General features: G+C 49.5%; 9 protein-coding genes across 13 annotated transcripts; 5 read left to right on the plus strand and 4 right to left on the minus strand.

Moving 5' to 3' along the window:
- Positions 1–12,391: 12,391 nt before the first annotated feature.
- LOC142063033 (exocyst complex component 1-like) lies at positions 12,392–42,409 on the plus strand. The gene is made up of 17 exons (XM_075106313.1): positions 12,392–12,594; positions 13,933–14,060; positions 18,014–18,173; positions 18,962–19,155; positions 23,453–23,680; positions 25,197–25,329; positions 26,451–26,560; positions 27,723–27,872; positions 28,512–28,605; positions 34,818–34,936; positions 35,166–35,276; positions 35,641–35,711; positions 36,304–36,544; positions 37,386–37,569; positions 38,820–39,019; positions 41,182–41,376; positions 41,492–42,409. Exons 1-17 carry the CDS (start codon positions 12,471–12,473, stop codon positions 41,645–41,647), a joined length of 2,598 nt encoding a protein of 865 aa, XP_074962414.1. The 5' UTR covers positions 12,392–12,470; the 3' UTR covers positions 41,648–42,409.
- Positions 42,410–44,677: 2,268 nt separating this feature from the next.
- On the plus strand, positions 44,678–46,453 carry GLOD5 (glyoxalase domain containing 5). The gene is given in 5 exon segments (XM_075106672.1): positions 44,678–44,819; positions 44,822–44,841; positions 45,841–46,014; positions 46,195–46,250; positions 46,252–46,453. Coding segments are annotated over 5 exon segments (594 nt in total).
- A 3,591-nt stretch (positions 46,454–50,044) lies between these two features.
- LOC142063123 (cis-aconitate decarboxylase-like) lies at positions 50,045–57,563 on the minus strand. The gene is made up of 6 exons (XM_075106498.1): positions 57,469–57,563; positions 56,820–56,874; positions 53,859–54,046; positions 53,586–53,678; positions 53,090–53,295; positions 50,045–52,339 (listed from the first exon to the last, which is right to left on the minus strand). The coding sequence occupies exons 1-6, from the start codon at positions 57,487–57,489 to the stop codon at positions 51,421–51,423; spliced, it is 1,482 nt and encodes a 493-aa protein (XP_074962599.1). The 5' UTR covers positions 57,490–57,563; the 3' UTR covers positions 50,045–51,420.
- A 323-nt stretch (positions 57,564–57,886) lies between these two features.
- LOC142063125 (uncharacterized) lies at positions 57,887–71,723 on the plus strand. The gene is made up of 11 exons (XM_075106499.1): positions 57,887–57,934; positions 61,559–61,951; positions 62,879–64,333; positions 65,178–65,270; positions 65,859–65,963; positions 66,646–66,755; positions 67,694–67,888; positions 69,139–69,301; positions 70,151–70,316; positions 70,495–70,589; positions 71,218–71,723. The coding sequence occupies exons 2-11, from the start codon at positions 61,795–61,797 to the stop codon at positions 71,301–71,303; spliced, it is 2,625 nt and encodes an 874-aa protein (XP_074962600.1). The 5' UTR covers positions 57,887–57,934; positions 61,559–61,794; the 3' UTR covers positions 71,304–71,723.
- A 10,454-nt stretch (positions 71,724–82,177) lies between these two features.
- LOC142063034 (uncharacterized) lies at positions 82,178–92,935 on the minus strand. Of its 2 annotated transcripts, XM_075106315.1 has the most exons (10): positions 92,844–92,935; positions 92,447–92,706; positions 90,900–91,013; positions 87,586–89,271; positions 86,901–87,000; positions 86,071–86,219; positions 85,786–85,898; positions 84,969–85,058; positions 83,957–84,079; positions 82,178–83,595 (listed from the first exon to the last, which is right to left on the minus strand). In XM_075106315.1, the coding sequence occupies exons 4-10, from the start codon at positions 89,045–89,047 to the stop codon at positions 83,401–83,403; spliced, it is 2,232 nt and encodes a 743-aa protein (XP_074962416.1). In that variant the 5' UTR covers positions 89,048–89,271; positions 90,900–91,013; positions 92,447–92,706; positions 92,844–92,935; the 3' UTR covers positions 82,178–83,400. The 2 variants fall into 2 exon arrangements, with proteins under 2 accessions (XP_074962416.1, XP_074962415.1); XM_075106314.1 differs by lacking the exons at positions 92,447–92,706; positions 92,844–92,935 and adding an exon at positions 91,772–92,431.
- Positions 92,936–94,811: 1,876 nt separating this feature from the next.
- Positions 94,812–100,077, plus strand: LOC142063035 (glutamine amidotransferase-like class 1 domain-containing protein 3, mitochondrial). Its single transcript, XM_075106316.1, has 4 exons — positions 94,812–95,176; positions 97,304–97,475; positions 98,264–98,465; positions 99,416–100,077. Exons 1-4 carry the CDS (start codon positions 95,069–95,071, stop codon positions 99,606–99,608), a joined length of 675 nt encoding a protein of 224 aa, XP_074962417.1. The 5' UTR covers positions 94,812–95,068; the 3' UTR covers positions 99,609–100,077.
- Positions 100,078–101,719: 1,642 nt separating this feature from the next.
- LOC142063037 (centrin-1-like) lies at positions 101,720–105,580 on the minus strand. Of its 2 annotated transcripts, none has more exons than XM_075106320.1 (4): positions 105,491–105,580; positions 103,485–103,613; positions 102,101–102,238; positions 101,720–101,879 (listed from the first exon to the last, which is right to left on the minus strand). In XM_075106320.1, exons 2-4 carry the CDS (start codon positions 103,569–103,571, stop codon positions 101,793–101,795), a joined length of 312 nt encoding a protein of 103 aa, XP_074962421.1. In that variant the 5' UTR covers positions 103,572–103,613; positions 105,491–105,580; the 3' UTR covers positions 101,720–101,792. The 2 variants fall into 2 exon arrangements, with proteins under 2 accessions (XP_074962421.1, XP_074962420.1); XM_075106319.1 differs by lacking the exon at positions 105,491–105,580 and adding an exon at positions 103,893–104,865.
- Positions 105,492–110,459, minus strand: LOC142063036 (centrin-2-like). Of its 2 annotated transcripts, XM_075106317.1 has the most exons (6): positions 110,249–110,312; positions 109,933–110,091; positions 108,261–108,389; positions 107,419–107,556; positions 106,472–106,603; positions 105,492–105,616 (listed from the first exon to the last, which is right to left on the minus strand). In XM_075106317.1, the coding sequence occupies exons 1-5, from the start codon at positions 110,300–110,302 to the stop codon at positions 106,514–106,516; spliced, it is 570 nt and encodes a 189-aa protein (XP_074962418.1). In that variant the 5' UTR covers positions 110,303–110,312; the 3' UTR covers positions 105,492–105,616; positions 106,472–106,513. The 2 variants fall into 2 exon arrangements, with proteins under 2 accessions (XP_074962418.1, XP_074962419.1); XM_075106318.1 differs by lacking the exon at positions 105,492–105,616 and having other exon boundaries at positions 106,273–106,603; positions 110,249–110,459.
- A 191-nt stretch (positions 110,460–110,650) lies between these two features.
- On the plus strand, positions 110,651–122,669 carry NSDHL (NAD(P) dependent 3-beta-hydroxysteroid dehydrogenase NSDHL). Of its 2 annotated transcripts, none has more exons than XM_075106321.1 (8): positions 110,651–110,711; positions 112,291–112,343; positions 114,702–114,863; positions 115,779–115,925; positions 117,334–117,462; positions 119,434–119,576; positions 121,100–121,202; positions 121,918–122,669. In XM_075106321.1, the coding sequence occupies exons 2-8, from the start codon at positions 112,323–112,325 to the stop codon at positions 122,251–122,253; spliced, it is 1,041 nt and encodes a 346-aa protein (XP_074962422.1). In that variant the 5' UTR covers positions 110,651–110,711; positions 112,291–112,322; the 3' UTR covers positions 122,254–122,669. The 2 variants fall into 2 exon arrangements, with proteins under 2 accessions (XP_074962422.1, XP_074962423.1); XM_075106322.1 differs by lacking the exon at positions 110,651–110,711 and adding an exon at positions 111,021–111,043.
- Positions 122,670–132,726: the final 10,057 nt, after the last annotated feature.

Here is a 132,726-nt window from a genome sequence, read left to right on the forward strand (position 1 = left end):
GGATGGTGGGTCTGACATCCCTGGGCTGTTCTGGCTCCAGTTTAAACTCCCGTGGTGCAATGTATCTGCTGCTGTTCTGGCAGTAGCCTGATATGTGTGTCCTCACTACTCTCCCGATCTGCTTCAGGGCTGAATAAACCCCTCTGGGTCGGCAGAGGCTCCAAGCACCCAGGCAGCCCGTGTTTCAGCTGCAAGGGGCACCAGCTTCCAGAAGAGGTAGAGCAAGGAGCCGATGAGGAGCAGTTACACCTTCACATTGCTTGCACTGGCTCTCAGGACTGGGTTTGGCTCATATTTGTGTTAAATTAGCAACAGGTTAAGATCTGGCTGTTTTTTCCCGCAGAAGGCAGCTGCCGCTGCGTGGGTAAGACGACACGTGCTCGCAGACCGCTGACGAAAGCATCGCTGCCTGGAGGAACAGAAAGTTCAACTTTAAATCACCTTGTTTGTAACAGGGTTTTGAAAGGGCATGCCTGTCGAAGGACCGCTATATATTTTTCACTCCCTGTTGCTGCAGGTTTTGTAGATGGGAATTTAGTGCCCATGTGAGGTTTATCTTCCGAAGAGATATCGCACAATTAGGGTGTTGGCACCCCACTCTGTGTGTGACCCTGGACCCTGGCCGGCCGTGTGCCCAGGCACCCATTCAGGGTATCATCGGCCATGAAGGGTGCCTGGTGCTGCCTCAGGGAAGAGAAGTGCTGCCAGCTGGGAGGAAGAGGGACACAAGACAGACTCCTCCTAGCTCCCCCTGAGGACATCCATGTAGGTCTTGCCATGGGAGACATTTAGGACCTATAAGTCTGTCTTCTAAGATGGTCCAGAGGTGGGTAGATGCCTCCCTGTTGCTATTTGGTACATTATAGGTCACTGAGGTGGGGGAACAAACCTCTGACTGGCAGCTGTGCTACTGGCTCTCATTTTGCTGGATGCAAAGTGAGGCGAGGACATGGCTGCCCTGTAATCTCCGTTCCCTGCTTGGACTCACCTGGTTTATTGTTTGTGTTTACTCGAGGTCCATAAACTAAAGACAGGCTTATTTATAGGGCTGGCAATCTGTAGCAGTGATACAGCACTCACCATGCTGGAGATAAATCAGGAGGAAAGGGAAGACAGCAAAGGCTTGCAGGGAAATAAGGCGCCAATAGTTAACAGGGGTGTTTGGAGGCCCGGGAGCATGCAGAGCCTTTTGGTGTTTCCCAGCAGAGTTGGGCAGCACCCTCTAGTGGGATCTCTGCCGCGGCCGGCTCTCCGCAAGCATCCCCTACAAATAACACGTATCGAGGGAGGATGAGGAGGTGCAGCCCTTTCACCCACTAGTGACCTGAGAGTCCACTCAAGAACTCGCCAGGGTCTGCTCACACAGAAAGGTGAAGGTCCCTGCGGCATCGGGACCTTGTTCAGAGAGGTGAGGGGTAACGGTGGAGATGCCAAAAGGGCTGGCCTGTGAATCACAGAGCAAAAATCAGTTCCCCACGCTGCCCCAGCCGAGTCCCTCAGTCCTCCTCTGCCTCTGTTCTCCCCGAGATGGTAAATGGAACCAGAGACCAGATCGGAGCACCCCGGGGCTACTGTGGGGGTGAAAGAGCCCCCCGAGCACCCGGGATGCGGCCCGGGCTAATCCAAGCAGAGCAGCCGATTAGCCACATTGCCTCCAGGATAGAAGTTCCCAAATTCTGCAGCTTCCCCGCATCCCCGTGTATGGTTCCTTTCTGGCTGCAAAGCAAGAAACCTGGAGGAATCGAAAATCATCCTACAGGAATTTGGCATTAAAGAACACGGGGCAAAACACCTCCCCACTCCTCCCCATAACAAACCAGTGCCTCGCTTGCCCTGATTTATTTTCTCCATTGGCAGCGAATGCTGGGTGCTGTACTACCACATCAGTACTCTATTTTCCTGTGCTAGACCAGTATGTACATCGATGTGACCCTCCAGGGAAGAGGCTGCCCGTGCCTGGATCACGGCCGCCAATTCCAGCCCTCCTGGGTTATCTTTAGGTAGATTCAGATGGGGTTTTGTAAACCGTGGAGCCATTTGTCTGGCTCGAAATCCGAGGCAGTGAGTTCCTCAGGACAATTATATGTGGCCTAAAAAGATGTTGCTTTGTGTCTTTTAATGCTTTGCCTCTTTGTTCGCAGAGTGGCCTTTTGTTCCCAAGCTGCAGTGCCGAGTGTTGCTGCCACATCGACTGACAAATAACTTCTGGAAATTTTATGGGATATGGAACAGAACAAATGGCCTCTCCTCAAATATTTTCTTTCTTTCATAAATCTTGATTATGCTGCTATATCCTTTCCAGACATATGAAACTGCTCCTAACCCAGCTAAAAATGCTGGTTTGGTGGGTTTTTTTCTTAAACCCCACATGTAATTCCTCAGTGGGAAAGATGACAGGGAAAAGCTGCTCCAGGCACATGGCACGTTTGCAGGGCCAGCCCTGGGCAGAGCAGCCGGCTGGGCAGAGACCTGCTTTTCTGGGTCTGGGCACCCATATCCCCTTGGACACTGCTACCTGCAGCCATCATCTCAGGGACAGAATAAGAGGATAAGGGGAAGACACAGCCATGCCTCACTCCTTGCCTCTTCTGATGCTGGACTGAGAGGGAAGACAGTTCGTGACCTGATTTCCCATTTCTAGCAGGCTGCAGGCTGCTACTCCACAGCACGTTGTGGTCTGCAAGGAAGCCACCACCAGTGTGGGCCTCTTTACAATCCTGGTCCTAATCCAGTGGCTGGAGAGATGGGCAGAACGATGTGGAAAAGTTACAGAGTTTGTAAATCTGAGAACATCAGATGAAGTTAATGGGAGCCTTTGCACTGACCCCAGTTTGAGCTTTCGGAGTAACACATCTCAGTGCTTTCTGCGGTGTGGTTTCACCCAGAAGAGCCTGGGAGAGGTCATTTCTCAGTCTTTCTATTTGTTTTACCAGTCTCACCCCAGAAAATGGAGAGGGAACGTTCTTAGACCCCAAGCACAGCTTACTGCCAGCTGTGCACAACTGTGAATGGGGAGGATAGAGGGAAGAAATCAGCTTTCTTGCTGATCTAGCTCCAGCACGGTGCCTAGATTTATCTTCATGTTCAGGAAAGCAAATAGAGAGCTAAAGACAAACAACCGCCTTGATTTACCAGTGAGATTAAGAGCATGTTAGCAGAGCAAGAAAGAGTCTTCATAAAAAATGAAAGAAGAGCAGGCGGGTAGAAAGAGCAGTGAAGATGAAACTCAATGAGTTATCTAGGGCATGTAAGAAAACCATCAGCCCAGCAAAAATGTGAGAAGAGAGCACAGGAGGTGAAAACAGTGGGGAGAAACAAGGCATTATGTTTTATTAATCATATAATTTTATGTTTAAATAGCACCATCTTACTAAGAAGATGGATAGACACACGCATGCCTGTCTGTACGATGTAGTCACTGAAGTCACGGCAGTCGGGCAGGTCAGGCGTGAAGGCCAGCAGGCAGGTGATGATCAGCTCGCCTCAGGCCGTGGAGATTAGCATGTGCTAGGTCTTGTCCCGATACCTAAAAACTGCATGCACACCCCCTTCCCCCCCCAGGCGTGCACCGTCTCCCCGGCAGCTCACAGCTTCATGGCACAAGGAAGCAATGAAAAATCTTGTCCAAATTGACCTGGGAGGTCTGGGGCATGTTGAGACGCGAAGTTCACCCTCCTGTGTAGCAGGGCAGGTCCCTCCTGGCTAAGTGATGGGACCCAAGGATGCTGAAGCATCATACTCTTGCAGGGGACCCTCTAGCTCGCTTGTTACTCCAATATTTGCCCTCTCACTTCCAGATCTATAGAGAAGCAAGACAGAGACTCAGATTACAAAACAGAGCACTGCGAAGCTAAGAAAGTCCAGCTCTGCAGCTGCCTCTGCAATTTTAATTCCTCCTACCCCACGTACGTATTTGAACAGAGGCTTTGAGAATATCTTTGTTCTGTGCTTTACCATTGACATCTGGCACCTTGCAGAGCCTCAGCCAGACGTGGCCTGGGGCACTTTCACAATGCTCTCGAGCAGTGATCGGAGACAGGACACTGCTCGTCATTCGTTGGGGAGATTAAGGGTGTGAATCTCTTGAAACGCTTATGGTTTGGTCCTGGGAGGAGGAAAGATAAAAAAGGGGAAATCATGAAGTAAATTGTTTGTTCAGCTCTCATCTCTCCTCTGCATTGTAAGTCAGCTCTCATCCTTCATCGTAACATCAGAGATCATGTTGTAGCATACCATGCTTCCAACCGCTTTCCCTGGGAAGGAGGAGGATGTGCCAAACCAGCTGGGATTTGACCCTGGGGCGGGTGAAATTCCTGATATTCCTACTGGGTTCCCAAACTGTTGAGCAACACTGGTGCGACAGTGAGGGCAAAGTGCATGAGAGAGAGAAGTCCTGTTGCTGAAGAACTTTGGAAAACCAAAGCAGAAGAGCTGATGGGGACACGAGGCTAGCTGAGAAGCTATGAAAGGACTCTGGAAAGTCCTCTCAGGAGGTCAAGGCAAGAGTCCGCCCGCACTGGCAACATCACTGGGCAAGAGGCCATATCCCCAGCCAGACCTCAGCAGAAAGGTGAGCTTCAGCAGAGCCATCACTTGGCGCCGGTGACCCACCCTGTTAGTGACTGACCACTGGGTGCATGGCTTATTCCGGTTTCACACCATTGGTACCAGCCTAAAAATGGGATTGCTCTGTGGAGGACGGGACACAACCGGCTTGCAAAGCTTAGCAGTAACTTTGGACAGATGGCAATGTCTCCACAGCTGGTGCCCATCGTATTAAGAGAGCTGAGAAGGAGGAGACGCTCATATTTGGACCAGGTCACTGCACCATATTTCCTCATCTCTCATTGAGTTTAAGAAGTGGCAACAAAAGCAGGCGAGAAGATGCGAGACACAGGTAGGAGGGAGATGACCTTGGCCTCGTGCCCATCTTGTTCGTTTTCAGGAAGCGGTTGCTGCGCTTGACGAAAGCCGCATCCGAGCACGTGGCAGCATGGGGCCACCTTTCATAGCATCAAAGGTGCTCTCAGAGGGTTGCTCAGCCCACTGCTGTCTGACTCAATAAGGAGAAGGTGTGAGGCAGATATTCTGCTGCAGCTGGGGTAATTTTGGTCCAAGGGAGCAGGGACTTTCCAGGCCAGAAGTAAACCACATGAATCCAGTCCATCTTAATCCCCTTGAAGAGGTCAGAGAAGGAACTGAAAAGGAAAATTCGTACCTAAAACTCTAGACCCTTGACTTCTGCAAAGCTTTTGGCAAATTGTTAGTAACCACCGGCTCCATCTGCTTTGCAGAAAGTCGTCGTTGCAAATCTGCTGCAGCAGCAAGAAAGCGGAGACCAGCTGAGATTTTCACCTGACAAAGAAAATGGGGTCACCCCAGGTGCTGTCAGCGTAGCCCCCACTGACATTTGGTCTCCTTCAGCCCAATGCCTCTGTTTAAGAGGCAGAAAAAGGATTGGCCGTCAATGGAGGCAGGAAAGCTGGGGGCAAGGGTTGGGGGAGACCTGGGGAAGGAAAGTGTAGTTGAAGATTTCCCCTTTGGTGTGTGCAAAGATCACTGTTGGCTTTCGACAGCTCACATAATTTGCAGCAGCCTCTAGGATGCTCTGAGGCATGGCATTTTTTCCCTTCCCTCCCTCCTTGGCTTGCACACAGCCTGGCATCGGAGGAACGAGAAACGGCAGCCTGGACCACCCGTTCTCTGCTGCGCGGCGAGCCGTGGTGATGGAGGGAAGGAGCCCGCCTTTGACCGCCAGCAGGATCAGGCAGACCCTGCGGTGGGGCCAAGGCGGGAGCAGCACAACCGTGCTGAGCACAGAGGAGGAGCTCACCCGCAGCGCGGGTTTTCTGGAAGAAGGCGAGGGCAGACACCAGCGCCCGGTGTGCACCAGCAGCGCCGCTTGCCCTTCGACACGAGCCACAGCTGCCTCCAGACGCTAAACACGGGGAGTCACAGTAAGGACAAGGACGAGGCAACTCCTTCCTTCTTGCGTTTGCCTTCCTCTAATCTATCACTGTTATCTCAGTCTTGACTTACTGGGAAAATTCCCAGTTTGCCCGTACTAAGCCATTCCCCATTCTTCCACGGCGTAACTGGGCTCCAGCCTCCTGGTATGAGGCAGCAGCCGTGTGCCGAGTGGGTCTATCCCAAGCTGCTGCTGGTGCAAAGGGGATTTTTCTTCTTCATGTGCAGCAAGGAGGCTGAAGAAAATCCAGCGTAGGAGCAAGGAGAAGGATTGGGACCTCTGTTCATTTTTGGAGCAGCAGTGTCCGTGCGTATCTGGGCATCTAATGGTCCAGAGCAAGTCCTTCCTGAGAAGTCCCGGTTGCCACCTCTGTTTTTAGGGGCAATGGTAGGAGCCCTCCATTAAACATTGAAATGGTTGGGTATTCTGGGAGTGCAGGCTGTTTAAGCACCAAGAATAAGATTCAACATCAAATGGTGATTACAAGTCCCCGCAGCAGAAAATTAAATAGCTTAAATTCTCTGCTGTGCCCTGCAGCAAAACCAGCTTTCTGCTCCCTGATTTGGAAAGGAAGAGAAAAGCGAACTACCGCAGATTGCTAATCTTGGTCAGGGAATGGCAATCAGACACTCCAAATTGTGCATGGTTTTGATTCTTCCAGCTTGAATGTTAAAATAATCAAGTTATTACTGCATGTGGAATTGGGTGGAAAAATTAATGCAAGGCACACTGTATTTCTACACCTGTATTTCCCTCCTCTTTATTAGCTCATCTGTACATGCAATTTTGTAATTTCTCTTTGCATGAAAACTGTTAAAAACACCGCAGTATTTTTAAAAGTAATTCATTAGGATTACGAGTTTGCAGCAATTGAGATTAATTGGTCGTTTGCATCACTCTTACAGCTGCTTCATCCTGTTTGCAGATGCGGGCAGGGAAATGCGGGCAGGCAATGGCTGGCTTTTTCAAGGTTCGTCTGAGCTTTCTTCTTCCCCAGCCTTCAGAAGGCTAGGCATACCTGCTGCTTAAAAGAAAAGCTTTGATTCCTCAGTGCCTACACCTGCCATGAGACTCAAAGGAAATAATCCAGGGGAAAGATCCCTCTGGGCACTGGTGCCTGAGCCTGCAGTGCTACAGAGCAGCTTTCTGCAAGCTCCCGGGATTGCGCGAGTAAAGCCAGAAATGCTATAGTAACGCCTTCTTTCCTGTTTTATTCCTGAATTTTTCTTTTAGCCAGGCAGGATGGTCTTAAAACCCCCCCCTTGCACCCAGTGGAACTGGGATTCGTGAGCCAAGCTGGCATCTGGAGGAGTTATTCTCCTCAACTGTGTTCATGCAAGGGAGGCATTTTCCCCCCTTTGCACTCCTATAACATCCATGAATGGTAACGAAGGCGTGCGCAGCTGGCTGGAAGAGAAGAAAATGTGCTCCACGAGCGAGAAGAGGTTAAGACGACGGAGTTTATGGAAATAATATGAAGTTATGAATGGAAGCCCTGGCATAGCATCTTTACTATCTCGCAGTAAATGATACTGTGTTAATGCAGTCCTGCTGCACGGTGCAATCGTATTTTTCTCTTCCATAATGCTTGCCCCATCTAATTTACCCTCCAGAGTGCACATTGTGTCCTTGAAGCTTGCAAATTAAATAAGCTGTTTTTCCAGGGCACCAAACACAACAGGCATGTAGATGCAGCTTTACTCGGCCGTGTTTGGCACCCAGACGTGGCACCAGGGCATTAACGTGGAGCCTGGACAACCGCACTGACCTAACCAGCACTCAGCCGTGGCCCCGGTGTAACATGCTGGAGAAGGAGAAATGACCATGGTTCACTGCAGTTTGCAGTGTCCCCTGTACACAGCAACACCTGGTAAATGGGTAGTTTGGTTAAACCACTGCCACTTCCCAGTCACTGTTGCTTTTTAAGCCCTTGTTCTGCCAGTTTAGACTCATGCTGAGGCAGGGGAGTATGGCATGGGTGTACATCAATGGCATCAAAACACGTAAGCTGGTGCAGAGGTTTGGAATAGAGCTTCTCAGCGAATGATCGGGATTGTTCAGTGGGAACAGGGCGCATTCAGGGCTGCAGAACCTGATTCTGAAGCTAACTATGAAGGCAATATGCAGGCTGCCCAGGAGATGGGTCTGTCTTGCCTTCCTCCTGGCTAAGGTCATCCTGTGCAATTCAGCTCCAGGCGCATGGTTCCCAGGCAGATCCTGGCACCACCTGAAGGGCAGATTACCTCTGTTACCCTTCAAATGTGCCAATGCTTCGAGCCCCAGATACATTCAGGACTGAGGTTTCTGCACTGGCACAGTTCCTGAAGCCAAGGCTGAAGCCCACGTGAGCTGGGACCAGAGCATTCCCTCCTCAGGTTATGGCCCTGAAGCTGCCAGAGATTAGGCAAACATAGAGCTCTCATTTCCCCTAAAATACTTCTGCCAAAAGAGTCTATCAGCCTTCCTCCCCAGCTGAGGACCATAAAGGATGGTTAGAAGGACCAACCCTTCCCTATGAGGTTGATCCTTAAGGCATTGTTCACAGCTACTGCCCTGCTAGACCTTGAGACTGCTTCTCCATGCCAGGATTTGCTTCTCCAAACCCTCATCCCTAGCTCCTGACTCTGGCTCCTCTCTGGATTATTGCCTTTGGCTCCAGCACGGGCCTCTGTTATTTGCAGGACAGCATTTGCACCAGTGCCTGCCCCCAAATGCCCATGGTCCTTTGGCTTCAGCAGGTCCCGGCTTTTGGTTATACTGAAGCGTATCCCAAGGTGCTACAAGGAAACAGCCCAAGGCTTCCTTTATGCTTAAAGCTAAATTAAGCACCGTGATTATGCATCTTGCTTAACGAGGGCACATAGTCCGACCCCTGTATCTCTTGTAGGTTTCTGAGACCCCTTGCTGAAGGAGGAGGATCAGCTAGACGGCATCTGATTAGAGGTTGAACCACAGTCATTCAGCAGAGAGATTGAGCGCTTCAACTCTCTTTAAAGCAACAAAGAGGAAATGGAGGCAATTTTACCTTGCTTTTAGTCAAAACCCACTTCACCTCCAGCTGCTCCCATGCTCTGCTTGCCCTCAGCTGCACCTGGCCTCTGCAGCATCTGCGCGAGGGATTTCCTGCCCTGCCCTCAAGCCGCCGGCTCATGGGCTTCGCTCAGGTTCTTCAGGCTTCCTGTTTTTCTCTTAAAGCTTTCACTTTACCAGAAAACTGTTTCCTGTTCTAAGGCTTCTTGCGACTGAAATCCCGCAATTTATCCTCAGCAAGATGCGGCCGGTAAAGTCTTTGAATGCTTTCCCTCTCGCTAACGCTCTCTTCCCTGCTCTCAGCTGTCCGGATGGGCGACGTGCGCCTCTGTGAAAATTTCAGGAAGGTTTCACTGAGATCTTTAAGTCTTACAGAATGACTCTAGAAAATGGGTGTGTGTGTGTGTGTGTGTGCGCGCTAACTGGCTCTGCCACAGACAGCTTTTCAGTTACATTTGCGGGCAGTATTGTGCTTTCCGCATTAACTTACCAGGGAGCAGTGAGCCCTCTATTGCTTTGGCTTTCAATCATTTTCCCGTAGCTGTTGCTCAAGTGCTATTATAAATGAATTAGTGAGTTCGAAAGCAATGGCAGGTGTAGCCGGCCGGGTCTCCGGGCTGCCATCCTGCCCGCCTCTGGAGGCCAATGCCATTAGAGAGACTGAAAAGCTGACAGGGATGGAGAAACCAAGATAACCCAGTGAGGGGCTGCATTCAAGGAGATGTTACGGTGACGGAATCATTTCAGCAGCAAATTTCTTCCATTTTATTTTTGGCCACAGCCATGGTAGAAGAAGTTTAAATAATTGCAGATGTGATTTCGAGCTCGTTAGCTATGTGGCTGAGCTGAACGCCCCATCGCTACGGGGAAGGAGCTGCTGAAGGTGTCATTTGGTTCAGTCACTTGCAGAGCAACCGGTAAATTTCGGTTACAATGAATTTCTGCTAGAAAACATTTGAAGCGCGTGTTCTAAATAATATTATTATTTTCCTAGAGCCTATATTTTTATTTCTCCCTAATTCTTAGCAAAATATTTGCGTTAAATGTAACGTTTTAGCTGTAGCCACTCTGCTTCTCCCCTCAGCACCTAGATCAGAGGCTGTAACATGACTGCTGGTTGTCTCTGAGTGTTTGTGCATGACATGAACTGCCATCTCCTCCCTGACACGGCTGGCTTTGACCTACAGTGGAAATATATCCCCACAGGTCTGACTAGGACGCTGTGAGAGAACTTTCTGTTAAGAATATTGTGGATTTTTTTTAAAAAAAGCAGTTTGTGAACGAGCAACCAGTTCTTGCTAAAACCACTGTTTCTGCTAAGACGGTTTAAACAAATCCTTTCCTTCTTGCGTTGGGTTGACCTGAATCAGTGTGTTTCAATACCTCAAACTGAATCGGGTCATCTTGTTCCAGCCTAGCGCTAAGCTGAGCTTGCCTGGGCTTTCAAGAGGTTGCAGTCGGCGTCTCCCTTGCTCTCTGCAGGCTGGACCCGGAGGCAGGACCTGCGTCTGAGACCCCACGGTGCTTTGAGCATTGCTTTAAGGAGGCGACCAGTGGAGATCCTCTTGATTAGGTGGCTTTCTTACTGCACTTTCCTCCTCTGTAAAGTGGTGGTCATGTTGCTTTTGCAAAACGTCCTGAGGTGCCGCGACTGTTTAAAGCTGGATGTTGCGATTTCCTGAGATGACTTTTAGCCACGCACACCACAGCCATCCTTGGGCTGTGGAGAGGCACGTTCAGCTGCATAAGCAAAATGAGGGGGACAAGAAGTTGGGGTTTGATTAGTCTACGAAACCAAAAAAATTTGCACTCGTTCAGCTGCCTGGAGAACTCGGCCGTGGGTGCACACGCATTTCCACGAAGTGCTTGCTCACAGCACAAAGCCATACAACCGTGGTGGTCTGCAGGAGGGGCTCAGCCCCGGTAAGCGAGACCACAGCCGGGCTTCCCACTCCCTCCGTGTTACCCCCTTCTCCTTTCAGGTCAATTAGTTGATTATCTTGGAGCCAGGGAAGCTTGAAAGAGCGGGAAAGCAGGGGTCCCCTTGGGAGTTTAGGAGCTGCTGGCTTTTAATATTGATTTGCTAAGGAGTTGGCAAGCGTGTGAAACCTGCGGCGCTTTCACACGCTGCTCGTGGGTCCAAGCCCTGGGACTGAGTCAGGGGGCTCGGGAAGGCAAGCCAGCCGTTTTGGGGAAGCGTCTGCCCTGCTCTGCATGGCTGCAGGAGAGCAGAGGGGGACCCATGGGAGGGGAACTAGGGGTGGAAGGGGAGGGGGAAGCAGGGGTGGCCTGAGGCCCATCTCCCCCTGCTACTTCTCCAAAAATGAGTTTTTTAGGGGATCGAGGAGGGAGCGGGGAATCTCAGAGCCGTCAGCCGAGGAGGATGGAAGAGCAGCTGGAGGTCCGCAGTGCGAGCACCTCTGCAGGGCGGAGCACAGCCCAGGGCGATGGAGGAGAGGAGGAGAGATTTGGGGAACGCGAGGCGGGTGCAGGCTGCGCTGGCAGCATGTGGCCGCGGAGGTCGCAGAGGCTGTGCGTTTCCAGCCCTACACGGTCTTGCCGTGGGAGAGAGAGCACGACACCTCCTGCAAGGCAGATGCCCTGCCTTCCCCTCCATGCCCACACTGCAACCCAGCGAGCCCCTCGGAGCCCCTTCTGCAGCCAGGGCTCTGCTTTCACTCCTGCCAGGCTCCAGCATCACCCTGGGCTCAGTGAGCTGTGTCTCTGCGTGCTTGGGCTGCCCAGCGTGGCGCAAGGTTGGCAAGGCAGCTGGACTGGCAGGTTGATCCACCCTCGGAAGATTGCTGTGCGTTTCTGCTGTGCGTTTCTGCTGAGCTAACGCCCTGGGGATCTCCAAGGGGCGGGATGCCTGGGAGCTGAGCTCCCGAAGCGGAGCTGGGCTTCTTGCTTTGCAGCACTGACTTGCACGGTCACGTCCGTCCATCTCGTGTCGCTCGCAGGGCACGCCAGCTCCACGTGAGCATTGCCTTGTGCGACCCGGGAGGGTGATTTCTTAAGCTGCAAGTGCTGAAATGATGTGGGCCAACAGAAATAATCAGGCAATGATTGCGTGTAGCTGCTAACCTGTTTCACCTGCCCATGGGCATGGTCCTGTTGCTCAAGACGCTATGCTGAGTTGGAACCAAAAAGGATGGGTTTTTCAAAGAAATGAGGAAAGTTTTATTGTGGCCGTACTGGGCTGGATGCATTGGCATATCTGTCTTGCGCTGGGCAGGAATTCAGACCGGATTATAATAAAAGGCCCTTCTGGCCTCAAGTCTGCAGCTATTCAACACTGATGCTGTCTGCAAGACCACAGAGACAAAATCAGAGTGGGAGTAATGCATTTTCCCACATTTCTCCTCTCCCGCCTGTTTGTGTTTCACAGGAGGTGCCACGCAGCCTGCGGTGACCACGAGCATCAGCGGGAGGCGCACGCAGCTACCCCTTGCCGCTGTGTTCGGGGATCACCATGGCTTCCCTTTGGAGCTCGCTGGAAAAAGATGTGTTCAACCCACAGAAAAAGAAGCTGCTGGAAACCATTCGTGTCTGGAAGACAGGGAAGAAGAAGAAGATGTCCATTCTCTGCGTTGTGGGTGAGGACCCCGGCGGGGCGGGAGACAGGTCGTGTTGCAAACCCAGGGAAGTTTCTTGCAGCTCTAGTCAGAGTTGGGTCTCTGATGGCTCTTTTCCTAATGTGGGAGAAGAGCTAGGACCGCTACTTGGAATGCTGCATTGTAAGATTAAATGAAGGAAATCTTAATCCAAAGTTAGGAGCTATGCCATGGCAGTATAGTATGTCAAGAACTGGCAACAAAAATACAAGTTCCCTCTTGAATGTTGGATGATCTTTGGCTGGCGACAGAGAGCTGGGGTCTGCAATATTGCTCCCTCCACTAACATAAGGTTATTTTTTTTTTACCATTTGCATCAAATCTGTCATTAGAGGTCAGCAACAAACCATTCTAACGTGACACAGCATTACAGCCTCACTCTGTGTCTCCATTGTTTTGGTGAAAGCTTTAGCAGTGCCCTGACATTTCTGGAGTACGCAGCTATCTGATTAGGAACCAAAGGGGCAAGTGCTTTGGGAAGTTTTCCATCTCCTTTGGCCTATGCTTTTCTAGCTGCTCCGTCACGCCTGAGACTTTGTTAGCACAGATTTTTTTGTCAGACTTACAGGGGAGAGACTTTCCTGACGCTGAGCTTCCAGACAGCGTAGTCACCTACTACGGGATTAATTTCTGGCGGCCTTAGCCATAGTATCTTGCCTAAATGATGTACTTCAACTCCCTCTGTAGTTAGTGGAGGGCAGGAGGAATATCTCCAAGGGATGATGTAGCCACGCTACAAGTAGCATCTAAAATACACGAGTTACCCCTGGAACCGTCCGTGTCAGCTTTCTGGAGATATCTAACCCATGTGGGAGGTATAAATGGTAAGAGCCAGAATGATGTACGGTGAGCACCTCCCAGATGAACCACGAGGTGACTGTAAGCTAATTGGCACTGGAATTGATTTCTGGTGGGATATGTTAGTGTGGGTGTCAGTCGAACAATGCAGTGCTTTTAGTCCCTGTTTTAGGGCCAGTGATATGGTATGTAACTATCATAAATCTTACAGCACTAGGGCGCCCTGTTCCCGTCACATTTGGGTCTTGCACAATGGCCTGGTTTAAAACTCATGGATATTTTTGGGAATTCCTCCACAGACTTCAAAATTCTCTGGATTAGAACCCAGAGCACTCCCCATATGTAAATACTCAATGAAAAGTCAAGTCTGTAGAAACCCTGTAGCATCTCTCCATACAGCCACAATGCAAAATCAGTGTCTGTGTGTCTGTCTGTGCTTGTCTACTCACACTGAAGTGCTGTGTACTGGGTTAACAATAATACTGTGTGTTGGCTTTTTTTTCCCCTGTCCCTCATCCTCAGTGGACACCTTTAGGCCAACACAGCCGTTTCTGGTGAAGGTCAAGGTAGACCGAGGAGAGCAGTACAAGATAGCCTACAAATGGCCTTTAGCAGAGCTGAAGCTGGTAGATGGCAAGACTCTCAATCAGGTAGGAATGATTTTTCTAACATAGGACTGAACCAGCCTAAATGATGCTAATTTTGAGGAAACAACCACCATCAAAACAGTTGAAAAGCCCTTCCCTCGGAGCTGTTTCGTAGCGTACAGTGAACAGAGGCCTCTCCCTGGATGGCTCCTCCACCCTGCACCAGCGCTTTTGGACGTCTCGTTTCCCTCATCTCTTCCAGGGAGATGCCCGTGCCCAGGATGCCGAGGCTGGAGTGATCTCCTCCCTCCTGATTCATCCCTCTCTAAGTTAGGAAATGTCAGGCTGGGCAAATACCTGACCAGGGTGAGCAGTGAGTGGGAGACCGCTGCGTGGATGCAGCTGCCGTCAATATCGGTGGGCCAATCTCCCTACCCCTCAGGCAGAGGACCTCCTGAGGCTCTTTGCAGCAACCCTCGGAGGCTGGAGAGATGGGCTGCAAAGCGCTGCTCTTGTCAGGTCTCCAGCATTTGCAGAACACATTGTCAGGCCCATCTGTCGATCCATGTTGACAAAGCTTCTTGGCAGACATTTGCATAGGGTATTTAAAGATTAAATGGAGGCATTTACTGAAAGAAGGATTAGAGAGAGCTGGAGTCAGTGTGAGCCTGCGCTTTTAGGGTGACATTAAGGTTTTTGGGAAAAAAAAGCATGGACAAGATATTTCCTTTCTGCCGTTGGGGCTGGTAGAGTGTCGTTAAAGTTGATATAATTAGTTTTTTTATTAACGTGAACGTTCCAGGGGCTTTGGCAAGGTGCCTGGGTTTTCACAAGCATAGAAATAAATGAGAAAAAGAACAGCTTTCCAGTTCTACATCCAGGACAAATAAAGTACATCTGCACAGCATGTCTGAAAGGAAAATCGCATTTGCAGGTTTGCAGGGCGTCTTGATCCTATGGGCAGAACTAAACAGATATCTCATTGGCTTGAACTTTCCCATGCACAAGGAAATACATGCTTTTGTCCTGCCTGAGCTTTTTTTCTAGCAGATGAGCCAGGCTCCACCAAGTTTTCCAAACTACTTTGGCTCCTGAGGAGTTAGGATTACAAGATGCCTCCAGGATTTTCAGTCCTTTCCCTCTCACTAGCCATCCCAATGAGAAAAACTGATCATACCCTATCGTAAAGTGTTGGTGTATTTTTAACCCCCTCCTACTGGGAGGCAAATAGCGAAGTTGGTTGTGTCAATGACTAAAGCCTTCTTACGGCTCCAAGCCTGTATTCTTACCCACATCATCCCTGTTTGCGCTTGTGCCATGGCTGTCCTTCAGGTTAGACAGCTCTTCTCCTTTGCAGATGTATTTTTAGGTTGCAGTCACCTCCCCTGTTAATCTTCCTTCTGGCAGGGTAAGAAGAATGATCCCTTATTCTCTTATTCTCCTCTTCTGTTGGCTTCTCTCTTCCCTTTATCACGCCTGCAGCCCTCTTCCTTGCCTCTTCCAGGCTGAACTGATTTTGCTTGAATGCAGGCAGCCAGAATTGCCCATATCATTCCTAAAACGGGATCTACTCACCAGCCGAAGCTGCTGCACAAGGTCCCGAGGCGGAGGAGAGGCTGGAGCAGTAGGCTGCAGCCGGGGCGTGTTGACATCTCTCAGGGTCCCACCACGGAGCCGAGCTCCCCAGTGCAGCCCAGTGCTCAAGTCAGCACAGCCCCTCCCTGTTGCATGGCTTGGAAGGTCCACGGAAGCCAACACAAGAGCTCTCCCCTCGTGCTTGGCAGATAGCAGGGACTACGGCCAACCCCCAGCTCACGGGTTCTCAGCACACACAGCAAAGGACTGGCCATCAGGTCTGCTCTGGTGCGCTGGGAAGCCCTCTTTTCCCTGGCACCAGCAAAGTCCTGACACTGCAAGTCCAGCAGTGCTTAAAGCTACAACTCCCTTGACCAAAATGGTATTAATATTTATGAAGCGATTAACGGATGCCTCCCTGCTTTAATAGCTCCTCATAAGGCATGCTATAAACCCCGCACACTGTAAATTCCTCCCCCAGACATCAGTGCTCTGCGCCGCTGCAGGGGCTGCTTCCGAGCCTGCAAAGCAATGCAGGGGCGTGACGTATTGCTTCAAGGTGTTTAGAAAGCAACGCTTAAGGCGTCGTAGGACTGCATCAATCCTCATAAACTCTGGGTCTGTTGTGATGATCAGTATCAATAATTATAAGTGCGGCTTCTAAGTTCCCCGGAAGATGAGATCAGGCTGTGCCGCCGAGCCAATGCGAGGGTGCAGGAAGGGGTCTCTTTCTGTGGGATGGTCCTAATTCAGCAGCCTCCCTCATCCCCTCTGCCTATATACCACTTACTGGCAAACACTAAGTCTCCTGTGGCTGGGGTTCTCCCTCCATGAGACTACATCCTGTGGGCGTAGATGGATGTAGAGATATTGACACTTATATGGATGAAAACAACATAGGAAAATGCCAAGGATGCTTTTTTCCCCAGTCCATGCTCCCGTTATCTCCGGTGACCTTCCCCTGCCAGGAAATGGGGCCGCTGGGAGGTGCCAGGTGAAGCATGTGTGATACCACAGTGCTGCTGCGGGGATTTCAGAGCTGAGCTTGCAGAAGCCCATTTCGGGGTTTTCTCTGGGTGTTCCCAATCCTTGAGTGAAGAGAGGTTTGAGATTTCCCCTTGGATGAGGATTGCAGAGGGGAATATCTGCAGTGGGAGGCGGGGCGGGTGCAGGGCTCGTCCCAAATGCTCAACTCCAGTTATTTTGAGCTTTCCCATTCAGCACATCATTACACTGCAGAGCTTATTGCCACAGGATGCTGTAGATGCCAACGCTGTGAATAAGTTCAAAAAACCATTAGAGGAAATCAGGGACAGTAGGTCCTTCAAGGGCTGTTAAACACAGTGCTGTGGATGCAACCTCAGGCTCAGCGAGCTGCTAGATCATGGGCTGCTGGAGGCTGGCAGCGAATCCTGAAGGCAATATAACTCTGGACTTGCCCTTTGAATGCTTTTTCTCCCAAGCGTCTGCCACTGGCCACTGTCAAAATTCATCAGTGTTCGTCTCCCAAAACCTGCAGTAAAAGGTGAGGGATTTATATAATCTGAAAAGCAATCAGCATGCTGGATCAGGACACTGGGACTGGTTGCTTGCTTGGTCTGGCTCACTATGGGTGTCCTGGCATCCGCTTCTAGGGTCAGAATTGCTCTACATCCTTTTATTTTCAGTGCTTTTATGGTGCCTATGATTATTTGCCAAGTGCCATGAACATAACCCTCAAATCCTGCCCAGTTGCTCTGGGAGAGCAGCTCAAGTCCAGGGAAAGATGTCTACGTCTCCAGGAAAGAAACATGAAGAAGGATTTGCTGTTAACTAGAGAAATCACCTGCTGTCAGCTTGGAAATACAGAGCTTGTCAGGGAGTTCATTGACTGAAAGACTTCAGATCAAACTTCTGACAACAGCTACCCTGGGCATGGTACAGTCGGTGTCCCGTCACACCGGGTGCTGCGGGGATGTTGGGTGCAACAGCCCGTTCTAGCCCTTCATCAGACCTGAGCGTGACTACACCTGTGCAGCTCCACCGAAACCAGTCTAGTCACCAGCACGGTGAGGCCAGTAGCTCTGGCCTCCCTGGGGTCACCCTCCCAGCATATGCCAGCCGGGGTTTTTGTTAGGTGGTCTCGGGGAGGTGTCGCGCTCATCGCCCCGGTCGAGGGGGCTGAGCTGCCTGTGCAGGCAGAGCTCTCCGCTCTAACATCCAAGCCCTGTGCTAGTCTCCATTCACAACGCGGCTTCCTGGGGCCACCGAAAACCCCAAAGCTTGAGACTGCAGCGTAGAGGTGTGTGTGTCCTTCCCTCCTTCAGCCAGGGGGTCTTTTTCCTCCTGGTGCACGAGGTGTTTTCACACCATTCAGCGCCTGCCATTAAAACGTGCTGCAAACCAGGGTGCGTGGTGTGGCCAGTGGTGCCTAACCGATGCAATTAACCGTTGGCGTCTAGGCACGCCTGGATTTTGATCTGCAGTTTGATAAGGTTTACAAGTGGACCGCTGGCAGCTTCGACGAGAAGAAAACCTTTATCAGGTGCTTGTGGAAACTGAACCACCGATTCCTCGCCAGCTCTATCACATTTGTGAATGTCCCCTCCTGGGCAGCGGAAGGTAATTAGTTTCCTCGTCACACTCGGAGTGGTTTGGGGTTTTTGCATCATCGCTGTTATCACTTTAGGAATGGGAGGTGAATACATTTCAAACAGTGAATGCAGATGGTGGGAGAGGCTGAGGTGGGTACGGGCGAGAGGGAAGCAGGAGGACCCACGCTTTGTGCACCTGGAGGCACAGCCATTGGATTTATCCACTGGCCCTTGCCATGGAGACACAGTGCTGGGCTGGGACGGAAAATAGATGGACAGTTTGTCTTATCTCCAGAGATGCTACCTGCACTCCGGGTTGGGGAAGGTGAGCGGTAAAGTGTTGGTAAAGTCAGGCCAGGGGGAGACTGGCTTCTTGCCTGGTAACCTTCCCCAGCAGTATATCAAGAAATACAGATATATGTGGATATAAAAATGTTTTTTACTCTACAACACATGCCTATCGGTATATTTGATCAGAAGAAGCCTGTTCATCTCTGAAATTCGTCTTAGCTTTGTATAACAAACATATCAACATACCTCAACACGCTGTCCTAGAGAGGTTGGCAAATAAAAACACAACCAGAGCTTAAATTAAATTTCAAATGTCCATTTAGTCCCTCTTACAAAGCTGACCCTTGATCCCATCCACATCTTTGCTCCATGCTGTGATCTTACTCTAACTGACCAGCAGACTGAGACCACTGGACTCATGCCACTTGGACTCAATGAGACCCCTGGGGCTAATATTAGCAGGGCTAATAAAATGACATAGCTAGAAGGCTTTGGCCATCTCCATGTCTCCTCCCGTCCGTGCAGGGAGACAAAGACCCCAGGAAGACAGGAAGGACACTGCAGAGACTGAGAGCCAGGAGGAGCTCAGTGCGTACCAGGAGATGACACCGAAGGAAGCTGCCGATGTGCTGAAGCTGATGGAGGAGTATGAACCTCTTGTGAACAACTCGGTGGCCTTTGCAGAGCAGCTGAGCAATGATCTCCATGTGCTGGATGGGGTAAGGGGGCCAGGGGCTGTGACTCAACTGAAAAGAAGGTGCCTGGCACGTAGGGGCACCGGACTGAGTCTCTGGGTATCGGCAGCTCTTCCGTTTGCTGTGAGCACTTGATTGTAGAGAAAGTCACCTCGGTGCTGTGCTACTCCAGCTCGAAGGCGTGCAAGCCAGGAGGACCCTGCTGCTCCCCTCTCGAGGGTCGGTGTTTGTCCTGCCGCGCACTATAGGGGGGCTGCCTGCCTCCTGCAGGGGCTGAACAAGTAGCTGCAGCCTGGCAGCCAGGCACCAGATGTCTGTCTCTGCTGAGCTTAACCGCCCTTAGATATTGTCTTGAGTGGTGTCTCCCCGATGCACACCGTGACTGATCACCTCAAGGCAGACTAAGCCCACTGTCGCTTTGGCAAAGGAGTACAGCAAAACAGTGGCACAGACCCAGCTGCAGGGAAGGATACGGAGCCCAGCTGCATGTGGACATGTAGCTGTGAGGGGTTATAGTTTCTGGGGGCAGCGCAGGGATGGGTAGGGGTCTAACTGTGGGGCAAAATGAAGTGGGGTGTTCTGGGGCTGGCTGAGGGAGGTGGGTGAGGCTGTGGAGCTCCAGGATCTCCTTTGCATTGCGTAGACGGTCTCTGTGTCCCATGTGATGTGAACTAGGACCATCGTTTCTGTGGTCACCAGTGCAGAAGAAATTTGTCTTAGGGCGTTGCCTCTGGCCCTCCCTGCTGGGTCTACAGGCTGTGCCCCCAGCCAGGTCAGCAGCGATCTTGAGCAACCCCGCAGCCTTATCCACATCTGGAAATGATTTACAGGCGCTGCCCCAAGGGGAAATCACGGTGCCGATGGCCATGCTGTGTGTTTTCCCCTCCCTGTCTGCATGGGGCTGGGGGTCCCGCCGGGAGGGTTAGCCTGCCAGGCACCTCGGGGCACCGAGAGCTCCCCCGACTCCTGCCAAACCCACAGCCAGCTCTGCAGCTCACGGCGTGCCAACAATGATCCCTGCAGAAGGAAAAGCAGCAGCTGGGGAGAACGAAAAGAGGAAAAAATGAGACTGAGCTGGAAGGAGATAAAAAGTAAAAGATAAACTGTAGTAGAAAGGGCCAATGAAGAAGGCACACATTATTTTCAGACTAGTGAACTTTATTTGCTTTATTAGAGTTGCTGTATTTTATTGCATTTCTGCAGAGGATAACTTGTTTCTTTGGGTGCTGGAGCAAAATAATGAGATACCTGCTTCGAGCATTTATCTTATGCTAATATATCTGGTGCTAGGATTTTATGGGTAGCTAACTGAAGAACAAAGGGAATAAAATAAGTGAAATGAATGATCCTAAGCTATACGAGAAACCACAAACTCTAAATCCAACCTCCTCTAGCTCCAGTATTTGCTGTATTCCCAATTTGTATTTATATATGATTTATTACACTTGGAAACTTAGTAGTTAATCTGGAAGACCAAACTCCTGAGGTCTGCTCCCACCTGCTCTTGGCAAGTCATTCAAGGCACTTTGTTTCCCAGCTGTAAAATACCCTACAAGGGTAACTAACAAATCTCTATTAAGTTCTTTGAGATGAAAGGTGGCTGTCGAATACATTATTTTAATGCCCTCTAATGAATATATGTCACTTATTGCTAACACAAATTAATTAATGAGCTGTTTCTATTTCTAAGGTTTAATCTATGATATTAAGCGTTATTAATACCAGCAAGTTAGAGTAGCACATGCATATATTTAAATGTTTTTCCCCACATCCCAGTGATAACACCTTGTGCTCCTCTTACAATACTAATCACCTTCTGCTAACCCATCTCTTCTGGGAATCGCAAAACGCTGCACCAACAGCAAGAAAGCACTTAGCTGCTTTGGAGGGAAGGCGAGCACGGCCAGGGCGCCTGGGAGGCTGCGAGCTCTGATTTTAACATTGCTATTCCTACGTGCTTGCAGGGTCCCAGCACCCGCTGACACGCCGGCAGCCTCCGGCAGCTTTGTGCCGCCTCCAGCAGGAGGGTTATTACCCCCACCCGGGCGGCGAGTCCCCGGAGAGCCCCTTCTGCCAGCGGTTGCCCTGCCAATGCCACCGGTGATGCTTTGCTCTAGGCAAACCCCCGTGGGTCTGTTAAACCCTAATAAGACAATCTGAAGGCACGGCAGTGACAGGCTCGCCGGAGGTTTATGGCTGTAATTTAGGAACATTTAATAAAATGCGAAGCTCCGGACAGAGCCCGTGGCCGCGGGCCAGGGTCCCCGGCGCGCGGCTGGAAAGCAGCAGTCTGGGAGCGGGGCCGTTTGCTCCCTCGCAGGTCCCTCGCGCCGGCCTGCGTAGGCTGGTGGGGCTCCGGGCGAAAGGAGCGGTGGCTTAGCATCGTCGGTGCCTTTGGAGGTGAGTGTCTGCGTGCTTTAGCAAGCCCCTGCTCCAGACCTGACCCCTGAGCCTGCTGCCTTCCCTGCCGTCACCGGGCTCCCTGTGGGAAAGCTGCATCACTTTGCAGCGTGGTAGTTGCATCTCTCCCTTTGATGGAGATGCTTGGCTGTGCTTGCTGTGATTTCTATAGAATTCCTCCGACCTGGCCAGACCCTTTGTGAATCTGCCTACCTCTGAAGCCATTCCGCACGGTCCTTCCTCCCACGCTGTCCCAGAACAGCACTACATTTGTAATCCGTGCTTTGCCAGTGAGACCGAAGCTGTGCAGGCTTCATCATCTTTCTCTTTAATAATTTTGCTATTAGAAGCACTGTTTCCATTGCTTGTTGTCACCTTCGGTGTAACATTGACAGCTTTATTAATAACTTCCACCACACCCTGAGACTTTTCCTGCAGTTTCTCAGTCTCCTCAGTAGTGCCTTCTTCCAGTCTAACTGTATTTAGTGTGAGAGATGTAGGCATCCCAGCACCACCTGGCCCATTTTGTACTGTTGCAGCTACAGCATTCCTGGCACGTCCAGGTGTGCAGAGTGGCTCTCGCACGTTTCAGGAGCGCCTCCACGCTGCTCCCGCACCTTGTCCTGCTTGTACCACCTCTAGAGCCGGAGCTGCCAGCTCGTCTTTATCCCAGAGCAATGCAGGGGGAGCTTGGGGAAGAGAAAGTCCTCAGCACAGGGACCGTAGATGCCCAGCGCCTGCTGTGCTTTCAGGCGCATCCCCAGCTCAGGGCACAGGGTGGGCCCAAGCCGCGGTAACCCCACTTGGGTTGACAAGACTTTGCTTCTCTTCCTCCTATCACTTCCCACCCGTGAGCTGAGCACCCGGCGTACTGGGGGTGCAGCTGCTTCTGTTCTTCATTTAATGAAAAAGATGTCAGATAATTGAAATATCAGAAAAGACAAACTTCTTTAAAAGCTTTATTAATGGAGAGAAAAATAGCAGTCTGGAAGCCTCGTGCCTCCCAGACCCGTGTATTGATTGTTTTCTTTGATATCCCGCATGGCGTATAGGCCCTGAAAACGGTACAATTAACATTTGGAAGCGGTTAATCTCTAGCGGAGCTTGTCAGCAGCAATTAACATGCTGCTATATCTCTACCACCCGTCAAAACAAACACCTGAGACATCCCTAGGCAAACTGTGCCTTCAGCTCCTGTATTAGAGACATATATATGTGCATGTCTCATGCATGATTTAACTGTTTATTAATTCCGCTGCCAGAGCAGCTCAGCTGGGTAACACCCTGGCAGCAGTGGCAATGCCCGGAGCTGTACTAAACGTGCTGTGACAGGCACTAGGCATGGCTGTGGTCTGCATAAATGTGTTAGAACCAGGCAGAGATGGCCGGTGCCTCCAAGCTGGCGCGTTTGCTTACAAATATTGTGGGATGGACACCCAGGTCCTCAGGGGACTTCACCAGTTGTGGGGATTGAGGGTTGGAGACTCCCTGCAGTGTCCACTCGGGACATTCCTAGTGCCCGGAAGGAAAAGTGGGGTGTCAGGAGGGCTTGGTATCCTCTCCAAATGTGCAAAGGCTGTATTCTGCTCACGGTTGGGTTCGCCCGGTGACTCAGCAGTAACCTCGCTGCCGTGGCAGATGGAAGTCCTCTGAGCGTGCACCGTGCTCAGGGAAGGGTTGTTCTGCCCTGGCACTTGGGGCTTGCGGGCGAGTGCTGGGATAGAGTTTAGCCACGTGCAAAGACATCGACGCTGTGCAGGTAGTGATGCGGGACAGCTGCGATTCTGACAGCTTCTTGCACATTGTAGTGACAAGGTCTCTGCTTTGTCTTGGGAGGGTGAAGGCCAGGGTATTTGGCTTGGAGATGGTGGTGGTGAGTCCCTGCCACAGTGCTGAAGCCCTCTGTTTCTCCATTTCACAGGCCAACCTTAGAGCCATTATCTCTTCTGAGAAGCAGGTGACACAGCTGATGAACTTCGTTGACGAGGCCCTGGCAGAGGTGGTCAGAGTGGAGGAGACCTTACAGATCTACGACGAGTTACTGGGAAGTGTGAAGCAGCAGATGGACCACATCCACCAGGAAAACTCCTTGCTACATCGCATCATTTCCAACAAGACAAAGCTGATGGATGAGATCCTCTTCCTCACGGTACGTGGATTTGCAAAGACAAGTCTTCAGCCTGTTGAATCTATTAGAAAAAACTTGCCATCAGCCTCAAATACTCTGAAAACTATTACCTGTCTGCGAAGGCTACAGAGCTTCTCTGGCCTAGAATTGAGGGACTTTGTCATCTTGATAATATAAGGACGGCCACACAGCTGGGACGGACTACAGGTAGGCCAGCAGCAGACATGATGTTCAGTACCCTCACTGTGGTCCAGGGCTGTAAGAGGGGTCCCAGAAAGTCCTTTTCATGGGCAAGATGAACCTCAAATGATGTAACACCAAAGACCTTCCCAACACAGCTCTGCAGCCTTTCACTTGGGATGCTGTGGTCCACCTTTCATGTTCAGCTTTGGGACTTTCTTCCTACACACGTAGAGGCTGGTGGGGCAGCGCTTTTACCCTTGCACTGAAAGCACTGAGATCCTCTCAGCCTTGTGCCTTCAAATTCCAGGCGTACCTATGGCTGGTTTGTGGGGTCATTGTGGGAAGCAAGTGTCACTGGGGGTAGTTGCTTTCTTCCTCCCTTCACTTGGTAGCTTTCAGTTTATACCTCTGTACTAGGGAAAAACAGCTCTCGTTAGTAGATAATAGTGATTTCAATAGCAAATAATCGTTACGCAGGAATACATAAGCACAGTATTTAATCAGCAGTTAGAGCCAGAGTATGCAACGTCCCGCCCCTGGTCAAAGCATGTTCTCAGCAGCACCCATAACCTCATGTGCAGAGAAACCGCTGGGGACTTTGAGTGGCTCCTGAAGCAAACCAAACATCTACCATGGGAAAAGCACTCTGGGGACTCCCTGTTGACCTGGAGAGGCTGTTTGCCAGGGTCCCTGTCGCTTCTCTTCCCACTGATGGGAGTTTCCCCATTCCTTTTCTCTCCTTTGCTTTCTTTTATTTTTTTCTTTTCCCCACCCTTGAAGGTAACTTACCTGGTAAGTTGATGTCTGCCATCAGCTGTGGACTTGGTGCACATCAGCCTGTCTCAGCATCCGTGTGGAGTAAGGAGGGGACATACAGCCAGTGAAAGACCCTTGATGAGCTCTGGGAATATGGGAAAGCAAATTATTTACAAACATAACATACCATAAATGCAAGAACTGTGCTGTAAGAGCACAGCTAATCCTCACTTCCACTGCTTACAGTGACCTTTGTGCCACTGACTTTTTTGTTTCTCAGTAACTCAAGCTACAGTTTCCTTAGCTTTTCCTTCTTCCTCCCCCCCACTTTCCTGCCAGTAACGATCCCGGAGGCGCTGGTCCTTTGGAAACTCATGCTGAGGTTTGCCAGGGCTTCCTGGGCGACCGCTGCAGTTGTTCCCATGCAGACCTTTGTTTTTGGTGGGGGTAGAGCAGCATGGTCTTCTTGGCGGACGCATGCAGCCTGGCGGCTGAAGGTAGCCCCATGGTATTTCAAGCCAGCAGCCTTCTGGGTGGGATGAGAAGGGATGAGAAGCTGGCTGTGCTTGTACCTGTTCTCTTCTGGCTTTGTTTTTAGACCCGCCTCGACCTCAGCAAGGAACACTGCGATGCCCTGAGCCAGGCAGATCTTTCCAGCCCCAGCAGAGTGAAAGCCTGCATTGCTGCAGCAGAGGCTTTATCTGGCTGTATGAACGTCCAGCTACAGCCTGGTGAGTAGAGAGCAGAGATTTACATCTACAAATGGCAGAGCCACCAGCTCATCTACAACCTGTGCTGCACACCCAGCACCATCCTGTGCTGCCCAGCCTCTGCAGGTGCCCCTGACCCGCTGAAGCCGGAGGGGGGTTCCCAGGGATTGGCTTACACTCTTTCTGGGCAGCCCGCCTGGGGCAAAGTAGCAAATAAATAGAAAGCAGGCATGTATTTGGGAAGCAGAGCAGCAGCACTGACCTGGGGGTACATGGGGTGTATGGTGAAGACCACCCTGCAGCACACCTAGAGCTGCCAGCTGGGGAAACAGGCTTGCAGGGTCGGCTTTCTTCTTTCTGAAGATATTGCCGAAGGTTTCAAAGTCTTCAGTAGCTTCTTCTAGAAGCACAGTCAAGGAGGGCTGGGAAAGCCAAAGTAACATTACCTCTGGACGCCCATGGAGACAAGTAGCTGGAGGAGGATTGGCTCCATTTCTAGAGAAATCCAATCCGTGCTGCAAAAGGCCAGGCTGGGGCGTCCACGCACAGGCAGGTCTGCAGGCACCTCCCCCCGCACTCAGGCACCGGCTGGTCCCGTTGACATCAAAGTTGGGGTAAACATATGGCGAGCATCTGTACAATTCCTCTAAGTCCCTGGACGTAAGGCATGGTTGGCTGCCATCGGTTACAACACCTCTTACGGTTCAGAAAGGAACTGGTGGGACGACATGTTTAGAAATCGTGGTCTTTTGGGGCAACCCTGTTGTCTATGCTTGCGCGTGGGAAAATGGTAATTTGTCATAGCAGTATCCGCTGTGGGGGCTGTTGGAGACCTGCTGCTGTACAGGGACTTGATCCTGCCGTGAAACCCCATGCTTTCCTTGGGAAAAGACTGGGCGTTTGTCCTCGGCCACGGTCGGACGGATGGATGCTTTTTAAATTTAAACTCCCTCCCTATCTGTATTTGCCTGGTACCACAGCAATTCTTTTTCCCTTTGTTGGCTTTTGGGTGGTAATATTTATACCAGAACTTACTCCCTGAAGACCTGTTTTATTTGCCAGTGTGCTGAGTGCTGTTATTCTGCAGCCACGACAGCTCGTGCTGCTCCGTACCACGATACTCTTGTTTTTTTTTCCCCAAGGTTACCGGAAAATGCAGTCTGTGGCCGAGCAGCTGATCATGTTTGAAACGCTCAAGCAGAACTTTGAAAACGCTTTCATCAGTCACATTACAAGCATCTTCGAGCTGCAGGTGGGCTTCGCTCTTCATGTGGCAGCTCAAAATCCTGGGAGATTTTAATATTCTGGTAAAATAGTGCCAGCAGTATGGGGGATGCCACCGTAAGAGGATTCTCCAAAAGTGTCTCCTCAGAGGTCTTTTCACATGCCCTTTTCACCTGTGCCCCGGTCTTTTCACCCTGTTGTTGCCCCCCCAGCCCTCTGGCTGGTTTTGCAGGCATGCAGAAGAAATCCAGCACAATTCTGCACCTATCAGGCTATCAGGTTCCCTCCCGAGACCGTCATTAATCCTCTGGTCATGTTAAAAAGTGCTTGGGCCTAAAGATTTTTGCTTTAGATTTTCTTGTTTTACTTCGGGGGTGGCCGTGCTTCTTCGTCTGTTTGTAATATAAAATCCCAGGATAAAAGCCAATCCCTTCATCCTTTGATTAACATTTTCAAGTGCTTGTCTTGCAGTCTAAAAGATACAGTGGAAATATCTCTGTGGGGAGAAATCTGAAAGGAAAATGTTACTTTTCCAGATTTCATTTCATGAAGAGAAAAGGAGCTACTCCCAAATCCTTAGCATTATAACCTCAAATCCTTAGCATTTGCTTTCAGGCAAATTCCGGGAGGGGATGTGGCTGGCATGGAACTGTGGGATCTCCATCCTTGGAGATATTCAGACCTTGCCTGGATGCATCCCTGAGCAAGCAGCTTTACCTGGACCTGCTCTGAGCCTGCTGAGCTCCCATCCCACCTTCATGGCTCTGAGTCTGTGGGTGTGATGTCCCAGCACTGCCGGGCCCCGGCAGATGGGCTGCGTCAACCGTGCAGCATCCTCCCCCTCGATTGCGTGCCCCCCGGAGGCAGACCCACCTCCCATGCCTGGAGGGACAGCTTCCAGCACGCTCCTGAACTATGAGCTTTTCTCCTGTGTCTTCTGACCACTGCACTTAGCTGGAGTAGCCCATGTCTTACTGATGGGCCAGCTCATTCCTCTGGGCTCAGAACTGTTCCCCCGACATGAGATCAAAACTGGAGTTCAATGTGATCATGCATGTTCTGCTTCACCCTTCAAACTTGCTTCTCAAACATATTCAGAACTGGAAATTCAAGGGTGATTATGAAGCAATTATTTTACAGAGTTTTTCAAGGCTATGTCTTGACTCCTCCTGATGTTTCTGTTCCTTTAGGGCAATGCTCAGGTCCCTGCTCTTGGTCAGCCCATTGACAAGCTATCTGCACCAAGCCATGGACCCCACCATGAGGAACTGGTGCCCTATGCCCCGCTCATGGCCTGGTTGAGGAACGCCAACCCAGTTCTGTTCTGTGATCTCCCCAAGGTACGGCTGAAATCCTGATCAAATATTGCAAACCATCCACCAGGAACAGGTGAGTAGGCAGGTTAATTTGTGACGAGAGCTTGGTTTCACCTAACCCATACCACCATGAGCTTCCAGCATTTGGCCTTTCTAGGAGGGTGTCTGGCCAGCTTGGCCACATGATGTTGGACCTCTGTGCTTGACAGAAAGCAGTCTGAGCCTCGGTGGCAGACATTGTGTTGAAGGAAAAGGCCTGAAATGCTAAAATTTGGTCTTTTTGCTTTCATCTGGCCATTTTCCTGCTGAATGAGAGTGACAAGCATTAAACGAATGTGGTTAATCTTGTATTTTATTCCACACTGCCGTATTTAAATGGTTCTAGGGAAGGGGCATCTTAAAGTCCTTGTCCTCTCCTGTTAATAGGGATGTTTTTAAGTAACTGTGGTGGTTCTTTTTATATCACTGAGGCTTGGTTTGTAATTTTTTTGCTGGTTTTTGCCTTTCCGAAGGTCTTACACACCAAAACCAATAGGTCTGTTTCAGTTGCCATCCACGGACTTTTGTTTTAAGCGGGCAGCTGAAGAAAAAGCTACGAAATGGGCACTGTTCATAGATAGATCAGATACACCCGGAATTTCTGTGTCTGTCTTGTCTTTCCAGGTCTACGCCCAGAACCTCAGCAGACTCTATGACCGGGAGATCAAAGCCCTCTTTGAACAAGCCAGAATATTCTTGTTAGGAAGAAGAAAAGGAAGTGAGTGATTTGGAAATATGACTTTTGTGCTGCTGAGCAGTGATTTATCTGCAAGTAGGGAACATGGCAATCATCCTTTATCACAGGAATCTTGCCCCAGTTTTGTGCCGTGAATTTACTTTCTCCTCCATGGAGCGGGGCTGCAGCCGGCAGCAGGCGACAAAGCTGGCGCTGCTTTACCCCAGGCAGTGGTTGCGTCAGCCTTGGCTCCACGTGCTACCCACTTTTGTTTAGCTGCTTCTCAGAGCTGTGGCTTTTGTGCACCTTCCCTTTGCGGGACTCACAAATGATGCACGAGTGGCTGAGATTGTGTCCTAAGGAGCCCTAAGAGGGGGACGTGGGACTGCCTGGCTGATGCCTGGTCCATTTTCCATGCAAGCAAAGCTGGTCACAGACCCCTCAGACACTCTTTCCCCTATAAAGAGATGTCACCAAGCCTGTCCCTGAAGACACGGGTGTATTCATAGCAATATTTGTGAGAGTAGAATGATTTCATAGTGAGCTGGCTGTGGGGCTGTGCTGTCCCAAGGTGATCATTTCAACAGAAATCGCTGCTGACTCAAAATATTCCAGTCAGGTGTTTCTGAAGATAAAAAGAGAAACTGATCTGTCTCCTCTGGAAGTTTTTGATCGTGCAGAAGTTACATTTTCCTTCAGCAAAACAAAGCACAGCAATGGAAAGTTCCATGCCAGCTTGGCACGGCTTGAATGTCAAAAACCACTTTGCATGGTGTGTTTAGTCTATCAGAACGCTAGCTCGGCTTCTTCCAGCTCTGCACCTACTTCATCACTTGTGTCCAGATCCCGGAGCCAGAGGACGAAGCCTAAGGAAGGAAACGGGGCTGGTGGCTGAAGGATCCTGGTGAAGGGCTCTGCCTCCCCGCAGCTGCTGTGCTGGCCCCGCAGCGGGATCATACCGATAGCCCCCGTCCAGCTGACATGACTGCCCTGGTATTTGCCCAACCTTTATCTTCTGGGGTGAAGTCCATGCCATTCTTGCAGGGTACAAGGGGTAGTTAGGGAGCCTGGGCCATGGGCAGCTGGAGGGAGATACCCTGAAGCTCAGCAGGCTGCAGGATCAGACCCTTGCACATGATTTCCACTTCTGTAGCCCTCCAGGGCCCCTTCCCTCAGCTTCAGAAATGACTATAAAGGGAAGAGCTAATATCTGGGTGTTCTGCTGTAATCTCCTCCCTGCCCTGCGGATCTGTGAAGAGCCTGGTGAGTCTCCAGCAGGGATGGAAAGAGCCTGTGCTAGCAGCAAATGCACAAGAGTGGGAAGAGGACAGTGCTTCTGCTGGCAGCTTTTCCCATGCTGGGGTAACAGAAGAAGCTTCCTCCGCATCCCGGGTTTTGTGGCTGTCGACCTGCCCTGCATCCCTCCGGGCGGGAGCACTCGGCATCGCTCTGCTCTGCATCACGGCAGCTGCAGCCACTCCCGCCTCGCGGAGGTGAAGGCGCACGGCGCCAAGAAGCACGAGTGGACCTGAGTGCTGCTCTGCTCACCCCCTTGCTGCATTCCCAGTCCTGCCCCAGTCAGTCCCAGTCCAGGGTGGGCCAGCAAGGCAGAGTGCAATGCCCAGATGCTGGCGGCCGTGCCTGAAGAAAGGGACACAAGGGCACTTCTCAGCTCCCGTTTCTGGGTGTGCATCTCAGCCGTAGCTCAACGTGCCCACCACCCCTTCCAGCTCCTCCCTGCCCAGTGCCAGCTCCCCTGGGAAAGACACTCAGCCACACATGCCAAGAAAACAGGGGACCTCAGGACCACGGGACCAAACCAGGATGGGCGGTGCTTGCAGTGTATGTGTACCCACAATGGGACACACAGGTCCTGGAAAGAGAGAAGGAACATTGCACCTAAATAGTCTTTTGCCGCTGGAAAGAAGAGGAGAGGAAAAGGAAAAAAAACTTGGCTTTTTCTCCCCACTACCTGTCATTTTCAAAAATTTATCCCCTTTGAAGGAAGAGACAGTAGAAGCTCAGATACTAACCCTTAATTAAAATGTTCCTTTTTGCAAATTTCGCTAGAAATGGAGAAAGCAAACACCTCCAGGAAATATTTTTACAGTCACCAGAAACCTATTATTCCATGCCAGAATGATTTGCCAAACTATGGAGCCAAGAGAGGGAAAAACGGGGATCAAAATCTCTGCGCTAGTTTCCAGCAGAAAAGTAGTGACATGATAAAAAGGGTCAAAAAATAAGTTGTGAAGGGAAATTCAACAGGACGTTATTACTTTTCTTGTAATTTAAATACAAGGTAACAGGCAATTAAATCAAAGGGACAGGCTGAAAAGTGGTGGTAGGAAATTATTTGTGCGTAATGCCGTTAACCTGCTGTACTTGTTGCTACAAGCTGTCACTGATGCTGGAGGACTCAGGAAAGCCTATAGCAAACAGACAACAGGAAAATAAAATGAGGTTCCAGGATAATAGTAAGATACAGGCTTTCTGACAAAGGACAGCGTTTCATAAGTACGGTAAAGGAAGACACTTCTCCCATGGGGCTGCTACAACACGTTGTCACCCTGAATGTCCTCCTCGCTCCTCTGAGGTGCCAGGGACCCAGCAGCGCCGCAGCGCCCGACGCATCGCCCATTAAACCTGGGACGCCCGCCCTCCGAACACATTGGCAGCCCCCGCCGCCGTGAGCTGGGCGCTCGGGAGGACACCTACGTTCGAGCAGACAGTGATGGGTTGGTGATGGAACCTCGTGAGGATGCCTTGGCCAGGTGGAGGGCCCTGAGCAGCGCAGAGCACGGTTCCCGCGTTTCCTTCCCAGCTCATCAGAGATGCTGATGAGGAAATCCCCAGCGTGGCTGCCAGAGCTGGCAATGACATACTGGGATGGGACAGGACAGGGGCAGTTCGTATGGCTCTCCGGGGCTCGCTTGCTTTTGCTGTCCCTGCTTTGTCACCCAGCCGGCGCTGGGTCTTGTCCTTATGGATGTCCCGAGGGCTGGAGCCCCTCTGCTACGAGGATGGGCTGAGAGTTGGGGTTGCTCAGCTGGAGAAGAGAAGCTGTGGGGAGACCTTATTGTGGCCTTCCAGTACTTAAAGAAGGACGATAGGAAGGATGGGGGCAACCTCCTTAGCAAGGCCTGTTGTGACAGGACAAGGGGTGATGGTTTTAAACTAAAGGAGGAGAGATTTAGACTGGATATAAGGAAAAAATTTTTTACTATGATGGTGGTGGGACACTGGCCCAGGTTGCCCAGAGAGGTGGTCGATGCCCCACCCCTGGAAACATTCAAGGCTAGGGTTGATGGGGCTCTGAGCAACCTGATCTGGTTGATGTCCCTGCTCACTGCAGCGGGGTTGGACTAGGTGGCCTCTGAAGGTCCCTTCTAGCCCAAACCATGCTATGATGTCCAGCACTGCTCTCCTTTTTTGGAGGAAGGGGTGGACGCATAAGTACAGCAGTTGTTGCAATGAGATAATCTAGTCAGGACCAATTTGCTTTCGGCTTCCAGCTCTTTTATGCCTCAGTCATACGGGGCCCAGCTCACCAGGCAGCTCCTGCACCCAGCCCGGCGTGGGGGCGCATACGGTTTCCCTCACCTGCCGTACTGGGTAAAACAAATAGTTAAAAAAAAGTTAATGTTCCTCTCACGGCCCCCTCTCCTCCATGCCTGAACACATCTTTTCCTGGGGAATCATGCTCTTTCTCGCCTAAAAATAGGAATTCCTGATAAGAGGCAATGAACCTGCTGGCAGCAAGCAAGCCTGGGGAATTAGCAGCGGGGAAGCAAACTCCGATCTGTGGTTTATAAGATAATGTGATCAAGCACCATTTCCTGAAGCAGAGTGATTGCTTTTATTTAAACAGAAGGAAATAACAAAGATTGTGTATAGGGTTAAGAGGCCCTGGTTCCTATTTGCAAAGTGATTGATGGGCTCTGAGCAAGGGACTTCAATTCTGCTGCGCGATAGAAAATAAAAACACACGAGTTTGTTTCCTCCCAGAGCACAGCTGGGTCTGCTCAGAAAAGCCATTAAAATGGGGGACATTGCAGGGCCAGAGATGGCTATTAAAGGGGCTCTTTATGAAAATGGGCTTGTTAAATTAAAAAAAAGAACTAGACAGCGTAGGGCATGTGTGGCAGCCGGTTTGCCTGATGCCCTGTCGGTAAATATTAAACCAGTGATTTCCTTTCAGTACTTTGCCTATCTTTAACGACTATGCAAGTCCCATAAAATGGGAGTAATTAAAATCCCAGGAGAAAATCCAGTGTCTGTGAAACCCACTGCAGCAACAACAGGACACACTGATGGTTGCAAGCCTCTTACTGCACTGTTATAAATCACCCAAAGGCATCTGCCTGTTGCTGGCGTTGCTCCTGCAGCCAGGACGAGATGAGACGAGCTTTGCCTGTGCTGGCACCGTGCTTTGCTCCCTGGGGTGAGAAGAGCTCTGGGACAGGTCGGTAGCCCCAGGCTTGGCTGGGGACGCTCAGCCCACCGTTAATGTGAGCAGCACACTGAAACCAAGTGTACCCACGGAGCTTCTACCAGCTGCAGAGAGGCACCTTCCCCGGGGCTTGCGGTGCTACCAACGGAGGGTCACCTGCCTGCCCCTGGAGACGCCGGCAGAAGGCAGGAGGGAGAGCATCACCTCCCGCCGGAGGTGAAGATGGCCTCTTCTTGGCTCAGTAGCAGCCTGGAAATGCAGGCAAATGTCCTTCTGCTGAAGGAGCTCGGCAGCAACGGACACGGAAAGCAAGCGCGGCCTCTCCCAGCTCCCGAGGGCTTTTGGAGCCTCCTGCTGAAATGTTTTCTGCAGAATCAGTTGGTCTCCAGCTGTTTTGCAGGGAAGGTTTGGCTTTGATGAAGTTCTGCGGGTACCTCACCCAAGGTCTTGCCTGACATTTCACCTGCTCAGCGACTCCTTGGGGTGAGCCGCTGCGTGGATGAAAGCCCAGGCTGCAAGGACGCTTGCCTGATAACATCTTTCATCCACACTTTAAAAAATCCCAGCCTTGCTCTAGCTCTCTGTGCCTCTTTCTTTCTACTGATTACTGTGGCGGTGAATTTTTAGGGTTGATTCCCTGCCTTCATAAAGGATTATTTATGTCGATCGCTTCTGAAGATACCACCTGATGATTTATTGCCTTGTTTCAGTATCACGGGAGAATTTAGAAGGCAAACCCCAAGCTGTTTTTAATTAACTGTAAGCCAATAATTAAGTCTTTTCTCCTCATTTCACCATTCCCTTTTCCACACTAAAATTTACAGACTTGTAAAACTCTTTCCTGTTTGCTGTGGGGGGGGACTTTTTTTTTTCCTGGTTTTGCCACTTCCCAGCAAGTGAAATTATCATCACCCGTTGCATCAGGGTGGGAAAAAGATTATGAAGCAGCTGATTAATTTCCTCCACGGTTTTGGCAAGGCTGAGGTCGCAAGGAGGGCTGTCTGTCATCTCTCATCCCTGCTCAGTGTGTAGGGCATCTGACAAATCTTTTTCAAAGGTAAAAGCCCTGCAGGGAGTGGCTTGAATGAGGGTATTTCAGATGTTATGAGAAATGGAGAGCGGGCCTGACTCACCCAGGACCTCTAGGGTTAGCAGAATGATACCAATTTTTGGACTTAATTAGAAAATCATAGGGATGTTTCCCCACTGATTTCTTTCAGTGAGTACAATAGTGTTCTTTTAATGCACATTTCAAAGAAATTTTTCAACTTTTCCACTTAAGCCAGGCCCCCAGTGAAAACAGCGTGGAAAAAACTGGTAATGTTTGAAAAGTATATTAATTTCCAGGTGAATTATTATCATTTTTAAATACTAGTTTCTGAAAAAAGCCAACCCTCCCCCCCCCGCCTGGATATTATTTTATGGCAATTTACCATCCAAACTAAGCAACAAACATTTTTTCTGAAACTCTTGCAGGCATTTCTGCTGATTTATGCTCCTATCGCCTAGGATTTTTCACTCCCCAGTCCTCAAGAGTTAGTATTAGGCACTATATAGCAAAGGCGTAAGCATCACAGACAGTGAAATTAAAAAAGAGTAAAGAAAAAGAGAGAGAAACAGATGAGAAGGCAAATAAAAAATGAGAGCAAAACCTGCGCCCCCCTATATCTGAATCCAACAGGAAAAGGCGTGCAGATAAGATCAGACATAAAGAGACATTTCCATCTGTTAAAATGATCAGAAGAGCTGGAGAGGCCAAGCGGGATGGAGATGTCTCACCACCTCCCAACCTACCACGCAGGTCTTCAGGAAGGCGTAGAGAAGCCGGTGGCGATGGGGAGCAGGCAGCAGGCTCGATGGAGCGTCCCTGGGAGCAGAGACGGCCAGGAGGACACGCTGGACAAAGGCACGACCATCAAGGTAAGGAGCTGAGATTTGCTAAAGGGTTCACGGGTCCCACAGGGGCTGTGCCAGTGCTGCAACCCATGCACAGCCCTTTCTCCAGTGCTGGGTGCCTGGAGCAGAAGCAGAGATGTTCCGTACCACTGGCCTGCCTTAAATGTCACTTTGGGTGGACAGGGACATCTATGCCGGTGTCCTCAGTGTGTGCTAGAAGGGTTTTCTAACATGCCCGATGGTTTCTAAGCAGGTGTTGGAGCAGGTGCTGAGAGAGCTACAACCCCTTTGCACGGCGGAGCAGCTGTTCATTGAGAAATTCTTCCAGCTAAGCCAGGACGCTGCAGACCCGCAGGTGCTGGAGGTAAGTGTGGGGACTATGTCCCCTCCAGTCCCATCAGCCAGTCCTCCCTCCGGCTTGGTACAAGCCTCAGCAGCTCAGCAGGCAGAGTGGGGTGGCTGCTTACCTCTGTCAGATACCTGAGCTCTCCCGGGATCTTGTCCTCTAGCAACTGTCAGCGGCATCAGCAGCGGGGAAGCTTAAGACCTCCTGATGACAGAGGAGAATTGAATTGAACATAATTGGTAGCTCCAGCAAAATCACAGGATCTCTGAGCACTAAACACAGGACTCCAAAATGAGGCAGCAGAAATGAAAGCCAGATCTCAAGTTTTCCTCTCTGAGGGAGGACAGACAAATCACGATTTCCACCCCATTCTTTCTTTCAGGCATCTGCCACTAAGGGAGGAGAGAGCATGGCATCTCCAGAGGACCCTCCTTGCACCAAGCCTCGGAGCCAGTACGTGGGTGATGAGATACAGCGGGCTGCTTTGACAGGGACATGGTCTGGAGTGTCCTGCAGGAGCTGCCTAGGAACTGATGGAGGGATTTTATTTTTTCCACTCTCAACCATCCTGATGTCAACTAAATGGTCTCAGGTTTGCACCCTGGATAGCAAAAACTCGGAGGCGTCGTAGCTGGGCATGCAGAGAGGCTGAGCAGAGCCTACTGGTTCTGCCTCTCCTCAGCACAGCAGCTCTGCTTCAGGGTAGGTCAGAAAGCAAGGTCTATGTTTCATGGAAGATCCTATGTTTTGATCACCTTTATTTCCTTATTAGCAATGTCATAAAGTGAAAATAGACTATGGAACAGAAATCTTATAAAAAATGCCAGCATAAAACCACTGAAGTTTTTCATTTGGATGGAAAAACAGGATATTTTAATGTCATTCCACAGAGATGGTGAGGAGTTGAAGGATGACCCGAGCGTAAACAGGCTCCACTGCAATACAGAAGGCTTTGATTCTTTCTTTAGCTTTGTCCTTGCCTCTGCGGTGGCCACAGGGCCAGTGCCCCTCCCCATGTAACTGCTTACCTTTTTTTTTTTTTAAGACTGGAGGAACCTACGACCCGGCTGCTGAGTGAGATCTTCAGTTGCCTGGAACCGGAGCTGAGAGGATTTCTGGATGTCTGCAATAAGGTCCACCCATTCGGCTGCTTGCAGGTCCTGGTTACCTTGAACGACTCCATCTTTGAGATGTGGGGCTCTTCCTCAGCTCTCCCCTCGTCCTTCCTCAACACTGTCCTGGGCAACATGCTGCTCCTGGCCAAGAGCAGCTTCAACAAATGCATTGTGAGTGTCAGGAGGAGTAAGCTCAAGTAGACCCGAGTGATGTTTGACCTCCTCCAGAATCTTCTCTACTTCTAACATGATCTTCATTGAAGGCAGTACTGGTTTATATCAGGTCTGGCTCTTTGGTTTTGGGAAGACTAGGCCCTCATTGCATCAATGACTGTGTCTATGTTGGGGAGATGGGACACAAGAAACCTGTGTCATCTGTGCCTCCTCTTACCAGGACGGTCAAACCAGAGGGGTTTCCCCCATATAGAGTACTGGGAGGCTGTAGGTGTGACAGCAGCGTGTCAGGTGGCTGAAGCCAAGCTTTGCTGTTGGCACAGCAGGACATGCTCCAAGACCAAGCTGCAGGGAGGGTGGGGGTGGGGGGTGGGGGTTGAGAACCCATCAGAATTGGCCAAGGAACCTGGCTAAAGGCCACTGAGGTCAAGGGAAGCCACATGTTGACATCAACTGTCTTTGCGCCAAGACCTGGAGCAGCAAGTCTGCTTGTAAACCAGCCTGAGAAGTGCCAGAAATGGCAGCGGTGAATACCCCTGCCCTAGGAGCTGTGGGTGCCTGTGTGGGGAGACGGCAGCACTGTGTCTGAGCAAAGAACCATATAGCCTGGAGGACCAGGTGTGTCAAGTCCGGAGCAACAGCTAGCGCAGCTTCACGTCCAGCCTCAGACAAGGAAGCTCACATATCTTCTCATAGAAGATATCGTAAATGGAGAAAGTGGTACACACAACCGATTACTTTCCTTGTTTTCTGGCCAATGCTTTCATGCACCATAAAATGAGGCTGGGCCCACGTCAGATCTGATCTGAGCGCGCCGTGTCTTGTGTGTTGTTGCCAGGGGACCTTGTGCAAAGAGATTGAGGAGGCAAAGATGCTCAGCAAGATGAAAGGTGGGATCCTGCTCTCCGTGAGCCGCTTCGAGGAGTTTGTGAACTTCTCAGAGGAGGTGTTCAGGACAGCTCGGCGGAGAGGGGAGCTGGACAAAGCACATCTCAGGCTGGCTGGCAGCGTCTTCAGCAGCAGTGAGTAGAAAGGCTGGCGGCTGGATGCACCAGCCAGGCAAATGTATACCCGCAGCTTCAGGATTTACTAGCAATCAGCTGAACCACCAGAGCAGGGTACGTGAAAGCTACCTGCCTCCCGGGCACTGCCTGGGGCTGAAACTGCCTTTGCTGAGCAAGAACCTGGGGGCATCAGACAAATTCAGAGGGTGTAGCATGCCAGGTGCATGGGGTCTGCCACCCCGGGATGGTCCCAGCTGCAACAGGGCTGAGGCACACGTGTTTAGCTTTGAATCTAATGTCAACCTCTCTTTTCCCACTATGGAGGGAGCAGGTCCTCACTACACATCAGACTCTTCTTCTTACAAGCGCAGAGGTCTTGGGAGCACTGGCAGCCAAAGAACAACTATTCCCAAAACACCAAGGCGGTGGTGGGGAGAGAGGGGTTGGGAGAGCGAGACGGGTAGCTTTCCAAAGGTCCCTGTGTTGTCCCAGCTGGTGCTTACAACTGTTTATCAGTGGAGGGACCCTGCTTTCCAGCTTGAAGAGGGCCTGAGGGGCTGCAGAAGAAACAGCTCCAAGCCTCCAATCCACAGATCATGAGATGGTGTAGAGAGGCAGCTCCTACCTGCAGATGGGCCTGGGATGACCCACTGAATAGCAGCCCATAAATCCATGAATGCAGCCCCTTCCAGGCTCCAACAATGTTTACAGTGAAGCAGGTGAGATAGGGAATCAAGCTAATGAACAGGGATCAGTATTTGTGTTACGGATAGTTACTCCCTCTGGTACTGGAAGAAGTCAGACGATTCAGATGAGGCAGCTTAATGACATGTTAAGCCTTAATGACATGTTAAGCTTTCTCACCCCCATGGGTGAGAAGGGCACGCTCTGTTCTGCATGCACAATGAGCTACTCAAGCTCTCGCCCTCTCCAGACCAGCTGGCAAGTGGCTGGCAGCTTGACGAGCCATGCCTCTGAGCATGTGCCAGGCTGAGGTGCTCTGGCACCCAGGTCAGCAACATGTTGGGACAGGGCTGGACTTGGATGTCTCTGCACCCTTTTGGGTAAATGGGTATTAAATGTCATGACCCCAAAACTCTGCAAGGCAAGGTGGTGGAAGAGCTGAAAGACCTGTGATGATGGTCACCACAGCTCTTGGTTAAACTGTCCGCTGGTGACCAAAGCCTGACAATGCCTGCATCTCATGTCCCTCCTGACCCAGCCTGCAGGGTCTTCTCTCCATACCTGATTTGTTCCTTTCTTTTAAGTCAATAGTCTCTCCTCGGCAAACCTGAAGGTGAACACAGATATGGTCATGATGGAAAATTTCCACCACATCCACTGCTTCCTGTGCCAAAAGAAGATCCACTGCCTGGAGGACAAGAAGAGAGAAGCCAAGCAGAGGTATAGTGAGCACATGGAGAAATATGTCATCAAGTACCTGGGCCAGCCACTGGAGAAGCTCAATGTGAGTACAGGATAAACCAACCCTTGCCCGGGTCTCAAAGGGCAACTGCACTTCCCAAAATTATGCATTAACTGGTGTTCAGATCACCCCTCCCCAAATCCAGCCTGGGATTATATCGGTGTGTTGTCACATCCCCAGTGTTCCCACGCCTTCTCGGACCGCTTGGGCTGGGTTTCATCGCGCAGCACCGTCCCAGCAAGAACAGGGCTCAGTAGCATCAGATGCTGGTAGCAGCTCTGCAACCCAGCCTCCGTGCGGCAGCGTGAGGACCTGTGCAGACGCCCCGCTCCGCGTTGCGTGCCTGCATCTGGCAGATGCTGGCTTCTTTTTGCATAGCTGCCTGGACTAATAAGTCTAACACAGCTTCACGCTTCCCAGGCGGCTGCTTCGCTAACTGAGCTAAGAGCATCTGGCTTTGCTAACTCAAACAGGCATCCCCCTTCCTCCCAGAGATGACGGCTCATCCCGAGACCCCTCCTCGCTCTGCTCCTTCTCTCTTCTCACTGGCCTAAAATGTCTCACAGACTCAGATCAGCTTGATTTATTTATAGGGCCTGTTACTTTCAATTTGTTTCCAGTCTTTGCTGTCAAACATCTTGTAGGTTTGACTGGAAGATCAGCTCGGTGTCTCATACTACCTGCAGCCTTGCTCTGTTAACGGCTTCAAATCCTTCCTCTGTGAGGGGAAAGTGTAATTTCATTGCTCACAACAAAGCAAAGCAAGTAACATATGAGGGTGCTTGGACTCCATTCTGCTCAGGGATTGCTGGAGTCCTGACACGGCCTTCTCTAGCAGACCATGTAGCTCTTCAGGTCTGAGCATAATTCACTAACATTAAGAGAAGTTTCAAAGGGGTCTAAATAACATAGGAGCCCATTTCTGTTTCTGAAAACAGCTTATACATCTTGTTTCTGAAAACAGCTTATACATCTAGGAACCTCTTTCCCTCTAAAAATCCTTAGGATTTAGGGCATTCTCCATAGCAAAATTGCACTGGAAATACCCAAGACAGCAAAGAGATCATTGGGCTGTATGAACAGGAGGGTGGACAGTAGGTTGAAGGAAGTGATTATTCCCTTTTTTCAGCTTTTGTTACACCAGCTGTGGAATACCACGTCCAGCTGTGGAAGAGGTAGAGATGTATGTCACCTATGGCAAGAGATGTTGCTAAACTGGAGCCAGGCCAGTGAAGGGCCACCAACATGGTGAGGAGAGGCTGAAAGAGCTGAACTCGGTCAGCCTGGAGAAGAAACTATTTCAGGGGTATCTAGTAGCCACCTTCCCTAGAAGATTACTGAGGTGCACAGCAGGATGATGGTAGACAACAGTCAGAAAAGGTAAAAATGGAAGGTTCCAGCTGGATAGAGGGGAAAAAAGTTACTATAAGGGTAATAAAGCATTGAAGCAGTCTGTCCAGAGAGGTTCCACAGTCTCTATCCTTGAAGGTTTTCAAGACCTACCTTAAGAAATGCCCCAGGTACCGTCATTTGCATTCAGTGTTGAACCTGCTTTGAGCAGGAGGTTGAACTAGAGACCTCCTGAGGTCCCTTCCAGCCCGACAGACTCTGTGTCTGAAAACCTCATGCAGAAAAAAAAAAAGAATATTTGTCAGCACTGTGCTTTTTGCAGAGCTACACCGCTCCTGGTACTTTTCTGAAAGCTAGCCGAAGTCTGTACCCCTTGGGGTTTGCATAGCCCTGGGCTCTCACGCAACAGCCATGCTTTGGGTGGGACACGTGCGCCTTTTGAAATGCCTCCCTACAGAACAGCCTTTCCTGCTGTCATACAATATCCTGGAAGAACTGAGAAAGCTTGAGGTTTTTCTTTACACTTCTGCAGATGCTGGGATCCCCCAACCCCACCTCTGGCTCCAAACCCTCTCCAGCGAGCAGAGCTGTATGAAGCACCGAGGAACAAGAGCGATTTTTTTCCAGCCCCATGGTACTGCCACCCTTAGAGATGCTGCTCGCTGAGCAGGGAGGGAAGAGAACTGATGAAATTCCCTATGCTCTGCTTTCCAGGAGGATATACAATGTCCAATACTTCATTTCCACTCAATTAGACATGGGAAGGGATCTGGGAAAAGCAGTCAGGTTTCAGCCCTGTCACAGGAGTCCGCCTTAGGGCGGCTCATCAGTGAAATGTCTCCTTGCCTTTCCAGCACTTCTTTGAAGGCGTGAAAGCCCGTGTGGCTCAAGGGGTGAAGGAAGAAGAGGTCAGCTTTCAGCTGGCCTACAGCAAGCAAGAGCTGAGGAAGGTCATTGAAAAATACCCCGGCAAGGAAGTAAAAAGAGCCCTTGAGACCCTCTACAGGAAAATCCACAAGTATCTCTCCCCAGAGGAGAATCTTTTGCCGGTAATTGGAGCGTGATCTGTCTGTAATGCTACGATGCTTTGGAAGGCTCAGGACTGCAAAGCATGTAGAGTTGTGAGGGGCTGATGAAGGGAGTTGACGGTCTGTTTTTCCCCAGGTGGTATGGCACGCCATGGAGCAGGAGTTCATACGCCAGTACCAAGAGTTTGAGGATCTGATCCAACGCTGTTATGCAGGATCAGGAATTGCCATGGACTTCACCATGGAGGACTTGCTGAGCTACTTCAACTCCATCACTCTGTCCAACACGTAAAGACAACCCTCTCCGGATGTCTGCTGGGAGCAGCTCAGGAACCCTTGACGGCAGCTGCACCTTTAAGGAGCTAAACTCAAAACCCTTCCCAAGCTCAAGTCCCGAACTCAATGCCAAAGAGCCTCTGACTTGTCGGTCTGAGGCTAGATCTCCCTTGGGGAAGGGGAGCTCTCTGACCCAAACCACACCTTCCCTCCTCCAAGAAACAATTATGCAGCTAGTAAAAAAACCCTCCCAAGCTTCAAATTTCTGCCAAAGTGGGTGCCGGTGCTGGACCGTTCCAGCAGATCGCTTCCCAGGGCAGCTGAACAGTGAAAGGCAACTTCTCTGCAGGAACTCTCTCCTTTTTATCTACTCTCAGATTTCACAGTGAACCTGTAGTAAAACAAGAGGGTTACAATGCACTTGAGGTACCCAGATGTGTTTAGTGTTATTATATCCAGGTACCAGAACATGTACCATCACTCTACCAGCCCTTCAGCTGAGACAGATGAAAGTTCAGAGTTATTAATATAACAAGGTTTATTGCTTTTAGCTAAGAAATTATTCACTTGCATGTAAACAGGAGAGGAGTAAATGCTGCAGCTCGAGAGATCCAAACAGGTCGCTCAGGGAGTTGCCTGTTCTTACCCCATTTTCTTCTGAAGCATCCCATAGCGACATCACAACCCGCTAATATATTTTTGTTGTTGAAAATATGGTCTCTGTATCTTGCGATGATAATCATGGGGCTAACACACTGCCCATTATAACCTTCTCTCTAAAAAACTGAAGATGTGAGCTCTTTGGTTTAGTACAAAGTAACAGTCGGGTCCATAGTGATGACATGGGGTCAAGGACCAAGATATCACTCAGTAAGCTGAAGTTCAGACCAGCAGGGTCATTGGCCAGGTAAAGGCACATCTGGGACTAAGCTGGAGACCAGCACCCTTACACAAAAACCCATGCATAGAGCGAAGGCCCTGAGAAGAGTTTAACTATGCTCCAGGGCCTGTGTGTGTGTGTGGAAGCCCCCAGGTGAGACCAGTCAGGGCTATTAAGGCCAATTAGTGCCCTCAAAGCCCTGGCAGGCGTCAGTGTCAACAGTCCTGTTACTAGCACCTGTGGGAACAACTCTGGGAGTTTTAGTAAAGATATTAGGATTTTTCCAAAAGAAAATGAGGTCTGGGAGGTCCACCTGCTGCTTGTCCCTCTGTCTGCCAGCCCCACCGTGTAGCTACTGAACCTCTTGGTCTGGAGCGGACAGGGCAGCAGAAATCACCTGGCCAGTCAGCTCCTGCATGTCTTGTGAAAATCAGGGGCTGGCAGAGGGAAGAGAGGCTGGCGGCCTCCCTCGAGCGAGGCTGCAGTGTGAGCCGAGCAGCTCCCTGCCCTGCTTGCCCCGCTCCGGACCAGCAGGCACAAGGCTGCTGCGGAGCTCACGGGAGTGGGCTGTCACCCGTGTTTCGAAAAGAAATGTGGTCTGTTTTCTGTAATTACCCCCAGGGTGGATTTAAAAGCCTCTTTCCCCATTCAGAGCACTGGCATCCTCTTCTTTTCCGTTGTTTTGTGTTGAGACCGGTGGCAGTCCCACCGGTGGAGGACCCTTAAGGGACGCCACCACGCTGGGGAGGAACAGCATCTCGCTGAGCTCTGGCTGTGGGATTTCCACCTCAGCTCTGCCTTCTCCAGCATGAACAAACCCACAGTGACCTTCAAGACAAGGATGGCAGAAGGGTGGTGTTGCATGTCCTGGGATTATCTTGTCTAACACACTCACCATCGATGATAACCCATGAAATAGCTTTGCGGGAAATTCTGTGGGGCAACTTGGATAATTAAGGGAGAAAAACCCAAAAAGGATATACAAAAAAGATACAGGTACTTTGTTCCCTCCCACAGCAACCCACAGATGTCCCTTTCCTTGATCTGAGGCAAAAACCCATTTTCAGCTATTCCCACATATCAGTAGTTCTGGTTTTTTCAGCGTGGAGCGTGGACAGCTTGGGTGGAGACAGTCTAGGCAGAACGACTGTAACACAGAATGTCCTGTGCCTTCAACCACTTGCCCAGCAGTTTTTCCACAGCCTGAACGACCCAATCCTTTGAAGCCAACTGCCCAGAGAGTTTCAGACCTTCCGAAACTCCATTTTATTTTTAACAGATTTGGGTTTTGCAGAGGAAGAAAAAGAAAATCTCTAACTCTGCCTTACGCCACAGAGGACCCCTTTGGGCATGTCTGTTTGCAGGAAGGGGTGTCCAAAAAGATGCCCAAAGCTGAGCACACCACCCTGAGGCTCCTTTTCTCTTCTTGCTACACATTGGCTGTTAGCATGGCACCTATGGCTCATGCAGCTTTTACTGGTGGGAGCTTGCAGTACTCCCCAGGGACAGCAGGTGCCTCACAAGGCAATGAGACTTCAGCGTGTTGCATGGTAGAAAATAGTCTTGGAGGCAAAGAGGTGCTGCCAGGGAGGTGGGGAGCCTGCTGCAGCTGCTTGCCACAGCTCCTCTTCTCCAGGGATAGCCTTTCTTCTTAACAGTAAGAAGTAGCAAGCTCAACTCTGTGCTTTAATATAGCACATTAACACATCTTTCCCTTGCAAATAAAATATCCAGACTCTTTTTCCAGGATTTCCCAAGCAATTCTATGTAGCTGGACTTTCAGGTCCTTTGGGTCAAGGTACGCTTCTGCGGGGAGCAGTGCTCAGAGCTCCTGTTTCTGATCTCATTGCATTTTCCCCTGCATTCTCCTGTGACATGGCTTGGCTCTAGGCAGCAGGAAGAGGGTGGTCACAAGGGAACCGTCCGGCACCAGCTTGCCCAGCGGCTTGTCCTCTCTCGCAGGGGCTCTGGCATGCTCAGGGCCCACCAGAGCAAAGCCAGGGTCTGAGACCCTTCCAGGAAGGAGAATTTATTGCTTCTGTACTTTTGCCACCCACAGGCCAAAAGAAAACCTGTTTGATCTCCATTCACAGTTCAGTTCAGAGCCACCTGGCCCATTTCCCTGAGTAGCTGGCTGCTCCTAACCTTCGTGTTCTGTGGTTCTGCATGCTGGTTCCCAGCCCTGAGGTGATGTACTGGAAGGAGGAGCGTATGAGTCCACCCTCGTGTTTAATGGAGCACCTGGACCACCTTTTGTTCACCATGAAGAGCACTGAGGACAGTGTGGCCTTTTATTCCAAAGTCCTGGGCACAGGAGTGTGACTTTCAAGGTAACATGGGGTACTGGCACGGCTCAGGTCTAGGGAACCTGTAGCCCAGTTCTGGGCCAGTGGCTGGTCCCTGTGGATCTCTGATGGGGTCTCTGGGGCACCTCCTTGGGGTGGCGATGGTAGGACCAGCACAAGCTGCAGGCCGTCAAGCTCTGAGTTTCAACTGAGTCAAGCTGAGCCAGAGGATAGTCCAAACCACGCTGCAGAAGGAGTCAAAGTGACAAAAAAGAAAGATTATTTGAAAAACAACTTCTAGGACTGAAGGAGGAGAACCCTCAAACCCACACATCCTCTGAAGATGTCTGAGAGGCTCTTGTTTTGATGTTTCCATTGGCAAAGAGAGGAGAAGGTGGTCAACATTTTCAGAACAGCCCCAACTCAACTCCTGCCCAAGATTCAGGCCACTTGGCCTGTTTTGGATGTACACATGCACCTTTTTAACTTCCAAGCTTATGTCCTCTCCTGCCCTATCAGGTCTCTTAAAAGCAGTTGCGCTCCCATCCCAAGGCTACTGTGAGCCTCAGTTTGTTCTTTAGGTGGGCACAGATGGCAGGTCAGTGTCCTGCATATCTATGGGGTCTCAGGACTCAGCTGCCATATGAGCCTGCAGAAATCTCCTTGAGAATCAGCAAAGAGATGCCCAATCTCCTTCCTCACCCTCTTCCCATTGCGTCATCCTTGTTCCCACCGCAGCGTCAGCCTGTGCATTATTTGCATGGCTGCTGCACAGGCAGGATGGAGGGTGCCCAAAACTGAAAACTTGCACCATTATGATTTAGAAGTGGCTGTAGGACTTTCTTGGGTCACTCCACATCTCTAGGGATGTCGTGGGAGCCTTGCAGCAGGTCAATTCTTGTCTTGTGTTGCCACAGCAAGAGCCAGAGTAAGCGGGGCTGCAGCCAGGTCCCCAGGACCTTCGGGACTACACAGGTGAGTGGATGCTGAAGGCTTCCAGCCCAGTAAGTCTCATTGCACTTTGATTCTTTTCTTTGGGGACAGGGCAATTGCAAAGCTTTACATTTTGGCAACCAGAAGTTTAACCTGCATGAGGCTGGGAAGGAGTTTGAACCCGAGGCTTGGTGCCCAGTCCCTGGCTCTGCAGATATCTGCCTTACCACACAGGTGCTGCTGGATCATCCGAAGGGGAGGAAGACATAGAGTGTCCACAGGGCAGTGTGACCTGACAGGCATGAAGCCAGAGCCTCCCAAGTGAGACTTTCATGGTCTACATCTTGGGGAATGTCAGAATTGTCTCATCCAACAGCTCATGTTTTCAAGGCTGGGAGAAAGAGCGCACACGCCCTGATGAGACTACCTTAAGCATTAAGCCCCTGCCCTTATGTCTCCTCCCAGGCCTGTGGGGTGATTACTGAAGAAGATCCCGTGGCCAGAACTGGTGCTGTGGGTCTGAGACCCCAATGAGAACCTGATCGAGGTTTCCAAGTACAGCACCGGCATGACTACAGTCAATGGAGGGGAACCCCAAACACAACCCATACTCTGCCTGTGCCCCAGCAGGAGAAAGGAGGCAGAGGCCAGGCTTTTGATGGCCATTTTCAGGTTCAAGCTTTTATTTTTCAAACCTAGGGCAAGTCTCAAATCCCAGCCATAAAAGTAGGGCTGCATGAACCTTGAGAGCTTTCCCAAGGCAGCCTGCTCAGCTCTCCCCCCTGGCTGTGAATGCTACTTTTATAAATCACCATCAATGGAAACTTCATGACCTTCTTGGAAGATCTGTCCTGCTGCTGCTGCACTGCTCTTGCTGGGACATTTTTCCTAATGTCTGACACCCCTTTTGCTTAATTTGAAGCCCCTCATTTCTACAATGTCCTCCATGAACACAAAAGAACCTGTCATTCCTCTCCTTTTAATAGTCACTTTTACACAGCAGAAGATTTCTGTCCCCCTTCCTCTCTGTGCGCCTGCTTTGCCTGACTCAGGCTGGCTGGCACTGGTGGCTCTCACACCAGGCCAGTGGTTTAAATCCAGCCGTGACTGTTGAAACCCGCTTCCTGCCTGGGAACTGGGAACTTGGCCTCAGTGTCTGACACACAACGCGCTGCAGAGGCTGAAGCTCCGTGCCTCATACTCAGCTCTGCTTAAATAGTTATAGGGTTCCTGTCACCTGGGATGGGAAAAAACAGAGATGAGAGGGCGACGTGGAGGGGAGAGCGTCTAAAGTCAGTGAGTTCACCTAGGTTTATGAAGGGGTGAGGGGGAAATAAGGTGCTAAGACACTGGCATCAGACAGAAAATATTGGCTCCCCTGTGCAGCCCAGCCTGGCTGCCCTGTTTTCCCAGTAAGGCAGCCACAGGGCTTTGTTCTGGCCCCTGTGCCAGCTGCATGTCTCTGGCCTGCATGTCCCAGCTGCAGAGGGAAGGATGCAAGCTTGTACTGCAGCTGGGAGGGATTTGCTCCTCCTTTCCATCCCCATGTGTGATACATTCCTGTGGATTCCTTCCTTGTCTCAGCCATTCATTTCTGGAACAGCAGCTTCCTTGCAAAACTTGACCACCCATGGCACCATGTCCAGAGCTTGGGAGAACCTCTGGACCAGGGAGAGGAAGGCCAATGCTCATGCCTTCCTCTGGAAGAGGCATTCAGAGCTGCTCCAGGAGGCAGGTCTCATCCCTCCGAGGATGAAGCTGTGTCAGCAGAGCTGAGGCAGGGCTCTACCACAGCAGAGTCTGCTCTGCCTCTGACTGATGGCACTCAGTTACTTGGGGGACTGTCCGAAGTTTTCTTCTTTCTTTAATTATTTAAAAAGCAAATCCTCAGTTATTAAAAAAACATAAAACAATAAAGGAGGACTCGGTGTTTTCAAGGAGAGCACTTCCCCAGCTGGCCACACTGCGGTAGCACTGTTATCATCATGGAAAGAGTGCTGGAAGGCGTGGAGGACTCTTCTGACCTCTGCAGTCAAAATCCTCACTAAAATAGAAATGATCCCTGAATTGTACTTTTTTTTTTTTCTGCTGGTATTTCATGGGAAATCCAGAATTCTCCACGGTGACAAAAAATGCAAAGCCCCACAAAACTTGCTTCTTCAGATGATCAAAAGCTTGTGCTGGTGGTGGCCGTAGGGATGAAAGCTGCTTTCAGCTCGAGTTGAACCATTTGTGGGAACTGAAGGCAAGAGCTGCCTTGGGGGAAAGTCACAGACATCTCATCACCTTCACCTTGTGAACAGAGCCCCGGGAGGGGACCCCCAGCAAGGGGCCCCCAGAGGAGGGACCCTAGGAAGGGACCCCCAGGAAGGGGCCCCGAGGAGGGACCCTGAGGAGGGACCCCAAGGAGGGACCCCCGGGGAGGGACCCCCGAGGAAGGGACCCCTGAGGAAGGCGACACCAGAGGAGGGACTCCAGAGGAGGTACCCCAAGGAGGGACCCCCGGGGAGGGACCCCTAGGAAGGGGTCCCGAGGAGGGACCCCCGGGGAACAGACCCCCGAGGAAGGGACCCCTGAGGAAGGCGACACCAGAGGAGGGACTCCAGAGGAGGGACCCCAAGGAGGGACCCCCGGGGAGGGACACGCAGGAAGGGACCCCCGAGGAGGGACCCCGGGGAGGGACCCCCAGGGAACGAACCCCCGCGGCCCCGAGTGGCGGCCGCTCTCCAGGGTGCTGATGGCCGCGGCGGGGTCCGGCCCTCCCGCGGGGCCGCACGGGTGGGTCCTGCCCACGGGAGAGGGCTGATGCCCACGGGAGAGGGCTGATGGCGGCATCCTGCTGCCGCCAGCCCCGCCTCAGCTTTCCCCTGCTCTCCGCTGTCCAGGGCTTCTCCCTCGCCAAGTCCTTGTGCCAGCAGAGCTTTCTGGTGTGGGCTTCTAGTTATTGATTGATTGCTGACATGGATCCTGCCTAGCTCTGCACTGCAAGTGTCCTTTCATTCACTGAGCTTGCTACCGTAAATATGTCTGTGGAGAAAAGTTTCCTTTTCTTAATTTTAAGTGTCATTTTTCTTGGAACGGCAGTAGAAAGGACAAGGGCTCTTTTCTTGTTCAGCTTGAGAGGAGAAGTTAAGGACCTTGGTCGCACCATGTTAATCGCTGAATACCCTCAGTGTCACACAAGCTGGTCTATGATTTTCACAGGCTGTTTTTTTCCTTGGCTCTTTTAAGCCCTCCTATCCCTTGCCAGGGGTTTGGGCCTCCTAATTAGTCAAGGATATGAAACGTTTGCTGTTTTAAACTGGAAATAATGGGTGAGATGCTTTCCTGGGCTGGGACACTGGAAGCGTTTTCAGGGTCCTAGGCTTTCAGAGGAAATACCATGAATGAAAAAAAAATCTCAGGTATGCCTTTAGCTCCTAGATGCTACGTACTCCTTCAACTCATAAGGGGCCCTTATGAGGGGAAAGTTGGACCTACCAGCCTTTCTGCACCTTCTGTTCCTAATTTTACACATTGTTTCCTGAAAGGTGTCAGAATTGCGTCTGATGGGGCAACCAAGACATGAATGAGTTTTAGAAGGATTTCTGGATCTCAGGGACAAAATGTAGCTGGAAACCCAATTGAAAAGCTCTTTTTTCATGCTCCAGCACCAATAGGTAAAAAGTGCTAGTTCCCTCTTCTCCTGCTCAGTCTCACTGCTACATGGCATCACCGCAGCACGGTGCAGAAGGCATGGAAATGAGAACATCGGAACAAATATCAGGATGCTGAAATCAGTGATAATCCACTGAGATGCATTGTTCCCTCCACTGAAGCCCATGTTGGTTCTGTCACACGTACCAATTCCCTTGGCAAGTGTTGAGCTAATGGCTGACTTGGAAGGCACTGGATCTGCGGTTTTCCAGCTCACTGGGCTGTGGAGCATGGAATGATAGTTTCGGTGATCTCACACCTGACTCAAACCAAGGGAAACTAGAAGCTTGTCATGGAAACTTAGCAAGTATTTGAAAACTGTTGCTTAACGGAGAAACATCGGGTAACTTCTCTTTGTTGAGAGATCGTGTTTAACCACAGCCAAGCTTTGCTGGCTAACAGCTATTGCACTCACCAGGAAAAACAGCTTGCAGGGCTCAATGTAAATATATGACTCTGGAGAAACCACTGGCCACAGGCCAGCCTTCTAGCCGGCCCTGTCCTAGCCTCTGCAGGGTTCCCCATCTAGTGGAAAAGTCTTTGAATCTCATATGTTCAGATTAAAACTGAAAACCTGATGGTCTACATAATGTAGCATTAAATCTTTATGCAGAAAATTAATTTACTTCAGTTCTTTATTCAGAAAGATTCAGTGTGAATATGCTAGACAGTACAAGAGAGTGGATTAACAGGTGGGCAAACAATTTTCTTCAGGGTGAAAAGTTCTCTGCATAGACCACTACCAGCAAGCTAAAAAGGAACCGGCCCACATTCCTTCTTGCCTGTCTAGTCCCATCTCAGTCCCCCTTGCAGAAGGCAACCCTCTCTTCTGCAACAGATTCTGTGCCTATATCATGGTCACATTGGAATCAAGTCCTTTGGATCAGCAACCACAGTGTTTGTTTAATGCACAGAGGGATGTCGCACAGTTCTCCATCTCGCTGTTCAGAAAGGATGCAGAGTAAGAAAGCCCTTCAGTGAACGGCTACTCAGGAGGACAAGTACTGATTTCATCCCAGCTGGAAAGATAAGTGAAGGACTGAGTCCCAGCAAGCTTTCCCTCCTCTCAGGGGAGAGAAACAGGAATTTCCCAATGCGAGTCACAGCGTTTATGTGCCCAAGTCACCATCGAGAGGTGCTCATCTCTGCACAGACTATAGAGACCACCTCTGGTGAGCCAGCTCTGAGTAGGTGCCTGGGTGACCTGTGCGAAGCCGGGAGGGATGATGTGGCGCAGCCCTAGGATTGGCAGGGATTGCCTCTCAGGCGGCGTAGGGTGTAGGCGTAGGACTGATGTAGGGTTCCTCACCTACCAATTGCCTTTAATTCAGAAAAGACATACAGGTTTTAAGGGTCCATGAACCTTCCCTGGTACACAGAGAAGTGACAAATACTTCCCAAGCGCTGGAGAAAGGGGAGGCTTTTACTGCAAAAGAAAAAAATATCCCTCTCTGCCTGAGAGTTTTGCAGGCAGAGCTGTTTACAGTAACTGAGAGATTTTTCATCTGGCCAGCATGACTAACTAACCATGGTCTGAAAAGTGCCCAGCGAGCACTAAGAAAAGCACACATTTTGCAGTTGAACTTCCTCTTCTTCCCAGACTCAGCGGTTAGGCATTCTGCACAGAAGAAGCTTTGAATGCAGCTTTAAAAAATATCTAGACACAGTTCCTTCTGGGGAACTGGCTTCCAGACGATACCCCAGGATTCTCATAGATTTCCATGGGATTTTTTTCTTTTTCTTTTTTTGTATTTGTAGTGGCCTTTCAGCTACTCAAACAGCATCAACCGTGAGTTAAAACTTAGTCTGTGTACTGATTACTGCCACAGACACACCTCCTGCCTTGTGGGCTCCTTTGGTATTAAAGCATCTAGTTTGACTTCAAGGGGTGGGAACTTTCCTGTAACTGGAAATGAATAGTAAAGCACCAATGAAGAAGGGAATTGGATTTTCACTGGGACAAGCCCCTTATAAAAAAACCCACTTGCTGGTCCCTCACAGGCTGCAGGCCAGCTGGGAGCTATCTGACAGATTCTCCAGGTTGTCCACCATAGTGATGATGTTTTCTATTTTTTCCTCTGGAAGCACATGAGAGGCATTAGACCGAAACTTCTTCAGGAGTGATTCTTTGCTCAGAGGCTTCCTCCAGTGCCCATAGAAAGTGTCACATTTGCCCGTCAGGACATCGCCGCTGTGCAGGAGCAGTGCCACCTCTCCATACATCTTGTCAAAGTTGGCCACATTATCTTCAGGGTGCTCCACCACCACTTTGTCCAGCAGCTCCCTCAGCTCCTGCCGGTGGATGCTGCTCTCTGTGAAGGAGCTGAGGCCCACTTCACCATCCAACAGGGCGGTACAGGCATTGAACTGGAAGGAATGTCTAGCCTGGTGTTCGGAGCTGGGGAAAGGCCGATTGATGTACTTTGACACTGGGATCTTCAGCACAATGGTGCGGATCAAAGAGGGAGAGAAGGACCCTGCATAGTTGATGAAAAGGTTCCGGACAGACAAGGCAGCATCCACCACCCAGTGCATCCCCAGGTGGGCTGGGAATCGCTTGAAAGCAATATCCTGCTTCTCCAAGAGGAACTCGTGATGGTCACTTGGTGTGGATAGTGGTTTTGGTTGATAGATACTGTAGAAAGCACTGAATCCGGAGCAACCAGGGATATCATCCAGAATCAAGGGGTTAGCTTCAATGCCTCGGGCGGCCAGCAGCGCTGCTTCGAAGCCCAGGCGGGTAGCATTTCCAATATGCAATGGCTTGGCTTGGGTGGCAGCGTTTGCCATGGGTGCCCCTGCAAGCGATGCAGCAATGCCCAAAGCATGCGCGCACTGGGCCGTGCTGAGAGAGAGCAGTTTGGCAGTGGCCGCCGCACTGCCCATGGTACCGACCACCGAGGGAGGGTGGAACCTGAAGGGGAAATTGGAGATATGAGCGTCCCTGCCTGCCTGGCGCAGGGAGCACCCAAGCACCTCACCTACAAGACCTGCCTATGGGACTGGCAATGAACTGCCAAGTCAGCCCGTGGAAATTCTGCATGGCTCTGGTGCAGGTGGGATTCACCCAGCTCAAAATTTAGCCACCTAAAATCTAAGCGCCTACTTGAAAGTTCATGCTTGAAACAGAGTGAGCTCAGCATCTCCAGTAAGCAATTTTTAATTCTCCCTAAGAGTAGGTGACATGGCTTGTGTCTGTACAGCCAAACTTCCTCCCCCCAGCCAAACAAGGTGGCCTTATCCAACATGCCCAACGGTAACAGTTCCTGGTCGATGCTGTCCCTTGGACCACACCAGGGCACTGCCTGGTGAAGGGCAGTTGGCGCAGGCAGAAACTGCGCCAGGGATGGTGCCCAGAGTTAAGGTGCCTGCAGGGCTGTGGGTCACCTCCTGTCCTGCGCCCTTGCCCTTTAGGTGACGACACTGCAGACTCAGTGGTAGTCCTCTTGTTGGTTATTTCTAAGGCAAGATCACTGCAGGTCACCAAATGAATACGAAATAAGTGGTGCCTCATCAGCCCTGGCAGAACTGGCGTCTGGCTCTCAGTAGGGTTTTACCTTGATCCTGAGTTCAGCTGGACTTAAACTAACTTTTGAAACCCAGTGTAGGCCTGTTAACAGACTCACCAACCCTCTTCCTACTTGTTGAAGAAAAAGAGGTTTACCTTTTGGGAATGTCATGGGCCTCAGTGGAGAAATGCATGAGCCTCCCTTGCACTTCCAGGCCCACATTAAATGCCAGCAGGAAATCCATGCCGTTGGGTTTGGTGCTCGGAGGTAGCATCTGGGAAGCTGCCAGAAGAGCTGGCAGAACAGCCCCTGACGGGTGAGTAGCAGGGTGCCAGGTATCATCAAAATCCATGGAGTGAGTCTGCCAGAGAAACGGAGACAAAGACATGCTGGTGTGAGGGGCTGGGAGCTGAGGGAGCTAGGGGTCCTTGCTGATATTGCTGAGGCCATGTCTATAACAACCCCCACCCACCTCGTGGTCCCCACGGTGGCTGTTTGGTCTCTCTAAAAGCAGTGCACAAGACTGCAGAGGAGCCCATGACTTCTTGCCCCCCATTCCCCCTCCCAGTCACAGGTCCGCTTCCTGCAACACCAACTAGTGTCTTTGAAGGCACCACAAGGCAGAGCTTCTCCTGGAAGAGCCTGCCTTACCGCAACTCCGTTGGTGAACGCAGCCAGCGTGGGGGAGAGCTTTACGCCTGGCTTGCCATAGACAGAGCTCACGGCAACCGAAGAGTACAGCTCCTGTGAAAGGGAGAGGAGTTCAGGTGAGGACCTTGAGTGAAGCAATGACTGTGTGATGCCAGAACACCCCGCTACCGCACGGCAAAAGTCCTACATCAGCCATGAAACAAGGCCTTGGTTATGGTGGTGGTGTCAGGGTGGGGACCACGTAACTACCTAGTAATATGGGGCTGTTCCTACCCGGCAGTACTGCAAGGCGATATCAAACACATGCGTCGTGCTGCCCACGAGGCCCACCCCGATGCTGTCGAGGATCATCCTCTTGCTTCTGTGACAGACGGTCTTGGACAAGTGCTCGGGTCGAGCTGCATGGATGAAGGAGGCAAAGCTGCTGGTCACGGTCTCCTCCGGAGCGCTCCTGGCCACCACTGCAGAGAGAGGGGAGGGGGTAAAGACACATGTGGGCCATGTGCTGACAGCTCACAGGTCTTCACCCTCTGGTCTCACTGAATTTATTGAAGGGCAAAGGCAATTGGAGAGTGCAGGATCTGCCCCGCATGTCCCTTGGGCCGCACGGCTGCCTACAGCCCTGCAGATCTCGGGGGAGATGTGCAGCTTCCCTGTGCCATCCCAGGCTGTGAGCCTCTCCCTGAGAATGCCATCTGGGTCCAGAGTCACCACCCGTGGCTTCAGGCACTTGGTGGAGTCTGGGAGAGGAGCATTGCTGCGCCAGCCTCCCTCTATTGATGCTGGAGAGATCCTCCTGGCGACGGGACTGGCATCTTCCCTGAGGGGAGGTGCCCTTTCTCCCTCATGGCCAGCACAGGGAGCCCAAGGCAAGCAGGCTGGTGTGAATCCTGTCCCTCTCCATGGGTTTCCAAGGGCCCGTGGCACATCCTGGCTCCTGCTGCCTTCACGTGCTGCAGGGACCGCTCTGCACCTCCTGGGGTGGCTTCAAAAAGGTTTAAGTGAAACAGTTTCGGGGCTCGGCCACATCGCCCCACTCTGGGTTTCAAGCACCCATCTTTTGAGGGGTCAATACAAATTATGTCCCTTTATCTAGAGAAAAGGCAGAGCAGGAGCCCTGCTACGTTACCAGTGGTGCCCTGCTGGGAGTGGATCACATAAAAACAAAACTTCCTACAGCTTCCATTATTTTTTGGCAAGCAGGACTAGACCCAAAGCCTGGATTTATCCAGAAGTTTGGTCCTATAAGAGACTGAGGTGTCTTGACTCACCAGCAAAGCTCTTAAGCTCTATGCACTCAAAAGGATGCAAAGGCTTGAAAAAAAAAAAAAGCCTTGGTGTGTTCTTTCATAGTTGAGCTCAGCACATCAGAGGATTCAGCCTATGCTTCAGAAGGGGATTAAACCAGAAGATCTCCTGAGCTTGGTGTTTGAAGGAAAGTCTCTGAAAATGCCTTTGCCGGTGGACAAGAAGCAACACATCGAGCTTCCCGAGGCAAAAGCAGTGCCTGTGTTTCTGACCTGTAAGGCAGAGTGGGACAGAGAGCACAAACTACTGGCGCTTACAGATTTGGAAGTCACCGTTTCCAAATCTTTGGAGGTGTTAAAATTCTGTGGAAAACATCCAATTTGGGACCATTGTACTTTTAAATTTCAGGGACAAGTTCTTTTTTTTTTTCATGAATTTATAACTCATAGAACTGCAATTATTATGACCCATTATAATTTATAATATCATTTTGAGAGCGCACATGAGAGTAGAAACACTATAAAATTCAGTACAGCTAACATCTGCACGACTGCGAATCCATATATATAGACATGCATATATCTATGTGGGGGGGCGCACACGCGTGCACAGACAGAAGATGGCATTAATGTCCAAATGAAACTAATCACATGAAAAAGTCAAGATGAGCGAAGAAAGAAAATAAAAATACTTCACTTCAATGTCTTCCAGGAAGCCTCATCAAAATCAGCAGGTCCATATGACACTTTATTTTTTAAACAGAAAATATCCCAATTGAAAAAAATCACCATTCCCTAATTTCACTAGCGCGTATTCATCCTCAAATGTCATGCCTACTGACTCACAGTTTGCTCGCAAATGTATTTGGACTCACCTAGAGCCCAAGAGTCTAAAAGTACTTGTAAACACAGCTGAGAATGTCATCACTGCTGTGACTCACAGAAATAAAATTCACCCCTCGCAGCGGCTCTGTGAAATATATTGCTATAGGAATCTGTAACACTCAGCAGTTTGGAAACCTTCTGCTGACAGAAACCTGTGTCCTCTCCGTGTACTCTGGGAGCACCTTCCATACACCACAGATGAAAGCACCGAGAAGGAAACAGTGAGGTCAGAGCAGATCGGAGAGGCTGGAACCAAAACCTGCTCGAATCACACTGCACCCGTAAAATTTTGATCGTTTCCTTCCTGTCATCAAATGCTTTTCATCACTTCAGTAGTCAGCGATATTTTTTAACCCTTCAGCTAAAAGCATTTCATGACTTCAGTGTTTTTGTCCTGGTACGGCAGCTGGGCTGCAGAACTTCATAATAATAAAAAAAGCCTCTGTCCAAGAGCAAATTGAATAGATCAGGGTGGATTATTATTATTACTCTTGTTCTCAGGTGTACATTAAGTAACAGGCATCGCAATTATTGTATTAATAACACATTTTAAAATAAGTTAATGGGCAGACTTACAGTAGACCGAGTGGCTACACAGCAAAGTTCTGCTTAATGTGTCTGAAGCAGAGCAGCTGTGGCCATGCAGTGCTGGAGAAGACAGCACACCGGCTGCGAGGCGTGGAGAATGATCTGTGAACCACTTCCAGCAGTGCTAACAGCGAGGTCAGATGTAATAAAGAAGTAAGGACAAACGGAGGAGTTAAGGCTCTGAGCAATCCGACGACAGCTACAATTTAAATACCCTACATTTATGGTCAAAAAGTAAGAATTTGGTTCTAAATCAGTTCAAGTTTCTGTTTTAGCGCAGGACTAGCAATCAAGGTTTCCACCACTTGTTGCTTTGCTCTTTGTTCTTTAGCAGCCGAGGGCAATAATCATCACAAGACCCCCCAAGCAAGCTTTGCCTTCCAAGAGTTTGAGTGGTTTATCTCAGTGCGCTGAGCCCAGCACTTTTTTTTTTTAAAAAAGTAATGACATGATTATTTTGGGGTGCTCTTTAAAAAAAGGGATAAGGAATGCTGTTCTGCAGAGAGCTACAAACCGTGAGCAGCAGTTTTGTGAACTTGCCGGGAGCTTGCCAAGAACTTCTGGGATTTCTAGAGTAAAAACAGAGAAAAAGCACTTGTCACCTAAACTGCCTGAACTTTTTCAGAGCCGTTTTACTGGTTGTGCCTCTCACATGGCATTGTAAGACACTCACTGATCAAACGAGCGGATAAAACTAACTACATATTTAAAGGAGAAAACAAAATATTTTCCAAAGCTCAGTCCAGCAGGGGTGCCAAGAATTGCCAGGGAAATAAAGCAGTACAGTAGAAGGGGCAGCACAGCCTTTTCAGACCTACCATGAAATCCTCTGACGGCTGCGAGCAGGACCAGCTCGCGAGGAGAGAAAAAAAACAAACCACACAGCACGTCCCAACAACAACAACCCCGCTCCCCCCGCCATGGCACGGTACGAAACGCGTCTGGGACTCGTAGAAGGAACAGGCATGGAAGGAACAGGTTAGTAACTATGAATAAAATGGCTGTGAAAACCATCCGATTCCGTTAGCGTTGGCGCCGCTTCCCGTTTAATGTCACGACAATGTTGACCAGTTGAGGAACCGCCCGGAGAACGACATTGCCTCCTTAAAGTGAAAAAGGAAAGATTAGAGATGAATAGGTTTTGTACATGAAATAGTAGTTACCTGCAAGGTTAAGTAGACCATGCTGGTGGCTGTTACCACTGCTTAGTCCCCAGCTCTGCACTGCTCTATTCGAGGGATGGGAGAGGTGTCTCTCTGAAAGGTGCTTTGCTCTCGGGGCTTATATATGCTTCTGAAAGGCAATTTGCTTTTTGTTTTTTTTTGCAACTGAATTTCAAGTGTGATGACATCAGCCTCTGGGGACTGAGAGGGTGGGGGGAATAGATGAGGAGGGGTGGTTTTTCTCTGCTGAACAGAAGGGAAACCCCCCTCCCTGCTTTCAGGAAATAAAAAAAAGGTTTAGGACAATAACTGACAAAGTTCAAGGGAATTCTTGTCCCAGGTGCCAATGTGTGAAGCAACTGCCCTCAGGCTCCTCCTACAGAGGAGGACTATAAAACTGGTACTTACCAGGAAATGAGAGGGACAAGAGCATCCTCCCATTGAGCTGATGGTACCTCAGAACCAGGTAATCCAAGCTGCAGAGGGAGAAGCGTGGCATTGGTGGTTTTCTTTGATGCTTTTCTTGAATACAAGCAGTGTTTTGTCATTTGGCTGAATCTTTTCATAGCTCTCCTTCTTCTAAATATTCGGCTCTGCAATGTTGCCTGCCGTGTGCTGCTGGTTCAATGAAATGTTAGTGCAGACGTGAGCTCTGTAGCTTCCAGGAGGCATCGGGACCCTCTGCTCCCAAATGAATGTTTGGACTTTGGGGGAATGTCATGGCTTTTTGCTTTGTCCAAGAGTGAAACCTGGGGACATTTAACATGCTGCATATTATTTTGTGCAGAATAACAGCCTGGTGTGATACATCTTGCATTTAAAAGCAGCCTGAACTCTCTACTAAATCCTAGGCAGACCCTTGATCACTGTGACCACAGCAATGCATCTCAGGCAACTTCGTGCTGTTTTTCACCAGAGGAAAGTCATGGTTGTGATATTTATTCCAGCTGTGTAGCGTTGCTGTGCACTGTTAATCTCGCTGCATGCTTATCCAAAAAGAATTGCATTTCATTCTCTTAACATCTTATCATGAGAGACACGGTATTTTCTCAGAGCTATATAAACATTTGTTATCATTAATAAGGTGGGATGGAAAAACTAATTGCAAAAAGCCACTGGGGAATAAGGGTCTGAAAATTTAACATGTTGGTATTTACATATGTGTCCCATGGCATGGTAAGCCTCGCTCCAAGCTCCTGTGGAGGCAACGTCCATACACCTGCATATTCCCATTACTATTAGTCAAAGTAAAGCAGCACAGGCAGCAGATGTCAGCGCAAAGTAGATGCACACAGTGATGTCTGCAAAGGCCAGGTATAACAGCACGATGGAAAGAGGGTGCAGAGGGGAATGACCTTTTCTGGAGGGGGTGAAGGGAAGTTATTGCGAGCAAGGCGGCAAGTAAAGGCGAAGGTGTTCAGAGGCTGCAGCGCAGCTGGCATGGTCCACGTGGGCACGGCTCAGAGGTCATGCTGAGGGGAGAAGAGCCAGGATGGAGGGAGGACCACACAAGCCATTTCTGCAAACCCCAGGCTGAAGAACATCGGGGCAAGCCGGAAAAGGCATGAAGACGGGGGAGGCTGGGTGAGAGAGGGGAAGGCTTTGGCTTTGCCCTCGCTGTACGAGGGATTTGTGCAAGGAAAGGATCACCTCGGGCTGCCCCATCTGTTCGGTAGAGCCAGCTCTCCGAAAGGCCCGGCAGTGCCCCGGCTCTCCAGGTGCCTCCACACCGCAGGGAGGTCTCCATCCTCACAGTTTCCTGGGCAGTGGCTGTGCTGGCTGGTACCTCGTGTGTACAGAGAGCTGCTAACCCCACAGGGTAGAAAGGGACTTTCCGCTCGCTCCTCTGCCTCCACGCTGCCCCGCGTTGCCTACGTTATCTCTGCCCAAAGAGCTGCTTTGCACCAGTCCCAGCTGAGCCGCCCAGCCTGCAGACCACAGCAAAGGTCAGGCTCACCGGGAGGGAGCCTCCTTACTGCGTTGCACAGAGTGGGGAGCAGAGGTGTCACGTTATCGGTTTGCTGTAGTGCATGTGGACAAACAGGTCCTCACGGAGTGCCAGAGGCAGCAGCCGTATCAAACGGGTAGTGACAGCAGCAATGAGTGGTTTTATCCTAGGGACAAACAAGGCTCGGGCATATTTTGAACAGAAAACACCTCTGAGTATTTCCATGCAGATCCTCGTTTCTTCAGGTCTTGGTGCAGCCCATGGTGCTGCTACTCCTGAGAGAACAAGGAGAGGGGATTAATTACTAGATGTGCCCTTATGTCGCGTGAAAATACAGGAGGGTAGGCGACGCACGAATGCTGAAACGGTTTTAGGATGGAGAGCACGAGTCTGTGTTTGCGGTGCACGGGGGGTGCTGTGGGTAGGTGTGAGCAGAGGAGGTCTGCAGCTTTTTCCAACCCCAAAAACTCCTCCCAAGGGCAGCTCCTTAGTCCTCCTCCTTTTCCATATCTTGGTCTAAATCCTCTCACATCCTTTCCCTTTACACCTCCGTAGCCCAATTTGGCATATTCTGGTATTTCTTTTCCCGGCTTCTCAGACATCCCGTGACGGGCTGCACTGCAAGCGGAGGGAACTGGCCCTATTAGTTGTGTCTTGACATCCTTCACAAAGCCAGGCTGTATGTCACAGGTTCTAAAACCACAAGCACAGCTGCTTATGCAGGAACCACCAACAAAGTGAGCCTTGGCGAACTGAAAACCACTTCTGTGAGTCAAGCAGCCACATGGCCAGCCCATCTTCCTCCAGAAAACCCATCTCGTCTTCCTCCAGAGACCGACTCAAAACAGGGGCTTGTTGCAGCGTGCCTAGAAAGCCACTGTCTGAGCTATTTCAGAGTGAAACATCTGGAGGAACTTAATATTGTGGCCGTCCTCCAAGTAGAACCACTTAAACCAAACCACTTATTTTTATCTGAATGTCATCTAAAAACAAAAAAAGGGAGACGTCATGAACTCCACAGGTAGCTGCTCAGCTCTTCCTCAGGGCGCGTTGTCTCTAGGGCCTCCTTCACGTCAGTAGTTTATACAATGCTCGACGATAAAAGAGACTGTTCCTCCCGTGGAACTGTGATTTGGTGCATCTCTGTTTCTGGATGAAAAAAATCTAACCTTTAGCGCAATGAAATAATTGAATGAATTAATTGTCCTCCGAGGTTCACTTGAAAGTTTTTACCCTTTACACGTTTCCTGAGAGTTTGAGTTGCTGAATCAGTTCAGAGCTGTCAGGACTCAATTCATCATTCATTGTCCGTCTCTGTGAAAATTACGTCCTTCAGAATAAATGGAGAGAAGGAAAACACGGGGGTTTTAATGGAACAAGAGCCCAGAGGCCATTGATGTTTGCAAAATGTATATCTCTGCCCAGGAATAGTGTGTCTTTAAGAGTAGAGACTGGGATTTAGGTTCATTAATATTCACAAAACTACTTCTTCTTTGGGTGGTGCTCCTTCACTCCTCCTCGCTTCCCATATCAATAGCAGTGCCGCATGCTTTCCTTTCTTTCCAAAAGGCTTTTTGGAATGGCTGAGAACAGAATACATCACTTTCTCCTTTTCCAATCCCTTTAGGTCATAAAATGTTCTAAAAATACCAAAATAACAAGAACATTGCTGTTTTATTTTCATCTTTGTTTCCTAACAAAAACCTCCAGAGAGCAAACTCCCGCTCATGGTACCCAGGAGTGCAGAGGAATGGAAATGTGGGGGCTGCCTGCAAATAGACGAGTTAATGGTAGAAATATGAAGGGTTTGAAAATAGACTATTTAGTCACTAGGGTTTCAAGAAAGGGATGGAGCTGGAAAATTCCATCTGGAAGGGAGACTGTGTTTGAGTGCGTCGTGCCTGCCTGTTTGTCTCTAACAGTGGATAAGAAATGTCCTGGAATGGCTCAAAAATACCTTGTGGGTTTCGTCTGAATGTTTGTTCGTTTGTGTTAGGCTATTCATTCCTCTCCATCTCCAGCAGCCTGGAGAAGAGGGGGCAGGAACCATCACCACCACCTGCAGCGCTTTGGGGCACCGAAACATGTTTTTGCCAGAAATCTTTGTAGCCTAAATAGGTTGTGTGTGTTTTTTCTGGATAGGCCTCCGGAAAATAGGCACCTAAAGTTCTGCTTTGAATCAAGCCTTTGTCTGGAGCAACGAGCGGGGAGGCACTATGGAAACACCTGAGCCTGTCACCAGCTTCTCCCTCCTTGGAGCAGGGGCACGGCTCTGAAGGCTGGCTGAGCGCCCCAGCCAAAGCAGCGCTGGTCTAGACGCCGACGACGCTGAGGTTGTGGGGGCGACCGCCGACACTCTTGTTTTGTCTGGAAGGGCCATGGCGAGCGCGGCGGGTTTCGCGGCCGTCTTTTACAGCGAGCCGGCGGTGCTGGGGCTCCTCGCGAATGTGGTCAGCGCCTTCCTCCTCTGCCTGCAGAACTTCACCGTGGCGCACACCGGCCTCAGGCCCCTGGGAGCAGAGGACATCCTCGCAGGTGGGTGATGCTGCCCGTCGGGGCTGCTGGTCAGAGGTGAACTTTCCCTGAGGGCACCAGGCAGGGTGGACTCTCTTCAAGAATCATCCCCATGGGCCAATGGAGAGCATTGGTGGGACAGGTGGGGAAATGTGGGCTTTCTCCTGTGTACAGAAGGCCTGTGTGCTCCCTAGGACGCTGCTCCTCCTTCCCCAGCAACTCTGCCAGGAATCTGGTCCAAACCTTTCGTGTGCCATTCCCCTACCTTCATAGGCCCAAGCCACTCCTGGACCTGCTCACCATACGGGGCGTACCAAGGGGCTCAGTGGCCAGACACCAAGGCTCAACACAGAATCATAGAATCATTAAGGTTGGAAAAGACCTCTAGGATCATCAAGTCCAACCACCAGCCCAACACCCCCAGGCCTCCTAAACCATATCCCCAAGGGCCACGTCTATAAGGTTTTTGAACCCCCTAGGGCTGCTGACCCCCCCACCTCTCTGGGCAGCCTGGGCCAGGGCCTGACCCCTCTGGCAGGGAAGGCATTTTCCCTCATCTCCAACCTAAACCTCCCCTGACACAGCCTGAGGCCGTTCCCTCTCGTCCCGTCACTGGTGACTTGGGAGCAGAGACCAACCCCCCCCTCACTCCAGCCCCTCTCAGGCAGCTGCAGAGAGCGAGAAGGGCTCCCCTCAGCCCCCTCTTCTCCAGGCTAAACCCCCCCAGCTCCCTCAGCCGCCCCCCAGCACACTTGTGCTCCAGACCCTTCAGAAATTTTTCATAAAGGTGGGAAGAGAGGGGAAAGCAGAGGCCATAGGGCTGGTCACAAGGAGGCTGTGGGACCTGCTGCGGGGTATCCCCCAGAGCTTAAAGATGCAGCACTGCTTCCTGCAACTCAAGCCTTTTTGTGGCTTGCTTCCTACCTGACCTCTTCATGTGTCTCTCAGGTGTCCACCTCATCCTGATTGGAGGCTTTGTCCAGCTCCTGGCAGGATTTCTTGCCTTCCGGAAGTACGACCACCTCGGAGGTGCAGCCTTCCTCACCTTCTCCGCTCTGTGGAGCAGCTACGGGGCTACACGCATCATTGCGGCCGCTTACCCTCCCTTGCAGAACATAACACTGCCCTCGGGGAATGCCAGCCACCTCCTGCCCGGTGGCATGGCCCACCTCTCTGCCAGCCAAAGTGCGGTGGCTGGGCTGGTGGCCTACATCTCCATTTCCTTTATCCTCTCCTTCTGCTCAGCCACAGTGAACTACATCATGCCCTTCATATTCGGGGCCATCGCACTCGCCCTGGTGTTTGAAGCAGTGGCACTGTTTGGCCAGTGGGCCCTAGTAGTGTCAGGCGTCATTGAGCTTGTCATTGTTACGTGCGGGCTGTACGGAGCCGTGGCTCTCCTGTTCAAGGGCATCACACAACGGTACGTCCTTCCAGGCTTTGGGCATCCTCTCTTCAATGTCTTGCTACTGGGGTCAGCACAGAAGCGGTCTTCCAAGGCCATTGGGGAAGAAAAGAAGAAGAATACAAAGTATGCCGAGCCTATGGCCCTAGGCAACATCTGTGACACTGTCTCTCCCTTTTTATTTGCCTTTTACTTCTTTGGGTACATGAAGACCTTCTGCGTTGGAGCAGCGTGGATATCCATCATTTCCAGCTGCCAGCTGCTCTCCAGCTTCTACAGTTACCTGAGAGGTGATGTCTACTACACTACCAAGTTCGGTGTCCACAGCCTCTACTGGCTGGTGATGTCTTGGGAAGAGTTTACACTCACCACTTTCCTTGGGCTGCCCGAGGCTCAGGAAAGCAGGCTGGGAATGTTTGGAGGGTGGTTCTTCCTGGCCGTTGCCTGCATGCTCTTTCTGATGTCGACCCACAAAGATACCCTGGAGATGTTGCAAAATGCCTCCTTCATCATCCTCACAACTGCCTCCATCCATCAGATCCCAGTGCCAGGCGCTTACCTGTTCCTCGGGGCTGCCTGCAGCCTTTGCACTGCTCTCTCGATGTACGCCACTTTTGCCAGCCTTATCAACTCCATCGGGGAGAAGGTTTTGATTCCAGTTGGCGTCCAGGCTATGTCCAGCTCAACTCTTCAAACCACACTGATGGCCGCCAAAACCTGCTTCACCAGGTCCAAGAATTCCCCAAATGGCACCAGCGCTGAAGTGCCAGATGCCTTGTTCTACATCTGCAACGGCCTGGCTGCGGTCTCTGCCATCCAGGGTAGTTTCAGTGACCCTGGCAGACAGCAACTGTCCATACCCTCCGTGCTCATCCCAGGAGCCTTAATGCAGCTGTATGTCTGCAGGATCCAGGTTCAAGGAGGGAGAAGGTTTGGTTGCATTCTTCCATTCTGCTATGCTGCCTTCTGGGGAGCATGGACCTGGCTCCGCTTTGCAGGTAATGCAAGGTCAGGGTTCCTGTTTTGCTTACTCAAAAAAAAAAAAAAAAGGATATTTTTAGGAAATCTCAGATTGCTTTCTCCAACAAAATTCCTCCTTCCAGGAGATTCCGTGACACCAGGTTTGCCAATATTCCTCCTTGTAAAAAGATAATGACCAAACATCCCAGCTTGTACTCATGTAATTGATTGCCATTGCTGCAGTCACTTGGTACTCTCACAGCTACAGGAGTCTAAGTTGTGCCTGCAACTCCAGCTGAGGTCAAGATTTCCCTGCTAAACTATTGTGAGACAGCAGTCAGACTGTCTCCGGGCTGTCATCTCAGAATAACAGTTCAGGAAATGCTTTTCAGCCAGTGGAAGACTCCAGGTTATGGGTTTATCCTTCAGAAGCCTGGAGCAAGTCGTCTTAGTTGGTCGTAGCCATGAAAGATCTCAGAATGATGAGCCTGGGCTTTAGAAAGCCTTATTTAGGTCCAGGTGGGAAGCATGTTCATACAGCCTCCATGCCAGGTCCTATTAAAATGGGCACCTGTGGGGAAAGTTAAAGCTCTTTCTTAAGAGGTATGGCAAGAAGCTATCAATGTTTTCAGCCAGACCCTTGTTTATTACAAGCTGGAGGTAAAAATCGTCAGCTTTTTTGGATAACCATCACCAGTTCTTCAGTAATACCTCAAATGCTTCGCAGTGCAGGGGCAACGGGTTTCTATGTGGTAAATTTTCTTTATAGTGGCCACCATCAATTAGTTGGCATTGCAGTCATTGTAACTGCAGACGTGCCATCCTTCTGTTGCGCTGCACTTAATGGTTTCCTCACATCCAAATCTGCTGGTCCTATTTCAGGCCACTTGGTGAACATCGGTGCGGGGAACAGTGAAGGATTCACCGCTGGCTCTATTGCCTTTCTGGTGCTTAATGCTTTTTTAATTCTTTTAGGTAAGTCTCAGTACCATATGTGACTGTTTATTGAGGAGGTTTTGGGGTCAGATCGTTAACGGCAGCTGTGGTCACTCTGTGGTGGAGGTGCACAAGCGAGGGAGTCTCGGCTCGCTCTGTCACTCCTGTTAAGCAAGAACTGAAATGTTTTGCCCGCAGCCAGTAACAGAAGCTGAGTTGGGCTTAGAAGAAACAGACATAAGGGAACGGAAGAACATTTCAAAGAAAATAAAAGGTTCAAATAAGGTGAAAGTGTTAGACGGACTGGGCTTCTGGCATATATCCACAGTCACCCTCCAGCCCAGCTGCTGTAAATCAGAATCTTCTTGGCTGCCCAAGAAGTGTTTTCCATGTGAGCACAGTGTACTGGCAGATCAGGGGGTTGGCAGCTTGTCTCGTGAAAGCTGAGGGCTGAACCAACCATAGCCGTCCCTCCCTGATCCTCCATGAACAGGGAAGCCAGATCATGGACTGCTCAGTTTAATCAAGTAAGATTAAGTCGATTTAGGAACTCTTCTGCTGTTTCACATACATTTTTACGGGCCGTTCTCCAATGTGACTCCCTCTTGTTTCTATTTCTTTCAACAGCTTCCTCTTTTAACGTGGTGCTTCTCTGCATGACCCTTGCAATGGAGCTCTTGACTATTTGTTTTCTGCTCTTTACATTGGAGAACCTCCCTTTGCCATTTGAAAGTGAGTTTTTGGTGAACTTGGTCCTCAAACCTTCACCCACAGAGTGCAGTGAGTGGGCCCCCGGTTAGGGAGCAATGTTCTGCACAAGGTGACAAACTCCATGTGCAAAATGCTAGCGGAGGAGTGCGTCGTCTCTCCCTAGAAGACGGGTGTGCGTGCAAGCTACCGACGCTGAGTCTTTTGCCTCCAAGACTGGAGGAGGAAACCTTTCCTCGTATTAGCCCCAGGTCCTTGAGCTTTCTGATAAACATTTAGGCGTGGCTGATACTGCTGAATCAAGACAACTTCCTGAGGTTCTGTACAGTCCTGCTTTCTAGTAGCTGTTCAGCGAGCTAAGATTTGGGATGAACTAATCATGCCATCGATGTGAATGGCTGTAGTTCTGTTGAAGCTTTGGTTTTGCAGCAAGTAAGAATTTTATTTGTAATTACATAGAGTGTTTTAGCAAGATGCTTTGTAGAAGGTTTTCCACCACGAAAAAAAAAAAAAAAGACATATGGCAAAAGATGTACAGGTAGGCACGGCTGGAAACGCCTTAATTTTTAGACCCACAAATATGGGGGACTGCAAATGTTGCATGACAGGAAAGACCAAAGTAATGCTGGGAAGCCATGAGACCCAGAAGAAAATAAAGTTTTGTCATCATCCTGCCTGCCTTTGACTGTCTGGGTTTTTTTTCCAGTTGTGATGCTAAGCATCTGCAGCATCATCTGCTTCTACGGAGCAACAGCATCACTGGCAAACAGCATGTTTGGAAAGGATCTCATGATGATGGGACCCCCTCTGCTCACAGTAAGAGATTTTCTGCATGATGGTGTAGCTTCTCTGGTCAGGAGAGATATCCTGGGGTCTTCGGTCTTACCTAGGGGAGTTCAAGTCTCCACTGAATGTCCTTCCTTTGAATCCTTAGTGCCATTTGAAATCCCAGTCACAGCATTTCTGTAGGGAGCTATGAGCTGAAAACGAGCTCCCTTCCATTACAAATAACATGTATGGAAACCCGGAGAAAGGGCAGGGACATTTACAAAACTCCTACCTCGCTCCAGAACGCCCGTCTCCATGGTCCGGTGGAGTTAGCCGTCTCCAAGCCAAGAACTGGTGACAGACTGAAGTTTTTAATGCCATAACCTTGGCGCCAGGGAAGGAGGGGGTTACACGTCTCCCAAAATGCACAGCAAGGGCTCCCCACTGTATCTGTTAACTTCAAACTTCTATTGTCTTGTACGTCTGACCAAGGCAGCCCCACCTAACTGGGTGACTGATCTGACAGCTCTAATTCCTGCTGCAGAGAAACATTTTCATTAAATCAGCACTTCTGACCATGTAGTGACAAAACACTCGAAACTTGATCTTACTCAAGTTCCTCTGGATTTAAGATTCCATAGCAGTTTCCTTAGGTCCTTTTGGAGAGCAGTTATTTCTCCAGGAAGCAGTCACCGTGCTGGGTGGGATTCATCTCCTGTAATTTTAGGCATCAGCAGTTGAAATGTCCGCACCTGAGCTAGTGTCTTTGAATTTAGTACTGGGGCAGAAGCAATAACTTCTGCCTTGTAATTCATCTCACCTACTTCAGGTGAAGCATCCCTAGAAGTGCTGCCTCTGCCCTTTGACTATCATGGGAACATGGCACAGTGAGATGCCTGTATTTGGGTGGACTGAACCCTACCCTGCGTTTCATATATTTGCTTATTCCCACTGTAACGGATTTGTTGCCTCCTGACTATTGCCAGTTTGAGAGCTCTAAGAAGGACACCGAAGATCCTCCACCCTGCGTCTGCCCCAAGTCCCACTGCACGAGCGGCTTGAGGACCATTGCTGACTTGCTGAACACAGGGGCGGTGTGTGGGGTCCCGACAGACACTGTGTACGCTTTGGCAGCCTCCTGCAAACACCCTCAAGCCATCGAGAAGGTCTACAGAATCAAGGTGTGAATATAAGGCTGTCGCCTTGTTACCTGCGTCCCGCTTGTGCCCTATAGATGAGTTATGTGCAGAAGCAGAAATGGGAGCCCCCTGTTTCAAGTTGTGCTAAGACTCAGAATTTGACCGTGGATAGAGTTTATGAGCAGCCACACCAAAACGTCACGGACCATTTTCTGAGCTGAGCAACCTGGAGTAAATCACCCTGTGCTCTGGGCATCGGGCACGGGGAATTAGACAGCTCCGTCCCGCTTCGCTGCGGGAGGGGGGCAAAGCACAAACCCAAACTGGAGCAGCCCCGACGCTTGTCACGAGTGGGTGCAAACCTGTATTTGTCCTCTCTGTCTCACGAAGTGCTGAATCAGAATCCCGGGTCCAAATTTCTCCAGACTTTTGGAGACATTCAGTGCTGGAATCAGACCCAAAGTTTGCACCTTCAGTACAACTTTTGCAGCCTGGCCCCGTCTATTCTCCATGAGGCAATTTCCTGGCTAGCCTGGAGAAATAAGCATAACAGACTATCTCAGCTGGCACTTAGTGCGAACATCAGCAACAAAGGCAGTCTTTTCTGTCCTGCTCTGGTGCCAATGCTAACCTTCCCTGTCGATGAGATAATATAAACAGAATGTAAATACATGCCCAGTTCCTTAGTCATTTGGCCCCGCTGAAACTGATGTCAGTTGAGGACTGAAATGACACCGCTTCGCGAGCTCTTTTTGTTTTCCTTCCATATCACTGTTCATTTTACAGCAAGCTTATTTCAAAGCACTGACAAACTGAAGATGTGGTCATGTAGATGGTGGTTTACAGGGGATTAGGCTCTCCTTCCATTATCCTGTCATGAACTGGTGGGTTTGACCATGATTTATGCCAGCATAAGTTAGAAGAAAATCAGGCCTCTGGTGTATCAGATGTTAAAAGCACCGATAACGAGCAGAGCATCGCCATGCCTCCACTGGTTGTGTCTAAAGCAGGGGATTTGGATGCATCCTGCCAGGATCCCAAGAGCAGACCACTGTTGTCTCTCTTCTTTAATTTGCACATGTAGATCTGAGCTGTGGCATCAATCGCAGCGCGCGGTTCCCTCCTGTGCTTAGCATTTCGTGCAACGACAGCATCTTGCTTGCTTGGAGCTCCTGGTCCCTGGGAAGCACACAGACTAGGATTCCAGTGGGTTTTGATCTTCTCAACAGAAACTTTCTCCCTTCATGTATTTTTTCCCTTCCTCTCTCCCTGTTTTTTTTTTTTTTTTGCAGGACAGGCCTCAAGAGAAGCCCATCTGCATCTTTATTTCAAACCTGGACCAGTTGCGAGCAGCCGCTCCCCCCATCAGCCCGCTGCTTTGGGAATTCATGGAAAATGTTTACCCTGGTGGCATTGGCTGCATTATCAAGAAAGGAGAGTGGCTGAAGAAGTTAGGTGAGATGAACAGGACAGCCATTCTCTCCCTCTTTCATGCTTTCAACGCAGCAGGTCTGCAATCCACACACCCTTTTGGATGTTAATAGGGAGAGATTCTGTTCATTTTGTCCTGAGAAATCACCTCCGGAGCTCTTACAAGCCTTGGAAAATGTTTAGTGGAGGGTGTTAATGAGCTGTAATGACTCATTAACAGTGTGAGCCAGTGTGATGGCTTCTTTAACTCAGTCAGACTCAAGGAAGGGAGGCTCATCAGCCTGGGAGGGTCACCTCTTTCAAGCCCATAGCTGTTAGCTTGGAATGAGCAGCCCCTGGGTGGAGCACCAAGGACAGACGAGCGGTCCCAGCGGGGAGGAGAGGGTTCCTATGGGCATCCCTTCTCGTCACCTCTTCCTTCCTACCGTATGGACAAAGTCAAAACACTGAGAGCAGCAGGATGATTCACACTCAAACCTGGCTTCTGCGAATCAATGAGAATATTAAAGACTGAAGAAACCGTAGGAGTTACGCATGCTTGACAGGCAGACGTCTGTGACGGAGGGTGGGAGGGTAGGCAATGGTCACAACAAGTTAGACTCTGTGATATAGGTAGATCCTATGTCCATGAAGGCAGCTACGTTGATCTTCAGCCATTAATCTTTTCCTTTCGCAATTAGAGCCAAATTCCTACATCTGCTCTTGTGGATTTCTGACCAAGAAACTTTTCTGAAACTATGAAAAGAGACTTGCAGTTTTGTCTGGGGAGCGGAGCAGGGGCACTTGCAAAGGAAGCAGGAGGTCTCCCCCTGATGCTGTGCCAGGTATTGTGCCAGTCTTGCCTCTGCCCACGTCCTCTGTCTGTCTTTAAAGGGGTAGGAGCAGGCTACAGCAGAGTGGGAACTCAAGACAGTATCATGATCCGAGTCCCTGACCTGACTGTCCTGGTGCACCTCATTGACATGACGGGACCCTTGGCGATCACCTCAGCTAATCCCAGCGGGGAGGTTGACAGCACACACCACGACATGGTCATCTCGTGAGTACTCTGTTCACTGGCACTTCTATAGCAGTGCAAACCACCTGTCAGACGGGTGGCCAGCAGGTTTAAGTGGTGTAGAGATCACGATTTGACGCCCTGCGTTGAGGGGAGCTTCAGCACAATATAATATGAAGCACTGTGTAGTTTTAGTGTTGTTTTTTTTTTTCCCCTACAGACGTCTTGGCCATAAGCTGGAGGGTGTTCTCTGTGATGGAGAATCTGATGAGGTGGTGGCATCAACTGTGGTCAACTGCACGAAGATTGATGAAAGTGAGTGTGAGAACCACCCTTTCCATGTCAGCAGTTGCGTTTTCCTGGGCTGTTTCCATTCCTTTCAATAGTATCAATCTGGCAGCACAGTGTGCTCCAAAAGTAATGATTCTTGAGTGCCTGGACATTTGCAAACATGTTGATGAGGAGGAACAAACAAAAGATGTCCTTGGAGGACTTGTGTGTTGACAGAGAACAAGGCAGTGAGGAGAAACGTGGTTGTGCAAGCAAAATCTGCCTCATAAGAGCAGAAATGCTTCAAGCGGGAGGGTGGATGCTTCCGAAAGGAAGGGTGTGTACTCCTTGTAGGCCACCAGAACGAAGGTGTTACAGGAGCTCATCCACGATGATGTAACAGCACAAGCTGAGGTGTCGTCAGCTGGGTCTGGGTTGGCATTCGAGTGGGATTCTTTAGTGAAAAACTAAACTCGAACAAAGTGCGGGGTCGGTGTTGGTGGGGGTTTTTGCTTCCTGACGAAGTTTCTGGTCCTTTTGCCACACAGCTTTATTATTTGCCTGTCCTGAGCATTGGGATGGCTTTACTGCTCCAGGATGGTCCCTTAAAACCCTATCCCCATCTTTCAACCTTTGGGGATTACCCTAACTCTCTCTTTCTTCCTCCGGGAAGGTGGCATCACCATCGTGAGGGAAGGCTGCATACCAGCAGGCAAGGTGATGCAGATATTTGAGAGCGTGAAGAACAGAGCAGTCTGAAACTGAAGGAAACTTTCCCCGACCAAAGGAACAGCGTCTCGCCTCACTAAAAGCCACGAGGCATCCCATGCCTCACTGGAGCACGCGGCCTTGAGAAAGCCATACCTTCTCTAATCAAGCACTTACCTCCTTGGGAAAGAGCAGAACTCCCCCACCCAGAGCCTCTCCTGGGAGCTTTCTGCGGCCATTTATTGTTTATCTCCAGTAAGTGCCTGAAACCGCTGGGATACCTGCCCACAGAGCGCCAGCAGGATCACGAGCTGATGCTTTATTGCAGGAATTCCCAGAGTGCCCGTGTTTCCTAATTGCCTTGAACCGTGAATGTCATGCCTGCTCGTGTATCCCCTTCCACAACACTCAGATCTGTGTACTTTAAACTGCTGAAATCCACTAAATAAATCCTCTTTTTGGAACATAAGGAAAAGGCTTTGAGTTTCATTTGGTTTGCACCGAGCTATTCATCCTCCAAAAATTGCAAGGCTCCATGGTTAAACATTAGAGGAAGGAATAAATATTGGAAGGTGCAATTCTGTCAGAGGGCGTACAGCAAGTCACTCCCCCCTCCCCGCGGTCCTTCTCTGGCATCTTCACAGCCGTTCCCTGCTTGCCCAGGGGAGCCCCCAGCCGCTCTCGGGGCGCCCAGCTCCTCGCAGCGTGCAGAGGCTGACGCGAGTCCAAGGCCGAGCCGGGAGGTGCAGAGGGTCGGGCGGCCCCCGCTGCACTGCCTCGGGATGCGGCCTGGAGCGGAGGGAGTTTCTGCCAAGAGCAGAGAACAGAACTTTCCTCTCCCCCAAAGCAAATAAGACCCAGGGGGAGTCAGGGGCGAGGGAAATTCACTTTTAATAAAGACAAACCTCAACCAAGGAAACAATGAGTTAGGGCCCAACGGCAAGAGGCTGGCTTCAAAACACCGAGATGGGCATTACAGATTTGGAGGTTTTCTGTAATGTTTTTTCCTGTACTGGAGGCAGTGTCCAAGTGGCAGATCTCTGCCAGTTCTCTACAGCTGTTCCTTCTCCTCCCTCCTGCTCTGGGCAGGGAGATGACTCCCTGGTCCCAGCCACAGTACCACCTCCCACCACCCAAGAGACAAGCCCCTTCCCTTTTCTTATTTCTTATTGCGTTGGAGCATCTTTCTGTCTTGCTCATGGACTTCTCCCTCAAGCCACATCCCCCCTCTACATCCCCGGGCAGGCGCTCGCTCCCTCCCAGCTCACCCGACACTTCTCTGGGACCTGAGCAGCCAAACCTGGGAGCTTTTGGGGCTGGATCCCTCCCACGCTTCATTACTAACACGTAAACAGTAACTCCAGTTTTAACCGTGCTCAGCTTGCTTTGGCACTGGGATTGTTGTCCATCTGGTCCTCCACGAGGTGCAGCCTGCTATTTAGTTTGCACTCAGAAGTCACCAAAAATAGCAGCTTTTACTCTGGCTCCAGGTGACGGATGTTGTTTCATTCAAGCAGCTCCCCAAACTCCCAATTAAAAACCCTTGGCAGCCATTCCTCAGGCCTGAACACAGGCTCCCCTTCACCCTGCAGCCTTCTGACCCTGCAAACCCACTTGCACCCTCCGCTCCCGGGCTGAGGGCTGTCACTGTTCGCTCCGCTCGGGTGCAGCTAGGTATTCCCAGCCTCCTGTGGTTTCCCAGCCTGTGCCAGCATCTGTAAATGGAATTAAGTCATGCTCCCCTCCCTGCACATACCTTATGACAGCTAAACAAGCCTCCGCACACACTGGCCCCTTCTCTCGCGCACAAGTGTGTACTCTGCCTCCCGGAGCCATTGGCCAGGGCGGCACCTATACGACGAGTTTATGTGTCAAGAGCCCCTGTTCCTCCCTGGAGGTTAAAATCGGCTCCCTCCTCTTGCTGTAGGTGGACGGCACGTCCCCCATCACCTCTGCAAAGTGCTGTCCCTCCTCCCCTGCCAGCCGGGCACAGCGGGGGCGACAGCAGAACAAATAGCTGCTCATCTTTGCCAGCCCCAGAGGCTGCCCAGCACGCTCCCGAGAGGAAAAGCGAGCCAGGAGAGCCCCGTGCCACCCCTTCCCCCCGGGGCTGGTTTTTGGACCAGCCACCCCCCTCCTCATCATGTGCCGAACCGGCACGGATCGGACCCGTCAGCTGTAGCTGGCGTAAGGGGAAAGTCAGCAGCACCACATCGCCAGGGTGGGGGGGAGCAGCCGGGAGGGGAGCAGGAAGCCACAGGGCACCGCGTAAGCTAAACAGCACTGTGGGGATTGCTGGGGAGGTTTTAAAACCGTCATCCTCTCTGGCCCAGACCCAAAAAGGCACGGAACAAAGTCATCAATAAGTCAGTGCAATAAAATTCTATTGCTTCACTGGGACGGAGTCACCTATGGTTCTCGTGCTGCCAGTACATCTGCACCCCAGCTGCAGATGCTGCCAGGGAATATTCGGTTTAAATGTACAGATAAATGAGTTAGGTAACTGTATTAGAGCACCAAGGAGAGGAGACCACCGCTAACACCGGGGTATTCGTGTAGTGCAAAGAGCCGTTAGCCTTCTGCAAGCCCCAGCACAATAAAGCACTTATTCAATAAATGCATTTAAGCGCCAGCTGAGGTCCGCCACCAGCCAGCAGAGGCTTAACTTTAAGCATGTGGTGAAGTCCCACAACATGGGACTTCCCTCATGTTTCACTACTTGAAAAGCTACTTGACCTTCCCAAGCAAGTGAGTTTTTTTTAATATGGGCCATAAAGTGCTGGGACAGTTAAAAAAAAAAAGAGAAGGTCCCGTTTTGACCTGTCACCTCTGCGATGTGTTAGACCGTCTCCATGTCGGTGGCGCGGGATGTTTCAGCTCGAGGGAAGGATGTGGGGTTCCCCATCTGCCGTCACAAGTGCACGCGTCAAACGGCCCAAGATTTGGTAAACCAAGGCAAGTTCTGGCCCGGCCTTGGGCTCCTGGGACCTTGCACAGTGGGCGCTTGGCTAGCAGTAGCAGCTCTCGCCTCGCACTGCTGCTGCCCGGCAGGTAAATCAAGGTGGGATGTCTCAGCCCTTGAGGAAAGCACGTGAGAGCATTGTGGTGATTGGGAAACGAGGGGTTAAAACAGAAACTATTTTGCAGCTTCAGAGCTATGGACAAATCTATGTTATAAATGGTGCGAGATAAGAAAATTGCAGGAGCCTCTCGGCTTCAGACACCACCTTCGTTTCAGGGAGAACCACGAGTGGTATTTCCTTTGACAACGCAATTATACAAAGAATTATCTACTGACAGGGCACAAAGGCATCAATAAACCCCGGGTACTTACGGGCAGGGTGAAAGCCAGAATCTAAAGATAGGGACTCTTTCAGGCATTAATTGAGTTTTTGTGGTTTAATGAATGAGGAAGCAAATAAATGATGTTACAGGGAAAAAAAAAAACCCCATTCACCATAGTCTGGGCTTATTGACATTCACATACTGTCTCAAAAGTGTTCTGCTGACTCATGAGGGATTAGGGGAGAGAGGCGTTTGTGCTGTACTTGTTTTCCAACATCAGGTATGGCATGATAGAAAGAAAATAGATGCTTTTATTCAACACAATAAATCGCACAGTCATTTTCATGCACGCATCTGCTGCAAACAAGGAAATAAATTCGATTTCTCAGTGTTGTCTTAGTGCTGCTAAATATACTGGAATATTCCCTTTACAAAACATATTTGGGTAAATCCCAATTATAGTAATATCATGACAAAGCCTTTTTGTTAAAATGCTGTGAAATAGAGTCTTTTAAACTAGCATTAGTTTTTTGCCATTTTAGCTGAGATTTATCGTGACTCTCCTCTTGATCAGCAAACCTGTTGTTCCGTAACCTCCAGCGATGTTGGTCAGAAACGCCCAGCTGCCTGTGCGAGACCATGGGAATAGAGGAACTGTAAAACTTAAACCAATTAAGATGTGCCTGGCTTGGGAGCTCGTGGCCAGCAGATATCCCTGAGAAATGCCAAAGAAAGGCCCAGATTCTCCGAGGGGGTCACCCGTGTCTGCCTCCAGGAGGGTCTAATTTAATTGTGTTCCCAACAGCAACAGTTCTAAACCCTGAGCACATGTGCTGAGATCCCGGCCGATGCACTAGCATTAGCCGTTGGGTCTCCAGAGACCCTTCGTGATTTTGGTCTGTGAGTCAGGTTGTCCATTTAGCCAACTATAAGACAGAATATAAGAATATGAGACAGAATTCGTCACTGGGCTCTGAACGGTTATCACGACACGTTAACCTGGAAAACGGCTTAGTCACCGACCCCCACGTGAGCGAGCGGCCCCGCGTCCAGACTCCGCAAACATAACAGGTCTCTGTTTCTCATAAGCTCAGCACAAGAAGGTTGGGAGCTGGAGCGATGTCTGCGTGGTCGCGTAGCCACAATTCTTCCCAAGGGCTCAAAGCAAACTCCCTAGGTCTGGAGCGCCCCAGCCAGCGTTTCTAAAAGGTTAGAGGGAAACAAACACACCTCCCTTAGATCAACAGCAGGAGCCTTCAATTCCTTTATTCAAGCTCTCTGAACACAGGGGCCTTTCATTAGGGCTATTGCTAATATTTAATGCCTCTCGCCGTGTTTTCCATTAAGAGACACTATATATTGCTGAAGGCTCGTTTCCAAATGGGAACCAGCAATGAGCAACCAGGCTTTTGGTTTCTAACAGGACTAGGGGTAAAGGATGTAAACCATGCCGTATTTGTCCCTAAATCTCTCCTGTGGATGGGTTTCTTCATGCTGTCCCCCTTCTCATCCTAGTGTTTGCTCAGAAGTGAGCCGAGCTCTAATGAAACCATTCTCAAGGATGGGGCCCCAGGCCTGGCAGAGACGAGCAGCCCACTTGTGTGTGCAGTTAGATGGGAGAAGGAAAGCGGTGTAGAGGCAGGGATGGGAGAGCAAGTTTTAGGCAAGGGGACAGAAAGTAATTATTTTATGAAAAGAAACATTGGAGCAAAATTTTGTTGCAAAACTGAATGTCTGCTCACATCATCAAGGCAGTAAATTGCACTAAGAGTCACTGGTGGTGAAGGGCACCACACCTCTGTTCCAGGACTGATGCTGGAGCCTGGTGAAAGGACCATTAGGGCATGGCCATCCCACCCTCCATGGACAGGGCCATTCTGTGACCAAGACACCAACGCCTGGAGGGTGGCAGTGCACGTGCACGCACCACCAAGTCTCCAGCGCCCCTGCAGTGCCTCCTTTCTCAGAAAAGCAAGATTTGGTCAGTTCAGCTTCCCAGAGAACTGAATTTCCATCTCTGTTTCAGCACAGAAAACCAACTTGTCCACTCTCGTGGACTCTCAGCTGGTAGCTTTCACCTGTCATGGTTTAATCTGAAAATAAGAAAGAGTCGTTCCTAAGCCAGGACAGCAGGTCTCATGAGTTGGTTACTCCCTTCCTGGAGCTGATCCGTGTCCAGAGCTGTGCTGTCTGGTTTTGGTTCTGCTCTGCCCATACCTGTCTCCTTCCTTCTTCTTGTTTATTCACTGATTGATTATTGAAAAGGCATCTTCCTGGAGGTACCGAGGTCATAACTCCATGAGTTTGCATTTTATCAATGCACATGTTAAACATAATTTCGTGCAGAGTAGAAGGAAGAAATAACCAGGCTTTAGTGTTTGTTGAACATGTGCATGCACCCTCCCCCCCAGCTCTTACCCTTCCACCAGAGGCCCGGTGGGACTCACTTCCTCAACAGATGGAATGAACTGTACTGTTCTGGGCAAAGTATGTCCAAAAAGTTTGAAAAGCCACCAAAGCCCCCCCAAACTGGGCACTGGGGAGGCCCCACCTCGAATGCTGGGCTCAGGTTTGGGCCCCTCGGGACAAGAAGGGCCTTGAGGGGCTGGAGCGTGTCCAGAGAAGGGCAGCGGGGCTGGGGCAGGGTCTGGAGCACAAGTGTGCTGGGGGGCGGCTGAGGGGGCTGGGGGGGTTTAGCCTGGAGAAGGGGGGGCTGAGGGGAGCCCTTCTCGCTCTCTGCAGCTGCCTGAGAGGGGCTGGAGTGAGGGGGGGGTTGGTCTCTGCTCCCAAGTCACCAGTGACAGGGCGAGAGGGAACGGCCTCAGGCTGCGTCAGGGGAGGTTTAGGTTGGAGATGAGGGAAAATGCCTTCCCTGCCAGAGGGGTCAGGCCCTGGCACAGGCTGCCCAGAGAGGTGGGGGGGTCACCAGCCCTGGGGTGTTCAAAAACCTTATAGACGTGGCCCTTGGGGATATGGTTTAGGAGGCCTGGGGGTGTTGGGCTGGAGGTTGGACTTGATGACCCTGGAGGTCTTTTCCAACCTTAATGATTCTGTCATTCTATGAAAACCTGTAGTATCACAGACAAAGAAACCTCAACGGATTCAACAGCTGCTGTGTAAAGCTGGCCTTCAGTTATGAACCCCCCAAGGCTGCTTTGTTTCCTATCAGAAGTTTAGCTATAACGAGACATGAATGAGGCCTTTAGCTTCCTTTGACTCTCACTTTGTTGTGCCTTTGGAGCTCTAAGCTTGGAAGCAAGATGGGGAACACAATCAATATTAATTATGCCTCTGGAAACCCTACCTCAGCTCTTTCTGTGGCCAGGGAGAAGCAAGCCTATACCCTGTGTCCCAGCAGTCGTGGTCATTGCTGCCTACTGGCTTTGGCTTGTTCACACCTGGAACTGTAGCAAGCTGCTAAGTCTGCTCCTTATTGTTCCTCCGCCACCTCTACTGCCATTTCTACTTCCCACAAGAGACTCTCGTCTTACCAAGTAGGACTTGGCTTATTTTGCAAGTGAACGCAGCTTCTGGCAGCAGCAGGCAAGGAGGGCCTGAAGCCATTGTAGGGGGTGGTAAGAAGGAGGCCGGGGGGCTGTGGTACCCCTTGGGTCATGTAGGATCTGATAACCTAGTGTGAGAGGACACGGTCCTTAGCAAGGCTGCAGGGGAAAGGATGGCAGAGGCGGTTAGGGGACTTCTGGGAATGCTGAGGAGATAAGGTGAGCTTGGTCAGGGGCAGAGTCAGTGCTGCTGGTACTTACCCACCCTCCAGGTTCTTAAGAATAGCGCACTGAAAGGAAATCTGGGCACATCCTGCTCATTTAGGGTGTTGTCGCTGAGCGCACAAGGTCACAGTGGAATCCACAACACTGAGACTGGTTATATGCATCTGTCATCAGTTCAGCAGATGAGAGAGCAATTTTTTGGTGCAAAGCAGCAGTGAGATCAATATGAGGAAGGTTGTAGCTGGTGTTATATCAGAGAAGGAAATCAGAGCTGGCTGTTTACTGAAACTCATCAATAAACATCCATTACAAAAGGCCCATGTTACTTCCTGCTCGGCGGACAATATGAAAAATAAGGTCTGCGAATGGAGGTGCTCAGGTAGAGAGTGTTTCTAAATTCGGGGTGTGATCCTACAAGCCCTGCTCCTCCGAGAGCTGCACAGAGCCATGGCGGGATGCCTTGCGACATGGTCAAGGGGTTTTCTGCGTCTGCAGCAGAACATGGGGAACGTGAGGTTCCTCAAAGGTGCCTGGGCACGGCAGGTCCCGAAGGGACTGCCTGCCTCTGTTCCACCGCTGCTGAGGCAGGTATATCTCAGGGTAACTGGCTGAACCCTGACATCCATCTCATGGCCAGAGCAGAAGAAGTTGTTGAAATTCCTGCTTTTTTTTTTTTGGTATCTAGGAAGAGATAATAACACAAGTAAGATCTTCTCTTTGTGTTTTCCAAAAAGGTGATTCTCACAAGAACTAACACTTTTGAGCCTTTGAACCTGTGCTTTTCAGTTGAGGTATTTATTGCGGCTGCTGAGCCACGGCCAGAGGCAGTGCTGAACTGGATGTACAGGATAGGCCTCCCCATCCAGCCCCCCAGCACGACCCCTTGCACCGACCCCTCTGCTCTGCTTTCTATCTTCCTCTATCCCATCCACGGGGCTGAGAAGTGGGGCACCCACGGCAGCGCTGTTGCGGGATGCCTCGAGCACTGAGGCAGGAACCAGTGCGGAGGGCTGGATCCTGCGCCTGGTTGTCTTTGTGCACCTTCACACCCCACTGATGCACGCTGGATCTGAAGGGGGAACGGGTGGGTTAGGCGTCTACACGCACAGAGCTGGAGGTGCAGGATCGCCTCCATCAGGGGTCACAGACAAGCAGCACGGAGCCACTGACCTGACCGCAAGCCCTCACGCACGTGGTCAGTTATTAACTGAGCTCCCTTGGCAGGGAGATGCCAGCAGCCGTGGAAACGGAGCAGGGGAACACGGCCATCCGATAAACCCACCAGTCCCTGCCCAAAGATGCAGCTGCTACAGAGCCCTTCCTTCCCCAGCCCCAGGTATGGCAGTGCCTTGCAAAAAGAGGAGGTGAAAGTCTTGGAGCCGTCAAACACTTTTCCAGTTGAGGCAGAGAGGAGGAATATGATGGAGTCGCAACTGGAAGTTAATCCCATTAATTCTTGTTGAGACTCAAGAGGCTCAATTTCCAAACCGCTGCTTTTTCCCCCCAAGATTTGTTACACAATTGATTTTTATTCACCAGGTAGCTAAATTCTCCACTGCTGTTCCACACCAGACAAGTTCAGCCTCAGGTTCAAGTTCAGTAACCATGAATTACAGCGAGGGAGACATGCAGAAAAGAACAATTTTAACAGAGTTATTTTCGCTTTGGTTAAGTGCCCGGCAGCTGTCACCCAGCTATCTTTGTTCTGACTTATTCTGAGCCTCGGCTCAGAGCTGCTCCGTAAATTCAGTGTTACAGCTGGCACGAACGCCGGGGACTCCCAGGTGGCTCTAGACCATTCGGGGTTGTCCGGCTTTTGGCCGGGCACCGCAGCACAGCCGTCGGGTTTGTAAATCCAAGCTGTGTTTTGTGGAGCAGCTGAAGATCTGCCCCAGGGCTTTGAAATATGCCGTTTCGTTGTCGGTCTTGGTATTTCTCCCCCAAAAGCGACAAACCAGATTATCTGGTAATTTTGTAGTAATGACCCCAGGTCCTTGATGTTATAGGGAGGAGTACCAGGAAGAATGCAGCAAAGTGAGTATGACAGAAAATCACTGGGCGACGTTCAGATGCTGTGCCCTCCACAGCGCTGAGATCAAAGGTTTTTCCTCTATCTGATTATCGCCCAACTAAGCGGGACTTTATTTCTGCCTTTTCCTCTACCTCATGCCCCACCCCAAGGCATAGGCAGACTTTGACTTTCATATTTCGGGAGCGGGAGCCAAAGAGGCGAGGGGTCTGTCCCTGCAGAGCTCCCGCTCCTGGTGCGTCTTTAAGTCGGAGGTGGTCAAGGGGCGTTCGTGTCTCCAGGCTTCGGCTGGGCTGGTTACACTCAAGAGGCGGCCGTGATGCCGCCCTCCCTCTCGGAACCACTCTCCCCACGCCAGTATCGGGCCCACCCACTATACCAACATGCATCCTCGGAGATGCCGTTGAGTCAGTTCCTGTTCCTATGGCACAGCTCTATTCTCAGAAGGGTGAGCTGTTTTTTTCCTGTGACTGGAAAATACACTTCTTTATTTTAGATTCTTTTTTTTTTTTTTCCTTTCCATTGACACGGATGTCTGGACTCCACAAAGGGCAAAATCAAGGTGGGACAGCCCTTCTTCCTGGGTTGTTTCCAACCCCAGTGGGATTAAGGTGTTGCCTATTTCACAAAGAGGCCCATTCATGAGACTATTTTGTCTCCCAGGATGACCTTTCATGCCTAAAGGCCTCCAAGTCGTTGACAATGCGACCAGAACTGGCCTTTCTCAGATGTCTCTGATCTCCCTCAGCCACTTCAGACTCCTCCCGCGAGGGAGGTCTGAGGACCCCGAGTCCCCTTCTGTCCCCCTCACGCAATCCCTTCCCGTAAGGCAGGACGGGAGAGGAACCGCACCAGAAGGGCTCAACAGGAGCCTCCGCTGAGCAGGGCCGGGCAGCCACTTTTGAGCAAACCCCATGTTTTTAGAGCGATGGAAATATTTGACAAATTATTGTCAATGCCACAGAATGGATTTGTTCTGTGATTGTTCAGAAATCACGCTGAAAAAAGTTCAAATGTTTGTCTCAACAGTTTCACACTGAAGTGTTTTGGATTTGCCACCTAAAACAGTGGCGTCTCCTCTCTCTCCATGTCTCTTTAACTGTTTCTCTTCACCTTGAATGCTGGGAAAACTCTGGAGATATTAGAAATTTTTTTGCCTTGATTTAACTGAAACATCCCATTTAAATCTCCTCCTCCCTAAACTATTTCTTCCCAGTTTGCCTGTACACAAGAGAGCTGCAGGTGGGGTAAAATAAGGACTGAACTTCAATGAAGTATCCCCCGCTCTTGCACCTCGCTCAGCAGAGCGAGAAACGGTTCCCCGCATGTTCTCCCCGTGTCCTGCGAGAAACAAGCGCCACGGAGAGAGAGAGAGGGGGGAAAATGGAGCCAAGTGAGGGATCTTGTGAAGAATCCAGCTTTTTAAAGCACTTCTAACTTGTGGCACACCAAAATGCATCATTATTTGCAGCGCAGGGCAGCAGCATCCCTGGTATATTTAGGACAGGGCTGTTTTCCCCCAGCAAAAGGCTTTGTGATGCTTCAGCGCCTCTCCAGATTAACGCCTCTTACCACACTCCCTCAGATTTCAGTGTTTGTGGGGTTTTTCTACTGACTTAAGGAGCGAAATTCAGCCCTGGTGTTTATGAGCTCATTAGCACTCCTCTGCAAAGGGAGCTGGCACCAGGGGGGTGATGTTAAGAGTTTTCTTCTCATTCCCTCCTCTTCCCCACCCTGGAAAGCGATGCAGTCTGATTCCCCCGTTAGGCCCTCCGTGCATGGCCAGGAACCCCGACATGCTGAAATCCATAACCCTTTGCCCCGCAAGGTTTTTGCTAGGTACTTGCCGCAGATGATGGTGGAGTCCTGCGTGACACATGACTGGTTATCGAAAATATTTTATTGCTTTCTATAAATCAGTTTGAATAAACTCCAAAGAGATACAGTAAGTAGACCAGCAAAAATATTTAACAACCTTGATTACCCGGCATTTTCTTTCTCTACAGGAAGAGAGCCAGTTCGGTAAGAACAAGCTGAGAAGACCTGGTTTTGCCATAGTTCACAGAGGTTGAGCTCCTCTGGCTGCACAGCATTTATGCTTAAGTTCCAGTAGAACTTCAGGTGAAATCAATGAAACAATTCATTGGTTTCAGCTGGAGTTTGATCAGCACCTTGCACCTGAGTCAGGTAAGAATAAGATCAACAGTTTTCAGAGGCTAAACGAGCCACTAACTGCACAGCCATGCAGTCTTTGACAAGGAAAACTCACATTGGTCTGAAACTTCACCTCCTCCCGGTCAGCAGCTACTGCTCTGCACTAAACTCTGGAGGAAACATACCATGAGATGTGTACAGTTATGCTATGAGGCGAGAGAGCGGCTTCTAGTGTCCGCAAACGCCGTGCAGACTCCTGAAAGTCATACTCCGCATAAGGTAACATGGGAAGGGCAGGTCTTCCACGATGCTCCAGCACTCCTAAGGAGGTAGCGTTGGAGTCATCAAAACAGTGATTCCACCCTCACGCTGACTGTGAAACACAGAAAATGGCATCTCAGATAATGGCATTTGGATTTAGTGTTGGGTTCTGTGATCTCCGTTTTGAGAAGACGCATGAGAAGACAGCCCCAGCTCCCGAGGCCGTGCTTTGCCTCACCTGTTTTAGAAAGTCCACCGTACTCGCCAGCACGGCACCTGAATACGTCTTCCCTTCTCCCCCTCCCACTTCAAGTTTCACGCAGTGTTTTTCCCCCAACATGTAATTATGAAACACGTCACGTTACTCTGCACCAAACCAAAGGTATAAACACCCAGTGAAAGGGAAAAAGCTCTGTTGCTCTGGGGCCAGCCTGGCACTGATATAACATTTTCTTTGGTCGTGCCTGATCTTCAGTGAAAGCTGCCAGTCTCCGTAAGCGAAAATTTTACTTCTGGGTGACTGTGGTTTGTACGTCAGCTCTGCGCGGGGATATTTGAGCAGTATCCACAGGAAGATGAATAAGTCACCCCTGCAGCTGGGAAGCCTCTCCCATTCCCCAATCTGACCTATATGTCATTTTCCAGCGAACACCTTCCTAGTAAGCACGTAACTGCTTGACCTGCACGGGAGTCAGAAGCGAGTGTGATTCTCGCAGGCATCATCGGGGGACTGCTCTGGCGCTGTCTCTTCCGAGGCAGCCGTGCCCACGCCGTTGTGCACAGCGTGGCCATGATTCAGATATTCTTCCTGGCCTTTTGTGGTGTTAGTGCCGCTCTTAGGAACCAATCTGTGTTTCTTCTGCACCTGCTCCAGTATCTGCAGCACCTGGAATTAGCAAACACAGCTGTGAGTGGGTTAATAATCAGGGGAAAGCACTAATTTCTTCTCCAGCTATTGAAATAACGCCCTGTTCTCTTTCAAGCTACGTGTCTGGGCTCAGCCTTCGGTTTACACTAAGCACTTCTGTCTGCTCAGAGGTCGCTGGAACAGGTGTAAATGAAAGGCCTGTCCCATGGAGATCCATCACCTCGGACCTCAGAGCTCTGTTTTTCTGCTCTTTCACACCACCCTATGATAACTCCTGCTATCACAGGTTTCTTCACCTCCTTATGGAACTAGGAAACCCCCAGTCTAAAACCCACTTGAGGGAGAAAGGGAGCAGAAGTAAAATCAAGATTAATTTTACCTGAGACTTGGGGATGATACCGACTCTGAAGAATCCTATGTTTCCACTGTCGATTTTGGTGCAGTCCACAACGGTGGAGGCAATGTTCTCTGGAGAGGGCCCATCACAGAGAACTGCATCTACCTGAAGAGCATCAGATGTTCACACCAAGTTCCCCTCGGGACTTGGGAAAAGAGAGGGCAGTTTCCACCTCTCAACAGCATGTAATTATTATCAAAGGCAACTCTGCTTCATCCTACCCCACTGTACTGACACTAAGGGCTGAATTTGGAATGAACGAACTTAATAAAAGCAAAGAGAGAGACCTCTGTGGGGTGTAGGCCAGCAGTAGAGCAAAGACAGGCTTACATCAGCTGAGGAGCTTTGAAGAAGTCCCATCCACAAAGCAAATGTGTAGAAAATTAGATTTTTGAGGAGTTAGAGGTGAAGATTTCTACCCCCTTTCATTTAAAACTGCCCTCACATATGCTGCCATGAATATGCAAAATGTAGTACACTCAGGATTTAACAGTGAAATGAAAGACAGACATTTGAATGGCCATGACCATCGTACTTATGAAAGTTCTAAAAGCCAGGAATATTTTACAGCCGTGGCACTGGTTTTAGACCAGCTTCAGCATTAGATGGGAGCCCTCTGTGTTCTGACAGCTCGACGCCAGCTGGAGCCCTGGTGCATTCAGGCATCAGTGGTTATATTACTTGTAAGCAAAGAAGCTTTTTTTTGTTGCTCGTATCATTCCCTGTTGGAAGATGAACTAGCTCACGTTGCCAAGCCATAGCTATAATGTATAAATCAGAAGGATTTTGGTTTCCCTCCAAGTTCTGTATTTTACAATGTTCTTTCACTACGACACCAACATGAGGAGTGTCCACGAGATTTGTTTAATGAAATGTTTTCCCAAATTCTTGATGTCACCTGTTGATTTGCCTACTGGAAACAAAGTGGTTGCGTTCTTCCATCCCCACATCTCTTGGGACCAGCCGGAATGAAAAAACATAGAGCCTCAATTACCTTATCTCCCAGCTTGGCATAGACTTGGTTGTGGTGTGTTGTGTCTGCCTCTCCTGTCGGGTTTGCTGACGTGACCACAATGGGGCCAACCTGGTGGCAGAAAAATGAGAATAAAAGCTCTGAGCAGGCTTTGCGGTGTAAAACAGATGACTTGGGCTCTGAAGTTCACTCGTGAGTCTCTGTGACTCTAAAGAGAACTCAGTGTGACTCACCCAGGTAGAGACACCTACTTCGTAGGAAACAACAGTCCCACCAAATCTGTGTACGAGTCACTAACACCCAGCTGAACTGGGGTTTACTGATGATCAGGAAAGAACATTTTGTTTTCCAGCAACAGCAATTGCCAAACCCCTACAATGTCTGTCCGAGAAATGAGTAGAGCATGCAGGGTATCACGGTTCCTCTGGCCACATTCTGGACCTCTGAAGTTATTCTGGCTTCAGATAAGCCCCTGCTTACAACAAAAGTGTTCTATGTAGGAAATTGGAGAAAGTGTCTGTTAAAGACATCTTTTCTGGCTTTCTGACATGGTGGTTATTCTTCTACCCTCTTTTCTGCAACAAAATCAGCCACCAGCTGCCGGCATACCCCACCCCTTCTTAATGATTTTCTTCTTGCGGGAGTTACTCATTTTAGCACTTTTCACTCCCCAAACCTGTCTGAACATGCTAGGATCCAGCCCCTCACTACCCTTCTCCCCTCCAGCAGGCCAGAGGACCTGGGTGCCAGTGACTGACACCAAGCCTGCTCCCTAGACAGGGGGATGGCAAGGTCTGGTCACCCGTGCTGCTGGGGTGAGTGTGCTCTGGCCACTCACCAGGTCGATGAGGTGTGTGGTGACAGAGCAGTCGGGGATGCGGATGGCAATGCTCTGAGGGGTACCGACATATTTAGCAGAGTCCTTCATTCCCAGGAAGTCCACCCATCCACCTGCACAAGGAAGAGTCGCACGGCACTTACGGACGTACATCAGCCCGAACACAATGATCTTACCAGATATATCACCACGGAGCACGTTGCGTTGCAGGGATGCGTGACTTAAAAGCTGGAGTTTCAAAGCCAAAGCTCTCCAGAGAGCTTGGAAGCAACAGCATTTCCTCACCTCTGGGAACCACCAAGCTAATAGGAGATGGCCAGGCAGCCTCCATGAAGTCCCAGAGGAGGGGAGTGAACAAATGCTTTGCAGGTTCCAGTTGCTTTAGGCTAGAAATCCAGAGTGACATGGGGCGATCCTGAGCCTGGCGCTTGGAGCTGGAAAGGAGGCAAGAAAAATGAGCCTGGGAGTAGGACAGGGATTTATTTTCCACCTGAAAAGGAAATTGTGTTGGTGAGGCCTAGAGTTAACACAAGGCATGTAGGCTCTGTCCCAGGTCACCAGTCTGCAGTAAAAGTAGAACTGCTCAACAGACGACCTGACAGGAAAGGACATTAATGACTATTCCCAACCAGGAATGTCTACTCCAAATCAAAGTTTTAGCTTCTTGTATAGGGATGGGTAGAAGTCCCAGCTGCCCAAATTCTGAGGAAACGCCACCAATAAGAGAGGACCTGGCTGCTTACAAAAGTACAGCTGGAGGCATTTGTTAAACATGAGAAGGGTTTTGATTGTGACAATATGTACCTACAAACATGTACAATAATCCCCTGCCTCATTTGCCACTTCTTTGGGTTTCCCTTGTGTTATCCAAGCTACCCGGCTCCATCACCTGCCAGAGCCTTCAGTATCCTAGAAGACAGTTCCAGCTCAACTGTCTCCTTTCCTCATTCAGATCTTCTCCCCCAGGCTCAGCAACTTGTTCCCATGGAGGCTAAGCTGTGTCTCATCGCTCTCGATGGTTGCTGCAGCCAGTACTCAGCAGCAGCTATAAGCCCTAGAGGCTTCTTTAGTCTAGCCAAGGAAGCCCTCACTGGGGCAGAAAGACAAATACTTACTGGTGAGCTTTCTCCACAGCATCAGGCCGATTACAGGCTGCCACAAGCACATACACAGTATCTGTGGGGATGCCGCACGTCCCTCCATTCTTAAGGATATCTGTTGGCATGTGAACAGGGCAGAATCCCTTGAGTGACTAGAAGTGAGGGGTTGTAATTCATGGAAGAGCTGTCACAGACAGCCAATTTGGTGCTCTCATCTCCTTTTCCCAACTAACAAAGCATTTCCTCTGACAGTGCATTTTCTAGCATTCATCCAAGAGGAGCTCTGGCATTTAGGGGAGCTCTGGGCCACGTTCACCAGGGCCAGAAGTCATTCAGCCCTGTGGAGAGAGCAAGCACCATGCATTTGCCCTGCCTTCTCTGTACAAAGCTTTCAGAGGTAGCACCAGCCTGGAGGATTCATGTATCTCAGACTGGATGAGCAGACTGGGGTGCGATACAGGAGAGACAGCAGCAAATTCACTGCTAAGGCCAGCTCCCATCAGGGAATTGCTCCTATTTCCCCCATAGTGTATTTAGCTTCTAATGACTCTTGTAACTTGGCCCACCTCATCAAAATGTCATCAGATTGTCATGGTTTCCACACCTGGATTGGAAAATTGTTCTTTTAATAGTGTTCTGCTACAAAACCTCGCAGAATTTACCCTCCACCCCCACATTATGCCCTATGTATTTCCCTTACCTGCAATTCTCTTGACTGAGGAAGCTTTCCTGGCAGGCAGGTGAAGGCACTTGGTCGTTCCTCCCCCCATGCCACTAAGCTGCACAATGGGCCTACCCATCGGTAAGCAGGAACCCACAAAGATGCTGTTGAAAAGGGCAGACAGGAAGCAGTAAAAGCTGACCAGACCAAAGATGAGAGTGGCAGCAATGTCATAGCCAGCTGGAAGAGCATGGATGGCATCCAGCAAGAAGCTGACAGCGATGAGCAAGAAAGTGAGGGAGTAAAAGAACCAGGCAAGGTTTAAGAAGAGTGTGCAGAAGACAATGAAGACATTGAAGAGCATGAAAGCAATGATGCCTACTGCTGCGTGGAAGCTTCTGGTAGTGCCATAGAGGCCACCGTATCTTGTCAAGCCCCAGATGATCCACATGACAGCATAGAGAATGAAGGCGCTGCTCTCCAGGGTTTTACCCCGGGCAAAGGCCACAGAGCCACTTAGAAGCTTAAGGATCCCACCAGCTATCACTACCCATGGAATTACAACAGTGGCCAGTGGAGCCTGGGGGTCCCCTGTCATTGTTATAGCAAAAGAAGCGAGGACACTGCATGCATAGCCAAGTACTTCTGCATCTGCATACTTGGAATACCCTAGGTAGGGAGCGTGAAGGTCTGCCCCCTCGCGAAGCTTCACAAAACTGCTGCGCGCAAGTAGGGCCTTGACAGCACCCTTCCCTGTTGGGATCTTGGCAGTTGCTTTCACATTGTACAGGTGAATTAGAGTCATCAAGGCTGAGGCCACAAAGATGGCCACATCCACGCCTTGGGGTCCACCTTCAAAAAATCCCTTGGGACGGCAAGCTAATGCAATGCAGTAGGCCACATAAAACAGCAAATACAGGCCATCCACTGGGCTTTTAAGAGCGAGAAAAAGAGCCAAGACAGCAAAAAGAATTGCGAAAACCACCAGAAATGGAGTAGGGAAAGATGGCTCCTCTGGTTGCCAGATTGGGTACAGAAGGCAATAGCCTCCAGCAAACTTCAGGATGGAAGTGAAACCAAAGAACGTAGCCATTAGTACATCCATCGCACGGTATGATAAAATGCAGATGCCAGTCTGGTAGATCCCGGCTGCCCACAGCCAGGGTACCTGACCGACAAAGAGCTTGCCAGTGACGCCCAGGAGCCTACAGCCAAAGACACTGGCAGACAGCATGTTCAGGGTCAGACCGGTGACTGCAAAATGGTTCATGCTGCTGCTGGTGGATTGGATCTGTTCCTGGGTCTTTTTCTGGGCCAGATCTGTGCCAGGGAGGGCAATTTTCTCTTTGGTTAGGAAATAGAGAATCCTTCCCAAAGCAAAATAACCACCCACCAAGCAGACAATCATGTAATTGCAAGCTACAGCAGAGGAACCGAAAGCTGTGCTGTAATGCATGGCAACCTCGTGGGCACTGGCAAGTGAGACAGCAGAAGCGATCATAGCCAGGACGACCTCTCTGCAAAGGAAGCCCACCACTGCCACAATGAGTAGTGCCAAAGTGAACGTGACCAGGCCAGGCACCAAGGCATTGCGGAAATCACCAGTGTTGTTCAAAACTCCTTGCCCTCCCAGGATGAAGACCACTCCATAGCCACACCAGAACACTGAGATGGTCAGGCAGAGAGACAAATATAGGGAGGCATTTCTTAGGCTTCTCCGAATTCCTGTGGAACAAATTATAGTGGAGACAGAACTGTGATTTCAAGACAGTAAGTTACGGAAAGCAGTAGTTAGGACAGGCAGCTGTGCTATAGGCACATGGTGTGTAGGAAGCGTGATCACTCTGCTTCCACATGGAGCTGCACAGGTCCTGCATGATGCCAGACAGAGCTATCATGAGTTTGGGCAGGTCTGTACCATGCCCCGTTACGCTGTGTAGACATGACCATCTCCATCCATGTTGTATTCCCTCAGTACAACACTTGAGTTCATCAGAGTGCCTAACATGAGCTCAAAATACTTGAGTTCCTTCAACTCGGTACGGCACCAGGCCTGCCACGCAGTTTGCCCTACTGAAGTTGAGGCTCAGCAAGCCATTGTCTTATCTCCCTCATGATGCCTACAAGACTCAGTAACAAGACCATAATATATTAATGCAAGTTAAGTCCTGACACCTTTGGGGTTGCCTGGTGGTTTGTTTTGTTCCTGCTGTAAGCTGTCAGGTCCAATGTTTGAACCGCAAGTGCCACACAGCCTGCTGCATCCCCATAAATAATCGGGCCTTCTCAGAAGACAGAAGCATAGGAATTACAAAACTCATTCCTTCTCCAGAACCACCCTGTTCAGTATCCTGGTCCCCCAAATGACAAAGACCTTGATTTAAAATACTTCATATTGAGTGGAATCCACCTACTACCCCAAAAAAATATCACAAAGTACCTTATTTTTACTGCTGTGCTTTCTCACCTCATGATGTGAGGATACTGATCAGCACAGATAGACCTGAAAGCTCCCTTCCAAGCTGGAGCTTTGTAATGGACCTAGACTTCATTTCTTCCTCAAACTGGTACAGCTTTGTGAGCCAGACTCCAGTTGGGAAGGGAAGCAAGAACTCTGCTGAATGAGTCCCCAAGCTACAGAGGACTGTAATCACACAGGTATGCATCTCTTGGAACAAGGGAGCACAGAAATTCCAGCCTTTGTTAGGAGGCTGTTGATTCCCACCAACAGTGAAACACCACCTGTCCATTCCAATGGTCCCACCAGTACAGCCGCTTCCAAGTGCTTTCTACTAATGCTGTGTGCCACCTCTGACTGAGAGAAGAGGCGGACCTATGTTTTATGGGTTAAAATATGCAGTGCCTCTCCCAGTCTGTCTGCTTTGTAGAGGAAAAAATGCCACCATCAAATCTTGGATTTTCATGTCCTCATCGTGGCGAGTTAAGGAGGAACAACTCAGCATTCATTCTAAAGAGTGTGGACTTTGCAATAGCCAGCGATTTTTTCTCTCAGATAAGTAGATCTCTTGGCATTTACACATTGACATGCCATTTCAATCCATGGATGCCTAAAGCACTCTCAGAAAGCCTGGGAACCATTTTTAGAGAAATCATGTATTCAGTCTGTTAAAACTCTCAGAGATCCTAGTAAAGCATTTGTTCAAAACCAACATTGATTTCTTTGGTCGTCGATATAGGAAAACTCTGCTGTGCTGCCATACTCCTCTAGGAGAATGAATCAGTGGTCTGGCAAGGCTGCCACGGTTTGTACAAACCTGTTGGCAAAGCAGAGCAAATACATGCGAAGCTATAGGAGGGGGAGGCCTTGAAGCTGGCTGTCCTCTGAGTCTTACCTGCATACGCCAGGAGAGACGATAAAATCAACAGGAGGACTCCCAAAGCCGTGCTGGGGATCAGAGGCGCTGCTCTGGGTAAGCTGTAGAAATGCACTGCCAGTAAGAGTGATCCTGCGTGTGACAAGGGAGGTGTTAAAAAAGAAAGAGCTTGTAAACTTTGCCCAAAAAAACCCAGGAGAGAACCGGAGTGGCAAGAGCAGGGAATAGAGAAAAAAATAGCAGTACAAGATCTGAAAATAATGAAATCTAAGGAGCCGGGGGGGGCATGTTCTAACTTGGTTTGTGTCCAAGGTCTCACCTCTTTCTGGCTGCCTAGTTTTAAGAAACTTGAACTTAATAATGTTTGAAAGTGCTCCCCCGTTGTCAGATAAAGGTAAAAATTGGCTCTCCAACTACACAAAAGGCAGGCGGATGCAGGCACACCCTACAGATGATCACATAAGCCTTGTGACTCCAGAAAACCAGCCTAAAAATGAAAAGGGGCAGCACTCGGAGAGACGAAACACAAAGAAGGAGCAAGTGAAAGGGAGTGAACACAGAAAAGAGAGCTGCAGGGAAAACAGCTAGAAAAGGAAAAGAGAGGAAAGTGCATCCAAATAAAGACCATCTATGAAAATGACTACCAAAAAATGTTGATTTGCTTCCCACCCAGGATGGATCGAGTACAAAAGTTCAGGCCAGCACTTTAAAGCCAAGACAAATATTTTTTTGGCTGCTGAAACAGGCACAGGGATCTCTGGATCTAAAAGCTGTACCCAGGCAGAGAAGACTCAGAATAAACAGACTCTTTAGCCCCCTTTGAAAAGGGGGTTGTCCGTGAAAGCTAGTCCCAACCCCATCTTCCCATGCCAAGAAGACTTGATCCCTACCTGCGGAAATGCCCAAGAGCCCTATGGAGGAATGCAGTGACTCAGCTTTTCTGTCTGCCATCGCAGAGTCCGCTAAGACCCAGATGCGGGCTGAAATGCTGCCTCTCTTTCCTCCTTAGCTCTTTATAACCAAAGCAACTCCACTGGCCTGTGTTCCTCCCTGCTCTCCACCCCTTTTCCCTACAAACATCTTCTGTTAGTGTTCCCTTCTGCATGCGGGAGGAAATGCAAACGAGTTCCTTGCTGCAATAAATTTCAGTCTGTGAGTCAGCATGGACTGCTAGTAGCTCCCTCCAGGGGCCTGTTAATTTTACTGTTGATTAACCCTTGTTAAAAAAGACACTTGAAAAATAACGCTGAGGGTTTATTACTATTACTGCCTTTTTGCTACTGCCAGCAAGGAAATTGCACTGGTTAAAATTAAGGTTTTTAAAAGAATCCATCTTGCTGGAGCAAACAAGTACTTTGCAAGCCCAGGAGGTCCTTGGGGACCAGTAATTTCTCCTAACACTGGCCATGGTCCTGCTGTTTGTCCCCGTCACAGCTATGAATGCCTGGCACCGCTGTGCTCTGCTGGGCAAACCCAGGGCAGACTCAGTGCCATTCCCTTAAAGGTGACTTCTGCCCACGTGCCAGTCCACATCTAGCTAATCCAGCCTCTCTGCACGTACTCACGGGGAACTGCTCCTCAGTGGTCTCCATGAGTGAGGTGTCAATGCAAGCACGCGTCCTGGAGACCATCGGTGAGAGGGTAAATCCAGAGGAGCCTTGCTGGCTTTCCAGGAGAACTGCCTGGGCAGTGAGTGAGCATCTGCTGTTGCCATGATCGCTGCTGTATCCCAAAGGCGATGTGAAGGACCTATTCACAGCTTCCCACTGCTTCCCATGGAGAATATGAGATCAGGGCATACAGGTGTTTACCAATGGAGGAGAGGCTGCAGAAAGCGGTGGACACTGGCCTCAGGATCATCTTGGGTCACACGTCAAGTGGGAATTAGGCAGAGAACTGTGCTGTGAGAGCGAACAGAGCCTTGATGGAAAACAGGGGTGACGCTTGCCTGCACTTACGTACCTTCCTCCATCGTTTTGTTTGTGTGCAACGGGCCAGCGTAGGGCCTATTCCTCCGAAGGACTCAGCTCCCGTTCCCATCGGCCCCAGCTAAAGCGAATTCCACTCAGCCTCTGACAAGATAAAAGATGCAGAACAGTGTGAAGAGCTTCGCACTAATATTACTGGGCTGGTCAAGGATGACTCCGCAGAGGCCCTACAGTAGCAAGCTGTGAGGTTCCTCTTGGCAGCCCCTGCTCTATGTTCTCCCATAAGTCATGCTCCACAGCCAGGGCTGGAGGACCGAAAAGCTGTTGGAAATGGGACTTAGAGCTGCACAGACTGGAGCTCAAAGACAGGCCTCCAGGATCATCCAAGGGGCATTAGATCTGTAGCAGCATCCAGAACAACTGCAGATTGTCAGGGCCCACAGATGATGTCAAAGGACGCTCCTCCTGCCCTCTGAGCCAGCTGGAGCATGACGGCATGCTTCCATCGTGCAGCTGGATCCCTACAATGGCTCCCAAACTTCCCTGGTTTCTTCAGGGCTTTAGAGGACAGTTATCTTTACCTGTGTTCACCCTTCAAGAAAAGCTTTGAGGCAACAGGATTCCTTCATGCTCATCTTCACTAGAATATCAATGCAGATGAAAGCAAGGTATTAATATTAAAGCCCAATGTCTCTACCATAATAAACGTGTGCAGATATTCCCACACAGAATGGAATAACTCAGCTTGAAAGTATTATTTATCAGGAATACGTTTTTTGCAGATAGATCTTTAGGTTCAATAAGTCTGTTGAGATAGATCTTATTACGTACGGAAGCAAGCATTGGAACAAGCCTGGTTTGTCCAGTTACACCTAACCAATTGTACCAGTAAGGGAAACCAGCTCAGTCGGTCTCCAACAGGCAGAGCTAAATTATATGGTTTGCAGCAAGCAGTAAGTTTGTTTAAATCATCAGCCTCTGGCTATCTTTGTCCCACCATTAACGCGACTGCTCTCTAACCAGTTGCAGGAAGAAACTACCTCTCCAAGTTGCGGCATGATTCAGCTGTTTTTTCACGCAAGCGTGAATAATACATTTCTAAACCACGGTTGGCATACCTTAGACACCAAACCAAACAGCAGTGAGAAAAGGCTTTGGGTGTTTTCCACACATCTCTTGAGGTGTAATTCCTGTTCTGGGTAATAAAAGTAACTAAAAGGGAAGAGCCTGCGTTAGATTAGCTGGACTGCAAGTCTTTTCTCATGTGCTTTTTGTTCCCAGCAGCCAGGACAATATCACTAGTTTTAAGAGATGCATGCAATAAATGAAGCCACATGCATTAGCAATGAGTATCTTTCTCATGCCTTCTATGACTGACAAACTTGCCAGACGCTATTTCATTATACACAGGATGTATTTCATGTCTCTTCCAAACATAATTGAGACCTAAAGAAAATTTCTTATCGATAACCCCTGAAAAACACCCTTCAGCCGCACTGCATGAAGCCAGTTGTTCTCTGAAGAGTGGCGAGAGAGCCCCAATGGGCCACAGTTATTTCAATGGCGCAAAGCTGAAATGAAGAGGTACGTAATCACCTCAGGTGTGAGCATATCGGGGAGAAGGAAGAACAAGTCTCTGCACGAGCAAGGGATTTTCCCCATCACATGCTGTAAATCTTGCTGTCAATTCCTGGTACCGCTTTCCTGGCAAATGGAGAGATGGTGCTGTTGATGAAGAATCAAGTTATTAATTTCTTGCCTCAGGACCCAAAGGCCAGGGAACAACTACAGCTGAGTGCAAAACATCTGCTCTTGAGACATGAGATAGGAGGAAAAGAACATTTACGGTTCAAAAAAGAAATCTTGGTGTTAAAAGACTGAGGCTGCCTATGCAGTGTAGGGTTTAAAAAAATGGGGCACAGAGAGGAATGCACTGGCTTGAATACTTGCTCTGGGCGGGTTCCCTTTGATACCAACCTGTGTGCAAGGACCTTGGTACTTTAGTCTGAAAAACGCTTTGGAGACAACGTGCTGAGAAGATCTGCAAGGGAGCAGTCAGTTGAGGAAACAAATAATATTTACATGCCCTGCCTGTGGCACTGGAAATAGAACCTTTTTGCCAGTAAGAAATTCAGCCCAACCCTCCTGGCCCCACCTGCTCCTGGGGGAGGGAGCACGCTATAAAAGGCTCTGGGCAGTGAACAGAGATGCACAGCAATTTGGGGCTCTCCAGGGAATCCTCCTGCTCGGCTTGTGACCATGGGAAAGAGAGTGGCTGTCGTGCTGGCTGGCTGTGGGGTGTACGACGGGAGTGAGATCCATGAGTCTTCTGCCGTGCTGGTGCATCTCAGCAGGGAGGGGGCACAGGTAAGAGGCACCCTGGCAGGCTCTTGCCCCACCTCGGGCTCCTTCTGCTTTGCTCTGCTTTTCAGTCTCACTCTCTTGCAGAAGGTGCTTGTCTCTGAGGAGCTTTGCAGCTTGCTGGACAAAGCACAGGCTCCCCATCGCTGCTAGGGTAATTGCAAAGCGTAAGAGTCACAGCAACTGGCACAGTGTAGGAGCTGCTACGGCGAGCGTGGAGAACTCCCTGGTCTCTGCTTTGCTCTCACAGCTCTGCTGTACGAGAGGATCGGCTTGGCGCTCTGTGCTGAGTGTATCCGAACTCTGAGAGAAACTTTCCTAAATGCATCCTCTGTTCTTTTTGGCTTGCGCTTCCTCTTTTCTGCTTTGGTATTTCTGTTTAAAAGACTGCTATTGGCTTTGGCTGTTTGAAATTCATCTTGTTAAAACCCCCAAGGTTAGAACTGAAAATAGACAAGTTCTTGTGAGTCGAACTTGAATAGGGGTAAAAAAGGTGACCCTCAAGCAGCTGCTCTCAGATGCCATTAGAGACAGTAGCCACTCTGCGAGACTGGCAGAGGAGGGAGAGGAGCCCTATGTAACACTACCCTCAGCTCTGAGCCACCCACAGATCAGGGTCAGAGCCATTCTCCTGGGAATCAGAATTGCTCCGTTAAATGCACAGTGGTGACGTACATGTGCTGCAGAGCCAGCCTGCCCAATTCCAAAGCCTTCAAAGCGTGTATTCTCTGCTTGGCTTAAAGCTGAGACCTGTCCAAACCTTTTCTCCACTGTCTATAATTTTGCCTCCTCTTCTCTCCCGGAGCTGCTGCTGTGGCTGCCCTCCGGCCATACCCTGAGTTGGCAGGCTGGGAGCACCATCCTGCACTCATCCCTTGATCAGCAAGGACCTCTGCTGGAGGAAACTCAGCCGTTATTTCAACCCCTTCCTTTTATTTTTCAGTCGTGTTTGCCTAAGGAAACAAAGAGTACCATAGCATAGACTAGACTAATTTCAGTTGGAAGGGATCTACAAAGACCATCTAGTCCAACTGTCTGACCAGCTCAGGGGTGACCAGGTTAAAGCATGTTATTAAGGGCACTGGGCAATGCCTACCTCTCCTGGAAGCCTGTTCCAGTGTTTGACCACCCTCTTGGTACAGAAATGCTTCCTAATGTCCAGTCTAATGCTCCCCTGGCACAGCTTTGAACCACTCCCACGCATCTTATCCCTGGATCCCAGGGGGACCAGCACCTCCCTCTCCCTGTCCCATCCTCAGGAAGCTGCTGAAAGAGATGAGTCGCCCCTCATCCCCGTTCTCCAAACAAGACAAACCCAAAGACCTCAGCAGCTCCTCACAGGGCATGCCTTCCAGCCCTGTCACCAACTTTGTTGCCCTCCTCTGGATGCCTCTGAGTACCTTAACACCCTTCTTAAATTGTGGGGTCCAGGACTGCAAAGCTTGTACAGTCCCAAAATCTATCAGCCATCTGTTTGCCACCCTCTGCTCTTCATCACTGCATGTGAGCTTGAAACAGTTCTGAAGGAAGAGGAGGCATTTTTCAGAAAAAGAAATACTTTGGCTTTGGGAAAACAGAGGCCAGGGAGAAGCAACTCAAAGTCCTGTCTTTGAGGGCGGCCTGTGGTTTGCCAGCAGCTTGCTGGGCAGCCAGCACCCCTAGGAGAGGACTGGCTTTGTGGGGGCAGCTGGGGCAGGGCTGGGTTGCCCCAGTGAAGGTGATTGCTCGAGATGCAGGTGGAAACCTCTAAGAAACAGCCTCACCTATGGCTCTTGGGACACCTCATTTTCCTAGGGAGGAAAGGAGTCACTGCTCCCTCTCCAGCACTTCAGGCCCCCAGACAAGCAGTGTGGGCTAGCTGCTTTGCTTCCACCTAACACCACCCTCATTCCTTCAAGATCAGCGTAAATGTTCCTGTGCAGAAGCTACAAAAGTCCTTCCTTTCTTTCTCCTCCCTATGACAATAACCTTCCTGATGCCAGGATCAGATACAGGTGAGCCTGAAGGTCGCTGCATTCACCAGCAAACTTCTTCCCTAACAAAGTAACTCAAGCACTTAATTCACTACCCATGGTCTTTAACATGCTTAGGATACATGACAGAAGGATAACAGATCTTTCCCCTCCTCGCCAGGCAGAGGTTTATGCTCCTGATGTCGACCAGATGCATGTGGTGGACCACGTGAAAGGACAGCCAACTCAGGAGAAGCGCAACGTGCTAGTTGAAAGTGCCAGAATAGCCAGAGGCAACATCAAGGATCTAGCCAAGCTGGATGTCAAGGGGCTGGACGCCCTCATCATACCAGGTGGGATGGCATGCAGGGTCTGCAGGCCCAGGGTCTCAGGAACAGCTTAGAAATGCCATAAGCCTTGAACGGCATGGGAGTCATGGGCTGGAGATGAACTGGGCAGAGCCCCGGGGAAGATGACAGGCTGGAAGCATGGACTAGAAGGACAGACATCTTCCGTCTGTGCTGGCACTGGCAGGCCAGCTTGGACTTAGATCAAAAGAGAACATGGCAATGCAGAAGCTTATCCCAAGAGGATAGAGCCGATAACTGCCAAATAAATTATCCTTTGTACCATCTACTGAGCTTTTCTTTTTACTGGATGTAACAGCATCCCCTCCCTCACCGCCGTGCGTACCTCCTTATCAGGAGAAGAGGCTGGGACAGGGAGGGGGTGACTCAAAAGCGGAAAGCCTGGCCAGTCTGGCAATTCATCTCTAGTGAAAGTAACCAGTGATTTCTGTGGGGATGGAAGAGGCCTGAGGCAAGGTTTAAGTGACAAGTGAAAACTTGTCAGCATGTTCTACTGCCACTGGGAAAAGAGCTCACGGGTGAGACACGGTACCTAACGGAGCATCAGCACCTCTCCGCTTCAGTTCTGTATGGAAGCAAGAAAGGTGCTTCGATGTCTCATCCCCTGGCACCCAGCTCACAAAGTTTCAGCTTGTCTAGTTTTAATTCTTTTATCAACATTGGACAAATGCTGCCATCCTCCAAACCCATTTCAGCATTCTGCTAAGTAATACCTGAAAAAATCCCGCCCTGGAGTACTGATCTTCCAGCCTAATCTGTTCTTCTTCACTCAGGTGGCTTTGGAGTGGCTAAAAACCTGAGCACTTGGGCCACCCAAGGCAAGAACTGCGTCATCTCCAAAGAGGTGGAGGACGTCCTGAAGGCATTCCACGCTGCCAAAAAGCCCATCGGACTGTGCTGCATTTCCCCAGTGCTGGCAGCCAAAATCTTCCCGGGTTGCGAGCTGACCGTGGGTCACGACACAGAGTGTGAGAAGTAAGTAACCTCGGAGCGCCGGTAGGGAATCACACCACGAACATCAGAGATCAGCAACGCCTCCCCAGCGTGCACAGCACCCTGCCTCAGCTCTCCTGCCCGGATATCTGAAGTCTTGTGATGAGCTGAATGTTATTTCTCAGAGTGAATGATCCACACCATGCATTTATTAAATTAATCTTGCCTGATAAATCAAATAATCAGAGTTTTTGAGGTACCCCGTGTCACTTCCTATTCCTCTACATACATCTCCTTTGAAAACTTGAAATCTGGTTCTACTCCCTACAGTAGGGAGTCGGTATTTTTGTGTACTTCTTTCCACAACTCTGATGGCTTAAAATAAGACACTTTATTTTAAACACAATCTTATATTTGCCTCCCCAGTGCACGTAGCAACCTGTCTCATGCACCTCTTGGTCCCAGGGTAGGAAAGACCCCAGACCACTGACTCGTGAAGTTAAGCAGATCCTAGGTAGGAACAGGATGGTTGCACAAGACTCAGTAGCGTTAAGAGAGGGAGGGGGTTAAACTGTCCTTCCTCAAAGGGGAAAGCTGAGACTGAACTCTCCCAGTGGCAGGGAAGGAACTATGATGGCTCCTGCTCAGAAATGATGTCACTTGTAGGAAGCTGGTGAAAAAAAAACCCAAACCTAAACACGAAGCGTGGAGTGGGCAGAGTTAAGTAGGGGAATGTCTACACTGGAACATCAAGGTTTTATTTTGGCTTTACTTCAGATTTTCAACTCACTGTAGTCTGGAGGTTTTCCTGGCTCTATAGTCCTCCAGAAACAACTCTGCCAGGAAAAGATTCGGATCCTATTGAGCCGGCTTTGTGTAGGGCCCATCCATCATCCTGTAATCAACAGACTTCTCACTCCAGGCCCTCGTCAAATGGCTCTGGGTAACACCGGCTTCCCCACACAGGGTTTATTCTCTTTTTTCCCTTGTAGATGGCCTTACGCAAAGACTGCTGAGACCATGAAGGAGCTTGGCTGCAAGCACGTGAACAAACACGTCACCGAAATCCACGTGGATGCGAAGAACAAGCTGGTGACCACCAGCGCCTTCATGTGCAACGCCCCCATTCACGAGATCTATGATGGCATCGGAAAAATGGTCAGAGAAGTGGTCAGGCTTGCCTGAATGCCTCAGAGCCACAGAATCTGTCTCCTCTGGAGCGCAGGCACTGAGCCTCGGATGATCTCCTTCCCCTTTTACACCCCCACGCCAACCAGCGCACTGCTACGCAGCCGGAGTCCTTCCCCCCCACGGGCCCACCGGCGGCTGCTGGGGAGGGAGAACTCCGGAGCAACGGGAGCGTTGTCGTGTCCTGCCGAGGACACGCCACTTAATGACCGTATACTGGCAGTAACTGGAGCATGGGCACGCATTGGGCTGGCGTGCAAAAGCCAGGTTTCCAAGGGGCTCAAGTACAGCCACTGTCTTTGGTCCTGCGGGGCTGAGGGGTTGCCTGGGCCGTGTCAGCCGTGACTGGTCCCTTGCTGCCAGTACCTCAAACTCCCCGCGCACCCCATAGAATGGAGGAATTGGTGGCGAAAGGAATAAAGCTGAATAAAACCTGAATAAAACCTGACACTTTTTACCTGGGCTGAATTCTCCTTTCGTTTTTGACTTTCACGCTGGATGAGGAGATGCTCTTAGTGCTGCTGGTTGGGCAAGGAGCGGGGAAAACGGCACAAGAGGTCACCAACAACAAACCCCATGTGTTTTGCTAGGATTTGTCAGAACCCAGACCTGGGCACGAATATGTCATGGGTGAAAGCAGACCCAAACCAACTAGCATCCAGGTCTCACGTTAACGATCTTGCGTTAACGGAAGACCTGCCATGATAGCGTGGAACATTTTGGAAGCAGCCTTCCATACTGCTCCCAGGCAAAACGAGTGCAGGGTGAGGCCTAGGCATCGCAGAGAACACGGTGCCACTTCCAGTCCCTTCCAGTCCCTGGGAGAATTCCTAGAAACAACCCGGGAGCAACAGCTGTGCACGACAGGGACAGACAAGATACCCCACCTCGCCGAAACCTGAACGGCAAGCTGGGAGCTGGCTGGGCGATAGCAAAGCCTGGCAAGCAGCGGCACTAAAAATAACCCAGTATCGGGCACGGCTGTTCAGACAACGGGTTTTTGAGGCCAGAGGGAAGCGTTTGTGCATCTAATCTGGCTGCTGCAGGAGCTGTGAAGAGCACAGCAGCTTACACTGGGCTGCAGCAAGAATGCCGAGAGGATTCAGTCTTCACCTGAAGACACTGCTGTAGCATTTGATAGCTCATTCTCAGTTAACCAATATCATTTCAGAAAAGCCAAGCTTTATTTCTCTCTCACAGTTGAAGAGCTTACTCCCAGCCCCCGGACGCTGGCAGGTTTGTCTCCACTAGGCTTTTTAGATGGTAGATGGTATGTTCTTCTTATACAGGTGGTATCACATAATTGTCACAGACTGAGCTGTTTCATTCTCTCTGCGTTAAACTTGTTTTCTAAGCCAGCAACTATTTCCTGAGCCTCTCCTCAGCAAACTTTTCAGGCTTTTTGCATCCTTTTCAAAACACCAGCATATTTTTGCGCTCTCACCAACGTGGCGAGATCCTTCGAGACTACGCTGGTGGCCAGAGTGGGAAGAAATCACCCACCCGCTGCAGCAGTGCTCCAAAGAGGGGTTCAGGCACACCTGGCAGCGACAGAACAGCCCGGAAGAGCACAATACAGCAATTCTAGCCAGGTTTCTAATGACAACGTCGCTTATCCACTCTTTCTGGTGTTAATTCTTCCTACTGATTCTCCTACTGATCATTTCCACCCCATTGGCCACCTTACGCAGCCTGTTGCAAAGGTGTGAAAGCCTCCAAGACATAAAGGACCAGTTGGTTTTGGGACAGGACCCGCCAGGCAGAGAAGGCAAGTGTTTGCCAGCACAAAAATCCCTCTGCTCCCTTGAGCCTTCAGCAATCCCCTGCAGGATTTTCTGAGACTAAGATTGTTTTGACTAACTAACAGATAGGCTGAAAAGCTAGGGGATGTAAACACAACAGGGAGCATTCCAGGGACTGGCTGAAGAATCTGAATTAATCTCTAACTTTAGATCCAACCCACACAGACACTGTGCTAGTAACAACACTGTTTGCTGGGATGCGGTACCGCTTCCGCTGGTGGAGCAGAAAAATCAACCCAAAGATGAAACATTAACAATATTTCGGTGTGTTTTGACACCCAAGAAAGGCAACAAACAAGAAATAAGGAAGCTGGAGAAAAGTGGCATTGTAACTAGTTGTTTACATAGGAAAGGGAGGAAAAAACCCAAAATCCTGTAGTTATGGGTCGGTCAGTGTCAGCATCCGTAGGAACTCCTGCTTGTCCACTTCCCCATCTCCATCCACATCTGCTTCATCAATCATCTCCTGTGGGACAGCAAAGGTTTGGTGACCAGGTTAGGATGGATCCGAGAGGGTCACAAAGTGCCAGCGCTGGTGAAGGTCTCAGGCCAGGCCCAAGCGGGCCAGAGATCGCGTCCCTTGCAAAGCAACGCGGCACGGTCCCTCAGGAAGGCTCCCTTGGAGGGCAAGCACTGCCCTCCCTCCCTGAGCAGAGCACGAGAGGAATATGTTTGTACTTCACAAACCTGCAGCTCCTCATCCGTGATGCCTTCCCCAAGCTCACTAGCCACCACCTTGAGATTCTCAAAGGAGATCTTGCCAGTGCCATCACAATCAAACACCCTGAAAGCTTCCAGGATCTCCTTTTCCAAACACGGCTCTGCCTTAGCAAGGAAATGAAAAATGCCATCATGTAAACACGACATCATACTGCCCTACAGACCCCAGCCAGGCGCTTCAGCCAGCAAACATTTGCAATCAAATCCAAGACATCATTTGGGGGAAAACACAGCCATAGAAGAGGGTTACCTACTGCTGCTATTTCACCTTTGCCTCTCCCCACCCGGTATAACTGCACTAAAGGAAAAGCTCCAGAGACTCCGTCTGAGCAGCATGGGGACGTGGCCTGGAATATCCTGGCCAGGCTTTGACAGGAAGAAGGGGACTGGCCCTGCTGCTGGAGGAGGAAGCAGCTGCCATGATCCAAAGGCTACCAGTTTATTTTATGTCAAAAACGAGCCAGGCTGATGCTGGCTCTTACTGTCCTCGCTCACCTCACACGCAGGCCTGCAGTTGGGTGTGGGCTTTGACTGAACTAAGGGGAAAACAGGGATCTTCACCGCCCCCTTTGCATGGCTCCTGTGCGTACGCACCCTGGGAGCTACGAACGCAAGATGCCATGCCAGCTACGCCCTGGTCACCTCCCAGGCACCCCACAAAGCCTTGCCATGAAATGGGAAGGGTGGAAGGGGCAGAACCAGGCACCAGGCAAGCTGGTGCTCTGTTGAGAACGGTCTACGCCTGCACGCAGCGAGGCAAGAGGGGATGCAGAGGTGGCTGAGCCACAGGACTCTCAGACAGGTGATGAGGACTAGGGAACAAGAAGCAGACAGGTGGCATCAAACGGCAGCCCTTCGGACACTGCACGAGCTTGCGGGGCTGCTGCCCGCAGGAGGAGCTGACAGTGTCAGCACATACTGAGGCATGATTTCGCTGCAGATGGTGAATTGTTCATCTGATGTATGACATTTGCTCACTGCTGTCTTGAACTGAAGATAAATAGCCCTGTGACTATAAAGACAGAACTGAAATTTCATGTGGAAAGGCTTAAGGGGAGCATGGGCTCCTAGGTGCTGCGTGTGCTCAGGACACTCTGGGATGGGAGGGAGATTCCTGCTGAGGTGCAGCTCCCTCTATGTGAACCAGCCCTCCTGCTCCCTCTACAGCTCATGGAAAGAGGCAAGAGGGGTAACGGCAATTCACCTAAAGGTAGATATCTAAAATAGCTCAGATAAAACTCCTGAAACACTCCTGTTTTTCCCCTGCAGGGAACCAGAGCGACCCAATGTACTGTGGCTACCTGCACTGTAAGGTTAGGCAAGAGGAATTTCACTCTTTGTAACCACATACCATTTTCTGAGTCACCACCTGCAGGAACGACTTAAAGGTTAGCTTCCCTGACCCTTCTTCGCCGAATTCAGAGATGATTCTCTTCATCTCCTCTTTCCCCAGTTCACAGCCCAGAGCCCTTACGGTTATCTGCCGAAAAAGAAAACAGACCAATGTCTTGGTGTACAGATCAAACAGAAACAAAGAGGGGAAGATGTTTGAAACAAGCAGGTACATGAAACTAGTGAAACCCCCTCCAACGTTTCATTCAACAGCTATTCAGCCACCATTTTGCCTCTAGAGAACAGGGTTCTGCAGCTGTCTAACATCAATAGTACAAGGCCATGAAAAATGAGCAGCGAAGAGCTCTCAGCAAGGGCCGAGAAGGAAGGCTGTGGTCCCGCCTGAGGTCAGTAAGCTGGCACAAACCTTACACCACTGATGGCTGCATAACGAGCCCGAGTTCAGGCAGCAACGTCCGTTAACACAGCAAGTGGTCCCAAAGCAACAGGTGGCAAACAGCAGTTGCTTCATCGCTGCTCCGCAGCAGCCTTTATCAGCTGCTTGTAAATGATTAGACCCATTTCCAACATTTACTTTTACTGCCAGTCACTTTGTTTGACTACAGTAATTCAGGTTCCAAGTTTAACTGCGGTCACAAAGCAACTGTGTCATTTCTATCAGCCTGAGGGGATCCAGGCTTCTCATCTGGGTTACGCAGGCTGTGCAAACACATCCCAAAGAGCAGCAAACTGAACACCCTTGAGCTACACAAACTTGCACCGTGTTTGTAAAGGCTGTTAGAGGACAGGGGTTGTTAGAGACTTTTGCCTGCAAAATGTCATTTCACCTCAACTTCCTGAGGACAGGGGTCACTGTGAAGAAAGACAGGGCAGGAGACTCCTGAGATTTGCTCCACATTGTCACAGAAAAAGGACCTAAAGCCCCTACTGATCTGGGCTGAGCTCAGTCAGCAGCAGAATAATGACAAGCTCTACATGCTGTTCTAAACTCCCACCGCAGGCACGGCAGTACGCCAGCAATGCTACAGTAATGCGATTTTCCACGTGTGCAATGGGCTGTGATGGGTACGCTGCACATCCATGCCTTCCTTCAGGCCTGGCCAAACAAAGTCCCTGCAGCACAGGTTAACGGTATCTTGGTGCACTGATGAAAGCATGAGAGATTCACAACCAGGGTAGGACAGCAGACGGCCTCTGGATGGCGGTGGAACAACTTCGCTCCACCTCCTAAAAGCTCACTGACCAGTGGTTCTCCTTCCTGACCAGGTTTTCTTCTCCATAGCCCAGAGGCATGTGGAAGAACCTACGTGGAGTTTCATGGGGGCCAAAGAGGACAAGCGAGGAGTCACTAAACCCCACAGCCTTTGTTTTCACCGGTAAAGTCTCTGCATTTATACAGCTCCTTGCCTTCAAGTCGCTGACATCTATCAGGCCCGAGCGATCACGATCGAACAACTCAAAGGCCTCCTGCAGTTCTCGCCTCAGCTCTTTGCTGACCGGGAAGGCGAGGGCCAGTTCCTCCGTCGGGGAGCTCCCCCCGGCAGCACCTTCCTCGCCGCCGCCAGCCTGCGGGAGAGCGGGCCGGCGCCCTCAGGCGGGCGGCACCGGACGCGTTCCCCCCATCCCGCCCGCGTTCCCAGGAGCGCTCACCGCGCCACGGCCTCCCCCTTCCCTCCGCAACCCCCCGCCCGGCCTCACCGGCCGGGACAGGCCGAGCTGCCGCCCCGCCGGGGCCGCCGCCAGCCCCGGCCGCCCTGGGGGGACCTCGGAGGAGGTACGCCCCGCTCACCATCCCGCCGCCCTCCCAGCCACGCTCCTCATTGGCTAACACTCCTGCTCCTCAGGGAAAGCGCGGCGGCTGATTGGCCGAGACGCAGATGGGGCGGGACAAGGCCTGCGGGCCCTCGTGCCGATCGCCTCACGAACCGTGAAGCTCAACCGCCAGCCTAACGCATTTATTAAACTAATCACGAACGATAAATTAATTAATCAGATGTAACGTACCCCTTTCTGATGTACCCCTTGTCACTTCCTATTCCTCTGGGTATATCTCGTGTTAAAACTGGAACTCTGGTTCTACTCCCTACAGTGTTCTGTGCCGGGGTGTGTTCCCGTCCGGGGCAGGGGAGGCTGCACGGAGCACAAAGGAATAAATCAGATTTTGAGGGCGCTCAGATGTCTGCAAAGGAGGAAGGCAGAAACCTTCCCGTGCCTGAGAGCAGGAAGGGGCAGACCAGCGGGACGAGGGGAACAGCTGAAGCAGCAGAAGGCGAGGGAGCTCGTTCCCTTCCCGCACAAGGCAAAAGCCACCCTGCAGCTACTTGTCGGTATTTTTGTGTACTTCTTTCCACAACTCCGATGGCTTAAAATAAGACACTTTATTTCAAATACAATCTTATATTTGCAGCCACTGAATATTCCTGTGAACACACAGAGCTTTCAGCAGCAGCACTGGTAACTTTTCTTTCGCAAAGAGGTTTCTTTAAACGTGTGAACTCACAGCACTAAGTCAAGTTGCAGCAGTCTGTTTACTTCGCTTTCAGTTTAAAGAACATACTAAAAAAGGGGAATGGGATAATCACCAAAAGAGAGAGTATAAAGAACTGATCCCTGCAAATATGCCCTATAAAGAGTTCACTATAGCTAGGCCCAAACCAAGACATTAAACCAAAAAGTTCCAACTGCTGGGAAAGAGGGGTTTACGCTTTCCTATTTTGAGTCCTCTCTTTTCCAAATCGGAATCATTCGACACATGGTTTTTAATCAGGGAAGGATCAGAACACTGCCACTGAAAAATGTGATTTGTGTATTGAAAACAAAGAGTGCGACCATCTTACGAGCACAAACAAGCCACCACGGTGCTACACGTAGAGTTTAGCAGCTGGTAACTGTTCACAAACAGAAGATCATCCACTTAAAAATATTGACCTATACTTTCTCCTGTCTCAAAAGAAATAAAAGACCGTAAAAAAGTGAGGCACCTACCAAACGTATATACATATGTGCAAAAATAAATAAAATTCTGTTTCAGTAAAGGCTGGTCTTCTTCATGATCCGCAAGAACTCCTGCTCATTCACTTCCCCATCCCCATCTCTATCTGCTTCATCGATCATTTCCTGAAAGATAATTGCATTCAGAAATTAGCCGCAGATTAGACAGATTAGACTAGGATTAGAATTATTGGATTCATTCACAACTAGAACCGCTTTTTAGTGAATTGTATTGGAGGGGACAGTGTTAGCTCAACGTCAGACCTACCATGCTACAAAATATTTACTAAACTAGATGCTAATAGATTTTTGTAGATATATTTATACAAAAATATGCATAGAAAATGTTGTTTTATAGGAACTGTCCTGGAAGAAACAAAGTGCTTGGAGCAGAGTTGTTCCTTTTACATCACTTTAACTCCATGAAACTGCAATTCTACTGAGGCAATTTCAACAGCCAGGTATGCCTAACCCATCGTTGGCCTCAGAACCCATTTCCCCATTACAAACTGACAGCAGCTCTTCCGCTTCTGCCAGGAGAGAGGGAGCAGATTTTCCTAACAGTGCAAGCGTAAAGATCCCACAGGATGTTAGAGGACAGCGCCTAAACCTGAGAGACTTTACCTAAAGGCTAACCCTGAGAGGGCTTCCTTTCCCCGCTGAGGTGGGGATCCCCGTCCCTTAGTCTCGCTGCGGGCTCTAGTGCTTTGCAGACCACTCAGAGCGATGGCTCAGCTCTCCAGGCAGAAGGAGAATTAGAGAGCGACTGATTACATAGGTTTTAAATGAATGTAAATGCGAAACCAAGTTAACACACGAACGTTCCGTGACTGCTTTCCCACTCAAGGGCACAGCAGAATCTGGACCCGTCTATGATCACCACACACAAAGGCAGACAGCGAGTGTTTGTGTATGAAATGGTTTCAAATCCAGGTACAAACCTGCAGCTCTTCGTCTGTGAGGTTCTCCCCCAGTTCTTTGGCAACACGTTTGAGGTTTTTGAAAGAGATTTTGCCAGTTTCGTCATCATCAAAGAGTTTGAAAGCTTTGAGGATTTCCTCTTTGGAATCTTTTTCAGCCTTAAAGAAGGAAGCATGAGTTTAAGGAAAAAATGTAGTGGTTACATTGTAGGTAATACTCGATGTAAAGTCGTAGAAGACAAGCATCAGAAAGACTGAGAAGCTCTCTTAAGAGCAAATGCGAAGAAGCCCGCCAGCAGGAAGTGTACATGCAAAAGCTGAAGGCAGACAGAGACAGTGATGCTTCCAGACCCTCAGGGTTTCAGGGGAATATTTTTCTTTCCTAGCTAGCCAGACGCCTTTGCGATTTCAGTATCAGGATCTTCCACTGTTAAATAGCTGGTTTTACTCAGCATGTTTTAAGATTTTTGAAACCAGAGATTTCACCTTTAAATCTCTTAAAACTCAAGCAAAGAAAAGACAGTGCATTGCTACAGTCATCCGTGTCACATGTCAATACCCCAACAGCTTTCTGCAGACAGACCTTGTTTTGGTCTGGGATAAAAATCTTGATTTTGTTTTTTCCTTTTTTCTCATACACACGCACAAAACCAACTGCTACAGAAACTTGTTAACAGCATAATTATTTCAACCACACCTTGAAAAATGGGATAGGATAGTCCCTGTCCTGCAATTCTAACTTTTATATACTTTGTTGTTAAGATTAAAGTAGAGCTTTCACCTTCCACTAAAACCAACAGGTGATGGAAGGCACTCAGCCATTTTCAAAACGGCTTTCACTTTGACTTTTAAAATCGACATACCATTTTCTGTGTCATCACTACCAAGAAGTTGTTGAAGCTGATTTTTCCTGATCCTTCCTTATCAATATCTGATATCATTTTCTTGATCTCTTCTTTTTTAGGTTCAAACCCTAGTGCTCTCATGGCCACCTGTAAGGACAAAAAAAAAATATTCTGAAAATCATACAAACCTATAAACAAAACTTCAGGGGGTAAAAAAAGTTGAACTTTACACCCTGTCATGTTAAAACACGCATTATGTGTCTGAAGGAAAACAGCAAGGTAAGGGGCAGACCTAGAGCAAAGTTTCTCCGCACACGAGGGCACACCAAGATGCAGAAGACAGGCGTGCTGCCATTTGTATCCCGGACTTGTCCTTCAGCTAATTCAGAAACATTCTTACCGTCACACCCACCACCCCCAGCTCAGAACTGGCAAGGATTTGGAGGGTAAGGCTGTGTAGCAGTCTTGGGAGAAATATTTTCTCTGAGAAAAATTGGGTTCTTAGGTAAAGTCTTAGCATACCTATTTTGGTATATACTTTCTTAATTTCTTGTGATGGGCACCCAGAGTATAAGAGAGTCCTACTTCAATTAATATTTTGAAGGGAAAATCCCAAACTGTTACACAGCACTGTGGATAGCAGTTTCCAAGGCAAATGGAAAACTGAATGTTATCCATTCCTGTCAAGGGAATTGCTGCTAGCATTGCCTTTGCTATGAGAAACAAGACACTGAATAATAATTTAAAAAAAAGAGCTTATCTTTGTAAGAAAGACGACTAAATGGCAGACCCAGAACCATCTCAGCAAAATAACTTCAAGACAAGTGACTCCACTGAAGAAGTTTCCATCATACCTGCAACGCTACCAAACTCTGACGGCCTGATCTGATGGCACAGATGTGGAAGGCCTTAAGCTGGTAGACCGCAGGGAACTTAAATCAGTTAATTTTTCATTCTAGTGACAAAAATCTCTTTCAATGAATGCTGGGGAAACACAGTTCAAACACTCTGTGTTTTGCCTTTCTGACAAAGCTCCTACAGCGGCACATCGCAGGATGCCTTCACCTGCAGACCTGCGCACGCACACCTGCACGCTTCACTTTTTCCTCCTTTGATAAAGGGACAAGCGGCAAGTTTAAAACCAGGTCTCCTCCCTGTGGTCGTAAGTGATACGGACATCCAGCAGCAAATAGGAAGGGCGAATTCTGAAAGCAAAAGGAGCCCTAATTTATTGATTACTGTTCTTCCCAAAGGACAGGGTGGAGTGGGGAGGCACTGAAAGTGTTTTGCAGTAAATAAAAGCATGAAAATTAATAACATCGGTGTATTCTATAGCTCAGATAACCTAGCTTGCAAAGCATGCAATCCTCAACAAAATATAAGAGGGGGAAAAAAACCCTACCTTTTTAATATGCACAAACCCTTTTTGATGTTTTACTGACAGAGAAGGTACAGAAAATACAGAACTATCAATGTTTAGAGCCTGGCTCTAAAGACACCTGATAACAGCAGGAAAGAGTTATAATTAAACAGAAAAATGTACATGTTGACAACAAGGATTTATGCTGGGGGGGGTGGGGTGGGAATCTCTCCCTTCCTGTTCAAGGCCATTTAGGCGTTTATGCCCCTATTACTTTATAACCTCGGTAGAACTGCGCTTTTAGCAGTAGGAAAACAGGAAAGTTGTTACCTTGAGCTCCTTGACATCGATGTTCCCGGTGCCGTCCGTGTCAAACAGGTCGAACGCCTCCCGGATCTCCTGCCTCTGCTCCTCCGTCAGCTCCAGCTTGGGACTCGCTTTCTTCCTCTGGGACGCGGCTCCCAGCGGGGCCTTCGAAAAGCCGGAGGCCTTGGCACAGCAACACAAGAGCAGAGGATCAGCCCGCCGCCGCCGCCTCAACCCCCGGCCCGCGGCGCGGCGGCCCCGGGCTGACAGGGGCCTCCCCCGCGGGGCCGGGAGCGGCGGCGGAGCAGCGCGGGGCCGGGGCCGCTCCCACCGCACTCACCATCCCCGCGGCTCCGGTCCCGACAGGCCCAGACACAGTACCGCCCTTTCCCATTGGCTAACGCCCCTACGCCGTTGCTGTGGCAACCTCGCTCCTATTTGGTGGCGAGCCGGACGCGGGAGGCGTTTAGGCAGTAGCTATTGGTCAACACAAGGTTGGGGCGGATCCAAGAGGTGACATATCGGGGAGAAAAGCTTCCCTTCCTTCCCTCAACGCGATTGGCCAAAAGGGAGAGGCCGCGGGCCAATCAGCGAGCGATAGCCGGCTAGCGCGATGCTCAGCCCAGGGGCCGCGGGAGGAGAAGAGGCGGGATCTGGCGGAGTGGGCGGGCTCTGGCGGAGCCGTCCGCGCTGATTGGTGAGAGAGAGGGAGGGAGAGAGGGAGGGAGGGAGGGGGCGGGCTGGGGCGGGGGCGGAGCCTGCGCTGAGGGCGGGCGGCAGAGGGTTGAGGCGCCGGCGGTGCGGTGAGTGGAGAGGGGTCGGTGTGAGGGGTCGTGGGGGCTGCAGAGCCTGCAGGGCTGTGGCGAGCGTGGGATGGGTGGCGGGGGAAGCGGGGGTGTGAGAAGAGCGGCGGTGTGAGGGAGGGCAGGTGGGGAGGGGTGTGAGGGAGGGAGGGAGGGAGGGAGGGCGGGCAGGCAGGCAGGCAGGCAGGCTGTAGGAGGGCTGTGAGGAAAGCTGGGGGTGTGTGGAGGGCGGCTGAAGGGGTGTGAGGAGCGGGGGCTCTGGGAGGGGGATGCTGGAAGAGCTGGAGGGAAACTGGAGGCGGAGCAGTTCATAAATTGCGTTTTGGAGTGTGGTAAGGCCTGTGTTAAGGGAGACCTGGAGGTAGAAGAAGGGGCAACTGGAGGGTAGATCACCCTATGCCCACACCTTAAAAACAGCTTGGTGTTCCTCGCCGGACAGGCCCCATTCCTACCTTTTTTGGCTTTTTCCTTGCCGATTAAAAGGGCTTTTCAGAAAAAAAAAAAAGAGTGCTAAACTGTGTAGCTTGTAGAGTGAGCCAGTCCAACAGATGTATTTGCTTGTGTGACGCGTGGTACTGTGATAATTTTATAGCAACATTGGTGTAGATGTTCCTGGATCTCATCCAGTTGTGTTGGCGCTGGTGTTCGTGAAGCAGAGATGGGTCAGAGGGGGCTCTGGCTGAAAACCAGCCCTGGCAGGAAATGATTCATTTTCAGCTAGCCTTGATCCATCCCAGCACATGAATGGTAGGAGGTAGGGGAAGCACTGACTAGGAGTAAGGAGAATCAAATCAACCTCCAGAGCAGTAGTTTATCATAGTGATGGTTTAAAGTGATTGTAAAGCCATCAGAATTCTTTGTGTGTAGCTTGTCTCTATGTTGGAAACAGATCTAAATAGGCAAGTTGTCTTTTCCTGTCTTTCGACTACACCCCACACAGCAGGATCCCACCTGAGTTGGGAATGTTGTCTGCTATTTCTGGAAGGAAGAGCGTATTTTTAATTAAACTGGTGGCATCAACAGCCTGTGACATGAAAATGTGGAAAATCTCAGCGCTGGCTCCCCTCTCTTTGCTGATGGGCGCCAGCGAGGGCCGGCGTTTCTTCCACACTGTGTCTGCTGCTGCAGAACAGGGGGGTGCGGTGCTCCCAAAGTGCTTGAACTTCAGTTTTATTTTGCTGCTCCTAACACCCTTGAGCAACTGTATTTTTGAAGAGGATGTTGCCAAAACCTGCAATTGCATTCATGTTATTTGGAGTATAAATATTCAGACTTGAAGGAAGTGCATGAAGCCAATACCAGCTAAAATAAGATGGTGCCTTTGTTGTCAAGGGTATTTGATTAATAATAAAGTTATGCCTTTGAGAAAGCTATTTGATGTCACTGTTACTCTTGTACTGCTTATTTTGTTCAGTGGGGCAGAAAGAATTATCTCACTTTTTTCATGCTTCTGCTTTAGTATAAAGGCTTCAGACCTTGATTTCTGTAACTAGAAACGTGTTTAAGAAAAAAGCTTGGTTTGTGTTAATGGCGTGGTTAAGTAAAGTATTGTGAATAAAATAATATTCTCCTTTTTTAGAGAAATCGGTTTGATAGTGAATCATCTGAGAAATGGCCACACGCCTCAGATCGGTAAGTTGACGGCTTAAATGATGCTTCATGAAGATTTGTCTTGCAGGAACATATTTTCATAGATATTTCTTCTGAGCATTACCAGGGAAGCATGAGGCTGTTCCTGCATTAATACTAACTCTAGAGATATTGGTGTGGAATCATTATTTTCCCAGGAACCGTTTGCTGCTGTTAGTTCCAAAAAGGCCCAGGAATGCTCCACCCCCGCCAGGAACACCAGGGGCTTTGTCAGTGCTGCCAAATCAATTGGTCTGGAGATTTCGTTACTCCAGGATCATTTCTATATGCCTTTTAACATTATTCCATGTTGTAGTGCAGGTAAAGGCCCAGCTGAGGTCCTTGAGATCTACTAGACTGTTGTAACCTCCCTCTATGATTGCTGCATTGAATACAGGAGGTTAGAATGCGGAAGGAATAACATGTTGCTGAGGTCAGAGAGGTGGCTGGACGCTCTTTGGAGTATAATTTATTAAGCTGTTCTGTTGCATTACCTGTGGATTTTGTTTATAGAGAAATTTCTACCTGCTGAACTATTTTCTCATTAATTCATAGGAAGCTCGTGGAAGACCCAGTGAATCTCAGATATTTAGGAAACAAAAAAACAAAAAAAACCCAATCCCAATGTAGCGTCATGTTAAAGAGCATGAACAGGCTGTTGTATATTCACAGCACAACATTAGATAGGTAGTAATTCAGATCCTAAAATCAATATAGTCATGTGTAGCCTGGCTTTCTACCTGCATTTTTTAAAAGAGCTAATTAATGCAGGTGTGGCGCTGTTAGCTGCAGTTCTGCTGATTCTGGTCATTGAGTTGCTTCATTTAGTACTTTCCCAAGAGATGTGAGTACGAGGTTGTATTGCGTGTTAGAAGGGTGCACTAAAGAGTACTTAAATAGTCTGTTTCTCATCACAGTTAGAATAGTGTCCTTTACCTGGGTGAGTGGAAAACTACCACACAGAAAAGCCTGGACTATCTCATCTGTGCTGGTGGAAAACGACTCTGATGTTTAGACCCAGACAGAGGGCGTCATTCTGCCACTGTAAGACTTTGGTTTGGCACATCTAAGCGCAGCGTGCAGTTCGGGTGCTCTCGTTTTACGAAGAACACGCTGGAGTGAGGAAGGGTATGGGGGAAGATGAGTAAAAATATCGATAGGGTGGAGTGACTGCCTTTTGAGGAGGAGCTGAAAAGGCCAGACCCCCAGCAGGGCGAGGGCACCGTGGAGGGGAGGGATGTGGCTGAGCTTAGAGAATCAGGAAGCTGATGAGTACAGCAAAGGCACAACTGTTATAGTGGGGGAGTGCAAGGAGAGTGAGCCGTAGAGAGTTCTATTCTTTCTATATCGTCTGTTCTCTTGCAGCTATCAAAACCAAATAGACCACTGGGCCAACCCATTAGAACTTTTTTTTAATTAGTTTAATCAGGCTGTACTTTGCATGCACCGTTCTAAATAATTGGTTGTGCTTTAATGTAACTGAGCAACTACACTGAACTCTTCTAATTTCTGTCATGGATAATTGGCACTTTGCGGTAGAATCTTTGTTTAAGGACGTAGCACTGAGAAACTTCAGAACAATTGTTGTCTTCGTTTGGTTTCACTGGGTTGAAGTTTCATTCAGCTTGATAGTGTAGCTGCAGAGGTGGGGTTCTGTGTAGCAACAATAAGGAGCAAACCGATTTCCAACCAGGACAGAGCATTCTTTGTACATAAGCTTCCTCACACTCGTTGCTTGCATGTTCTGTGTTGGCTGTAAGGTCTTCAGTCTCAGTCCAGTTGGACGAGTGACCAGACTGGAATCGGTTAATTAGTGACTCTAGCCTTTGTTTTTTAAAAACCTTAAAAAAAAAGGAAAGGAAGAACTAATGACTAACTAAAAAGGATAAGCCTTGCCTTTACCTGATTGCTTTCTTGGCTTGGAGAAGCCCACGTTTCACAGGCTCTGCAAATGGTTTTGTCCTTGCTAAAGGTGACAGTTTTAGTATTCTGAATTACCTGTGCTGTGGGGCTGAAGCAGATTCTATTTGCTTTACCATGAGGGCAGAGTTTGTTGGAGCCAGTCCTCTTGTTTCCTCTGTACTACGTGAGCCGCTAGGTTATGAGGCAGAGCTGCCAAGTGCAAACTGGTGTGTGAGCCCTGTGGACCATTAGCATCTCTGAACTTTGAAGTTACTGCGATAGCACCGACGTATTGAAGGTCTTTTGATATCTGAATTCATATCCCTCCAATTAAACTAGCTACTACCGAACTGTGCAGAATTCCAGCACATTAAGACCTCAGGAGGTTCAGATCAGTTTATTGCGCAGTCTGTTGGTGCACGCCTGCTTGCTAAAGTGCTTTTCTCCCTGTCTCCGCAGGCTGGTAAGAAATGTACGGTGATCGGCGGGTCGGGATTCTTAGGCCAGCACATGGTGGAGCAGCTCTTGGAGAAGGGTTACACCGTCAACGTGTTTGATATTCAAAAGAGGTTTGACAACGACAGAGTGCAGTTCTTCCTGGGAGACCTCTGCAACAAAGAGGTACAGACTAACAACAGTACCTGGCATGGGTAGACAGAAAGGATGTCTGTTTAAATAAATGTTCGTTCAAACAGCTTAGCGAGCCCCGCCTGAAGCACTAAAACACGTGAAGGTGTTGCATAGGCTGTAAAAGGGTAGGTAGATACGCCCCCCAACCTTTCCCTGCAAAGTCACTAGCCTAAGCAGCTTTTTGTGGAACCCTCACCTAGAACATTTAAAGGAATATACTTGACAGCTGCTTGAAGCTGACAAGAACAGAACTTGTTTCTCTGTTATGATTTGCATTACTGTTAGCTCAGATATACGGTCTAATTACAGTCACTGTTGGTAATTGCACGCGGGTGCTCTCCTGGCTAACCTCAGTTGCATGAGAACGGCAGAATCCATTATTCCTAACAGTTAAGGCACGCTAAGGCCTCTTGCTGTAGCTCAGTCATGTGTGTGAGCCTTGGCAAAAACATTTGTATGCAGTGTGGGGAGACACCTCCCCACCAGCATGAAGTATCATGTCTCGGAGCTTTATGTCAGGCAGTGCCGTGGGGTACCGTTGGCTGTTAAACCTGCTGCTGGCTGAGCTTCCTAACTCCTCTCCAGGTAATTTTGAGTCTCATACCTGCACTTGAGACTGCTACAAGTAGTTAAGTCTAGATAGCCTCCAGGACTCAGAAAGTTCCCAGGTTCTTCTCAGGAAAGAAAAGTTGATGTAGTGCTTTTTTGCCTAGCAAAAAGGAGAGGATGTTGTGAAGATCTGGGATGCTAATCCTATTCCAGCTGCTTTCCTTTATGGAAGGAACATGACTTGAAATTTAGTGGGTTTGTTTCCATGAGAAAAAGAACTGTGTTATTTCCCTTTTTTTCCCTGAGTGGACACCACTGCTGTTGCTTTATTGCTGCCTCCTGCAATGTATCTTCCAGGCTTTGCTCCCAGCTTTACAAGGTGTATCAGTGGCATTTCATTGTGCATCACCAGCACCTTCAAATGACAACAGGGAACTGTTCTATAAGGTGAATTTTATGGGAACCAAAGCAGTCATTGAAGCCTGCAAAGAAGCTGGAGTGCAGGTAAGGGTCGAAAAGCACATGGATACTATAAGACACTGATGTGACTTTATAGCAGTTGCAGCATGGACTAATTTCTATCTAGTCTGATAAAGGGGCAAAGGTCTCTGCGATACTGAATTTCTACCTGTTCTGTGAAAATTGGTAGAAGGGAGAGACTGTTGGTCTCCCAGTTAGTGACTGGTGTGAGCGCAGTCCACGTTTGCCACAGAAAACCTACACATCACAATCTTCCAGACTGCAGGAAAAGCATCCGTTAAAATTTATCCTACTAGACGTCTGGGAATCACCCACGGGAGGGCCACAGCTGACATGTGCATTTTTTCATGCTTTAATAAGGGGCAACTCTAAAGCTTTTCCAGCAGTGGAAGTGTTCATGGCATCTATTACCTATATGAATGCTTTGACGTATAATGAGAAGGAACACAGTTGTGCCATAATCTCAGTATAATTTGGTTTAGAAAGTCATTTGCCCACAAAAAAAAGAGCCAGAGGAAACCAGACTGCTGCTCAGGCAAGTTTTTGGTTTGTTTGGTTTTTTCCCATATGTTATTTTGATATCACATGAGTTTTCAGTTGAATTCTTAGCAAACTTTCAAGCGCAAGGCGTGTGAAGACCCCTTACTTATTTTGGGCAGAGACGTCGCCTCCAAAGCATGCATTTTGCGCAATGTCCACCTACAAATACCGGAGTGATAATGTTTAGAATTAAATGATGGGAGTCGCATGGGACTCCCCGCCCCACAGTTTGTTTGTAGGTTTGCTTCCCCCGCCTCACGTAATAAGCTGTTGTAGGAAAGGGGTCACGCGGTGTTTACCTTCAGGCTTAGTCTGGATTCTCTCAGAGCGAGGAGTTAAGTCTTGTTGGGGCTTGTTGGATCTAGTCGTCTTTCTATTACAATGTAGATCTTGTTTAAAACCACATGTTTCTGATTACCCAAATACATCCCTGACTTCCTGTTTTGAATCCACTAGGGTATGTTTTTATCCAACAAAGACATCCGATATAAGAATTCTTTTTTGCTTTCATCTACCGTGATATTGTTATCATCAAGATGAGCACATACATCTTAAAAACACTCTTTGTGTGTTAAGTGCTAAAATGTGCCAAGAGAGGTGGGCACTCTGATTTTCCTAGAGGTGTTTTCCCCTTGACTGGCTGCCTTGCATGTTGAAATGTTTTAACCTCCTTCAGGTAGGAATAAACAATGTGACAGAGTCAATTAGAAGAGTGGGAGTTTTCTTACCTGCAGTTTCAGATCATCTTCTGTTAGCCCATGTTCTTCTAGACTTAGTTTATCATCTGTAGCATCAGTTGATTAAACTTTATTATTGTCTTTACTGAGCCTTCATAAATAATGACCCTTTTGTCTTAGGCTTTAAACAACCCTTTTCTTTCACATGTCTGCAGAAACTGGTGTTAACTAGCAGTGCCAGCGTGGTTTTTGAGGGCACAGACATAAAAAATGGATCAGAAGACCTCCCTTATGCAAAAAAACCTATCGACTATTACACAGAGACGAAGATCCTACAGGAGAAGGTATTTGTCGTCATCTGGTTAACGTTGTTTTCGATGCTTAAAACTGCCCTTCTAAAAGTAGGGCATGCCCTAGGGGACACAACAGGCTCTTCAAGACTGAACAGATCTCTGTTGTTCTCCAGATTCTCTCTCTCATTAAAAAGAGCTGTCTCCTTCTTACAGTTACAAAGAAAATCTGCGCAGAATCATGCGCACGTAGCAATGCCTGCCAGAGCTTTCAGAGTATAACCAAAATAGAAAATTCCCTTCTTTCAGACCAATCGGTCGGATCTTAGCCCTCAGCACGGAGGCTAGCGAGCTGTGGACTCATTTGGTGCGTTACAGAGAAGCGTGGCGGGTGGCTGCCGCTTGCGTCTTTGACGAGTGACCTGCATCCTTCTTGCCGGGCGTGCTGGCGGGTCGGCCCGGGGGAGGCTTTCCTAGCTGCTCTCTAGCCGTGCAAATCCATATGCGTGCAGTTACGCTTTCCTCGGCTGGTCAAACTCCCGAGTGCTGTATTCACTTAATAAAAAGAGAATAAAATAAAGCTGTGACATAAGTTACCAGGGAAGTTGAACGAAATAGCGTGTTATGCTACAGAGTTTGTTTCTAGAGAAAGAATAAAAGAGCTGGCAGAGATGTTGCTTATGTTGCAAGAGCCATGTGATAATCTCGTCTCTTAACCGATCCAGCTTTGTTTTAAGAGCAGCCGAGGGGAGTTTTTTGCCCTCTCTGCTCCTACTGGAAGGCTGTTTCAGAACCACATTTACTTGGTTTGCAGCCGGAGGTTACAGCTGGGACTGTGAGCAGGTCACTGGGGAGGGAGAAGAGGAGATGGGGATGTGGACTGAGTTAAGGAGCGTGCCAGGCTAATAACATGTTGTAAGCTAATGCTATTGGCCATATACTGGAAATATTCTTGTTAAAAAACGTCTAAAAATTTCCCCTACATCTGAATGTCCATAACTCTGGACATCTGCAGATCACCAGTATCTGTTCTATTTCAGGTTCCTGATGCTGCGGTACTTGTGGTTTAAATATGGTGTGACACGTTTTAAATCAAAGCGAACAAACAATTTTTCAGATGTTTTTCCGTGGCTTGCATTTCAGTTGTGGAAAGAATCTAAGCTTTTTGTGCAAGAAGAATTCAGCCTTGCTTCCATACTGAAGCTGACAGTGTGTTCCTCTGAAGTCAAGTATTAGCCTTTAAGTATTTTACTTATGTTCCTTGAAAAGAGCTTAATTGACAACGCAGCATAAAGCCAGCTGTGCACTTGCAAGCGTAACCACTCTGCCACGAGGTGCACTAATAAAGAGGAGGCTTATGAGTAGCGATGAAATCCAGCCCAATGTGCTTGTAACTATGGCTTTGTTTTGGGTGAAACAGTGAGTGTTCAGTGTTTATTTGTATGCGTTGTTCTTGGCTTTTTAATAGAAAATCCGGCAGCTGTTAAAAATTAGTAGAACACGTTGTTTGGAAACTCCCAATAGAATGAAATCTTCAAAGATGCTTTGCTAAATCTGCTTAGCACTTGGAGCTGCTGGGAAAGTGGGATCGAGGAGGCCTGTGATGGAAGCCTTCCACTGACTGATGAGAGGCAGAGACTGAATTGCTTAGCACCTTCCTTTCCTCCAACGTGTCCGTAAAGAATTCGTGGAGTGAAGGAACTTTCAAAGCTCCCCTGTTTCTGTGGTGTTAAATGAGAGAAGCGAAGGGTTCCTTTCCTTTACCTGGCAATTCATTAAGGGTTCAATAATGAAAACATATTTTTGTCTGTTTCTCATTACAAAGAAGTGGGAGAAGAGATGGGGACATAGGAAGGGTCATTTTTAAAGATATGGCTGGACAGTAATTCTTCCACGGATGTCTTCCCAAGGAGACAGGGGAGCGCCCACCCCCATTAGTGATGATCCGGGGATATATCACTAAGCCATCGTTTCCTTCCCAGCCCTTTCTCTCCTGATTTGATAATCTTTTTTGCCCCCCTACAGGAAGTGCTCGCTGCGAATGACCCAGGCAACAATTTCTTCACTACTGCTATTCGTCCCCATGGAATATTTGGTCCTAGAGACCCTCAGCTGGTTCCCATCCTCATCCAGGCAGCTAAGAGCGGCAAAATGAAGTTCATAATTGGGTGAGCAGGGCTCAGCTGTTTTATAGCTTTTGTTAAAATTGATGCTGAACCTACAAAGCCCTTTCAGAATGGAATAATATTAAATCAGTAGCATTGTTGTAGCCTGGAAAAAAGTATGTTTCTTTAATATTTCACTTGTGATCCAGGATTCTTTTTTTCTAAAAATCTTTCTGTGTTACGGACTTGTGCACGCAGATGGCAAGTGTTCATCATGCAAAAAGAATATCAGTGGGGAAGTCTGACGTAGCTTGAGCTGTCTTTGCGTGATCTGCAGAGCTGCCCTTTCAAACATGAGAGAGCTCAGGTTGCTTGCTGTTAACTTAGTTAATATACCTTTCTGCTATTTGAGGTTCTTGCAATTAAACAGCCTATATGGCAGTGTTTTAATATTTCTGATTATAAGATCAAAGGTATTTGCCTTGTTATTGAGTCTTGCAGAGCTGCCAGAGGACTGCTGAAATTTTAGAGCCAGAAATAGTTCAAGGATATCTTTATCAATTGTATTATGCTCTTGAAAAGAAACATGCTCTTTAATTTATAAAAGATTTCTATTATGTGCAAGGAGCTGGTCTGTGTGTATGTGCACGTGTGAATATGTGCTTGGTGTAGAAGGAAGAAAGGGAATAGGGTTGTGGGGTTTTTGGTGTTGAGTTTGGGGGTTCTTTTATTTTTCCTTACAGTTCACTTCTGAATTGATCTCTCAAATTGCTCTGTGAGCCGCAAAACTACACAAACTCAAGGTTTCCGCTTCATACAAATCTGTGTTCTCTTCCAGCTCAAACACGCGTTCCTCGTTTGGGTTTTCCTACCGCTCTACAGACCTGTATATCCCTTCCAAGAAAGCAAATAAAATAGCCATTCATCCATGAACACAGGGAATGCAAACGGTTTTTTCTCAGAATGTTGGATTGCAGCAATGCTGTTTTTATGGCCCAATGAGTGTGGTGATGATTTTGTTACAAACCATTTGATTTAGCTGGACCCTTGGAAGCGATATACACGTTCTTTTTCATTTTCTGTACCTGTGTAGGAATAGATTTAACACGGGGTTAAATCTGTTTCAGCTGGGGCTGAGGTTGGCTTGTTGAGGGAGTAAGTTAGAATTTCATGAGCCGAGAAATTCATAATTGAAAGCTTGTCCTGAATTGACTTTCGTTTTGCTGGTTACCACTCTGTTTCTATTTGTTCTCCTGTGGATCACTCAGCTGGTTGTGAGACCTGTAGGATCTGCAACACCTAGAAACTTGGTACCTGGTGAGGTGTGAAAATGGTACTGTTACAGGAATGTAAGCTTTGAGGGCCTTGAGAAGAGCTGAGGCAATAACAGCCTTTCCTCTGCCTCCAAAAGAATATATAGCAATTTCATCTCTATGCAGGGTGTAGCCTCAAATTGCAGCACAAAAGAGCGGGAGAAGAGGAAACTTGGAATAAATATATATTGTGTGAAAGTCCTTCCTTTTGCCACAGGCACATTTTCAGCCTAACTTGCCCTAGGGCTAAACTTCTTCCTTTTGTCTGTGCAGGGATGGAAAGAACTTGGTAGATTTCACCTATGTGGAAAACGTGGTCCACGGACACATCCTAGCTGCAGAAAGTCTTCAGGAAGGCTCTCCCCTGTGCGGGAAGGTAAGGAGGGGCCTAGCAAGGGGAGTGGGTGTCCCCTAGCCGAACTCCTGCAAGCCTCGCTTGGCTTCACATGTCTGCTCTGTAATTCGTGCTGATTTTTGTCTGTGCTGAACATCTATCTTGGAGAGGCGTGGAACTAGCACGCACAGCTGGGCCGATTTCTTTCTGTCTGTGGGTATAATGAACGGCTGCCCATCTGGTGACCATTGTGTGCGACCGCATGGGCTGAGATGTATGAATATACTTTCACTTCATGCTATAAAACTCCTTGTGAAAGGAAATCCAGGCAGAATTGTGGGCAGCCAAGATGCGTACATAAGAAACACAGTTATTTAGCTTTTACAATAAGGTTCAGAAGAGGAGAAACTTCTATAGGTTTCCGTGGCACCACCGTGCTCCAGGTACAGCCACGGTACGTGCAGCCAGGATGCGTTATCTGCTTGCGTTGTGTTGTGTCCTTCAGTTTGACCATTTAGGAGTTGTCTTAACCTCTGGAGTGTCAGAAGTAGCTGGCTTTCTCAGCAAAGGTGGTGTTCATCGCTTTTCAGGGAGAGGTGGTTAATGCAAAGTGGTTTCTCATGAAAATATCTCCTCAGCCGAGTCAGGGGTGTCAGTCTGTCCCCTCAGCACGAACATGAGATGGGCCATCACAGAGACAAACTTGTGAAAACCGTAACGATTTTATCATCTGGCTTTTTGTCTTCCTCTCTTTCAGGCGTTTCATATCACAAATGATGAACCAGTTCCTTTCTGGACTTTCATGTCCCGTATCTTGACTGGCTTGAACTACGATCCTCCCAAGTACCGTATTCCCTATTGGCTGGCATATTACCTGGCCCTCTTCCTGTCTCTAGTGCTGTGGCTGCTGAGTCCGCTGGTCACCATCAAGCCCACTTTCACCCCGATGCGGGTAGCGTTAGCTGGAACATTTCACTACTATAGCTGTGAACGGGCCAAGAGAGACATGGGCTACAAACCAGTGGTGAGCTTGGATGAAGGAATAGCCAGGACTCTGCAGAGCTACCCCCACCTACGCCGGGCTAAGGCCTGAGAAGTCCCAGATGGATATTTTTTTTTTTTTTCCTACTTGATTTTCGTAATTGCTTTGACATCCTAACATGAACACTGAAGCAAACTTCGCTAATTCTCTGGAACAGGGAGTTTTCCCAAAGTCCTTCCTCCTCCTCCTCACCATTGTCAAGACGGCTTTATCTGGGTTGAAAAAAACTCACGTAGGAGCTGTGCTAACAGTTCTTTTCTTTGATGTGACTTCTTGTTTTGAAACAGCTGCTGAACCCTACAGACTATGAATAAACACCCTGCTGTGCCCTCTTCAATCCCAACCCAGCACATCAGCATTCCTCCCTCTTCTCTCTCCACCCTTGTCCTCTGTTTTGTTGCTCTGGTGATAACAGCCGCCTCTTCTCGTAGCTGCAGACTGGTTAATGAAACACTTCTCACGACTGGTTCCTCTCTGTGGTTTGGCTTTTCTCTATACAGAGCGATGAAAGAGAGGCTCATGCTAAAAAGGAGTTCTGCCACCGTCTCTTAAATCGTCTAAGCTAATTTCATTATTCCCTCCATGACTGGTGGGTGATTTGGCTTCTTACTGAGGCATCAGAAGGAAACCTGAGAAAAGGCACACTAGGCCTCTCTCTGTAAGGAATTGTGTGCCTTTGTTTCGGCAGCAGCCTATTTCTATTCAAAAATAACCCAAATAAATCAAGAAGAGATGACTTCCTAATTTTGTGTTCCATCTTTGAAAGGGCAGCTCCCGTTCTGAACATCTCAGCATAAGAAGGATTCTAATCATTCCCTTTGTGGGGGCAGAAATCTTTGCTGTGGCTGATGTCAGTCAGCACATACTACTTTACCATAGCTCGCTCACTTCCCGTAAGATCTGTGTTGGTTGGCAGATCCTGCTGCACAAAGCTCTCGTCTTGTCTGACATGTTATTGCTGGTAATGGTGATTTTTGTTGCTTTGACCACTTGAAAACAAATCTTTTCCCCAAGAAAATGGTTATCATAATACTACGTTCACTAAGCTGATGTTTGTAGTAAGTGTACTTTACCCTATAATCTTTCAAAGTGCTTCAGTTCTGTTTTGTTTTTAAAGGAAGAGTTTAGGTTAGAGTTGGAAGTCTTGCCAGTTCCTGGCTCCCCATGAGTTCTGGTGGTTCAAATTTCAGAAGCAGGGGAAGTGCCTCACTCGATGAGCCTTAACCTCATCTGGGAGCTCGATACGCTGCTTAGAAATTAGTTTTATTTAAACTTCTTGTTCTTTTCTGGAGAGTTTTATGTTGGGCTATTTTTTTTTTCTGGAAATTTTTATTTGCTGCTTTAACAGCTGGCTAGTTATACCAACCTGTGCCTTGCCTGATCTTGAAGTAAATACTAGCCAGTTGCCTGGGACAGTTCACACAGTTCTGGTGTGCACTGGTCAGCCGGTGCCAAAAAAGCCCAACATTGGGCTTCCCCCACCCCCCACCCCAGTATGTAGGGTTAAATATTTAAAGCTTGAATTCTAGAGTGCAATTCTTCAGCAGCATGTTGTTAAAAAAAAAGCCCCATGGTTCCTAGGTTTTTTGGAATCTGCACGTCTCATCCCACATCCCATTTCAGTGGGAGACAGATGCTTTCAAAGACCTGAGCTGCATTAGCCTCCATGGGCTGCATCAACGTGCCAGCACAAATTCAGTATTAATGGAAAGACCCTTTCTTCCCTCACTGTTTGTGTAAGTGTGTACCAGTGCCCCATCTAGATTAAAAAAAAACAATAAAATTGTGACATAGAAAAAGAACACTTGTACAGGGAAACCACACCTGCCTGAGGGACATGGCTTTATTCCCAAGGTTTTGTAAAAGGCCAGGCACCTCCCCTGCTTTAAGGGGCGAGGAAGGGCTGCAGTATGTTTGTGCCTTGCTCCCATCCCTAAAGCTGGGCCCAAGTCTAGATTTTGCAATGTAGTCGACTGCCGCTAAACCCGCAGGTCGCTGCTAGAAGAGCGGCCTTTTGTGCAAATGGACAATTCAGACTCACCCCTGCTCTGGGCAGCAGAGGTAGCTGCGAAACCCAAGCTGGTGAGTACAGAAAGCCCTGAGGGACAGGGTGTCCTAGTTCAGATGCAGTGCTGCGCAGAAAAGGCGGTGCTGCTTTTGGGCCCGTGGCGCAGCAGAGAATTTCAGCTCCTCGTCTGCAAAGCGGGGATAACACCGCCCGCTCACGGGGAGGTGGTGTGAGATTTGGGTTGTACTGTAGTGAAAGGAGGGAGCACTACGATTACTTGAAGTCAACATAAAAAAAAATAGGTACAAGCATGTTTTGGCCTCTAGATGGCATTTCCCAGCTAGATCCGCCTTGCAGCTTCCCTCAGTCCCCAGAACGCTGTCTCTCCATCCTTGCACACAGTTCTGGTGGAGGGTCACTCATCTCCCCGCGTCTGTGGAGGACTGTCAAGGTATGAGGTGAAGGTAAAAACCAGAAGGTGCTCGAGAAACAAGAGGCACTGGAAGTTCCAGTCTGCTGGATAAAAAGCAGCAGGCAATATGCTTTCCCTCATGTGTGGTTAATGGAAGAAGGGTAAAGCAGAGGTTTGCTTGTATGGGGGCGAGTGGTTTCCCAGAGCTGGGCACGGAAAGAAGCATTGCATCACACTGAAGTTGGTTTGACTTGGTACTCCCTATATAATTGGGTCAGTTCCCAGCGTTTCTTTTGGCAGGCTGACTAGCTTCTGTTTTCCAAAAGGAACAGAAGTAAACAGCCATTGTTGCTGTGCCTGTACCCCTGGCCACGACAGAGGCGGAGCCTTCCTTTATCCACAGCCTCTCCTAGCCCTGATCAAGCCGCCTCCTCTCAACTCATTTTCTCATCCTAATAAGCACCTGCAAAAGTCCCATCCTGTGTTTTCTGGGCAAGCCAATGAGATCCTTTGGTACCTCCCTGCCTGTGACTTATCTGCCGTGCCACCTCTTTGCAACCTGTGTCGTGTGTGTGTGTGTCGACAAGCAAGCGAGCAGGAGGCCACAACGCAAAATCGCCATTATCACACTTTCCTCCCAAATATCTAGGGTGAAATGCGGTTGCAATCTGTCGTTCTTAGTAATGCTCAACAGGAGCTGCTGAAGGCTTCCAAGACTTTTCAATAGCGCTCTCGTTGAACTTCTTATCTCTCGCTTTGCTTTCCTGGCTTTTTCTTGCTGCAGCTCCTAATTTTGCTGATCTGAGACTTTTTGGCTTGCCAAGCAGTGGGAGAGATAAAGGAGATATCTTCTGTTGCTTATCCTAGAGAAGGGAGAGGGAGGGAAAGAGAGAGAGGAATAAAAGTGCTTTTCTAGGTGGAGTTAAGGTAACCAAGCGCCCCGTTTCCCCTCTTACAGAGAGGCTGCAAAGGGGACCTATGCACAGGAGGAGTCTACGACATACCTTTTGGTCTTGCCCTCAGAGTGTGGGGGGAAGCTCTCGTCCAGACACACCTGAAACAGGTAAGAGGAGCAACTGATGAAAAAGCAGGTCAGAAATTATCTTGCATGTCCAGTGAGCAAAAAGGCACGGAGTCAAACTTAAGCCGGAGCTGGATGTGTGGGAGGTTTCAGGTGGAGGATAACGTTTGTATCGTGCAAGCACGTGGTTACCACTGTGGAAGCTCAGAACCATCAGCGACTTATAAATACCGGGACCTACGATGCAGCACGGTGCTCGGATGCTGCGTTTTGTGAAACTGTGACGTGGTAGGTCCTTGCCTATGTTATCCAAACCCACTGAGTCTAGTCATCTCCCAGCACTAGTAGGAGCTTCCACGCCTTTTAGCGCTGCGGAACCAAACGTGGCGTGAGTGGGCTGGGCTCTGCTCCTTGAGAGGACTGTTTACCAGGTTTCGCTAGTGCTTGTGCAATTGCGCCTTTGGAAAGTGTTGGGTCCACAGATGTAAGTGATGGTGCAACTGGGTCCTTGTTATGGGAGAAGGAAAGCAACTTGTTTGCCTCGGAGCCCGGAGGAAGCTTGCTGAGCTGGTGATGAGAAATACATAGGCATCTCCCTACTTGCAACAGAGCATGTTTGAGGTGCTTCTGTTACCAGGTTGCGCGTGTTGTTTTACTGTCTTAGCGATGCCACCAGGCTGGCACTTAGCCGCGGCCTCCCTTCTGCCCCGCGTTTGCTGACAAGATCATTTTCTCTCAGCAGTGAGAGCTCCTGACCTCCTGCGCAGGTGTGTCTTCATGACCATGGGTGAGATTATTGTATTCTAGCACTAAGTAGTAAAGGATATACAATTGTGTTCTCTTACCTGCTATTAGTAAGGTGAGGTCTGGCATTTTGGCAGCACTTTGTAATGACACCTCACGAAAAACCAGTTTGATACCCTTGTTACAAATGGGTGTAGTGGTTTTACACCCTCCTACTCATCACAGCTCTGCTCAGTCTCTACTGAGGCTTTGGTTTTCTGTCACCTTTGGGCAGAGGCCCAAAGGATTGATGGTTAGTCACCTTCCGTCCTCCTTCAGTGCGAGGTTGGGGGGCAGATAGTTACACAGGAGAAAAAACGGGAGATGTTCTAGTGGAGTTCAGCACTCTGGAGCGGAGTTGACTAATTTTTCATGGCTAGAAAATACTCAAAAATTTTTAAGAATATATAGTAGTAATTGTTCAGATACATGCCAGACTGGCCAGGGAGGCTGCGTGCCTCTGGGCAGAAGTCCATTGCTGCCGTAGGAATGACAACAGTTGCGGTGCTACTCACTACAACCACCTTCCCTTAAAATCGGCTGCCTGGATTTCAAGAGCTGAGCCGGTTCCTACCCCACAGACATCACTGTTTCTAAAGGTGTGTGCACTGCACCTCTGGAAAGGAACATACTGTAGAGTTACGCAAACTGGTTTTAAACTGGATGTTTCTGGAAGTGGTAGCAGTGTGCCCATGGCAGAAGAGAGCTTAGAGCAGGCTGACTTACCCTAGCAAGAAGGGACTACGGTGTCGGCACAACGGCAGGTGCAGCAGCCCAACCTGCTAGCCTGACCTCTGCGTCGCTAGCTGTGAGCTCTCCTGCCTTACTCTGCGTGGCTCATCTGCTGCGCTTTGGCTAAGGGATCCCCTCTGGGGCAGCTTCTGGCCTTCAGGAAAGGGAGAGCTCATCTGCTGATGTCTCAGAGCACTGGCAGTGTTTAATGCCCGGTGCTCTTCCAAAAAACCAGCAAACCAGCCCACGCCCAAACAAAAAAACCCCTCTCATTGGAAAGTATCTAGTTTGCAGCTCAGCCCTCAATTTTTCTGTTTTTATTTCCTGGAAGCAAGTGCCCTTCATACTTGCCACATTTTTTCCTGGACAATCCTCTTAAACTATGGTCAAGTCACGTCTGTTTCCTTTTTTTTTTAATTATTTTTTAATTTTTTTTTAACCTAAATGGGCTGAGTCCTTTAAACCTTACGCTGTTTGGCGTCCTCTCCAGCCTGCAAGTGGTTTCTGTGGCTGCAGCTTCCTTGTGTGATGTAACTCTCATGTCTCACTGATCCCAAATGATCTGCTTTGCAGTGCACTAAGAATATAAGTGAAGCAGATAATGAGCAGTGAAACAAGCATCAAACAGTGCTGACTGTGAAACGTCTCACCGACCTGCTCCTTCACCTGGATGTTCACAAGTCCATGGGGCTGGATGGGATCCACCCGAGGATACTGAGGGAGCTGGCAGAGGAGCTCGCCAAGCCAGTGTCCATCATTTGTCAGCACTCCTGGTCAACCAGGGAGGTCCCAGATGACTGGAAACTACCGAATGTGATGCCCCTCTACAAGGAGGGTCGGAAGGAGGCTCTGGGGAACTACAGGCCTGTCAGCCTGACCTTGGTGCCAGGAAAGGTCATGGGGCAGATCGTCTTGAATGCCATTACAGGGCACATGCAGGACAAGCAGGGGATTGGGCTTAGCCAGCACGGGTTTATGTAAGGGAGGTCCTGCCTCACTAACCTGGTCTCCTTCTGTGATAAGGCGACCCGCTTAGTGGATGAGGGGAATGCTGTGGACATTGGACTTTAGTAAGGCCTTTGGCACTGTCTCCCACAGCATTCTCCTGGAGAAGCTGGCTGCTCACGGCTTGGACAAGTGCACTCTGCGCTGGGTTAAAAGCTGGCTGGGCAGCTGAGCCCAGAGAGTGGTGGTGAATGGAGTCAAACCCAGCTGGTGGCCGGTCACGAGCGGGGCTCCCCAGGGCTCAGCGCTGGGGCCGGTTCTGTTCAATATCTTCATTGATGATCTGGATGAGGGGATCAAATGCGCCCTCAGGGAGTTGCAGGTGACACCAAGCTGGGTGGGAGTGTCGATCTGCTGGAGGGCAGGGAGGCTCTGCAGAGGGACCTGCACAGGCTGGATCCATGGGCCGAGGCCAGTTGTGTGAGGTTTAACAAGGCCCAGGGCCGGGTCCTGCCCTTGGGTCACACCAACCCCAGGCAGCGCCCCAGGCCCGGGGCAGAGGGGCTGGGAAGTGCCCGGCGGAGAAGGCCCTGGGGGTGCTGGCTGACAGCCGGCTGGGCATGAGCCAGCAGTGCCCAGGTGGCCAAGGAGGCCACCAGCCCCCGGGGTTGTGTCAGCCCTGGTGTGGCCAGCAGGAGCCGGGCAGGGATGGGGCCCCTGTGCTCGGCACTGGGGAGGCCCCACTTCGAATGCTGGGCTCAGGTTTGGGCCCCTCGGGACAAGAAGGGCCTTGAGGGGCTGGAGCGTGTCCAGAGAAGGGCAGCGGGGCTGGGGCAGGGTCTGGAGCACAAGTGTGCTGGGGGGCGGCTGGGGGGGTTTAGCCTGGAGAAGGGGAGGCTGAGGGGAGACCTTGTCGCTCTCTACAACTACCTGAAAGGAGGTTGTAGCAAGACGGGGGTCGGACTCTTCTCCCAAGTAACAAGCAATAGGATGAGAGGAAATGGCCTCAAGCTGTGCCAGGGGAAGTTTAGGTTGGAGATTAGGAAAAACTTCTTCACCGAAAGGGTTGTCAAACATTGGAACCGGCTGCCCAGGGAAGTGGTTGAGTCTCCATCCCTGGAGGTGGTGCTTGAGGATATGGTTTCATGGTGGACTTGGCAGTGACAGGTTAGCGGTTGGACTCGATGATCTTAAGGGTCTTTTCCAACCTTAACGATTCTATGATTCTATGATCTTTGAGAGGTGCTTGTGCTTTTTTTGTGAAGAAGATTCAGGGAGAACCTATTTCCTGGTAAAGTCAGAAACTCCAGGCTGACATTTACCTACAGCTTTTGCAGGAAAATAATGTTTCCTAACTGGAGATGGGAGAAAAAAAACCTCTCCTGACCTGGTCCTCCCTCCTCCCTGGCCGCAGGAGCATGTGTGTGTCCCTGGAGATGGTTGTGTTGTTGAAACAGAGCAACAGGACATTCCTCCTGCTTTGGGCTGGGCTGGCTTCTCTGGCACACCTGGATGGCAGCCTTAACTGCACCTTTGGCTCCTGGCCCTGGAGGGAGTCCACATCTGCAGCAGGGTGGGGGCGGTTTCAAGCCAGACACTCTTGGTTTTAACCTGGTACAGAGGGAAAAATGCCCCTCTTGGATTCTGCTCCGGACTGATGAAGTTAAGGGACTTCGTAGTTGACATGTGCTTCGTAGTCAGCATGTGCAGGGTTTGCTCCAGAGGGACGCAGGTTGACTGTGCTGGTGCCAAGTGAGGCTGGTCTTGGTGGTGAGACTGAGTTTGGGGACTTTCTGAAGCATCACGAATTTGTCAGTATTTAACCTGTAGCTGCTAGCTTGGAAAAGCTGTTCCTTCTTGCAGTGGTACGAGTTACAGTTTTCCTAGCTTCAGAGTAGCTGTTGCTGACTGTATTAGCAAAGAGACCCAGTTTCACTCCCCCCACACGCGCGTGCACACACACACTGCATATCAAATGGATTTCTCACATAAATCTTTATCCCTAAGCCTCTTTGGGAGCTAGGGAGATGATGCTGCCCATCTGATTGTCTCAGTTAAGTGCCTAAAGTGAAGTAGATTGGCTTTCCCTACGGGCTTACTGGACAGACTTTTAGCCTCTGGTCTGGAGCGACCTGGTGGTGCCGAGTTTCGGCGGCCCTGTGGCATGGTGCTCTGCCAGATGTCACGCAGGCCTGCCACTTGCTGGCAAAAAACTTCTGCCTCTGGCCACTGCTGTGATTTTGAAATGCCATGTCATTAGAAACTGAATACACTCCTGTAATTATGAGGAAGAAAAACACTCATCAGGGTTTCCCTGCCTGCTGGTGTGAGTGACATCCAGCTATACTTTGGGAAGAGTGGTTTATCTAAGAGCTTAATTGGGATAAAACCACAAAGACTTGTTTGGGACTGATTGTCCCTAACTGTTCGAGCTGCTGAGCACCAGGGATGTACTTGCTGAGCTTTGTTTGCAGTATGGGAGTGCTGTGAACTGTGGTGACATGACACCCCTGGAAATCTCCAGTTCAAGGTAAGCTGTCTGTGTGCTTGCCTGTGGTTATTCTCAGCTGAACAAAGAGTATGAAAAGCCTTTTCTACAGGGGGATAAAAAGGGGGAAAAAAATGTGTTCCCATCCTACTCGCCTAACTGGAAAAAAAAAAAGGCATAGCTGTGGTTTACATTAGTATACTAACATGTATATACTACGCTTCCCGTGGTATCTAATGTATCTGGCCCTCTGGTGTTGTCCCAGTCCATGTGAGAAAGACAGCAGGTCCCTTTCCGTGTTCTGCCAGTCCTGGAAGATGCCTGTTCTTGAGACTTCCTTTTTCCAGACTTTTTAAAGTGCTCGCTTGCTGTTGATTGGGAAACCCCCTCCCCAAGAGGCCTGTGATGTTCATGCTGTCCTTGGAGCATCCACTCCTCTGCTCCTCTTTAGCAACAGGCATGGCTAGAAGAGTTTCCCTGCTTTGCTCTTTCCACAGAAAGTGGTGTTTGGCAGCCGTGTGGTAAATGGTGATGAGGGTGCGGTGTTTTAGGGACATGATGTTGCCCTTGGTGATCCTCCTGTGCAGACCTTGAGTCTCTGAAGTGCATGAGCTTGACTCTCCTTGCAATTACATTCCTGCAAATGAAAGCCGCTCCCCTGAAGCGAAGGGCTACGCTGCTTCAGAACAGATGGGAGAGAGACAACGGGAGCTGCTGGATAGGTCTCGGGTTTAATCGCAACCATAAGCCGGTACCTCTCGCACAAGGTCCCAGCTGGAGTGCCCGCATTGCCCCGGTGGAGCAATGCACGTGCAGGGGACGTGGTACCTCAGCACTGCAGCGACCATGGACATGAGGGGAAGGAGAAGCTGTGTGTTGCTGCCCCTCCCCAGCACTGCAGTGCACGAGTGATTCATGGCTCTGAAATGAAATGAAACTGTGCCCCATTTAAATGGGAACTTAGCCAAAGGGGGAGTACATATAGCAGAATAAACTCCCTTTTATTCCAATGTAGGCTGCCCATGTGTGGCAGTTGTAGCAGTATCATAGTTCTCCCTTGGCTCTCCCAGAAAAGCCTTAGCTCTCCTCTTGCCGTACTCCCAAGAAGCTGCATGTGGCCGGGGTGATGTGCAGGAGTGAGCAGGCAAACCCTCTCCTTCGCTCAGCAAGTGCTGCTGTGCAGAAGCCTGACATCTTACAGCTGTGTTAGCCAGTAGCTGAAATTACATAGGCAGTATTTGCACCAGAAAACCCTGGCTAAATTAAGTTAAATAAAGTGTCTTCTTTCTGTCCCTTCTCTGAGGAGCCTTGCCACAGGATTAGGACAGCGTGGAGAGCCCTGTGTGGGACTGGTATGGATTTCAGGCTGGATTAGCAAGGGAGCTGAGTTCCGAAATGGAGGAAGGCTCTGCAAGGTCAGTGCTGAATCAGTGAGGCTTTGGGTGGCATCAGGAGCTTGGACATGGAGGCTGAAGACTGAGGAGGCTTTAGAGAGTTGAGTCTGACAGGGCTTGAGCGGTAGTTCACGTTGCGGAGAAGCGACTTGCGTGGCATTTCTCTGTATCTCGCTAGGCTACGTGCTGTGCAGCGTGTCTTTCGCTGACAGCATGCGCGCCCAGGCTGTTGTGATGGAGCTGCCAGCTCGGAAATACATTCTCTGCCTTTCTACCTTGCCACCACACCCCTGACTTTAAGACCTGTCTTTGGAAGTTCTGTACATATGTTTGGGCCTGTATTTTCAAGCTAATAACAAAATGTTGCTTAATACTGCACCTATCTCCTCTTAGTTAATTAGCAGGTCTTTGCTGTGTTCCTCTCTTCTGAGGAAGAGAGCAATGCTGATAGGCAATTAATGTTTTAGCCTGCGTATGTGCCAGTTCAACAAAATAGTTGCCTGCATCTGTCAGCTTCTCTGTGTATTGTCTTAGGATCTCCTTATCCATTTCTTGTGGTGTTTAATATTAAGGTGCTCGTAATAGGTGCTTTTTCTTTTGAACATCCATTGTGGAACAGTGTGTTCACACTGGGGGAAAAAAGCATAGTCCTTAGACCCTGGGGTGTCCCTTCTGCTTGCTTGGCAGAGGACCTATTGTACCCGAAAGGCTGGCCAGGCTATTAGTCACTATTATTTCAGG

Source organism: Phalacrocorax aristotelis, chromosome 11 (genome assembly GCF_949628215.1).
Source record: "Phalacrocorax aristotelis chromosome 11, bGulAri2.1, whole genome shotgun sequence".
NCBI lineage: Eukaryota > Metazoa > Chordata > Aves > Suliformes > Phalacrocoracidae > Phalacrocorax > Phalacrocorax aristotelis.

What these genes read in the sequence shown, in the direction of transcription:
- LOC142063033 (XM_075106313.1), top strand. Translation starts at nt 12,471, where the DNA reads ATGGCTTCCCTTTGGAGCTCGCTGGAAAAAGATGTGTTCAACCCACAG. An exon ending in GTCCATTCTCTGCGTTGTGG is followed by an intron (nt 12,595 to 13,932) that starts GTGAGGACCCCG and finishes CCTCATCCTCAG; the next exon opens with TGGACACCTTTAGGCCAACA. An exon ending in CAGACCCGCAGGTGCTGGAG is followed by an intron (nt 35,277 to 35,640) that starts GTAAGTGTGGGG and finishes TCTTTCTTTCAG; the next exon opens with GCATCTGCCACTAAGGGAGG.
- LOC142063123 (XM_075106498.1), bottom strand. Translation starts at nt 57,489, where the DNA reads ATGGTCTACTTAACCTTGCAG. An exon ending in TGGTCTACTTAACCTTGCAG is followed by an intron (nt 56,875 to 57,468) that starts GTAACTACTATT and finishes TTTTTACTCTAG; the next exon opens with AAATCCCAGAAGTTCTTGGC. An exon ending in TCGCCTTGCAGTACTGCCGG is followed by an intron (nt 53,679 to 53,858) that starts GTAGGAACAGCC and finishes TCCCTTTCACAG; the next exon opens with GAGCTGTACTCTTCGGTTGC.
- LOC142063125 (XM_075106499.1), top strand. Translation starts at nt 61,795, where the DNA reads ATGGCGAGCGCGGCGGGTTTCGCGGCCGTCTTTTACAGCGAGCCGGCG. An exon ending in CCTCCCTTTGCCATTTGAAA is followed by an intron (nt 65,964 to 66,645) that starts GTGAGTTTTTGG and finishes TTTTTTTTCCAG; the next exon opens with TTGTGATGCTAAGCATCTGC. An exon ending in AGAGTGGCTGAAGAAGTTAG is followed by an intron (nt 69,302 to 70,150) that starts GTGAGATGAACA and finishes CTGTCTTTAAAG; the next exon opens with GGGTAGGAGCAGGCTACAGC.
- LOC142063034 (XM_075106314.1), bottom strand. Translation starts at nt 91,832, where the DNA reads ATGGCAGACAGAAAAGCTGAGTCACTGCATTCCTCCATAGGGCTCTTG. An exon ending in ATGCCAAGCTGGGAGATAAG is followed by an intron (nt 84,080 to 84,968) that starts GTAATTGAGGCT and finishes GATGCTCTTCAG; the next exon opens with GTAGATGCAGTTCTCTGTGA. An exon ending in GTATCATCCCCAAGTCTCAG is followed by an intron (nt 83,596 to 83,956) that starts GTAAAATTAATC and finishes TGCTAATTCCAG; the next exon opens with GTGCTGCAGATACTGGAGCA.
- LOC142063035 (XM_075106316.1), top strand. Translation starts at nt 95,069, where the DNA reads ATGGGAAAGAGAGTGGCTGTCGTGCTGGCTGGCTGTGGGGTGTACGAC. An exon ending in GGACGCCCTCATCATACCAG is followed by an intron (nt 97,476 to 98,263) that starts GTGGGATGGCAT and finishes TTCTTCACTCAG; the next exon opens with GTGGCTTTGGAGTGGCTAAA. An exon ending in CACGACACAGAGTGTGAGAA is followed by an intron (nt 98,466 to 99,415) that starts GTAAGTAACCTC and finishes TTTCCCTTGTAG; the next exon opens with ATGGCCTTACGCAAAGACTG.
- LOC142063037 (XM_075106319.1), bottom strand. Translation starts at nt 103,997, where the DNA reads ATGAAGCAACTGCTGTTTGCCACCTGTTGCTTTGGGACCACTTGCTGT. An exon ending in GCAGCCATCAGTGGTGTAAG is followed by an intron (nt 103,614 to 103,892) that starts GTTTGTGCCAGC and finishes CTTTTTCGGCAG; the next exon opens with ATAACCGTAAGGGCTCTGGG. An exon ending in AGGTGGTGACTCAGAAAATG is followed by an intron (nt 102,239 to 103,484) that starts GTATGTGGTTAC and finishes TTCCTTGCTAAG; the next exon opens with GCAGAGCCGTGTTTGGAAAA.
- LOC142063036 (XM_075106317.1), bottom strand. Translation starts at nt 110,302, where the DNA reads ATGGGAAAGGGCGGTACTGTGTCTGGGCCTGTCGGGACCGGAGCCGCG. An exon ending in GGACCGGAGCCGCGGGGATG is followed by an intron (nt 110,092 to 110,248) that starts GTGAGTGCGGTG and finishes TGCTGTGCCAAG; the next exon opens with GCCTCCGGCTTTTCGAAGGC. An exon ending in TCGATGTCAAGGAGCTCAAG is followed by an intron (nt 108,390 to 109,932) that starts GTAACAACTTTC and finishes TTGTCCTTACAG; the next exon opens with GTGGCCATGAGAGCACTAGG.
- NSDHL (XM_075106321.1), top strand. Translation starts at nt 112,323, where the DNA reads ATGGCCACACGCCTCAGATCG. An exon ending in TGGCCACACGCCTCAGATCG is followed by an intron (nt 112,344 to 114,701) that starts GTAAGTTGACGG and finishes CTGTCTCCGCAG; the next exon opens with GCTGGTAAGAAATGTACGGT. An exon ending in AAAATGAAGTTCATAATTGG is followed by an intron (nt 119,577 to 121,099) that starts GTGAGCAGGGCT and finishes TTGTCTGTGCAG; the next exon opens with GGATGGAAAGAACTTGGTAG.